At 54.9% G+C, this 137,826-nt stretch overlaps 6 protein-coding genes across 10 annotated transcripts in view; 2 read left to right on the top strand and 4 right to left on the bottom strand.

Annotated features, from left to right (window-relative positions):
- Positions 1 to 223: 223 nt before the first annotated feature.
- IL17B (interleukin 17B) lies at positions 224 to 1,975 on the top strand. Its single transcript, XM_074916302.1, has 3 exons — positions 224 to 244; positions 1,206 to 1,492; positions 1,720 to 1,975. The coding sequence occupies exons 1-3, from the start codon at positions 224 to 226 to the stop codon at positions 1,973 to 1,975; spliced, it is 564 nt and encodes a 187-aa protein (XP_074772403.1).
- Positions 1,976 to 3,162: 1,187 nt separating this feature from the next.
- On the bottom strand, positions 3,163 to 6,970 carry PCYOX1L (prenylcysteine oxidase 1 like). Of its 3 annotated transcripts, none has more exons than XM_074916025.1 (6): positions 6,863 to 6,970; positions 5,643 to 5,849; positions 4,977 to 5,151; positions 4,676 to 4,887; positions 4,439 to 4,579; positions 3,163 to 3,884 (listed from the first exon to the last, which is right to left on the bottom strand). In XM_074916025.1, exons 1-6 carry the CDS (start codon positions 6,882 to 6,884, stop codon positions 3,226 to 3,228), a joined length of 1,416 nt encoding a protein of 471 aa, XP_074772126.1. In that variant the 5' UTR covers positions 6,885 to 6,970; the 3' UTR covers positions 3,163 to 3,225. The 3 variants fall into 3 exon arrangements, with proteins under 3 accessions (XP_074772126.1, XP_074772125.1, XP_074772127.1); XM_074916024.1 differs by lacking the exon at positions 6,863 to 6,970 and adding an exon at positions 6,179 to 6,276; XM_074916026.1 differs by lacking the exon at positions 6,863 to 6,970 and adding an exon at positions 6,179 to 6,250 and having other exon boundaries at positions 5,643 to 5,781.
- A 1,736-nt stretch (positions 6,971 to 8,706) lies between these two features.
- On the bottom strand, positions 8,707 to 21,682 carry GRPEL2 (GrpE like 2, mitochondrial). Its single transcript, XM_074916141.1, has 4 exons — positions 21,566 to 21,682; positions 15,929 to 16,097; positions 14,996 to 15,077; positions 8,707 to 12,990 (listed from the first exon to the last, which is right to left on the bottom strand). The coding sequence occupies exons 1-4, from the start codon at positions 21,631 to 21,633 to the stop codon at positions 12,635 to 12,637; spliced, it is 675 nt and encodes a 224-aa protein (XP_074772242.1). The 5' UTR covers positions 21,634 to 21,682; the 3' UTR covers positions 8,707 to 12,634.
- Positions 21,683 to 23,811: 2,129 nt separating this feature from the next.
- On the bottom strand, positions 23,812 to 46,550 carry AFAP1L1 (actin filament associated protein 1 like 1). Its single transcript, XM_074915823.1, has 19 exons — positions 46,498 to 46,550; positions 32,303 to 32,431; positions 31,667 to 31,750; positions 31,202 to 31,299; positions 30,927 to 31,038; positions 30,433 to 30,531; positions 29,537 to 29,748; positions 28,992 to 29,171; positions 28,205 to 28,291; positions 27,814 to 27,907; positions 27,514 to 27,666; positions 26,834 to 27,045; positions 26,259 to 26,404; positions 25,788 to 25,866; positions 25,572 to 25,686; positions 25,194 to 25,358; positions 24,766 to 24,944; positions 24,392 to 24,520; positions 23,812 to 24,012 (listed from the first exon to the last, which is right to left on the bottom strand). Exons 1-19 carry the CDS (start codon positions 46,511 to 46,513, stop codon positions 23,989 to 23,991), a joined length of 2,313 nt encoding a protein of 770 aa, XP_074771924.1. The 5' UTR covers positions 46,514 to 46,550; the 3' UTR covers positions 23,812 to 23,988.
- A 3,174-nt stretch (positions 46,551 to 49,724) lies between these two features.
- ABLIM3 (actin binding LIM protein family member 3) lies at positions 49,725 to 105,875 on the bottom strand. 3 transcript variants are annotated; one of them, XM_074915749.1, is made up of 23 exons: positions 105,467 to 105,874; positions 73,576 to 73,716; positions 70,881 to 71,064; positions 70,357 to 70,469; positions 67,731 to 67,857; positions 67,500 to 67,593; positions 62,379 to 62,466; positions 60,915 to 60,973; positions 60,295 to 60,366; positions 59,734 to 59,889; positions 58,575 to 58,604; positions 57,867 to 57,996; positions 56,927 to 57,025; positions 55,437 to 55,487; positions 53,927 to 54,061; positions 53,608 to 53,672; positions 53,105 to 53,252; positions 52,391 to 52,420; positions 51,887 to 51,945; positions 51,309 to 51,369; positions 51,074 to 51,081; positions 50,425 to 50,505; positions 49,725 to 49,973 (listed from the first exon to the last, which is right to left on the bottom strand). In XM_074915749.1, exons 1-23 carry the CDS (start codon positions 105,477 to 105,479, stop codon positions 49,860 to 49,862), a joined length of 2,058 nt encoding a protein of 685 aa, XP_074771850.1. In that variant the 5' UTR covers positions 105,480 to 105,874; the 3' UTR covers positions 49,725 to 49,859. The 3 variants fall into 3 exon arrangements, 1 of the variants encoding a protein (XP_074771850.1); XR_012634401.1 differs by having other exon boundaries at positions 50,425 to 51,081; positions 105,467 to 105,875; XR_012634402.1 differs by lacking the exons at positions 58,575 to 58,604; positions 59,734 to 59,889 and having other exon boundaries at positions 50,425 to 51,081.
- Positions 105,876 to 120,126: 14,251 nt separating this feature from the next.
- The window catches only part of SH3TC2 (SH3 domain and tetratricopeptide repeats 2), a 19,921-nt gene continuing 2,221 nt past the window's right edge, over positions 120,127 to 137,826 (top strand). Inside the window, exons 1-15 of the mRNA XM_074916001.1 lie at positions 120,127 to 120,241; positions 124,586 to 124,705; positions 125,881 to 125,985; positions 126,258 to 126,385; positions 127,342 to 127,447; positions 127,793 to 127,936; positions 128,063 to 128,264; positions 128,917 to 128,990; positions 129,795 to 129,990; positions 130,992 to 131,128; positions 132,097 to 132,138; positions 132,242 to 133,945; positions 134,060 to 134,240; positions 135,754 to 135,904; positions 137,399 to 137,521. Of these exons, the coding sequence (XP_074772102.1) occupies positions 120,208 to 120,241; positions 124,586 to 124,705; positions 125,881 to 125,985; positions 126,258 to 126,385; positions 127,342 to 127,447; positions 127,793 to 127,936; positions 128,063 to 128,264; positions 128,917 to 128,990; positions 129,795 to 129,990; positions 130,992 to 131,128; positions 132,097 to 132,138; positions 132,242 to 133,945; positions 134,060 to 134,240; positions 135,754 to 135,904; positions 137,399 to 137,521 (3,447 nt within the window). The 5' untranslated portion in view covers positions 120,127 to 120,207. The remainder of the gene's footprint in view (positions 120,242 to 124,585; positions 124,706 to 125,880; positions 125,986 to 126,257; positions 126,386 to 127,341; positions 127,448 to 127,792; positions 127,937 to 128,062; positions 128,265 to 128,916; positions 128,991 to 129,794; positions 129,991 to 130,991; positions 131,129 to 132,096; positions 132,139 to 132,241; positions 133,946 to 134,059; positions 134,241 to 135,753; positions 135,905 to 137,398; positions 137,522 to 137,826) is intronic.

Genomic DNA, 137,826 nt, shown 5'->3' on the forward strand with positions numbered 1-137,826 from the left:
GCCGCAGCCACAAGTGGAGCCAGCACCTGGGGAGGCGGCGGGTGGCCGAGTCCCAGACCACGCTGGCCCCCTGCCCTGCCTGCGCCGAGGCTCCCTGGCACCTCGGGGACGGGACACACCTCCAGCAGAGCGGAGCCGGGGGCTGGGGCTTTCCCTTTTTAGCTCCCCAGCTCGCCAGTGACAGCCACACTGCAGGACGGCGGCCGGCAGCCCCTCCGTGGCGATGGAGTGGGCTCCAAACCTGGTAGGTGACTGCACGGCAGCTCAGGACTCGCTCCTTGTTTTCCTTCTTTAATATAATTATTTGCACGCTTGTTTACGGGTGGCTAGCTGGGTTTGTTTGCTTTGGAGATGCATGCTGTGATCCGCCAGGCCCATCGCTCCCACGCCTGGCACGGTGAGGATGCAACAGCCTCAGAGAGCAAAGCTGCGACAGCCCAAGCGGACAGTCCGGCACCAGAGGGGGAAAACAGCCCCGGCTGAGCTGTCCCTGGCCCCGGGGCACCGCACGCCCATGGGAAGGGCTGCAGGACAGCGGGCAGGGCTGCGGGGCAGCCTGTGGCTGGCTGCAGGGACACGAATAGCAGAGAACAGGACTACAGAAAGCAACTTTGTTTGCCGCTGGGCAGCCTGCCGGGTGTCAGCACTCGGGAGCTCAGCCCTGCGAGGCCGGAGGCAGAAGGAAAGGAAAAAGCATCTTTCTCTTCTCTCTCACCGTCCCCAGAGCACAGAGGGAGGGTTCGGATAAAGATCCCATTCTTGACTGTCATCTCTAAAGCTCCTTTGAAACCAGTGGCTGCTCAGGTACAGCCTGAGCTAAGGGTGTACCCATTGCTCCCAGCATGCAGCCACCTCGGGGTGGGCAGGGAAGGGACTGGGCACAGCTCAGGCAGCAGGGCAGGGTACTTTGGGCAATGCAAATTGCCAGCTACAACCAGGGTGAGGGGTTTTGCAGCTACATGCATCAGCTGGGGCTTGGGCCAGGGGCTCACCACAGCCATGTGCCCACCACCTCTGCAAATGGCCCTTGTGTGCGTCTATGGGTCTCACTCGCAGGCCAGCGTTGCCCTTCGGGGGTTGCACGTGCCACCCCAAAGTCACTGCGGTCCTGCCATCGCTTGGTAACCCATGGGAGGTGGGAAAGCTCCCTTTCCACACCAGCCCTGCAGCCTGGGCAGCCACACACAGTCCTCCTTCCTCCTCAGCTTCTCCTCTGCATCTTCACCTTTGCCATGATCCTGGTCCCTGAAGCGAAGGACCAAAGCAAGGCAGCAAAGGGCGGGAGAAGGGGCCTGGCACGGCCCCCCACGGCCACCCCTGCCCTCACCTGGGCCCTGGATGAGCCCTATACCACCATGGCTGACTACGAGCGCAGCATCCAGGACATGGTGCGCCAGCTGAGGAACAGCTCTGAGCCAGGCGACACCAAGTGCCAGATCAACTTGAGGCTCTGGAGGTCCAACCGGAGGAGCTTGTCCCCCTGGGCCTACAGGTGAGCTTGGGGCAGGGACCCTGGGGACATGCATGGTGGCTCCATGCCAGCAAGTGCCATGGCATCTACAGCACCAGCATCACGGGCCTGTGGTGGCTCATGGAGGGTGCGATTCTAAGCAGCACCCCATTTCACCCTGTGGAGGTATTACCCTGCCCATCCCCAGATGCCCGCTGCCCCCCATCTCACCGTCTCTCCAGCCTCATCTTGCTTTCCTTCTCCTCCAGCATAAACCATGATGCAACACGAATCCCAGCAGACATCCCCGAGGCCCGATGCCTCTGCACTGGCTGCATCAACCCCTTCACGATGCAGGAGGACCGCACCATGGCCAGCATTCCCATCTACAGCCGGTTGCCTGTCCGCCGGCTGCTCTGCCAGGTGCCGGGTGAGGTTGGGCACAAGCCCTCCGGGAAGAAGTGTCACAAGAAGTACCAGATGGTCATGGAGACCATCGCTGTGGGCTGCACCTGCATCTTCTGAGGTTGCAAAGCTAACCCCTGCAGCTACCCGTGGGCATCTAACCAGCTTGCTCTTGCTTCCTGAGCTTGCCCAGCCCTCTGGGAGAAAGTCACCTGGCTGAGCATCAGGGTGAGGAGATCCCCTATGCAAGGCAATGGCAGCTCCAAGAGCTCCCCAAAATTCCCCTGAAGACTCCATCAGCCTCAGCCCAAGCAGCCACTTTGGGGACACCCAGCATGGGGACAGCCCCTGCAAGTCACCCAGCTAGGCAGTCCCATGACTGGCCTCGCAGCGAGACACTGCCCTGAGCCCCCTCACCTCACGGTGAGAGCTCAGCAGGGCAGGCTGGGGAGAGAGGGAGGAAGCTGCCTGCCAGTCCCTCCGCCTGGGCAGGACCAGGCCTCCTCCCTCCCCAAAGTCCCCATTTGCCTCCATCAGTGCAACAGCACTGGGAGCTACAAGCTCCTCTGCGCTGGGCCAGGCAGCCTGGGGAGCGGGGCAAGCGGATGGTGGTTTGGGCAGCTTCTGAGGTCTTCAATAAAGCACATTGCTGGCCCCTGTCTGAGCTGCCCCTGCCTCGGCCCGTCGCGCTGCCCCTCTGGCACTGCCTGCCCGGGGGCGTGTGCTGCCCAGCCTTCTCCCAGTGAGGCTCTTCTGCCCCCCAAAACACAGCCAAGCCCCATACTCAGGGAAGCCTGGATGCCTCTGGAAACAGAGCACCTGGCAGCAGGCACCTCTCCCTGCAAGCCAGGACCTGCAAACAGCCCACCCTGCCCATGCCCTGGGCGCTGAGCCAGCCATTGGGGCCAGGCTCCACGCACACACGGCATGGGAGAGGCCACGGGACCTCCTGGCCCAGGCAGGGCCAGCCCTACCACCGCGTATCCCGGGGGCAAAGCCAGGAAGGCAGCAGAGGCTGCAGCAGGAGCCAGGGGAGACCCATCTGCTGCCAATGCCAGCCAGCCTAATCCATGAAAGTCCCCTGAGGTCCCTCCTAAAACCAGATGCACAGTGACTCTTTTTCACAGGAAAAGGCACAGGTTCCTTTCCAGTAGAGCCTGGGGAGGGGGAACAGGGAAACCGAGGCATGCAGCACAGACACACAGCAACACTAGGCTTGGACTGTATTCCTGAAGGCAACACACATTCAAGTCATCTGGGACAGTCTGTCCCCTCTCCCCCAGCCCCAAACCCCCTGGCGTCCCCAAGGCAATAAATAATCCCCAGGCTACCACACACAGAAGCTCCCAGCCCACCGCCTCCCCTGGGCATCACAGCTCAGTCTTCACCTTGTGCATCAAGTCTTTCTGGTCGATTTTCTCCAGGTCCTGATGCCAGCGGTTGTAAGCCAGCAGGGCCACATTTTTGGCCGCTACCGCTATCATCTCCATGGAACTGGCCACCCACTCCACGCCACTGAGGTAGAAAAGGTTTTCATGGAGCACAATGGGCGGGAGGGACTTGGCAGCATCGTAGCGGGGATATGTCTGCCACTCTGTCACCTGCACCGAGTAGTAGGACCTGAAGAGGGTCTTTAGCTGCTGCTTGTCCAGCGGCTGCTGAGAGAGGACACGCCACACGGCAGCCTCCTGGGGCTGCTTGCGACGAAAAGCTGCTGAGATGTTGACAGGACAGATGTTGTCCATGGCGTTGAAGAAGAGGTCGGGAGTGTCAGTGGTGAGGATGCTGGCAAAGGGAAAGAGCTTGGGGTCAGGGAAGCCGAAGTAGGAGGAGTTGAGGTAGCCATGCACCACGGAGGTGACGGAGGGCTGGAAGGCTCCAGGGAAGTCAGCGATGGGCGGCTCGAAGTTCTCAAAGGTGAAGTTGCTTCTGCTGGGGTGCAGGGGAGTTGTCACAACTACCATATCGTAGAAAGCTGAGCCCTGGCCTTCACTGCCCTCATAGTGTACCTGGTAGAGGGCTCTCCCCTCTGGAAAGAGATGGTAGACAGTTAGGAGTAGCCCTGAGTCCCAAGTGGTATTGCCCTGGTCCCTTTCTTTCTAGCAATGCCTCCATCCTCTGTTTTTCCACGGTAGTGCTGGACCCTAGCATCTGATGGTTATGGATGAGTTGTTGATGCTTTAGCGCAGTGGAAAGAAGATTTTATGAAGTCTGGGGGAGAAGGTTTCCAGGGAAGCCCAGCCTAGCAGGGCCAGGAGGACTGGGGCAGCACTCCAAACCCCTGCCATCCAGCCCTTCTGCTGTGCCGGACAGGGGAGCAAGCCTACAACAAGGATGGTGCCATAGAAGAGACCTGAGGGACCTCAGGAGGGAGAGGGGGGAACCTCAGGGCTGAGGTCTGTACTGCAGGCCCCCCACTGGATCAGACAAGGGGAGGAAATGGACAGACCCCTGACCGTTGCCCAAATGCTTTCCAAGGACCAGGATGCTCTCCAGCCTCCCAGCACTCTCACTCTGCCCCAGCATCCCCATGCGCCCGCTCAGGCTGGCAGCACCCAGAGCAGATCCTGTGCCCAGGCTCACCCGAGCTGTGCAGAGAGACACCTGTCACCCTGGCCAGGATGACGTTGGCTTTGGTCAGCTTCAGCAGACCCGAACACACCAGCTTGTTGCCTCCTTCCACTGCCCAGGTGCTGCCTTGGGCCCCTGCCAGCGACATGGCTCCTGGGGAGAGGAAGAGGAGCGTGGCTCAACAGCCTGCCCATGGAGGGGATGCTGAGAAGGAGTCACACAGGGAGGAGAGGGGGTCCCCGGTTTCACCTGCGAAGGCAGGCACCAGCACCGACTGCCCATAGCTGGAGCGCAGGACGGCCGCGATGACGTCGTCCACGAAGCGCTGCGTGACGCCCACCTCCAGCAAGGACTCAGCCACCGAGCGCTGCGTCATATTGACAAAGGCGTCACCCCCCAGCGAGCGCAGCAGCTCCTCCAGGCTGGAGAACGCGTAGCCATGAGCCTGGTACTTGTAGATCCTGGAGGGGACAGGAGCATAGGACACCTGGTGATGCCCCAGTGCTGGGGAAGACCCCCTGTGTCCCTCCACCCCTGTGGGCTCTCCCACCTCATGAACTTCTCCATCACTTCCTCCACCCACATCTGGAGGCGCAGGAAGCTGATGCCATAGTGCCACCAGAGCCGGAAGAGGTTGAGCAGGTACCAGTCGGTCTCTTCCAGGACGAAGTGCTCCCCGCTGAATATGGCACTCTTCCCTGCCACCTCGCGCCGATGCTTGAGGCCTGCAGGGAGCAGAGGGGCCCCGGCCCCACTGGGCTTACACCCTGGGGCTGGCTGGCTGTGGGGAAAGGCCAGCGCCAAACCCCGCCACAGCGGGGATGCGGGAAAAGATGCTCTTGGAGGAGCATCAGGGAGTGTGAGACCCCAGGGCACGGGGACCCCAGCCAGATCCTCCATGTTGGGGAATCCCATGGAGTTGCTGCTGCCTACTGGGACAAACTGGTGAAAGTTTGTGGGCAAATCCCCAACCCCCCTCCCCCCCAATTCCACCAGGACCCTTTGCCCTGATGCTCTGCTGGGCCACCCCATTCCTTTCTCTTCCAGAACCCATTAGGGCTGGGGCATGGGGACAGTGAGGGCGTCACCCCATGCCTGAGGTGCCGAGGCAGACTGGAAGCCACCCCCCTACTGCCCCAAGCGCACAGCCCGGGGGCACCCCAGCCCCCCGCCTTGGGGAGGGAGGCCCCACAAGCGCTGGGGTGCGTGTGCTCACCCAGGATCTTGACGAAGTCCTGCATGTGGAGGCTGAGGGCGTGGATGGAGGCTCCCCTGCTCTCGTACTGCTGCTTGTTGACGGTGACGGTGGCCAGCCGGCCGCCCACCCCCGCCGCCTCGAACACGTCCAGCTGCACCTGCGGCCCGAAGTGCTGCTGCAGGAAGTAGGCGACGGCCGAGCCGCCCAGCCCGGCGCCCACCACGGCTGCCGGCAGAGAGGGGCGAGGGCAGCCGGGTCAGCAGCGCGCCCCGGGAGAGCAGCGGCGTGCTGCTGCCCCCAGCCCGGGCTCCCGGGTGCACCGGCAGCAGGGGAGGGGGGCGGGGGGAAGGGGCCAGCGCCGCGTGCGCCAGCGGGGATGCAGCGGGGATGCAGCGGGGATGCATCGCAGCACGCCCTGCTCCCACCGCGGAGCGCTGCCCGCGCTCCCCTCTCCCATCCCCGGAGTCAGGCAGGCAGGAGGCCGGGTGCTGCCGGTACCCAGGATAGGTGCCCCCTCCCCACCCCGTACGCCCCCCGCCCAACCCCGCTCCTACCGATGCTGCGCGGCGGGGCGCGGGCGGCGGCGGGCGCGGCCAGGAGGGCGGCGAGGGCCGGCAGGAGCACCGCGGCGGGCGGCGGGGCCATGGCGCGGACGGCGGCGCGGAGAGCGGGTCCCGGCAGCGCCAGCCCCGGCCCGGCCCGCCCCTTGCCGTAGGCCCGGCCCCCGCGCCCCCCGCTGCCGCCCCGCCCCGCCCGGGCAGCGGCGCGGCCCCCCAGGCGCGGAGCCCGTCCCTGGCGAGCGCGGGCAGGCCTGCCCGGCCCTGCGAGCCCCGAGCCAGCGCGTCTGCCGGCGGCGAGGCGAGGAGGGGCAGGGCAAGCACGGGGAGGGATGCCCACGGCCTCCCACCGCTCGCCGCCTGCAAGGGAAGCGCTACCGGGGCAGCCCCGGGCTCAGCGCAGACACGGCGGCAGTGTAAAAGCAGGCCTTGGGGTAGCTTATTCCCCAGCACTCGTCCGCGGAGAACGCCAACGAGGGTCAGAGGAGAGCCTCAGCACCCAGGAGCGCCGGGGGGGACACACGAACCACCCCAGGCACAGCCCCAGCGAGGATCCTCAGCGCTCCCCGTTCGTTCCTCACGGGCCAGCTGCGCATCCACCGGGCGCTCGGCAGCATCCCACTCGCCATCGACCCCATGGCGAACCAAGGGCCCGACCCTAGTGGCTCCCCCCGGCCTCACCTCTCTCCCGCTGTGAGCGCATGGGGGCTGCGCTGTAGGACAGAGCTGGGGCCGAGCTGCTGCCGGTGTGTCCGTGTGCTCAGCCTGCACACGGGCGGTGACACGCGGTGCTCGGTACCCGCCCGAGGGGAGCAGGCCGCATCTTGCGCGGCTTCTGCATCGGCAAGGCCATTTCAAGCTTTTGCTTGCACATTCCCCCCGGGTGAAAGAAGATGCCCAACAGCAAGCAGCTTGTGTCATGGGGATCCCACCTGGGAGCTTGCTGCTACTCAGATTACAAAGGACAGCAAAAAGACTGAGCAAGAACTCTGGAACAGGTAGGACACGTAACTACAGCCGTGGCCCAGGGCTGGCTCCATACCAAGTGACAAAATATAGTTTGAAAATCTGTCACCGAATTTTGTCTCAGAAGAAAGACAACACAAGCACAGGCCTCCTCTATCCCCCAGCCAGGAGCTGCTTCAGAATTCCTGCATGGGGGAGCACGCACGCACGCCCAGACATTCAGGCGTGAACATTTGGGGGGGGGGGGGGGCAGACAAAACCCACTGTTGCTCAGCTCACCCAAGTCCTTACAATGGGCACTATCAACCCACCAGAACGGGGAGGCAATGTTCCCAAAGCTGCTTAAAACACAGCACTACCTTTGCAGCATGCCTCAGGTTTTAAAAAGCTCTTACTTAACGGGCCTGATTTCACCACGGCTGTGGGCGACCAGAAATCTGTCTGTACACATGGCAAGGCTCCAAGGAGCCCGGGTCAGCACCGCGCCCCATCGCCTCCCTCTCACGGCAGACTCTGCCCTGCTTGCAGGCGTTCTGCACCATAAGCAAAATGCTCTTCCCCGTACTCACAAGGCCCAATGCTTTTCTGCAGATGGTGGTGGCTGTGGTTTGAAAACTCCCAACTCTCACTGTTGCTGCAGAGAAAAACCAGCAGAGCCAGAAATGAACTCACACAGCAGCAGGCAGCAACGTTTCCTGGTCTGGTCAGCAAACATGGAGCAGTGCCCACATTAACTAGGCAGAATGAGGAAGAGCCCCTGTAATGGGACATTGACTCCGCCATCACAAGGCGACCTTGCTGGCAGATCTTTAGCACAGAAATGTAGATCTCACCCAAGAAAGGCCATTTGTGAACAGCCTTTTACAAAGGTTTTTGCCTAGTGAGAAGTGCCCAAGGGCACTGTGGCAAAACCAGGAACAGAGGCACTGCTATTTTTGCACAAGATGCAGGAAGGGAGAATGAGATCTGTTACAATCACACCCCTACAGAGAAAGCCTGTTCTCTTCTTCAACAAATCCCTGAAATTATAACCTGCCTGTGGATACCACAAGCGCTAACACACACTGTATATTAAGCCATCCTTAGCTGAGCTGCCATACAGCATGCCTGCTACAACACACCACACACAAGGGCAAAAATGCAGCAAAGCAGAGCTGTGGGAGAACAGGATGGCAAAAACTAAGTACCAAGATCTCAACTGCTAGTAGAGTTGTGCACAATGAACCACGACCAAAGGCTGGCAGATGGCATTTCTCTACACAGTGGTTCATGAGCAGAGTTACCAGGAGCAGACAGGGGGCAGGCATGGAAGTACCAGGGAATGACAAAACAGAAATCCCCAACACCACACCTGTGTGAGGAAAGACAGCACGCACACATGTGTGAGCATTTCTGGGAGTCCACCTAAAGCATTGTTAATAAAATGTTCAAGGATTACAGCCCTTATTTTAGACCATCGGATCAGGAACAGAGAGTAACCTTCTGCAGTCCCAACTGATCTGAGCACCAGTCAGAATGAGCAGCAGTTTGGGGGAGGAAAAAAAGGAAAAAGAAGCAACTGCAATTTTTTTTTTTTATTTATTAGCAAATGGACAGTATCTGGACATCTAAAGGAAATCAGCCCTTTCCAACATTAACTCAAATGTTGTTGTCAATTACTTGCACCACTCCCACACTTCAGTCTTTGTCTTTCACATACAGCCAGGACCTTTGGGTAAACAAAAAGCACAGAAACACACAAAAAAAGTACAATATATACAGGTTTCCCACTAACTAAATGGACTTAGATTTTTGGAGATTAGCAATGTTTTGTTCATTTGACTTTGCAAGTAATATCAAAACATCTCAAGTTTTAAAATAAAAAAAAATACTACAATATTCACAATATAAAACTTAAATACATTTTTTTAAAAAATTAAAGGACTAATAGCTATTGATGTATCACAGCTGTCTCTTTCAACAGAAGCTCTGCTGATGAAGCAGAGAATTTAAGGTTCACAAAGCAACATTCACATTCTGCACTGTCCCTGGTCAGAGTTAAGATGCTGCCATGCTCACGAGACAGTGCCACTGGAGCCTCGTCCAGCAGCTCAACTCAAACACATCCCAGAAGGTCACAGAACATGGCAAATGCCCACAGTCAGTGGGCTGCCCACTTCCTGAAAGCAGGAATGCAGGTCCATACATCACCACCATGTGCATGTCTTATCTAGCTGTCTGCATTCCCAGAGCGAGCTCTTCCGTTCACAGCCAGACAAACGGAGTGGAAATGACAAAGAGACACTTCCTCTCCTCTGCTACTCGGTCCCTGCTAACATACTCCTGTGTGGTATTAAACAGTCATTGAATAAAGTGACCAGAGAGAAAAAGCTGACGGGCGGGTCTCCTCTCTGGTGTAACTCTGCAGAGTGCGATGGAGCCACATCAGCTGGGACTCCGCCCCACTGTGCTGAGTGTGCAATCTTTACACAAACAGGGAGCAAGAACCTACAAAGGAGAAATACTATCCGCCTTTACGCAACCTCATCCATGATAAAAAAGATCATTAAGTGTGCTTGAAAGGCAAGAGAATCAAATTATGCCTAGAAAATCTGAATTCTCTGATGGAATCCAGGTTTGGTTATTTCATTTTCACTTCACCATTCAAAGGAAGCAGAAATTAGGACAAACAACAGCTACAGTATTTATCTCTTTGGTAACTTCTGTAAAAGAGTCTCTAAGCAATGGGTACATTTTACAGTATTCATCATAAAAGCCCGATAAGATCCTGTAGAAGTTTCATAGATTTAAAAAGCTGGGGCATGAACTGGGAAAATAGCTTGCCCAAAATTAAACGGAGCCTGTGGGAGGGTGAGAAAGACTGTGCAGGAACTGGATCCCTCAGATTCCTGCTCTAGCCAACAACAGTGCCTCAGTGAAAGCGGATCCCAGATACACAAGCTGAATCACTAACCTCCTAGTACAGACAGAAGGTCTGGAGTGCATTTTAGAGTATTTCTTTAAGGCAAAAATGGCTGAGGAGACAGACAGGCTTGGCAAATAGCCCGGTGGTGGACCAAGCAGCTGTAGATACTTTCACAGTCAAGTGGCTCCATGGGTCAGTTTAAAGAGGATTTTGGATCCCATCACTTTTGATCACACACTACTTTTAAATCCAGCTCAGCTAAACTGCTGCCTTTCTATGACAGAAAACTACCTGTTGTGTAAAATGCCTTTGCTTTTGTTTAGTTCCTTACAAATAGTTTCACATTCAAAGTTAAGTTTCCATAACCAGCTCTTTCCACATATTGCAAAAAGACTCAACTGATACAGCAGGGGCTGAAGAAGCAGCAGAGAACCCAACTGCTCCTTCCAGCTGAAGACACATTTCCTCAGAACAGGCTGCAGACAGTCCTGAGGCAGAACAGCAAGACTTGCATTGCCAAGTTTCATATTTTACCTGTTCTGTGTCTTGAGTAGCAGTGTAACCTGGTGACCCAGTCAGCATGTAGACCGGCAGAAAAATGAACAGAAATCCTGCACATCTCTGAAATTTCCAACAGCGTGATAAAACAAGAACACTGAACAAGTTTTTTCCAAAGTGATCTAACGCTGCCGTGAAGCACTGTTCAGGGGTTGAAATTGCAAGTACCTGCCTGAAAACCTAACTACGCACAAGCAGAAAACAGTGCTTCAAAAAGTATCCACCACCGAGTCACCCCCACACAGCTGTCACTAAAGCTGCTTGCACGGAGCATATCAGAAATGTGCCTCTTCCTTAAATTTCTAGAATGACAACCAACTAGCTGCACATAAGTCTCCCCAGATGAAAGACTGTCGATAGCTGCTAATTGAACGATGCGGTAATCTTGAAGTCCACCACAAAAGGATTACGCACTGAAGCCTGCAAAGGAATGGGAGAAGAATAAGCTTTCTTCCAAACCAGTGATGGCATCCACTGCAAGTAAAGACTTTCTGGAAGTGGATCTCATAACTGTCAGGCCATGGATCCAATTCCAGAAAGCAAAGAAGGCAGAAATTAAGCAATCAGTAAGAAACCACCTGAAAACAACCATTCCTGCCTTGGCTTTGTGTAACGCAGACCATAGGCTGGTTTATAGAACTCTTCTGTCATTATACTGCTCGCTGCTCTGTAAAGAGTTAAATTCTGATCTTACTCAGCGACTGCATCCTTTCAGCTGAGATAAATGGACTCCCAGGTAAAATGACCACTGGGAAATACATATGCCATGCTGCAACAACAACATGCCTCTAACTAAGAGGACGTCTCGAGGTCAGCTTTCACTTCCTCAGCCTTCTGCTTCTCTTGCTTTCTTGTCACCGCTGCTAAAATTGGTTCAAGGGCACTTGAGACTTTTAGTAGAAAAGATTTTTCTCTTTGTATCAAACCCCAAAAGGTTTAATATTTACTATGACCACACAAAAGCAGAATCTGAATCTGTACCGGAAGTTAGTGTTATCAGAGTACCATTATTGGGAGAGCTGAAAAAATAAAACAGTCCAGATATCCTGCTTCAGGGCACATCTCCATTTTGCCAGCAGCTGCAATGAAAAGCATATAGTTTATCATGCTTGAAAGCTGCACAAATACCCATCAGGGAAGAGAAATTACCCTCCTCTAAAATATACTTTTTGACTGGAGAAGAAGAGATGTGAGAACAGTTTTCTGGCTCCACCAAGAACCAATACTCCCTGTTTTATCTTTAGAAACAAGGAGGCAAGCTGAAATTTTACCTGGAGAAAAAAATATTAACATTAGTCTGACCCAACAACGGAATTATTTTTAAAACCTCATTCCTATTCAACTGTAGTATGACAGAGATTTCTTCATTAATTTAGGATTGTTTTCCTGAAGTGACGTAAGAAAAAGCTGCCCCTAAATGTCATTGCAAAGGATCATCTTCATCCCCACCCATAGGGTCTGGGGACAAGGGGAGACACCAAAATCAGCCTGATAATAATACTCAGTCCTTTGGGCTTTTCCTCTTCCAAGCCCATTGCAAAGAAAAAGCCTTACCACATCCCTGTGAGGTAGGTCAGTAAGTATTATTATATTCCCTTAATACAGACATGGAAACTGAGGCAGAGAAGTTACTTTCCTGAAGGTCACTGCAGGAGTCTGTCTCAGAGATAGAACCAGGAGACAAGATTCCTCAGCTCTCAGAGAATTTCCCTTTCTCTCCTATATCTCCCCTCTTCCCCACACAAGTCTTAATGGAGAAATGAGCAATGGAGAAAGGGGCTACAGTGCCATATTTCTGACAAATAGCAGGACTCCTAGTACTACTCCATGTACTCCAAAAAGGATTATTAAATATACGAGTACCTTAGAATTAATGGCAAAATGACTGCACACATTATAAAGAAGCCAACATACAATACAAACCTAGCTTAATAAATAAGTAAAGACATGCAGCTGCAGTTGTGACCAAGAGCTGAGGGTTCCTCAGCTCAGTAAGGTCCCAGATGCCAACAGGTAAGCCCACGTCATTCCTGTGACTCTACTGCCACGCCGACAAGTGCGTGTCTGATGGTGCGACCATGGAGTTTATAGCCATCCTGAGTCACTAGCGCTATCGTGCCCGGCTGCACTCCCTCGGCTGGTACATGGCAGACGATTTCATGGTCATATGGATCATATTTGCCACCAACAGGGTTCATCTTCTGAAGGCCGTGCTTGGCAAATACACTTTGCAATTTGGCCTCTATGAGAGACAGGCCTTCATAGATTTTCTTCAGGGTTGGATTTGGATTACTAGGCTCCGCTTCTTCTGCAGCACTCTCAGCAGTCTTCTCCAAGATATCTGCTACCTCCACAAGGTCCTTGCAGAAACTCTGGATCCCTACAGGCACAAGGAAGCAAGAAGTAAATGGAGGGCAATATACAGAACACGCAGAGCTACAGTACAATGACAGGCACAAAGTCATAGCAATTTCAAAGCACTTTTAAAGCTGCTAATTGATTTGAACCATTACTTTAGTGAGAGCAGACAGTGTCTTCTGTATCCTGTAGCCACAGCTTTATCATTCCATGGGTGGTAATTGAAAGACTCCCGAAATCAAAGTATATACAGGAAAGATAGATACATCTATACACATCACCGTATATATATATAGTATACCTGGCAAAGCAGACCATTAGTATTTCACTCCAAAAACTTCTTGCATCTAAGACACTTAGGACACTGTTCCATGCCCTCTCATACAGTCCTGCAGACATAGATGTTTTGCCAAACAACTTACACAAATGCCCATACAGAGGGAACAAAGACAACGGGGGGGAAGTAAAAAAATACATGACCATTCAAGAATACATCCACAATTTTATTCATAAGTTAAAACCACTGTGGAAGAACTGGACAAAATTGTCCTTGGGTTGGTCATCAAAATTCATGCAGTCATTTTCATTAGAAAAATGGGTTTAGGTTGTACACATTTCCAGAAGTGGTATATTACACCATGCAGAAATTTCAGGAAAACCAGCTTCCCTCACTTACATAGATGCCATCACTAACTTACTGGAAAGACACATTAGAAAGCAGAGAAGAGAAACAACAGTCAGGTGCTCTCTATAGTGTACAGACATGTTTAAACATGCACAGAATGAAGAAGCGTGAAGAAGCAACAAAAGAGCAGACAGAAGCAGACCAACTACCAACCATTTCACAGAATCACAGACTCACTTAGGTTGGACAAGACCTTTAAGAACATTGAGTCTAACCATTAACCTAACACTGCCAAGTCCACCACTAAACCATGTCCCTAAGTGCCACATCTACACCTCTTTTAAACACCTCCAGGGATGGTTCTCAACCACCTCCCTGGGCAGCCTGTTCCAGTGCTTAACAACCCTTTTGTGAAGAAATTTTTCCTAATAACCAATCTAAACCTCCCTGACACAACTTGAGGCTGTTTCCGCTCATTGTATCACTTGTTACCTGGGAAAAGAGACTGACACTCATCCTGCTACAACCTCTTTTCAGGTTTTCCTTTTGCAACTCTACAGACCCCATGAGAAACACAGAGCAGCTTCTATAAAGAACCTAATTTTCCTTCAAATCTAAAGCATACTACACATAAAATTCAAAGAGCTCAAAAAAACCCTCTCAAAACCAATGGTGCTGATTATCCCAGACATCAACAGCCATTTTATGGCACAATGGGAAGAACGGTAAGAAAAATACAGCAGCTCTAATTTCAAAGCTACTAGAATTAACTAAAAAACCTTATGAGATTCATGCATTGTGGAGAATAGCAGTTTCTCATTCTCAGAGATGGTGCTGACAGAGTGCAATGATTAATCAGAAGTTTTTTCCCACTTCACCTGCCTCTGTTGCCAAAGCTATAAATTCAGCTCACTTCACTGATGCTAAAATATTTCTTACAGAAATTTTAAAAAACATCTGATATAGGTATTTACAACCTTTGTCCCACGCAGGATCTACCTCCTAAAAGCTAGAGCAAAAGAGGAGAGGCTGTTAATATAGTACAGGAGATCACATCCTGATGACACAGCTGAGAGTATGAAATACACCCTGCCAGAGCCAGTTCTGAGCATACAGAAGAGCCTGTAATTTCAACCAAGTCTGTAGAACTACACGCAACTACACTGGGCCTATTTTATTCAAAGAAAAATATCACAAAACAGTCACTGAGGTAATCCTGACAGGACGCAGCTGGACATACAGAAAAATAGCAAGTAAGCCCAGACACCAAGAGTCCAGGCCAGACATCATGCCAGACTACAATGAACGAGGGCAGGGCAGGGGGAGAGAAAAGCATTGATCAGCATTTTATGCTCAGGCAGGCAGGCCACCACATTAAACAGCTCTGCCTCACTTTGCTCACCAAAAAGCTTGGCATCTTCCACAAACTTCTGCGTTCTCCTCCGGACATTCTCGGAATCTGCCAAGGCTTTCCGGTATCGCTCCTGTAACCACAATAGCAAGGGGAGACATCAAACAAGGAGGTAAAACCCATTTCCCAACAGTTGCAATCCTTTAGAAAAGCTTCAAAAAGAGCCCATTTCATGTCAGAAAGTTGTGCTGGGCTCCTGCATTTTCATTACATGCAAACCCAAGTCCCTCTTCTGCTGATTAATCAGCACCACCACAACTCCCTCAAAAGACCCAAGTGAAGGCCAGAAGCATTCAGGGTGCAGCTCAATTGAGCACGGCATTGTCAGGCTGCTGCTTTCTGCATGACTCACTGTGGCTACTGAGACACTCCTCTCTCTAGCAGGCAAGCTGGCGGGCTCAGCAACAGATCCGCAACTGGCTGATTTATTGCCTGGTGCAGCAGTACTCTCATGGTGACTATCTCCAGAACTGCTTGTCCAGTGCTCCTGTATTTAATCCTCTCCTTAGTCACATCTGTTTTTCAAAGTCTCTATAACATCATCCCCACCATTTCCACCACACCACTGTCACTGAAGAGGACTTACACAACATGTGATGCTAATCAGGACAAAGCCACTGCCATTCTCTCTGTACAATGCTGTGAAAGAACGGACCAGACCATCTCCAACATACAGTTTTGCCTGCCAGGATCATACTATCAGTGTCCTGCTCCTACTACTGCCGGATGACATTTCTGGGGTAGGCAGACTGTACTTTCACAGTGCCCCCTCTCACACTTAGAGCACAGCTGCTTTGAAGGCTGCCACAGCCCAGAGGGGCTGTGTGTGTGTTACAGGGCTTACAGAAAAAGCTAGGGCTGAAAGACAGACCAAATCAAGGGGACTGAAAAAAGACATCATGATACCACCAGCAGCATACTCACAGTTAAATCCCGGACTTGTTCTTCCAATTTGATGGCTTTGTGCTGTAAGGCACAGTCAGAAAGAGGATGTTTGGGCTCATCACGGGAATCTTCTGGGCCACACTCATCTCCTGTACTTCTCTGCTGAGCTGCAGTGCTGAAAACACAGGGGGACCCCCTGAAATACAAACTAGTGACAAAGAAGGAAAGTTAAGTAGCAACAGAGGCAACAAGAATTCTAGTTTAGTGTCATTACTAAAAGCAGGCTCTCTTAAAAAAGGTACGTATGATTCTAGATAAAATTTTACCTCTTTTCAGAAAATATGGACATCTAGCACAGAAACACAGAGACAGATGTTCTGAAAAATCCTTGTATTTTAGACTCACATGTCACTATAGGGGCTGTACACCACTTCTTTGACGTACCTTGAAAAGAGTCAGATTTTCACAGGAAAACAAGCTGTGGGTTGCATTTTTGCTGACCTCCCAGTACAGGTGGTCAATACCAAATGTCAAACTTCAGAAACGTTTTTGCAAGGTAATCTTGAAAAGGAGGCAGGTTGTATAAAGCTGTTTTTACAGTTATTTAAAAAAACCCAAATGTTCTGAGCAAAATTCAGTAAAATCTGCAAACCCATGGCACTTAATAAGATATGCAAGCAGAGCCTTGCCTGCTACTTAAGATGGTACAGTGACCACAAAAGGGCAAGTCACACCAGTGGAATGGCTGTGGATTTCGTGCAGCAACTCACCAAGCAAGGAAAGACCATACACATCTCAAACTGCTGGCTAATAGAGAATCCAGTTCTCAGATGCTCTGACCCATTTGTTCTCCTGGGTGCAAACAGACATAGTATTTGGTGTATTCGGTTTTCCTTGTTTTGAGCAAAAAGGAGGATAGTTTGAACCTTTTGCCACTCAGTTCTTCTCACAAAACAGCAATCTCTAGATTGTACCCAGGTTTCAGGTTCACTGCACAAAGAACAGTGAAGAAACCAAAGAGAACAGTCAGAGACATGACCAAGCTGTGTACAGCCCAAATATTCTGAGGCCTTCTGCCAGAACCTTCAGAGCACCATCAGCTGTGTTTGGGAAAGGGACTAAACATGCTGACTGAAAGTTGTCCCTAATATTCTCCAACAGTTCTACTAAACACTTCAGTTGTTTCCCTGTACTGGCAATGAAAGAGTCACAAAGGCAAAAAAAAAAAACAACAAAAGAAGCCCAAGCCTCAAGTGATGAAGCCTACCTTATTTCCAATTACTATTTTTGTTTCAACTAAAAAGTACACTTGTCACTGGTTCATGTTGGTACTGCACGTGGAGCTCACCCAGGAGGCTAACTCCATAATTTGCTGATGGAGTGATGAAATAGCTAAAGAGTCAGATAATTGGATTGAGCTGTATAAACACCGTCTAGGTGCTTAGCAGCCTATTCTATACTGTAACAATCTCACAGATTTCCCAAAAACTAGATAATAGAAGTCAGGCTGAAAACAGTTTGGTGAGATGATCAGAACCAGCATGCTAGACACTTTGTAAAATAGAGAAAATATTTCTCATTTTATTCTGTCTTTTTCCAGAAAGCCCTTCACCTGCAGTAACAACACTGTCACTTCCAAGAGTGAAACCAAGCATTTTTACTCCCCATCCTACACCACTTGTTTTTACAAACCGACCTAGACAGGACCCATTCCTGGCAGCATGAGGCTAAAGCCTCAGTCCACCTCCCTCTCATGCCTTAGGCCAGGAACAGAGTCTGCAGAATAAAATTCAACTTACTTCCAAACCAGCTCCATTCAGGAAACATTTTGGTATACACTTAACGAGGAAGGGTGTCGCCTTTTTTTGGGAACACCCAGGCTCTTCCTCTGACCGGGGCTTTCAACGTCTCCTTTAATAAAGCAGTTTTGCATATACTAAGTGCACATCTACCGACTGAAACACAGCATGGCACAGAAATAACTGCACTGGCACCCTCTCAAACTTCTGTGTTTATACAGCACAATTCAACACTGCACAGAGATGTTAATTTAGGCCCTGGAATCGATGTAGCTGGGTTAATGTTACCAGGCCTGCACCATTAAGCTTTCTTACTTTTCAGCAAGATTATATTGCTCGTGTACAATGTCGCAGAAGAGCACAGCTTTTGTTTCTGGGTCTATCAAATAAGCCATGAGACCTAAGTGTTGTTCAGCAATCCAGCTAAACTGAGCTTACAGCCGCAACTGAAAGGGACAGGATTGCTCCCCTTATTCCAGTACTGGAGCTGCACAGAATGAAGGTTCAGGGAGTTAAACCAGCTGAAAACTAACCCTACAAAACAAAAAGACTTTTCTGTCTGTGCCCCTGAATAGGTTTGCTGACAGATCAGATGAGTGCAAGTGTCAGTACAAAAGAGAAGAGAAACATGTGAAGCCTAGTGAGATGTGGGAGGGAAAATATGGGGAAGGGGTGACCCCTTTGGGTGGCAGCCAGGGCTTAGACTGGCTCAGCTCTATGACCAAAGCACAGTTTAAGAGATTTCTATCTGCCTAAAGGCCACCAAGCATCTCCTACCACTCCCTGCTTCGCAGCACCGATGTTCCCTCATTTTATCTTTAATACAAGGTTGCTACATGTCCCACAACACTAATGACAAACTTCCTTTTCCCATCTGAACACATTTGCATGTGCTATCTTTTTATCAAGCGGGTACTTAAAACATCTGTATGTCACACCACTCCTTTTCAACACATTACACGCTAAATACAAGTCTGAAAGTGCTTCTGATACGTACACTTGCTTAAGAATAGGATGTTCCTCACAGTAATTTTTAAAGAACCAGGCGAGGGGCTGTTACCAGGCTCCTTTCATAAAGCTGCCCAGCCACTGCAGTTCTGGGTGCCAGGAATGCCAACACAGAAGAAAACCCCACATTTTATCCCTGGCTGCACAGAGATCTCCCTGGGGCACAAGACCCCATCTTGAATGATTTTTAAGATACTAGCCACATTTGTTTTGTTGACTGGTTAACACAGCACTTCTTCAAAGTTATAGAAAGTAGACTAAACCAGAGGCGAGGCCAGAGAAGGACCCCCTTCACCAAGCCTTCAAAACTAATCTGTGAAGCTTTAAACAACTGCAAATCTTTCTTTGTAAATAAAAGGTGTGTCAGTGGTAAGCACCAGGTACAAGCTTTGTCCTTTCATTTAAAGAGCTGCAGGGATGGGAATTAGCCATGCTACAGAATGAGCCAAAGAACAACCTGAAATGCAGTTGAGAAAGCAGCCTTGCCAGGCACTTCACAGGTTCCTGCGTCCTAAAAAAGCTATACAAATTAATTAACTCTTCTGCATCCAAGAAGCAAAAGTTAGTTGAGTCACTTCCCTCTGCAAGTGATTTACACTACACGAATGGGTGTGTTTGGGTGTGTAGGAGGAGAGGGGCATGAATGAGCTGGTGCCTCAGCGACGGGACCTGCCTACGTGAAGCAGAGAGCTGCCTGCATGGACTCCTTTCTCCAGCTTGTGAAACCAAGTCCCAGAACACTCCCCCGTGCAGTGACATACCCTGGGTACCACGTGCTGTTCGGATGAGCCGGCCTTAGAAGTTGTAGACAAGAAACAAGAGCCACAAACTCTAAAGGGAACTCTTAAGAAGGACTAATTATGCAGAATTGAAAATGCCGCTCAATGTACTTCTTCCTTCAGGAAGAAAGAAATCACTAAAAAAGGCAAGTGCTATTTATAGCCTGTCCACTGCACTGTGCTCCATCTTCTAAACACAGTCGTGATCACAGCTGCCCTAAAAATAGGCAGAAATCATCACTGGAGGAAGTTGACACATCCTGAAGTGACAGACATGGGGAAGTCCCAGTGCGTGTGAAGGGATTATACAAGTATGCTGGTGATACAGAAAGTTTTACAAACTGATGTCACAGAAAGCCAAATAGCAGAGAAGTTGATTGCAGCCATTGGTTTAAGCCAATTGTCCTTAAAGGTTAGAATTCAAATGACAAGAACCAGTCTCTGTGGTCAGAACAATAGTATCATGTCTTTCTGGAGCACGGGAACGATACCCGAACACCCCAAAGCGAGTCTGTCCTGTTTTGTCTGAACACAAGGGTTCTACCCCATCTCTCCTTAAACACTCACTTCTCCTCCCAAATCAGCATGACAACGTACACAAGTGCTGAGACACACAGAAACATCTGCATTAGTATTTCAGCTCTGATGAATACACTTTGGAAGGACATCTAATTACTCCCAATTACTGCGCTCTGTTTCATCAGGGAGCGATACCAGAGATTAATACTACACAGATTCCTCTTCAATGGAGCCGGAGAACAAGCTTGTGCCGTGCTCCTCAACGCAGGACAGCTGTAAACCGGCAGTAGGCTCCCAGACCGCAGGGAGCCCAGGGTCAGAAGTCCCCAAGACATGCACAGCATGGGTGCCCGGGCCCCCCACCCACCGCTTTGCTGTCCAGAGCCGCTCCTGCTGGCTGCGAACACAGGCACAGCCACCGAGAACCTGGGGACAGAGAGGAGTTTCGCACCAGCGGCAGGTTCTGGAGATCCTCCATGAAGGAAGCCTGCCCAGCTCCCATCAAAGTCACCTCTTTCAAACTCGGTGCACATTTTGAGAGGGGCAAAGCAGTTTTCACATATATAAGTGCATATGAAAGAGGAAGGACTTTCAAACACACATCTTTACATTTAGTCCCACACACAGTTGCTTCTGTTATGTCCTGAAGAGTTATTTTATTGCATTAAAATGGTCTTTCCAGGCTTATTCCCCCTGGGAAAAAAACCTCTAGAATAAGCTAACATGCATTTTGATTTTTTTTCGTTTCACCTGCCCACATACACAGATGCTTCTATTATGTGCTGCAGAATTATTTTATTGCATTTAAATGGTTTTTTTGGTGTTTGGGTTTTTTTTCCCCCCGAGAAAAATTTCTAGAATAAACTAACATGCATTTTGACTTTTTTTTTTTCTTTTCACCTGCCCACATTTCACTCAAATAACCAAAGGACCTGTTATGGATTTCCCTTTTATGAGCTGTATTCCACAATGTCCAAAAATATGACTGGACACTGTTTTTCTGTCTAAATATTTATATAATTAAATGGACCCTCTTCCCTCGACCATCCAAAACACGCTGAAAGTACACGTGCTGCATCACTACTAAAAATAAAACCTGACAACATTAAACATGCAGTTCATAAATAAATGGTTCAGATGGGCAAGGAGATGCAGAAATCACCCGTGGATACGTGTAACGGCAGGAAACAACCTCACAACATAACTCACTGACCACAGAAACGTTTTTCCCTAAAAATTAAAATGCATTTTTCCTCAAACGTGACTATCTCTGGGAAGAGCTTACTTATTAAGAGCCTGGTTTTGTTCCAGGCCTTCTGAGGAACCAAGGGCCGGCAGCGTGCCCCTCACGAGGGGTAAAACGGAGATCTCCGGGGGAGGACTCAGCCGGCGCCCCGGGCCCGGGCTCTAGGGCGGCGGAGAGGCGCCGCGGCGGTCCCGGGCCCGGGGCGCTGCCACGTCTCGCAGCGAGCCCGCCACGGGAGGGGAGGGGTCAGCGCCGCGGCCCTTCACGGCTGAGGCAGAGGGAGGCCACAGCCGCCCTCCTCCCGATCTCACACCGCCTCACGTACCTGCCGCGCCGCGGCGCGCCGCCGAGGGAGAGGACGGTCCCGGAGCGCCGCAAGAAGCGGGCGGCCATGGCCCCACAGACCGACGGGCGGGCGGAGGGCAGCGACGCGCCGGCGCCGCCCGCAACTACAGCTCCCGGCAGCCCCTGCGCCAGGCCCGGCAGGCGGCGGGGCGGGGCCTGGGCGGGCCGGGGCTTGGCCGGGGCGGGGCCTGGCCGGGGCGGGGGCGGGAAGGGGCACGGCCGCCGGGACCCGCCCCCGGCCCTGCGGCCGCTGCTCGGGGCGGAGCGGGCGTAATAACGCGGGTGGTTTCACCTCTTGTTCCGCAAGGACTGAGGGGGCCCAACAGGCTGACCTGGGGTGGAAGAAAGCGTTTCTTATCGCAGGGTGAATAAACAGTGAAAAAACCCCAAACTTTGGCCAAGGGTGCCTGGGAGCAGGGACCTGCCTCCATGGGGCCTGCGGGGAAGCTGGGGAGGGGACTCTGTCGGGGACGGTAGTGACAGGACAAGGGGTAACAGTTTTACACTGAAGGAGGGCAGATTTAGATTAGAAGAACGAAATTCTTCCCTGTGAGGGTAGTGAGGCCCTGGCACAGGCTGCCCAGAGAAGCTGTGGCTGCCCCCTCCCTGGCAGGGTTCAAGGCCAGGTTGGACGGGGCTGTGAGTGACCTGGGCTGGTGGGAGGTGTCCCTGCCCATGGCAGGGGGGTGGGACTGGATGATCTTTAAGGTCCCTTCCAACCCAAACCACTCCATGATGTGCTTCCACAGGCTGTGGTGGTCCAGCTCTTATTTCTCCCCACTGCGGGCACAGGCTCCTCATACCTTTAGTGGGACATGTGATGCTTTGAGGAGAGGGTTTTTACCCTTTTCTGAAATGAAATGGGACGGTGTGGCTCCATGTTCCAGAGGGACAGGAGCAGGGACAACCAGCACAGGAAAGCTGCTGCCGAGGACAAGCACCACCAGGAATGGGGCTTTCCCGCACCCCATCCCTGGGAGCCAGGGAGCCCTTCCTGCCTGGACAGCAGGCTAAGCTCATGGCTCTGAGCTAAACGCAGTCACTTATCCAGTATACAAGATTCACCCTGCCTGCCTGTCCCGGCAGCCGCTGCCACAGGGGTGCCAAGCTCACCCCACACCTGCCCTGGCCCATTTCACTGTGAGCAGGAGCAGTTTACCCACCGTGCTCCCTACAGCCAGAGGAAGGGGCATGACAGTGCCAGTGTTTTTATTAAAAGCTGCTTATCTAGTTACTAACAAGAGGGCTTTGAAAGAACAAGCTCCAAAGGTTAATTGTGGCAGTCGTTAGCATGAGTGTGTGATGGGCCTGCTCTCTTATTCCTGGCACAAAAGCCTGGGCCTTTCCTTTTTATTCCCGTCCCTTGTTTCTGCCTGTGCTAAATGACCTTCCTCTTTCTCTTTTCTGTTCCAGTCCTCTCATTTGAAAGCAACCTTTTTTTTTTTAAATTTTTTAAACTTCCCTCTGCGCCATTTTGACCACATGCCTTGGCAAACTGTGTCTGACTGCAGAAGCAATAGTGTGAATGCACTGCTGGCCAGGAGACAACCCTGTCCTTTTCCATTCTTTCCCAAAAGCTGGCATGGGGCTAGGGCAGAGAGAGCTGGGCTGCCTCCAGCCTCAGCCCTCTGAAGCACTTCTAAGCTATTTAGCAAGGTTGAAAGGTATCCGCTGTTAATTTGCTTTCAAATGCTGACACTTGAGCTTCGTTCATTCCCAAGGGAAGCCAGTGTGCTCTCACCCTTACTGCCTGGAGGATGAGAAGTAAATATTGGACAAGGGCACTTCGTTGAGGCACAGTGAGCTCAAGACATGAGGAACCCTGAGATGAGACCCTGCGGAGCTGGCAGCAGTGAGCAGGGCTAATGATCGGTGTCTCCGAAGAGTCTGGTCCTGAGCAGCTCATGAAGTCCAACACCAAGGGGGCCAAAAAATACCAACGAGTCCGTGGTCGCTTTAGAAAGTGTTAGCCTGGCTCTTGTGTCCCCAGGGTGGCACACACTGATCCTGATAAATCAGAATGCCTGCCAGGCAGCACCGACTGCCAGTCCCCGGGGTCTCCCATCCTTCCTTATACACCACCACGGGCACACAAACCTTCCGTCGAACTCCCGGCCCCATGGGACGCTCCCCCCAGAGATGGGTTTGCTGGTAGTATGTGACTCTGATCCATGAAGGACTCCCCTTCCCCACCCTCCTCCCAAATCCCCCTCCCACTCCCTTCCCCATGGTTTATAGTGTTGCCCACGAGGCAGATGGTGCCGCAGTGGTGGGCCATGGGAGGGCATCTCCCCCTGCATGCCTTCCCAGCACCCTCCTGGTGCCTCGGAGAAAGGGGGCTTGTAGCTCCTTCATGAGCCCCAGTGTCCGGCGGGGGCTTGGCAGTCGTTCCCGCAGCCCAGCTTAAGTCTGCTTCTTTTCCCACTCCTGCACAGAAAGGAAGAAAAGCCGGGGATGAGGAGACATTGCTGGAGAAGTGAGCACTGAGCCCTCCCTACTAGGGGCTTTGGACCACCCCAGCATCTTCAAAGCCTGGGGTCACTGCTGCCCCTGTCATCATAGAGACAATGCTCTTTCCCCTGCCCACCCAGGCCCGCACCTTTCAGGTCTCCCTACGAGCCAGGCTCATGCCAGCAGTGAGTGTCACTAAGCTGGACCAGCCTGGCTGCAGGAGACCCTGGCAGTACCCCCTGCTTTTGGGAAAGGGAGCATCACCAGACCCAAATTTTATGGTCAAGGAAGGAGGACAGGATGAAGGATGAGATTTCCTGTGGGGACAGGCAGGAGAGGGGAAGCAAAGCAGGACCTTGGCCTTCCGCAGCACATTTCCCTTGTTGGCAGGGAGGATGGAGGGACTTCTTTTCCTCAGTTCAGCTGCACAGTTAACAGGGACCAAGTGCTCAGGGAGACTCCCATTTGGCTTGTTCGTAGCTTCCTGTGGAAAAGGGTAAGAAAGAAGGAGGAGGATTTAGGAGACCCAGGAAGCAAGGACAGCTAGGAAAAAAAAAGCACAAACTGTCATGAGGTCAAAATTTCTGTGGCCAAATCTAATTGACGCTTTGCTTCCCACCTCTGTCCACATGGGACAAAGCAGCAGGAATGTCCCTTCTCCCCCTGCCACCCCAAGCACCATCACTGGGGAAGCCATAGCTGCAAGAATGAGGAAGAAGGGATGCGTACCCCATTCTCAGCCTTGCTGGTCACAGCCAGCCCCAGGGCTGGCCCTCCCGCCAGCGACTGCTTCAGTTGCTCCTTCACTTCAGTCAGCTTGAGCTCCAGGTCGACGCGGCGCTCCTCCTTCTGCCGGCACTGCTCCTCCAGCACTGCCACCCGCTGCTCCAGGTCCTGCAGCTTCGTCCCTGCTTGCACAAGCACACCCAGCTCAGCACCTTTGTCTGGGGATGAGGCTGTGGGGGTGGAGAAGCCACCCATCCTCCTGGACAGGGACGCTAGATGGGGCTGCCAGCCCAGCAGCATGCTGCAGTCAGCCTGGCTCACCGCCACAATGCCACCACCAGCCCAGCGTTCCCATCCCACCCCAGCTCTGCAGCCTCCCCCCTCTACCCGAATGTCTGAGCAGCCACAGTGCTCAGACAGCACCAACCTACCTGTGCTGCCCTTCATGGCTTCTCGCAGCTCTCGCTTCTCTTTCCGCAGCAACACTAGCTCACTGCGGATCGATGCTTTCTCCTTCTCCAGCTTCTCCTTCTCTGTCAGAAATCGCCTGGCATCCTCCTCGGCCCGGTTCTTCCCGTACCTGTACTGGTTGGCATCTGCACGCACAAGGAGAGCCTGTCATGAAGGCTCTGGCCCTGGCTGCACTGATGCCATGTGCGGTCCAGCTGAGCTGTCACAGCACAACCCATCACCCATGTGCCGGAGCCGGCCAGCCCCAGCCTGGCTGCAGGCCCCCTTGGGGAAACAGCATCCTCCCGCACTGGCCAGGGTCCTCCCTGTGAGGTTTGCGGCTATGCGCCCCCACTCACTCGAGGCATGCCTCTTCACTTTCACTTGCGGGTCCACCCGCCGTGACTTCTCACTGCAGGAGGAGGCATGGCGCTTCACCTGGGCTCCTGCTGGCCGCCCCGGCTCCTCCTCGGCCTGTGGCAGGGATGGGAGGGAGAGCGTGCTGAAACACCTGCTGGGCCCAGCCAAGGCTCCCTGGGGAATCTTCTGTAGCCCAGCCACGGAGCCACACCCACCTGAACCTTCTCATAGGGGACGTCATCGTACACCACACGGGAGGAGTCTGGCCGGTGATCCTGGGAAGAGCTGGCCCACCTGCAGGAGGAGAGATGGGGTCTTCCTTTCCAGGACATCCTTGCCAGCCCCTTCATGAACCCTTCCACCTCAGAGGGCTTCCTGCATTGCTCTCCCAGCTTCACTCACAGGCACTCTACCCTGTTCTACCTTACTCTACCATGTGCATCCCTTGAGTCCTCCATTAGCACTGATGAAACACCTTCCACTTTCCATCCTGCCCAAGGAAAACTGCCCTGCCTCAGGAGCAACCAACCCCTGGAACACTGGCTCTCCCTGAGATCACAGCACAAACTGTGTCCCAGTCCATGCCTTTTCTAGGGAGCAGACAGAGGATCTCCATGCCCAGCCCAATGCTCTGCCCCCAGCACAGCCCCTCCCCAGCCTGTGGCACAGCAGGAGGACAGCCTTACAGGTAGGAGTGCCTCACAGCTGTCACTATGTTGGCAATTGTCTCCACGTCCACGTAGTCGTAGTGCAAGGCCTCCGGTGCCGTCTGCGAGCCCGTCTCCACCAAGAGGAGACCCAGCCAGCGGCCCAAGTCTTCAGAGCAGCTTGCCTGCAGGAGAGAGAAAGGGTTGGGGTGCATGCCCAGCTCCTGGCCTCTTGTCTTTTTTCCTGCCTCCTGACATGAAGCTCCACTGTGGGGAAGGGCCCTCCAACATGAAGTGTGTGTGCAAGACTTAGGAGGGTTTAACAGAAAGTACACAGGCACATGCAGGAAGTCCCAGTCCCAAACCTCCAGCCACCCCCTACAACCTGTGTCCTCCAGCCCTGCCAGCCTCCTCCCTGCCTCCAGCCTGCAAATACCTCCACAGCTGCCCCTGGCTCACTCCAGTGATGCCCTGGGCTTCCTTAATGTGCAGGAGAGGGGAAAACAAGGCACTGCTTGCATGTAAGTATCAATCATCACAGGAGATGCTCCACCAGCTTGACAACCCCGTCCTCACAGGACCAGCACACCCTACCCACCCCACTGCCTGCTCACCTCCAGTGCAGCCACCTCCTGCCCATTGCGAAGGATGCGGAAGGCGAAGGGGTGTTTGGGGCCCAGCCCTGGGATCACCTCACAGCCCCGGAGGATGATGGCGTTCACGTGAGTCCGCAGGTCAGTGCGGTCCTTGTGGAAGTAGAGAGTGTTGCCCTTCAGGCGACACCAGCGCTCCTTCCAGCACTGGTTAACCAGGACGCTGAGGTAGCCTGGGAGGTGGCAGGATAAAGGGAATAGTCTCAGTGCCTGCTCAGCTGGACCCCGGGCAGGCTTTAATAAGACACGACTGGTCTTATTAAGGTTATGGCATGGCTCCCTACTCGTTTGGCCCTTCTGTGCCTCAGTTTCCCCACAGAAAGCCAGCTGGGACACCCTGAGCCCAGACGAGGTGCCAGCTCAGTGCCACAAAGTCACCCAAGCTTGTTTTCTGGGATACAGGTGACTCCATGCCCCTTCCCCATGCACCACAGGAATTTGTGGAGCTGGGACTGGGCACCATTTTGTAGCCTGAGGCAGCCTCAGCCCTCCAGCAGCTCAAAGAGCTTGCCCCCACCCCACTGCCCCCTTACCCCCCACCTGCTCCCCATACAGCCAGGCTGGAGGGAAGGATGCCAGCTCCCCACCACTCCCAGCCCTGCATGAGCCGGGCCCAATCTGTGCCCCTGGCCTGCACGAACCGCAACATGGGATGTCCTCCTCGGTGGAGGAGGTCTGTGTCTCCTCGGGGGAAGGCTTCTTCTTGGAAAAGCTGATGATTCTGGTGATTTTCTTCCCTGCCGCCCGGCTCATTGAGCCCTTCAGGTCAGCCAAGCCACTCTTTTTGCCTTTCCCTGGAAGGAGTACAGGGTAGCTGTGTGCCCCCAGCGCATGTCACAGCATCCCCCCTCATTGGGAGAGGATGCTCCCCAGCTGTGGTGCGCACAGCCAGCGGCTCCAGCAGGGGGGACTGCCTGCCTGGCTGAGGGCAGGGGCTGTACCATGCTCGCTGGGCTCTCTGCGGGCTGCCGGGGAACCCGTCTCACCCGTTGCCACGCTGTCCGAGTCGGAGGTGTGCTTCTCCTGTGACAGCCGCTGCAGGGGGAGAGGAGCAGGCACCCTGTCAGCAGCGTCCCCCTGCACAGCCCTCAGCAATGGCCACTATCGGCTATTCCTCTCTCCCACACAGGGCTGGGATATCCCCTGGTGCCAGGGGAACCCCTTTCCCCTTCCCCAGTAGTGGTGAGACCCATAAGCCCCCACAGCTGCTGCGAGGATGGGAAGGACTCCTTGTGCAGCACTAGAAGCTCAGTGCTCCTCCAACCCCACATTCCCCAGTCTCGGCTGCAGCAGCCCCAGCAGCACGTCAGCAGGGTGGTTAGAAACCATCACCTTATCCAGGTCCATCTTGCACGGCAATACTGGGGAGGTGGGGGCTTCGATCCCACCTGCTGCTGGACTGCTGGCTTCCTTTATCACCTGTGGAGACAACCCGCAGCAGCCACTCAGACCGGACCCGAGGGCCAGGGCTACTCTCCTTGGCTCAGCACACTCCAGAGCAGGGCTGAACCATGGGGAGGAGAGGTCCTGGTGTCTGCAGGACAGGACAGCAAGCCCTCCTCGGGGCTTGCCTGTGGGATTGCATACACTTTGGACCCTTCAAAACTGCAACCAGTTTTGCAGATTTTGTCATAGATTTTGGAAATCTCAGCTGGGACACTTGGGTGCCAAGTCACAGTCATCCTGCCAGCACAGGACAGATTATGACCCCCCATTTTACAGGCGGGCACAGTGTGGCTTGCCCCAGATGTGTAAAATAACCCCATTCTCCCACATTTGGGGTAACAGCTGTGTTTGTGATGTGCACAGAGGCTCCTTTCCCACCCATGGCCCCTTCCCCGCTGCCTCCGCCTCCCACTCCTGAACAAAGGCAGGAAAAGGCCATAGGGAAGAGGAGGGGGAGAGCAAACATCCCCACCCCGCGGGGGCTATCAGTGCCGGAGACGCCCAGACCCTGGGAAGCAGCTGGCCAGCCCCCCCTCAGCCGATAAGAGACAGAACCAAAGACCCCTTCCAGGGGTGCAAGACCTTTCCAGGGCAGCCTCCTCCCCGCCTCAGTGAGGGAGGACGGCAAGGAGAGCGTTGGGACCCCGGGTGAAGCGGGAGGTAGCCATGGTACCTTCAGCCACTCCTCAGCCTGTTCCTTGCTCTGCACAGCCAGCACCAGCGCCTCTGCCCCCGGCAGTGAGAACCGCAGCTCATGCTTCTTGCGCCGCCCATCCTTGGGGACGTAGATGACGTTGCAGGGGCCCAGGGGCACCTCCACATGTGGCTGCCGGTCCTTGGAGCTTTTGTAGCACTAAGTGAAGCAAAGGGAACTGCTCAGGGCTCAGCCGAAACCTGCCTGTCCCACTGCCATGCTGGGCAGGGCCGGGGTCCCTCTCGGGGTCCCTCATAGGTGGCACAGATGGAGGTGGCTCAGTCTCTGCAAAAGCCTCGGCAGTGAAGGGCTGCAGGGTGCCCTCTCATTCCATGGGGTCCCAAAAAAGGGGAGCCCTCCATTTGCTTGCAAGGGAAGTGAGAGCAGCCTGTGCATGTGCTGCAGGGCAATGGCACCCTTGGGGCAGGGTCTTTGCTTAGATAGTGCCATTTTTCTTCAGCTTGGACCCAACCCTCCTCATAACCCACCACTGGGTTTCTGTTCCCCACCAGGTCTGGGCTCACCAGCAGTTTATTGTCCCGTATGATGGTGAGCTGCTTGGCCCACTGTCCAAAGCGCTTCTTGCGCAACAGGAAAGCACAGATCCTGCAATCCTTCACCAGGTTCATGGAGGCTTCCTCTGATGGCCACTGGTGTGTCAGTTGTTGGCCCTTCCCCTCCTCCTCCTCCTCATCATATGACTCGTAAGAGCTGCTCATCGCATCCGAGTCATTGTCTGGAAGGAAGTGGGAGAGTCACCCCAAATGGCACCCCAGGGTCCTGCCTAACAGGCATGCTCACACAGTGCCAGGGCTCCCTGTGCCTGGCAGGCTCCGGCACAGCCTAGGGCTGGGTGCAGGGATGGATGGGCTCCATGTCATCCTCTGAAAACAGCAGTGTTTTGACCCCAGCCATCTCCATTTCCCTTCCAAACCAGGCAGGATGCTCATGGGCCAAACGCCAGTCCATGTGCATCTATCCAAACCCCTGGGTGGGCTTATTTCTTTGCAAGGCTCAAACTTTTAAAGTCTGTATTAAACCTCTGCTGGCTCTCTGCCTCACACCGCCCGCGTAGGGCACAGAGGAGCTTGGCTCTGCAGTGGTGTCACTGCCCTGGCCATTCTCCACTGTGCCAGAGGCAACTCACACAGGGAATGAGAGCTGTGTAGGCAGGGACACCCCTTTCCCACACTGATGGCAGACACGGCACCTATTACATCCCTTCCGCAGCACAAGGGCTCTGGCTTCTATGACAAAGAGCACTCCTCGCTCCTTGATTTTTGCCCAGCAGCCTCTGACACACAAGACATCCTCCTACAGCCTCAACCCCACTGTCCCCCAGCCCAGCGCTCAAGCCCCCATCTTGAGGCTAGACATTGCCGAAGCTCTCCCCTCACTGGCGAGGGCACCGGATACTTACAGGAGTTTTTTTGCTCCCCGTTCATCCTGGTGACAGGGTAGTTGCTGTCTGCATCCTCGTAATAGCCATCCTCGATGGAGTTGGGGGGGCTGGAGCTGTCTGTGGAGAAAGCAGAGGGAAGCTGGGGCTGTTACACCTGGTTTCCCCCCATGGATGCTCCAAGCAGAGAGCCTGCGAGTCGGGGCAGAACAAAGCACCTCCTCCCAGGACATCTCAGCATCGGTCCCCACGAGGCTCCATCCCCTCCCCATCACACCTTTCCTGGCTGAGCCCTAGCAAACAACTCCTTGCAATAACAGCACAGTGGGATGGGAAGGGAGTTGGAATAGGAGCGATGCTGGTTGGAGCAGCAATGTTTTCTTCCCCAGGATGAACCATCATGCCTGTCGAGGGCTGCCAGCTTTGCCATGTGGGCAGGCAGGCAGGGGGGTGCAGCAGGCAGCCTGTGGGACTCCCCCCACCCTCCTGCTGCCCTGACATGGAGTGGGACTCACTGCGGGAGGTGATGTACTCGGGGGCCTTGCCGGGGCCCAGGGGCAGGGCTTCCTCGTAGTAATCCTCAGGCGGGGGAGTGGTGGGCAGCGGTGGAGCAGGGTCCACAGGAACCTACAGCAGAAACACCCCCGGCATTAGCCAGGCAGTGGAGAGGGTCATGAGTCCCAGCAGCTACTGTGGTGTCAGGGGACAGGAGGGGGTCCTAGCCCCAGCCACTGCCACCTCCCTGTGTGTGTGCAGAGCAGACCTCACAGCTGGGTGTTCAGGGACTTACAGTTTTTGCCGTTTGGCTCCTCGCCAGCTCCAAGCCAATGCCATCGCTGGTGTCCCCCTCCTCCTCCTGCATGTCCTGGAGGTCCCGCAGGTCACAGTCTGCCCGGGGGGTAAGCAGAGAGGGTGAAGGAAGCAGGAAACTCCAGACCTGGCCTCCTCAGTCATGGCCTCCAGGGACCCCGAAGGCAAGCACCCCTGGCCCTTCTCTGGGAAGGTGCTGGGAGATGGGTATTGCTGGTAAACACAGCTGGTGCGTGGACTCCCTGTGGCCAGCCCCCAGACAGCTACAGGGGAGCAGGAGCATGCACCCAGGGTGATAAAGCCCACCCTGGACACAAGGACACAGCTTTCACTCTCCTTCCCCAGGGTGCCCCAAGAGTCCCTGCTGTCAGTGGGGACCCCAGGGCCAGCACTGCTCCCACCCAGCATGACCCCCAGGGCATCACTCCGGGTCAGCTGCACGTACCAAACTCCTCGAAGAGAGACTCCACGAAGCTGGTGCCATTGCTCAGGGATGCTGTGTTGACGTACATGTAATCCATGTCCTTCCCTGGGAGCAAGGGGGATGCTCTCAGCCTGGGGGTGGGCAGGGTGGCCAGGGCAAGCACCGGCACCCCTCCTCCCCGCAAACACCAACCCAAGGACACCAGCTCACCCCACCGTGCCAAGGGACATGCCTCTTGAGCAGCACATGGGGAGCGGAGGAGCCCCCAGGGATGATGCTGCCTCCCGCCCAGGAGGGCAGGAAGGTGGGAAGGCTGTGAAGCCCCAGGTGCATGGCCCTCCTGGCCTTCCCGCGGAAACTCCTGCACTCAGCAGAAACCGGTGGCAGGAAGAGCTCTGCAAAGTGGCGTTTCCGCAGGGAGCAGCCCCCCTGCAGGGCTGATGCCAGCCCCTACACTCGAGGCAGGGAGAAGCTGGGAAGCGAGAGTGGGGAGCAAAATGCCCCGAGAGCTGAGCAGGTGCTGGGTGCTGGGCAGCTCATCCCTGCCCTGCAGATGGTTTTCCCCTACCCCACTGGGGTTTTGGCCCAGGGCAGCTGCTGGGGACACCCACTGACCCCATGGTCAGCCAGCAGGCACTGCAGGAGCAAGACACAGACCTGTGGGTGGCTGCAGCTTCTGCAGGATGGTGGAGACAGCCAGCTTCTTCTCCTGTGTGGTGGCACTCAGGTACTCACGGTCCAGCAGCTTAAGCAAGACACTGAGCTCTGGTAGGAGCTGGTCCAGCACTGGAGAGAACAGGAAAAAGCCCATCAGCCAAGGTGCCATCGGGGTGCTGAGGTTACGACAAGGCAGAAGGGGCTCAAATGTGTGGAAGACCCAGGGTGAGGGTCTTTCCCAGCTGGCCCAGCACAGCTCAGGCAGTGTTTGCTAAGTGCATACACGCTCCTTCCCTGCACAAGCTCTTCCACCTGCACGCAGACGCCAGGATGCAGCCTGCTGAGCCCACGAATGGAAACACCAGCTCTGCAGGGCTACTGGACCGCTATCAAAGGGCTCAGCACACATATTTTTCCACGCAGATAAAACTACACCTTTGTTTGCCTGACAATGTGTTGTTGCTTCTGGTGGCCCCTTGCTGTGACGGGCACTGGGTAGTGGCAGAGAGAAGGAAGGAAGGAGAGGAAACACAAATGCCGGCTCCAGAGCCACTGGGTAATGCCACCCAAGGAGATGTCCTCTCACCCCTTGCCTGCTGGGGAACATTCATGTTCCCCTGCTGTGCCCAGACCACCTGTGACCACCCAGCCCAGTGCCACCTTCACAGGGTTCCCACGCACAGGCTGGACCCTTCCTCGCCACACTCACCACCAGCATCTCCTCTGCCCTGCTGTCACTCCTTGCCTGTATCATCCCAGCTCATCCACATTGCTCCAAGGCCAGCCCACTCTTCCCTCCAGGCATGGAGTCACTGCCTCAAGGGACAGTCCCTGCCCCACACAGGCACCTGAAAGGTACCCAGGGAGGGGACGGGGATTGCAGCACAGGAGGGGCTCTCCCCACCCGGGTCTGTGTTAGCTGAGCCTCAGTCCAGCACCAACCCACGTGGCCCCAGAGGCAGCCAAGAGGGTCAGAGCAGCTGAAATCTTGGCAAAGAGGAACCACACCAGAAGCCACTGCTCATTGGCTTTCCAGTATGTGGGATCCCAGCACCCACCAGCTCCGAGCTGCTGCTGCCCCTGAACACAGCATCAGCCCGGCAGACAGAACTAGGCAGGGGAGATAGGGAGAGCCCAAGCAAAAGCAGGAAAAGAGAATTCACCGCAAATCACCATCACAGGCGCAACACATAAAATTGTGGGGTTTCTCTTTGATGTGGTGATTCACAGGCTAGTTTTTATGAAGCAAAAGCATGCCGCGGCTGTGGGTTTACCCATGCAGCAAGGCTCCAGAAAACACTTGGGTATTTGCATACCAGAGCAGGGCTACAAAAAAATTAATCACTGAAAGCAGTATTTACGGTGCTGGCAACAGCTGACCCACAGTTTTGGAAAAATGTGTTGGCCAGGGATGGGAAGGATTGGGAGGACTTGAACAAGGTGAGCTCTGGACTCCAAATCTCTCATGAGCTCCCCCACCCCCAGTTCTGCACATGCACTGACATCTTCATCCCTGTACCTTATCTTCCTATAAGACAAAAATGAGCTGGATCCAAAGCCAAGCTCCTGTTTTACCTGGGACCACGCACCCACCCAGCTCCACTGGCATCCAGGGTAGCTCCTGCAGGGTGCAGTGCCTGTGGGAGATGGCCTGCATTGGAGAGGCCAAGCCCAGGGACACCAGCAAACCTGCAGCTCTGGAGGCTACAGAGGGGGGAAAAAAAGCGCTTCTGTTTCTTCAAACATGAGCAGGATCCCTTCTGTTGCAGCAACCAAAAGTCATGGCAGCACAGCTGGGGCAGTGTACAGCTGGCTTTTGGTCTCCAGGGACAGGAGGAAAGGCCAGAGGTGACCACAGAGGCAGTTGGGACGTGCTGACTGATGAGGGGGGTTTCCAAGTAGAGGAGAGCATGTGCCCTGGCAGCATGGAGCGCTGGGGATACCCTGCCTAGGCTGCACCCGTCCCCAGTCTGACCCTACAGCCCTGTCAGAGCAGAGCTGGGCAGCAGCGAGGGCTGGCATGGGGCGTATTTCCCAGGGGAAAGGCAGGATGCTGCGCTGCTGCAGCTGATGGGATCCTCATTACTCATGTTCTTTAATGAGCTTCTGCTGGGCCCTATCCAAACACCACATCCACTCTGCCTAACATCCATCAAAAACTGGGCTGCTACAGGTTTGACCCAGGATTGTGAGTGCTCACCTTCCACCCCTGTGAGCCACAGCCTGGAGCAAGTCTCCCAGGACCGGCGGGAAGCAGGCTGGCACTACTGCCCAAAGCAGGGACAGCACAGTAAAACCAACTGCTTTTTCAAAGGTTTTCAGCTGAAGGGGATCCCAACATGAGTGGGTTGATGTGGATCAGTGCCCGGCCAAGATGAGCCCCTGGGCAAGGAGGCAGCATGCCTGGCCCCAAATCACCGCCTCCCCAGGACGCGAGGCAGGATGCAGCTCACAAATCTCTTCCTGCCGCCCTGGCCGATGGGCTTCTATCTCCACAGACCTTCTGCTTCCTCCTCCCTCCCCAGTGCCAAGCTAAACAGCAGCCTCAGCCCTTTCAGCAAGAGCAGCTTTGCCTGCGCCCATCTCCTGTGGGCAGGCCAAACCAGGACAGGTAGCCCCCAGGCAGGGGAAGAAGCCTCAGCACAGCTCCAGGAGGAGCAAGCAAACTTAGGGAGCTGGCAGCATCTCCCAGCCCACGGGGAAGGAGGGGGCAACCACAGGGCTCCTGCTTCTTGAGCTGGAAAGACACCCCACAGCAAACAGGCAGCCAGAGGATCCAGGTCCTGCTGACGCTTCGCTCACTGCCCCCCTCCAGCACACACCTCCTGGGGAGGGGACCTGCTTTGGCCATGTGAGAGCCTCATGTGAGTGATGAGTGAGGGTAAGCACTTGACTCCCATGGCCCTCTCCTTGCCCCTCTGCAGAGGCAGGAAGGGAGGGAAGAGGGGCAGATCCTCTCTGGGATGTTTGCAGAGTGCTGCCCAGGCAGGATGGGAGCAGCCTTCTGCTCAGTGACGTGGTGGTGGTCTCTAGACCAGGTGAGTAATCCTCCCCTGAAGGACTTGGTGGGACAGAGGACCAGTGGACCAGCAAGGAAGCAGCTAGGACAAAAAGCAAGATGCCCCCCTGTCTACCCAGCACCTGCAAGACACACATCTCCCTGCTGCCCCAGCTCAGCAGGCTCTCAGCTGGCCATGAGTTCCCACAGAGGAGATGGGGACCACATACGTTCCATACATCATCTTCCCACAGCACACCAAAGCCTAGGCCATGGTGCTCTCCAGCATCCCCAGCCCCTGCCATGTGTAGGACACCTCCCATCACACCACCAGCTCCTGTGTCCAGGCTTTGGATCAGCCGAGGACAAAAGAGCAAGTGGGTTTCTATTAATAGTGACAAAGCAGGTGGTGTGTGTGGCGAGAAGACCCTGCATACAAGAAATGAGAGTGCCCGATAAGCGAGGTTTCTCACCCAGCATGGCAGGCGGGTGAGCTCATCAGCAACGCCCCAAGCACCAGCTCTGAGCTGGGGCGCACGAAGCACGGCGCAGGGCTAGCACTGAAGGCGCCTTTGTTTCCCCCCAGCTGAGCTGTCCCCTCCATCTCCCTTGTTAAACATCCTCCAAAATACAAGCGCGGGGGGGGGGGGGGGGGGGGGGCAGTCAAAGAGGCCTGTGATCCCAGGAGGGCACAGGGCCTGCTGAGTCGAGCCTCTGCCCGGGGGGAGCGGAGGAAGGGAAAAAATTAATTTCCTACACTAGTTAGGCTTCCAGCCTAAATAAGGTTAATGGGGTGGCTGCAGGAAGCAAGGAGAGATTGCTCCAGGGTTGCTGTGTGGAGGGCAGCCAGGGCCGATGTGACTGACCCAAGGTCACCTGGTGAGCAAGGACACGCACCTTACTTATGTAATAGTGGGTGGGAGCGAGCACAGACCCTGCACCAGCGGCATCTGAGCCCACACCGGGGCAGGCAGGGGACCAGGCTTTTGTGCCAAGGGTGGGCACTGGTGTTGGTGCACTACCCTGCCCGTGGGGGCTCTGGCAACTGCGGCATGAAACTGTGGAGCCCAGGGACAGAGGCGGTGGCAGGACATCAAAGGGCTCCTGGGGGGAAGGCGGCACATCAGAGCTGCAGGCACTGAGCAGGTGACACAGCCAAAAAGGGGCTTTGCATCCCCGTCTGCCCCGCCACCGCCTCACTCGTGGGACACCTCTGGCCTCCCGCCCACCTCTGATGCTGACAAATGGCTCCCACCTGCTGCTTTCTTCTGGGGCTTCTCTTGCAACCAAAAGCCTTTGGGATTGCACTGCTTTGCTGGGCTCAGGCTTTGGACACAGACATCCCAGGACAGGGAGTGGTATCAGCCTCCTGTCCCAGAAACTCACTCCTCTCCACGTTTGCAGCCTGTCCCACTGCTGTGGTGGGATGGGGAGATGTCAGTGAGGTCTCTGAGCCTGGGAAAGCCAGGAACCATGGCAGCAGATGGCTTTAGCATTAGCTTACTTGGGCCAGGAGGACCCAGCTTATTTTTTGGACCCCAGGTGAGCTGGGGCAGGACGCTGCTGCCCTTCAAGAAAACGGGGCAGTGTTTTCTCTGCTGCTAAAGCCTGCCCTAGAAGCAGCACCAAGCACAATGCTGGCAGAGGAGCTGTGTCACCACCTCTCTCCACTCTGCACCCAGGCCAGCTCTATTTTTACACCCCATGAGTGCTCCCCCCCTCAGAGACCTGCTTCCACAGTGTGGAGATAAGGGTCTGGGCACAGCCTGCAGCTTCAGAGCACGTCTCCCCCTCCCCGGCCTCTGCTCCGTCATGGGAGCAAAAATCAGGTCTTGTTCCAGCAACCTGCAGAGAGGAGGAAGAGGAGGAGGAGGAGGAGGAAGAGGCTCCAGCCAAGCCAAAGCAGGAGTTTCCTGGTGTACAGACCCAGCTTTTGCAGCAGGAGAGATAAGACAATGCATGTGGAGTTGTCACCCCAAGCAGAACTGTCTGCAGACTGAAAGAGAATCCCGGGGAGAGGAGATGCTGTTTCACAGTACTGTAAAGCTTTGAGGCTGCTGCAGTGGGAGGTGCATGGGGACCCCCATCCCGCATCCTCTGCCTGCCCCTGGCCACGCTTCCTCCCATGCCAGGTGAAGGCTGGGGGCGAGGCAGGCCGGGGGGAAATCGGATGCTGGGAGTAACTGCCATTGTCTGTAGCTAAAATAAAAACTAAGCAAAAATAAATCCTTCCTGTCAGTGCAGGCAAGGCCCTGGGACGCTCTGCCTGCCTGCGCAGGGCTTCTTAGAGCCGCCACCAGCGGTAAACAAACGTTTATAGCTCCTAGCATGCCTTAAATAGGTGGGGTGCGGGCCAAGGAAAGGGGCACAGCAGGGGCTACCCCAGCACCCAGTGACAGGGGCGGAGACGCCCCACCCCTACCACAGGTCGCCTACCCTGTGGGACAAACAGGCCCAGCATTGCCCGAGGAGCTGCTTGCAGCACACACAAACCGCTCTGCCCTCTCCATGGGCTGATGTTGAGCCGCCTGCAAGCCTCAGCATGCTGCTTCCCACCTTGGCAGGACTAGCTTTCCCCCACTGCTGCTCCTTGAGGAAGGCCACAGTCTCCTGATCCCTTTGCTGAGCTCCCGGGGACAGTTCCTGTTTCCATTCCCATTTCCAAGGAGGTTTCTTTCCGACGAGGGCGCAGGCACACAGCTGGCAAGGAAGTACCATGGCGGGGGCGGCACGGAGCTCCCAGAATTGTTCCTTTGTGCAGAAGACAGGAGGACAGACCACTGCCTGCCTGCACCCTGCCTCTGGTGCGGGCAGGAGGAGCACCCTGCCAAGCAGACAGGAGAGGGACAGCACTTAGCCCCCGGGAGGCGGCAGGGACAAGCAGGGCATCCCTGCCAGCCAGGCGCAGCTTCCCAGCCAGCCATCACCAGCTGGGTGTGGGGCAAACTGAGATGACTGGGATGGGCTGGTGGGGCCAGGAATGCCAGCCTGGAAAGTACCTCCTCCTCCCAGCACGGCTGCCTGTACACTAAGGAGCAACTTGGTGTGCTCCAGCCCTGAGGGCTTTTAGAGAAAAGCCAACTATCAATGATCACACTTGAGCTCTGACAACATCCCATAACAGCGGAAGATTTTCTAAGGGGCAACTCAAGGACGTGAATCATCTGCTCCCTGGAAACAAGGGCTCCTTGAGTGGGGCGCATGGGGGGAGCACCTCTGACTTGGCATCCAACAATGTCAGCAGGAGCCTGAGAGCTTGGGGCTGACTCCTGCGTGGCCAGAAGCCCCCCACCCTTCCCAGCTCTTCAATTGCCCCAGCCAGTGCCTCTTCCCACCCCCCTGCCATTAGCCCCACGTTCCTGGCAGCCATCCCTGCTCCCCTAGCAGCTCCCAGCTTGGGTGCTGCAGCATCCCTGAGCATTGTAGAGCACAAGGCGAGCTCAAACCTTTGCACTTGTCCCCTAAACTCCTGGCACCTCCCTGTTGCCTCCCCACCACCCCACTGCACACTCCATGCCCTGCCAAGCCAGGGTGCAGCAGGCAGGGCAGGAATGCACATCTCCTGGGGATATCATCATCGTGACCTTACAGTAACTAATATCTTTAGCTGATAACCTTGGAAAATCAATGCTGGGAGATGAACGTGAAACCTGCTTGCTCGAGGGGGCAGAAGATCCCCCACCTGCTCTCCCTCCCAGCACAGTCACCCGCTGGCTTCTCTCCTTACACAACGGAGCCCACAGGCTTCACAGGGCCCCTGTCCTGCTCGAGCCCTGGGAGAGGGGGAGATGAGTAACCGGAGAGGTTAAATAGTAAGAAGGCTGCCCTGGCTGTGCCTGCTGAGCCTCCTTCATCTGTGGCCCCATCTGTTCCAGATGCACATCCCAATGCTGACAGCAGCTTGGGGGGGGGGGGGGGTCACCCCTTTCCTAGCACAGCTCCAGTGGCACAGCCAGCTCAGCTTCTTTTAGCAGTTCTTGTGTGAAGTGCCCTGCGTCTGGCCCAGCTTTGCCAGCAGTGGCTCGGCTCCCCAGTATAAACAGCTCTGCAGAAAATCTTATCGCATGGCCTCGCTCCCAGCCACTCACCCATCCCAGCAGAGACCAGCCGAGAAGCAAGTCCAACCTGGGGCCAAGCAGCAGAGCTGCCCTCTCAGCCAGGCTCTCCCCAAGCTCTCCTGCTTCACTCTGTCCCTCTGTGCAGAAGGGGTATCTCAGAGCCGTCAGCACCCCCCAAAAAGAGAAGAGCAAAGGGAGCCACGGTACACACCTGAGGCTGGTGCTCTGCCCAGTGCAGCCAGCCAGGCACGAAGGAATCAGACACAGGAGCAAGACTCCAAACATCCCCATCCTAGTGCACTCTTTTCTGGAGGAGAGACAGTTTCACATGCTCCCCACAGTCTTTATCTAGAAAATAGGAGCTCTGAATAGAGAGAAGTGTAATTACAGGCCGACAGAGTTTGCAAAGGGCAAAGATTATCACTCACATTCACGCCCCTGCCAGCTCACATACTGCAGAAGCCATCACTCACTGCTGTGGGGCCAGTCAAGCCTCTTCTCTGTATAACTGGATTAAAGGAGAACCTGGAGAACAAGGGTATCACGGTGGTTCCCATCCCACCCAGCCCCATGCTGGCAGTGCTCCCCTCGCAGCATGGCCCAGAGGGAGGGGTGCTGCCCTGCAGCAAAGCCCCAAGCTGGGTCAAGGCTCTCCTGGCGATACTCACACTCAGAGCAGGGCTGTGGGTGGAAAATCTCCCCCACAGTGGCAGCAACCACACACCCAGAGCTGTTGCCTTCCTTCAGGGTGGCAGCACCCTCACCCCACCTGCTCTGCTTGGCACCCCAGTCCCCTTGGACAGTGACTCACGGGGGGGTGTCACCTCCCCAGGGAGCCCCTGACAGAGCCGTGAGCATCAGAGAGGCCAAGGCTCTCTGAACTGGCATCACTGCTGAAAGAAACCCCAGGGCAGCCCTTGCTGGGCTGCAGGGATGTCCTTCCTCCCAGCAGCTTCACAAGTGGTGCACGTAAACATTAACCAGCTGATTAAATCACCCACAAACATCTCCTGTGACCCAGGCAGATAACGACCCTTTGGTGACCCATTCTGCAGCAGGAGTCCTTCTCCAGGGGCTGTCCCCCAGCTGCTGAGGGCTTAGTGGCCTTTTCTCTACCTCCTTAAGAAGACTGTGGAGGTTTACTTTAGCTCACCAAAAGCAAACCCTCTAACCTGAAGAGGCTGCAGCTGTCCCCACCCCACAGGTGGAGGGGGTGTTTCTGGATCGCCCTCTCAGTGCTGAGCACAGCAGGAAGTCGAGCAAATAAAAGCACCTGGGTGAGATATCACTGAGTGACCCTGCTTGTGTCCCCAGGCAAGGCACCAGCTGCAGCCCTCTCCCTCTGCCCTGAATCCTGGGGGGGGGGGGGGGGGGGGGGGGGGGGGGCTCCCAACCTCAGGTACAAGTTGTTTGTAGCCACGGCTCAGCCCAATCAACACAATTAGCTCTGCAAATATGCATGGACCAGATTCAGTACTTCCAGGATACATTTCAAAACTCTGTGACAGACTCAGTGGGTGCATGGCAGGATGCTCTGTCGGGCCAGCCTGGGAGCAGGGCTGAGAGGCTGCTGGCTGGAGAATGTTTAAATAATGAATGAAAAAGAGAGGCTTGAGATGCCCTTTAAAGGAATAGTCAGGCAGGGGTGAGACCTGCTGAGTAATGTATAAAAAACAAGTTTCAGGCAGAGGGGAGATGTTAGGATTAGTCAGAACTCAGAATAAACTGTTTTTTCTCCAATCAAAGTTTTGGTGTTGGCCTCTTCCAAACAAATGACACAGTGCAGGCAGCAGCAGGTTGGCCTGGGCTCCCCTCCAGCACCAGGAGAGTCCCTGGGACCAGGGCTACAGCCATTTGGCCATCCTCCATGGCAGCCAGAGCACTGGGAAGCCTCTCCGGGTCACTCCTTCCTGCCTGCTGTTATCTCGGAGCTGGAGGGACCTGAAGCTCTCGCCTCTCTGTAGCCCTTCATCTCCACCAAACCTCAGCCTCCAGGGCAGCAGGAATTACAGCTGATTGCAGGCTGGATGGTGGGAAGTCTGCTGACTCAGCACCCCCGTGCTGATGACGGCTCTCTGGTGGGCATGCCCTCCCCACCGCCCTGCACCCAGGCAGGAACGGCCACGTTACCACCCAGGGCCGGGTGGGTCCTCCAGTCCCCCAATCTCCAAAACGGACACCCCAGCCCCACTGATGGAGGCAGAATGCTCTCTGCTTCCCAAAAGGTTGTTGTCCGTGTCCTGTACATCCCCCTTCCCTGGAATCAAGATCCAAAACATCTCAGATGCAGGAGCAAGATGCAGGGAGGCTGGCAGGGCTGACATGTGTTTCTCGGAGGTAGAGTCACACAGTCAGACCTTCAGAAGCAGAGGAGGGTACAGGACCCTCACCTAACAGGGTATGGGCAGGGAGGGCATGGGATTTGCAAGAAGGAGCTGGTGTATTAGCCACCAGCCAGCTCCACTTTCCAAAATGCTGTCAATCATGTTGCATAATATGGACCGCTCTTTTCAGAGGTGGTGGGAGGAGAAACCACAGACCCCCTGTGGGAGAAATACCTCTGCAAAGTCAGGGGGAGGGACACAAGTTCCCATCACCTGGCCTCCTGTGTTAGCATCCCTGCCCCAACTGTGGCAATTCCCAGGAGCTCTGGAGCTGTGCTGGGCATGAGTTCCCCCTGCCCAGCATGGGACTGGGACCCTCTCAGTGGCCACCTGAGCCCTGTCCCTGCAGGAAAGTGATGTTCCTGGGCTGGGTTAGGCAGGGCATGGCAGAGAGTCTCTGCATTTGGGGGCCAGGGCCGCACTGCCCCGGAGGACCCTCAGAGGGCAGGATAAGGATATTTTCTCAGCTGAGAACAGCCCTTCCGTTTCCTTCCCTTGCTCCGCTCCCAGGAGCATCAGGTGCAGCGGCAAGGCCACCGGCTGACAGCATTTCCTACCCACTTAACTCCTGCGGGGCAGGGGCGGATAGGCAGGAAAGCCAGTTTATCCCGATGGGAAAGCTGAAAGTCTTGAGCACAAGGGGAAGATGTGACTGCTCTGGTTATTGCCGATGGCTCTGTCAGTGCCAGGACTGGTTCACCGTATCTGCTTTTAAACTCCAGGACACAAAAGCCAGCTATCAAACCTGTTGCTACATAACTTCTATTCCTGGCTCTGTCCTCTGCAACCTCAGTTTCCCAAAGCGTAAGATGACACTGGGACCACATACACGGGAGGCTGGACCCACTGGACAAGGAGTCAAAAAGGGGCTGTTCCCCCATCACCGAATTGGGTGGGTTTAATGTTCAAAAAAACCCAGAAGAAAGCCAAAGCCAATCTTCAAGCTGCTCCTTACTCGTCCTGCTAATTGCCAGCAATCAGAGCATACCAGCGTCTCCCAGAGCTCCCTGCTATCACTTCCAGGATCACATGCACATGAAACCCACTTCAAAAAAGAAAAAAATTTTGAGCATGGAAACCCCTTGCAGCAAAGATCTGTTTTCGTTCCTAACTGTTACGAAATGTCAGTGTTTTCACTGCCTGCCAAAGAGCTTGCCTTTGATGCGATGGGAGGCATATCAGCAACAAAAATGGAAAGGGCTGCAGCAATCATGCCATGGGGGGAGCACAGGGGAGGGAGGGAGGGCCAAAGAAGTTATTTTCATCCTTCCCCACCGTGGAGGCTACAGACTGTCAGTGCGGTGTCTGCAGAGAGACCTGAGCTCCCTGAATGCCGCCGCTTTTAGCGCCGCAGGGTGATGAGAAGCAGGCTGTTGGTGGCTGCACGGGTGCCCTCCCAGTGGGTGGCAGGACCTGCTCTATTCATCCTGCGGGTGCCCTTGCAGGAGATGCCAGCCCCTTGTTTGCGTGGCAGTGGGGCAGGGCTGGCAGAGACAATGCAGAGCTCCTTGGGAAGCTTCCAACCCAATTGTCCTGCTTTTGCTCTGGAAGAGTGACATTTAATAGATATTTTGCAGGACTGACAGTTGTGCCATTAATTTTAAGGTTCCTTATATGCAGGAGGAGAGGTATGTTCCTCAGGAGAGAGCTTTATCTGTGCCAGACTAGATAGTAGCCAGTGTAGGGAAGGGTTAAGGGGTTAGGACATGAGTCTGGGATGCCAGAAACCACTTCAAGTCTCCACTCTGCTAAATCCTTATCTCCTGTCCCCAGCAAGTTATTTGGCTACTGAACAACAGGCAAATCTTGAGTCAAGCCCAGTTTTCACTCCTTGTCCTCCTCTGAAAAGCCTTCCCACTGTTTGGGATGAGACAACTTCTTCAAAACCTTAAACAAAGCTTTCCTGGGCTGGGATAAGGACTGCCTGACAGCTGCAGGCGAGAGGATTTCAGGCACATCAAGGCTCAGCGCTGCTCCACAGCAAAGGGCACGCCAGCCTCACAGCTTGGCACATTTGCACCGGAAAAAAGCATTTCCAGGTCAAGAGCAAACGCAGGAAAGAGGCAGGTTTTCCAGACAGCCCAGGCAGATAGGACAGTCCCCAGGGTCTCTGGCTGGAGCATACTATCCTGCAGCAGTCAGTAAGGGCTCCAGCCTGCTCCTTCCCTGCTCCAGCAGCCCCTGACACAGCAGGCACCCGTGCAGTGCAGGTCTGTGCCCCTCCGGAGCAGCCAGGTTGGCTTCAACAGTGATCCAGCACCTACAGCGAGACTTGTTTCCCCCAGTTAAGGGCAGTGTTGCACAAGAAGGATATCGGAAGATACAGAGGGGCAAATAACTCCAGTACCTCCCTTCTCCGCTTGGCATCAGCATCCCTGGGGCCACCCTCCCACACCACTTTGCCCAGCACGGTGGGGCCAGGGCAGTGCGCGGTGGGCTCAGCCCCCTTCCCCGCATGCTCCCCGGCTATGAACAGGCGGTGGGCCTGGGCAGCTGAGTTTCCAGCGGAAGGAATGGCTGCAATGCGGGGGAGAGCTCGGCACTTGCCTGGCGTGCTAACAGCTGGCCCGATCTGTGTTTCTCACCCACTCCGCACCCCCTTCCACTGGGCTACGTGCGTGGGGCGGGTGGGATTCCTGCTTCCAGCTTGCAGGCGGCAGGTCAGGAATGATCTGGGCTCCCTCCCACCAACCCCATAGCCTCCCCATTCCTGTGGGCGAGCTGGAGCCAAGTTTATCCCTGACACATCTCTGCTGGCTTTGCTGGATTTAGACCCCAGATAAGTTTGGTGCAGGACCTAAATTCTGGTAGCACAAAAGGCCAGGGAAGAGACTCTAACAAGGAAAAGCCATGTGCAAGACAGCCCTGCTAGAGCAAAGGCTCGTAGCACAGATCACATCCCAGATCACACAAACATGCGCTTCTCCATCAGCACAACCTGAAACAAACTGCCTGCAGCACCGATTCCCCCACTTAGCTGCTGGTGTAGAGCTGAGCCCTGCATGGGGTGCTGCCCAGCCTGCTGGGGAAGGCAGCAGGCTCAGCTGGAGCATGGAAAACGGTGAAGAAGCTGACAGATCATGAAGCAAGAGCAAGTGAGGATACACACTGGGGCTGAGCAGAGCTCTAGGTGAAGAAAGGGGCTGCCAGAGAGCCAGCAGAGGCTGGGAATGGGGCACAGAACTCCTACACAGCACCAGACCTGGCACCCCTTGCGCTAGGGAAGGAGCCTGGTGAGACCCCGACACCTTCCCTTCACGTGCCACAGCCCCCAGAGGGATCCATTGGATCTGGGTGATGAGGACGGTCTGGAGGAGGTTTACATTAGCAAAGAGCCACCCAGGTGCCAACAGCAATTTGTTACAAGCACTCAAAGCAAAGTAGGCAGGCGCTGCTGCTGCTACCACAGCGAGCACCAGTGAGGGGGATAAAACAGCAGAGTGGATCTCCTCTGGCAGGGCCAGTCCGCGGAGCAGCCGCACCATGCCTGAGCCTGTTGCCATGATGCTCCAGAACGGTTTCTGCAGCATGCCAGGCACCCCCTGCCCTTCCCTGCAGTGAGGTCCCAGGTTCGATTTTTGGGGTGGGCTAGGATGCAAACAGGGTAGCTTCCCACCAGTTCACACAGCAAGAGAACAGGGAAGCCGAGACCCTCTGCTCTCCCCATCAGTGAGGACCTCTGGGACCTTGAAGGACAGCTCTGGCATCACATGCCATTTGACAACACTCCCCCTCCCACAACAGCAACCTCCTTCAGAGCTGGCAAAGCCACCCTGTCTGGCAGGCAGGGTGAGCTGCAGCCGTGGGGGAAGGCTGTCCCTGTCACCGTCCCTGTCCCCTCCTGGGCTGCTGGGCAGTGACACAGCTCTCTGAGCACTGACACCGTGAGCTGCAGCCCAAAAGTCAAACTCCTCATAACTGTGTTTCCACTGCGGAAACACCACCCCATCCTTTTACATCGGGAAGGGGAACTCTTGACCCTTGGGTCTTTCTGGTGCTGACCCAGAGCTGCAGATGCAGCACTGCCTGAACTGCCCTTGGACTTCGGTGTGGTCCCAGCCCGCCGGGCCACAGCGATGCCCCTGACTCCCCGTTATCATTTTTGGGTGGTGCTTATGTAGCACCTCCAAGGACTGGTCAAGGGCCAGGGCACCCATGCTACACCATGTCACCACCTGCTCCTCCTCTGCAGACCCAGGCCACTGTTCAGCTGCAGGGAGCAGTAATCCCGCTGCGAGCCTCCCTCTGCTCCCTCCAGGGGACCTGCCAGCCCCAGTGGAAAGCCAGGACCTTCTCTGCAAAGTTGGCCCAAAGCCCTGGCAGGTTTATTCACATCCCAGATCAAAGCCTAACAGCTACGTGAGCCCAATGCCACAAGCTGCAGGCGGGAATCACACACATGTGGGAACGCAGCCGCTTCCCAGGAGGGTGGGGATCGAGCCCTCCATGGTTTAACGAGACCATCGGCATCTTCCCCAGCTAGGGAAACTCTCTGGATCCGATCAGCTCCATCTGGAAACACTAGTCACCTCCCTTTCTATGACCATAATTTCCCCCAACAAGCGCTTACACCCAACAGACTTGCTTACAAGCCACTGGCTTGTCACCCATCTGACCAGCAAAGGGAAACTGGTACCAGTTTGTGTCCCAACTGGCCCTGCTGCAGGGCTGGTGGGGGGCAAAGGCACCCCGGGGGCAGGGTCCCACATTGATCCGGCGAGCTGCACCCGCCCGTCCCGTCCCGTCCCCCCTTACCGCTGAGACGGTCCATGGTCCCCGAGCCGCGGGCAGCACCGGCCGCCGCGGGAGGCGCGGGCGGGCGAGTGTCACCGGTGGCCACCGCCCGGCGGGGCCGGGTCTCGCCTTCGGAGCGGCCAATCGCTTCGCCCGCCCCTCCCTCGGTGCACGGCAGCGCCGAGCACCGGCACGGCACGGCACGGCACCGAGAGACCTCCTGGAGGTGCCCCCCGCGGCAGCACGGGCGGCAAGTCTGTCCCCATCGCTGGTGACCCCCCGTATGCAGCCCTGCAGCACCCACCTCTCTCCACCCCACCCCCCCCTTGCAGGGCCGAGGGTGTCCCGGGGTTCCCCCAACCCCGTGCATCTCCCACGGGTGCTGCCCCACACCGGGCACTGAGCACCCCTGGCAGCAGCGGCACCCAGAGATGTCCCCGTGAAGAGTGGGGGTCCAGAGCGGCCCACCACCCGCTGCCTGCCCGCTGGGGGTGTTGGTTTGGGCAGCTTCAGTTTGGGCAAAGCTCCAGAACTAATTCCCTTGGCCAAACACACCCCCAGTGAGCAGGCACAGCTCCCCCTCACCACCTCACCCGGCTGCCCCAGCTCCCTCCCACCCCAAACCCTTCATATCTTCTCCCTCCTGGTGGCCCTCATGTGCTCAGCCTCTGCCTGGCCGTTGTGCTCGTGCCACCAGCCCTGTCCCTCCCCAGCAAAGACCTCAGGGGACACCTGGGCTTTGGAGACTTGTGGGGTGTGCGAGGGAGTGTCTCAGGCGTGGAGAGCCCATGGCAGTGGGGGCAGTGACTGCTGGCACCCCCAGGATAATTTCTGCTGGCCTCAGGACTGCAGCTGAGACCTCCTCTGGGGTCAGCAGGCTGTGACAGAAATGTGATTCGGTTTCACATGTGTCTAGTTATCACTTGGGAAAGCGAGGATTGAAATATTAGATGTCCATTAGCAACTGGCCTCGAGGGCTTCCCCGTTTGGGGCACTCTTAGCCCAGGACAGTACAGAGGCTGTGGCCCCTTTCGCCCCTTCCTGTGCCTGGCCAGGAGCCAGCCCTGCCCCGCTCTCCCCAGCCAGCTTCCGCCCGCGTTTGCTGGTCTCTCCCTTCAGGGTCGAGCCCCCTTTTTCTCTCTTAACTCAGGGTCACCTCCAGGGCTGTGGTTGGGGCACAGGGCGCTCACAGGCCAGGGCCACCAACGCCACTGCCTGCCAGGCTCCAGCTGCTTTGTGGCTGGGACTTGCAAAGCAGCCAAATGCAAGCGCGGGCTCAGGCAGTGATGGCTTCCAGGGCAGGTGCTAATGCCCCGTTGCTGCTTGCTGTGTGCAGATGGGTGCTCTCTGCACACCCCGGGGCAGTGGGAGCCCATGAGGGTCCCACCAGGTGTCTGATGCCCCTGAACAGCACAGGCTGGAGACGGTTCCTTGGCTCTGAGAGATAGCCCTGAGCCCTGCCTCACTTTCCCCATCTTTGCCATGCAGGCCGTTGCAGGGAACAGTTCGTTACTGTCCATAAAATTCTTTGAAAATGAAAAGACTCCTGCTGTTGTGTTATTATTAATAATATCCTCCAGGCTTTATCACTGAAACTGCTGCTGGAGATGGAAGTTTCTTATAGCTACAAATGGTTGAGCTTGATTTAGGGAGCCATAGTTTATATGAGTAAAATCATTATAAATAAAATTGGTTCATTTACTGCTGCGCTCAAGCAGACAGGAGCAATTACCAGTGCAATATTGCCATCTCCACCTCAGTCCTCAGCTCCTTCCATGCCAGCCCCAGAGCTGGGGCTGCTGCTTGATGGGAAATCTCCTGCCCCAAGGACCCTGTGCCCTGGCAAACCCCTGCAAGGGGCCCTGCACATCTGTCCTTCCTTGCACAGGAAACTGGTGATTCCTTTCTGGGCAACAAGCTGGGTGGCCTCAGCACCCAGTGGTGATGGTACTGATGGCAGGGAAGGCATTCAATCCACCTGATGGGAGACACCAGAACAGGAGGGTTTCAAAGAGGACCAGAACAGGCAGAAGCAGAGCTGGCCCGTGGCACAGTGAAGGTGAGACACTTTCTGTCCCCTCGGAGGAAGCCTGCTGACCCAGCTCTTGCAGGGGTGCCCTGTGGCTCGCTGGCCTGTTTGGGACTGCTCAGTCATGTGGTATTGCCTGAAAATTGTGCCAGACAAGAAAATAGGAAATTAGAGCATCACAGACACCAGGAAAGATGTTTGTATGGAAATAACCCTACAAGTTTTAAGAAAAAATAAGCAAAATAAAAAATACCACAATAGTTTGCAGTGGAGTGAATGCTGACCGCCCCAGGTAATGGCCTTCATTCCTGGAGGTTTGCAGAGGGATTCATCTAGGAGTCAGGCATCAGTGATTCAGGAAAATCCCCCTGAAAAGGTCCAGCAGTTAGTGGGATCAGGTCCCCCACTCTGGCCCTGCCCCCAGGTCCTGGCAGGACTGCTCCCCCCACTGCTCATGTGGGTGCGGAGATCCCGGAGCAGCAGGGCCAGGTGCTCACACCACGTGTGGCGGCCCAGGACTGGGCAGCATCGCAATCTGTCTGCTCTTGGGCTTGCTGGCCCTGGACAAACCTGAAGAGCAGCAAAAAACTGCACAAGGGAGGAGGTGGTTTTGTTTAAGAAGGGCTTGGTTTTGGGATGGCCTGCAGAGCTGCCGTTCCGGCACTTTGGGAGGAAAAACTGGCTCTGTAGCAATACCAGGTTTGCAGGGAAAGCCAACAGCTCAGGACACATCAGGGCTCAGGCTTGCACCTTGACACGTGGGGGTGCACCCTGCTCGCCGGGGGATCCACACCACTTCTCCTGGTTGTCCCCTGCCCCAACTCTGTATTTCTGATCCTAAGGGTGAGGGTGCAGGTGCCCCCAGCACATGGCCACATTAAAGGCAGGGAGAGCATTAAGAAGCCTGTGGTTAGACCCCCCCTTTCCTGCAATTGTACCCAGGGCCTCCTCCACCCCCTGAGTAAATACACAGACCAGCTGAGCAGACGGGTGGGGACACCCCCATCCCACCCCTCATCCCAGAGCCCCTCTCTCCCCCTGGGTGCTGTGGCTGCAGCAGGACAATCCAATCCTCCCTGCTGTGTCCCTGTGGGGCAGCGGTGACAGACACCAAATGCTTCAGGGCCCACGTAGCCTTAGACCCTGGGAGAACCCAAGGATCAACACACAAACAAGGTTGGAAAACAAAAGGAAACAAAGAGCATAAAATGATCTGTGAGACTCCAATTCACTCTCAGGGGTACAGAGGGCGCCGCTGCCACGTACAGCACCGAGAATCATACAGAGCTGCAATATAGAGAGATCTTTCTATGTATATATTTATAGGTATGTATATATTTATAGTGCACTGCATTTAAAAGAGCCGGGCCTGCTTCTTCAGCTCGTTCCTCTTCCACAGGGCCAGGCGGTCGAACTCGGCGATGGTCATGCCAAAGATCTGGTAGAACTCTTCCTGGGAGAGGTGGCGCTGGGGAGAGACGGGATACTGGTGCAGGGCTGGGGACCACGGCCACCATCCAGGGCCAACAGCCACCAACATGGGCTGTACGGCTGTGGTGGGGTGTGAGGGCATGGGAGGGGGTCTGAGGGCATCCACTGCCCCTCTGGGTGCAACAGGGTGCTACAACCCCCAGCAGTGCTCACTCAGGAGACAGGGAGCACCTGACTCCCTCCTGCTCCTGCCAAACGCACTCATGCCATAGGCATGGGAACAGCTCTGCCTCGCCAGCAGAGTAGCAGGACCACTGTGACAGTGTGCTGGCACATGTGTGCTCCTGGGGAGCTGTTGGAGATGCTCCTCACACATCCACGAGCCCTCACAGCTTCACACTGCCTGCTGGGGCTAAGGGGACTCCCTGCGGGATTGGGTCCCTCTGATCCCTGAGGAGATTGTCCCTGGTGGAAAAGGCTCTCCTCACCTCTAACCGAGTCCTGTCCACATCTTTGGGCAGCTGATTCCTCCCCCTCGTCTTCACCAGGAGCAGCTCGTAGGGGTATATCTGCACAGGGACAGAGGACCATGGGGTAGCTCCAGAGCCAGAAGAGGACAGTTGGGACGCACCTGGGAATGAAGCCATGGGGGCCACCAGGGAAAAGCCTCCTCCTGCTGCGTTCAGTAGGGTTTGGGTGGCACAGCTACCTCCAGGGCTTGGGTGGAACAAAGCAGAGGGGGGACTTGATCTTAGGGTGACCCTAACCCACCTTGAATCACCTTGGTGGCTCTGGAAGAGCCTGCTCACTATGCAAAACCAGGAGTGACCAAGGGGTGAGTGTGAGTAGGGAACCAGCAGCACAACCACCCTTCTCTGTTCCTCACCCAGGAGACACTTCTGCTTGGCCAAGTAGTTGGGACCCTGGCAGGAGGGAAAGGACTCTGGTCTGAGCCCCACAGTCCTGGGATGGGGCTGTCAGGTGGGGATGGAGGGGGATGAAAGTAGGGCATTGCAGGCAGAGGGCAAAGCTTCCTCCTGAAGGGCCTGGGGACACATGGACACATCTCTGGGACTCCCTGGGGGTGGTACTTGCACCTCCAGCTGGCAGCCACTCCTTGGAGCCAGAGCATCTTACCTTGTACTCTGGGGAAAGAGAAAAGACAAGAGACAAGTGAGCCACGCTGACCCCTCTGCTGCCAAGATCCTCCCCCCAGGGCTGTGGGGACCCTCGCCTGTCTCCTCCCTTCTCCCTCCAGTCTGGACCTCATTTTCCAGAGCTGCCTGCAGCAGGGTAGGCAGGCCCATGGCATCTGGCTCCATGTCTACAGGGTCCCCTGCCCATGCTGCTCCCCAGCCCCGCAGTGCCTTACCTCGCATTCCCCAGTTGACGGCGTTCGTGCTGTCATAGTGGAAAAGCTCAGCACTGGGAGGCTGTGAGTGGGATACAGGGAGGTAGAAGTAAGAGGGGGTCCTCTCCAGTTGCTCAGCACGGCACCTCCCATGTTCCCAGGGGGGAAGGCACCCACCCACCCCAAAGCAGGACCTGTTCCCCACACCTGGCAGTGGGGAAACTGAAGCACGAGGCGGTGAAGTGACAAGCCCAGGTCACATGGAGGCAGGACCTCGTCTCCCAACACCCAGCAATCGCTGCCCCAGGATATAGAGCAAAGCTCTCCTGCTGGGAAGCAACACCAGTGTCCCTCTGAAGCATGCCCTTCCAGATGCTCAGGGCAGGCACCTCTGTCCTGGACAGGGCACTATGGTCCCCAGTAAGGGTCATTTTGGATTGGCACAGACCAGCAGTGACAGCAGGAGTGCTGACAAGGAGGAGCAGGACACCCTAGTCATGAAAAGGGAGCACTGGGGGCTTTGAGGAGCCTGGGGAGAATGATGAAGGATGCAGAGATGCCTGGCAGCAGCAGGATGCAGGCAGGAGGCACGCACTTACCCTGTGCAGCCCGTTCCTCCTGTAGGCAGGAAGGGAGGCCGACTTAGAAATGAGGGGATCTGCAAAGAAGCCACCAAGGTGCATAAGGGAGAATGCAGGGATAAGCTGCACACGCCAGGAGAGCAACCACTGGGCCACCCTATCCCTGTGCTCCCACAACACTACCCAGCTCCACATTCACCCAGCTCTGTCTCCTTCCAGCTCCAACTCATTTCCAGCCTGGCTTCCTCCCATGCTGATATTCCTCTCCCCAAAGTCCTTTTCCCATGGCAGCCCTCCTGCCTCACCCTTCAGCACAACACAATCTCAGTTTCTCTGCCTTGTCCTCTCCCAGTGCTGCCACCAGCTCTGCCCCAGTTCAGCAATACCCTGGCCCAGCCTTTCAGGGGCTCCTCCTTCTCTCCCCTTATTCCATCCCTGGTCCCAGCATCTCCTCCAGCTCAGGCTCTGGACTCCACAGCCACGGGGGACCAGACACAGTGGGCTGCAGGCTCATACACTCACCACTGTCGGCCAGGTAGTGTGTCCGGGGAGCTGCAAGGAGAGCAGAGCCAGGCGTCAGGGAGGACCGAGTGCCCCACGCCATGCAGAGCTGCCCGGCTGCTGGCCGCATGGGCCCTCCTCGGGGCTCCCTGAGCACCTCTGAACAGCCCCAGCTCCATCAGGGCAGATGTGCCATGAGGAAGGAGAGCAAGGAGTGGGCAGGGGCATCTGTGCTGCCAGGCTCCCCAGTGCCCCCCAATCCTCCTGCAGCCCCAAGGGGAGAGGAGCTGGATGTGTTGGGTGAGAGCAGCACAAGCGAGGAAGGCAACCCTGGGGCCAGTGAGCAGGTCTAGGGTGCCAGGAGATCCCAGATGTGCCGTTAATGAGGAGGTACACACGCAGCGATCCCAGAACAGGTCAGAGCAAACCCAGCATGGCCCTGCTGTGAGGTTCCCAAGGGACCCTTCATCCACCCCAGGAGGCACTTTGCCAGGGTGCCCCAACAGGCTGCAAACATCTGCCGGAGCCGGGTGATGCCCCATCCTAGCCTGGGCACAGGGAACAGATGGAGGCCTCCAGAGAGGAAAAGAGCCTCCCAAGTCCAACTCTGGTGCCCAGCACCTCTCCCACTGCTCCTTCCCAGCCCCCCATTCTTCCTTCTCCACCCCAGAAAACTTCCCACAAGGGCTGGGGCTGTGCTGGGTGGGCCGGACAGAGGGACAGGGTCATCCTTACAGCCGTTGAGGGAGCCCTCGTAGCCAGCCGTGTGCAGGGCTTCTCTGCTGCTGGTCGAGCTGCGAGGGGGTGTCCAGGGGTCTGCGTAGGAGTTGGACCGAGCCTTCATCTCCTCCCTCAGGATCAGCCTGCCGATGCCACTCTGGATCTGGGCAGGGGGGTACAGCTGCTTTGCACCCCTCCTTTCCCTGCCCAGCCCTCCCTGACTGCGGGCACATCGTGGCAGGGCACAGCACCTCCTGGCATGGGCTCAGCATCTCCCATCTGCTCCCCCATCCCTGTGGGTTGGGGTGGGGTACCTTGGCAAGGGGGTGTGCTCCCACTCTTTCAGACCCCATGTTGGTGGTGGCCAAGGAGGGAGAGATGGCAGAGGGCAGCAGGGGCAGTGGTGTCCCTTTCTTGGGTGGCAGAGTTGGTCTGTGCCTCCCTCCCAAAGCCCACTGCCCAGGGACAGCTTGCTGTGCACTCTCCCCTGCCAGGCTGCGGGCAGGGATATCACTCACCTTGTGCATGCCCCGGTCATACCCATCCTCCTCACCTCCCGATGAGAACCTCCGGGCCCGGGGGGCTGCAAGGAGACATGTGGAGGGGTCAGATGGGGATGAAGGTGGAGGCAGGTAGGGAAGAGACAGTCCCCACCTGCATGGTGACAGCTGAGTCCCAAGGGCTGGTAGGATTCTGGGGTCACTTTGGCAGGTATCTTGGCCCAAGACCACATTTAGGTCCAGACTCAACTCAGGGTAGGGTTCCCGCCCAGGGAATGCCTGGGTTTGCAGGCAGGAATGGACTTCTCTTTCCACCAGCCCAATGGGGGGCTGTTACCTTTGGGGGAGCTTTGGAAGGACCAGTACTCTGACTCGGAGTGGTAATATGGGTCCGGGGAGTAGGCAGGACTGTACTTGGATGACTGTGCAATATCTTCGCTGGTTTTGCTTTTTGTGGCTGCAGGGATGTTGTCTGCAAGAGGAGCAGGCAGAGCTGTAATGAGGACCCTGAATCCCGCTGGCAGTACTTGCAAAAATCTACCCTGGGATGAAGGCAAATCCTCTTCCCTCCCCTCTCCCCAGTGGCCATGAGCAATTTATGTCTGGGATGGCATGGAGCAGAGCTGGGAATAATCCATTTTCAAACTGCTGACAGCTCCTGGAGACAAGGGTGCAGACACAGACGGTGGGGAAGTGACAAGCAGAGGGGCTGTCACTGATGTGACTGGGAAGGGACCTGAACAGCTCATAGCCCACAGCACCACAACGAGCTCTGGCTCCTGCATAGTGCTCACCCCAGCCCCAGTACCACCAGTGCCACCAACCTCCCCGTGCCCCTGTGCCCCAGGCTGTCCCATCACCCGAGGGCTACAACCTCACAGGCAGGGGGGGATGGAGGAAGGCTCAGTCCTGGCAGGGAAAGGGCTCTCAGTGGGTTACTGCCAGGGGAAGGTGGCAGTGGGCTGTGGAGCAGGAGGGAGCAGTGGGGTGACCCCAGCATCTCTGGCTCTGGCAGGGGCCACACACAGAGCTCTGTTCAGGTTGGAGATTGAGCCTTGGCAGGAACATGTGAGAAACCCAAGGGTGAGCCCTGCTCCTTTTTCCCAGAGGCTGTAAGACTTGCAGGGGAAGAAGCACCAAGAACAGGCCGTGGCAGAGCCATCCCACCACCTCAAGCAGGCGCAGGGGACTCTGCCAACGGCAGCTACTTACAGCAGTGGGTACAGCCAGCAGCGCAGCAGTGGAAGTTGGGCAGGTGGGAAGGGAGAGCCCAGGGAGAGAGAGGACACAGTTAATGCTCGGGGGGAGCTGTTGTCCCTCTATGCGCAGAAGCAAGCAGGGACAGTGCAAGCCAGCCCTGCTGAGAGACACCAAACACCCCTGTGTCTCCTACCCACCCCTCAGCACCCCCCAGGCCTGTTTCACCCTTGAGCATCCATCCAGGATGAGCTGTGATTTTTCTCCAGAGCTCCACATAAAACTGCAAATTTACCTTCTTCATCCCTTTCCCAAGGCTGCTCTGGCTCCTGGCACCAGTAAGCAACGACCACCCTCGTCCCCTCTGCCACCCCTCCATGACTTCGCTCCCCCTCCCACAGCTACCCCTGGTGCCGGTGCCACTCACAGCCTTTGCCTTTTTCTTGCACTGAACCCTCCACTCTGCAGCCCAGAGGGGAAGCAGGAGGATCAGCCCACCAAAGCCCAGCACCCCAGCATCTTGCCTTGACGCTTGCTCCCATCTCCCACCCTGCCCCTAGTCGCGACTCAGCCAGACCAAGCCCAGTGCTTGGTACCCTGCCCTGCTTCCCCTGCAGGGCCGAGCCTGGTGCGCAGTGGGCAGACCATACCGTGTCGCTTATAGATGGGGGGTTTCCGGTAGATGTTGCTCTCGCCGGCAGCTGGTAGAAGAAGAAAGAAAAAAAGAAAGGGAAGAAAGAAGGAAAGAGGGAAGGAAGGGGAGGTCAGCGTGGACGTGTTGAAAGCGAACAGGACAGAGGTCCTGCAGGAGATGCTACCCCCACGCCACATTTCCATCACACAACTGCCTCCAAGTCTACGCATCCCACGGGAGCGCAGCACCAGGCCGGGGCCAGGCCGGCTCTGAGTGGGCAGCAGGAGCGGGGCCGCGGGGCTGCCCTCGGGCAGTGGTGTGCACAGAGGACATGCAGTGAGCACCCCAGTGTCAGCATGCACTGCGGGGCGGTGGGTGCTGCCAGCCCCGGGAGGGAGGGCACAGCCAGGAACCACCGGTCGCCCCTGCCAGCCGGCAGCAATGCACCATGGCTCAGGCTGGTGTGGTTTCTCAGGGGTGCCAGTGCCTGGAAGAACCACCTGTGGGCTACCTGGGGTGAAACAACATCAGCCAAAGCCTCTTTCCATAGCAGAGAAAGTAAAGAGCGAGCTGGGAGGGAAAGCAAACTGGCACCGGGCACTGAGAGCTACAGCCCCCGTGCAGGGGCCAGGCAGCAGAGCTGGCAGTACAGGGAGGGGGCCATCCATAAACCACTGACCGTCAGCGGGAGGGCAGGGGAGGGCAGGCAGCAGGGCTGAACCCTGGCAGGGATGGGATGGGAGCAGGGGACCATGGTGGGGAGCCTCTTGAGTGTCCTCATGGCCCTGTTCCAGGGCATCAGCTATACATTGTGGAGGGTTCCACACTGGAGGAGGACAAGGGCAATGGGAGATGCCTACAGCTGAGCAGGGTGGTCTGGGGCTCTAGCCCCCCCTGCATGGGTCGAAGGATGGATAGGCAGCTCTGCCTGCTTCCCTCCCCACTCTTCCTTTCTGCCCACTCAGTCCCCGTCCCCATGGGCTCTGCGTGGCCGGGAGCGGGTGGTGGCCCTTACCTGGTGGCCCCCTGCAATCCCTGCAGAAGGGGAGCAGGCATCTGGCAAGCCCAGAAGACTCTGGGGGGAGGGAGCAGCGGGCCCTATGGGGAGTATAAAATAGTCATCTGTAGAGGATGGGTATGGAAAGGCCTCCGGCAGACACGCTTTGGCTCATGATCCTGAGGGAGAGGCAGGGGAGGGGACAGGCTCTCCACAGAGGACTTGTCTTTGTGTGGGGAGTGGAGGAAGGTCAGGGAAGAGGGAGAAGAGGGACATTGCAAGGATCAAGCAGACTCTGGGCAGCTCTGGGATGTCCAGGTGGTGATAGGGAGGGAGGAGGGTTCAAGCTGCAGGTCCTGTTTATGGATGGCCTCTACCAGGGGTAGATCCTGCTGCCAGCTGGCTCTAGGCAGGCAGTGGAGCTACACATGCGACACAGTGGGGACGGCACATGCGGGCATGCCACAGACACGGCGCTTCCCTAGGGACCGGGGCGCTCCAGAGCCTACCTGGGATGTGGAAATGCTTGGGCGCTTGGTATGAGGTTGGAGTGGAGGACCTCACATCTAACTGGCTATAGTAGGGGGAGCTGCGCCCGCTCTCGGTGCCTATGCAGTGCCGAGCAGAAGCAGCCATAAGTACCGAGAGAGAGAACAAGAGGCAGAAGAAAACGGGTGTTAAAGGCAGCGGTGTTAGAAGAGCGGGGGGCAATCCATGTGTTGGGGGGTGACAGGGATGTGCACCAGGCCGTGGTCCAGGATGGGACGTGATAGAGCAGGGGGAGATTTCCTGCATCTCCAGAGGAAGGCAGGATGCAGAGGAAACCCTGTGTGCAGGTGCTGTTACAGGGCATCAGGCTGCCCCACCGCTGGTGAGAGTAAAGCCGAGCGTGCTGCAGAGGCAAACGGTGACGGGCACTTGGCAGGGCAGCGCAGGGAATGGGGGACCTCCGGACCTACTGACCGGATTTTCCCAGTTGTTTCTCCCTGGCTCCGAAGGAGAGACATGGCACAGACACACTCTGCCTGCACCCCCACAACATGCTCCAGGGCATGCACACATGTGTCAGGACCTCCCTTAGAGCACTGGTGGGCACAATTACTCTTGTGCACACCCCTTCCAAAGCTACCAAGCTGAGGGGTCTTTACTGGACATAGGAGTGACCTCCCTCCCCATCTCAAATTCCATGAACCCCAGCTCAGTTCCGAGCCAGAACAAAGGCCCCTCAGCCTCTCCTCACTGCTCACAAGACAAGAGTCAGGGTAACCAGAGGATGCACACAGCAGAGTTGGTCACAGCTTCATGGCTCCTGTTGCTGTCAGCCCCCCATAGATACCCCCAAGCCTTCTTGCCTGCTTGCCAGAGGAAGGACCACTGAGGTCCCCTAGGATAAACTCGCCTTAGGGGTCTGAGCTTAGCCCGGCCTGGCGTTGCAGCTGAAATCCTCACCTGAGCGATAGAAATGGTGGGGGGATCTCGGGATGGTGGGTGACATGCCCTGGCGGCTGTAAGTCGGAGAGTCAATGTAGCCAGGGCTGGAGGCTCGTCTCTGCCGTGTGTCAAAGCTCTCGTAGATGTCCTGGGGATGGGGAAAGGCGTGGAGAGAAGCAGGGTTAGAGATGGCGGGATGAGGGACAAGGCAGGTCAGTGCTTTGGGAGCCCTGTGGGGAGGTGTCCCATGGTCCCCATGCTTGTGGCAGCCTGGGAGGGTGCATGCTCTGCAGTGTGACATGTGAGGCAGCATGTGTGTCCTCCATGGCTGGAGGGGGTCCCCAGGCTGCTCTGCCTCCCCACTGCCAAAGTGCAGGCAGTGAACCCCAGTGTTTGGGACCAGGCGACAGTGTCTGGCCAGAGACTTTCACCCTCTTGCCTGCAGATCGTCCCCTTCCCCTGTGCTTGTTCCCAGTTACTGGCATCCCCCTCCACAGGGCAGAAGCTGCACTCTGGGTCCACTCTGCCAGGGAGGGCCTGCATGCTGCTCTCCTCAGGGCCCAAAGAACAGGATCCTCCTGGACAAGATCCCTTCCCATCTCCCCCCACCTCCGGGCAGCACCCAGGCAGGGGGACATTCAGCAGAGCCCCAGCAGTCCCTAGGCAGAGGGATCCCCTGCAGTAGCAGCAGGTGACAGACGCCCCAGTGCCCGCCAGGGGCATTACCTGCGAGTATGGGGAGAGGGTTCCCAGGGACTGGAGGCAGCAGGAGGGAGAGAGAGAAAGACAGCACGCAGTTAAGGGGAGCAGTGACAGACTGAGGACACAGTGGCCTGTTTTCCCCATGTTACAGCCTCATCACAGCTGCCAAGCAGCGAGCATGGCTGGTGGCACAGCAGGGCTGAACCACAGCAGGCTGCCAGGCAGGGAGCCCTTGGCCAGAAGGGGAGCTGGTGTGAGGATGACACCTCTGGAATCAGCAGCTGCACCCTTTCTCAGAGACCTTAATGGAGTGGCTGCAAGGGGGAAGCCAGCTGCTGGCCCTGTGGTGCTCCACAGCGGGCCATGGCCATGCTGCCCACACCATCAGCGGGGTAACTGGAGGAAACCAGCCTTGTGACAAGCCCTGGGACTGGAGATGTAGGAGAAGCTGCTGCTGGCCACTGCAAAGTCCTCTTCCAGAACCACCTCAGGTGCCCCATCTCTGTGTGAGCTGCTCAGACTCTCTTCTTCCACAGACTTACTGAAATCATCCAGCAGCCTCAGAGTGCCTGGGGGAGCAGGGCAGGGCAGTCCTGTGCCATGTGCTGCTTGGGCATCATCTCATCACATGCTTGCAAAAATGCACTGACCAAGCCCCCTTGCCCTGGCTGCGGGGCCAGCACCCAACAGGGGCAGCCCCACGGTGCTCCAGAGACACCGTGCTGGGGCTGGGTGGCCAAGAGGATTGCCTGCCAGGGGCTGGGCTTTGGGCTGAGCCTGCTGGCCATCTGTCCCTCCACCCCAGAGGGATGCACATGTGTGCGCTCCTCCTCCCCTGTGGCAGGCTGCGATGGGCAAGCTCCTTGCCACACGACCTCTGAGGGTGATGTCTCCTCCCGTGCAGCGCTGTCTGTCCCTGCACAGCGGGTCTGTGGCACAGTGTGGGCAAGGTGCTGCCATCAGCTGATAAGGTCACTGGTTTCCTTCTACTCTACAGCAGCACCACCAAGATTTCTCTTCCAGCCCAGACCCTCTTCCCAGAGACAGGGAGCCTCCAGGAGCTGTCTTACCCCGACTCCTGCCTCCTTACAGTATTCCCACTAGAGTGAGCAAACCCACATGCAGTTTTATGGGGGCCCAGTTCCCTGCTCAGCCCAGCACTGGGCATATCGAGACTCAGTACCTCCCCATAGCTATATCTCTCCAGTGTCTCATCCGACATGTATCTGTGATAGGGCTCGTAGGAAATGAGGTCAGGACGCTGCACTTCATAGATGGCTTTAATCTTGGGAAGAGCTGCCAGGTCTTTGTAATTAAGGATCTCATTATCCACTTTAGCCTAGGGAGAGGGAAAGACAGAAAGACAGAAAGGAAGAGGAGGAGAGAAGGAAGGAAAGGCTGGAGCACACAGTGTGGAGCCAGCACAGGGCAGACAGAGCCCACTGTCACTCCAGCAGCAGGAAGAGGTAAGAGGAGACACCTGAAAGGCAGCAGCAGGAAGGGGCAGAGGAGCTGAGAGTGGGACTGTGCTCCTCTGAGTGCTCCTGGTCTGTGCCGATGGCATTGGCAGCATGGCATGCTGCTGGGGCAAGGGGGCATGGCTTGTCCATGCTGTCCCCAAATGCTGGGCTTGTCCCTGGGGGATATCTCCCACTGCAGAGCGGCACTGGGAACTGCTGATCCCTTCCCTGGGGCCAGATCATCTGTCTTGCCCTGTGCGGACAAGGGGCAGAGCTATACTTACGCAGATGACACGGTTCGGGGAGCCGATGCTGGAACCGGGGGGTGAGATGGAGGTTTCTGATGTCCTTCTGTGCTGTGGAGGCAGAACAGCAGAGGGCAGGTGAGAGCACGGTGAGGAGGGACAGCTGAGCAGACATTGCTGGGTGCAGCAAGCAAATTGGTTTTGGGGTTCAATTACACTTAAGGTCCAGTTCCTCTGCCCTTTCATCCACTCGCTGCCAGTGCCCATGGCTGTTGCCAGCTGCCCTGCCATCCACCTTTGTGTCCTGGACTCTCGGGGCCAGATCCAGACTCAGGCAAGTGGCCTGGCAAGACCCAGCGGGCAGCTGTCCCCATGGCCAGCTGGGTGCAGAGATGGAGCGGCAACTCGAGGGGTGCGGGGGGCTGGCGAGGGGTCTGCTGTGCCATGGGCTGGTGCCAGCCAGGAGGCAGGTCCCTGCTAACAGCCTCAGCCATGGCCACCCACCATCCTCTGGGCAGCAGGGACAGAGCTTATGCCAGCCTCGGGAAGCCACCCTGGGCTTGGACACTGTCACAGCAGTTCACCTCCAGCAGAGACGTGGGCGCAACATCATCTGGGATGTGCCACCTCTCAGAGATGCCCCTCACCCTGCTGCCTACCTTCAGCTTCTTCTCTGCTCTTGCTGCCTGCTTGCAAATGGGATGCCACACTTCAGAACCTGCAACGCAGCAAAGGGAAAAGTGTTTCAGCTCCACGCACAGCTCATCCCTGCTGCTTGGGATCATCCATTCCTCCGGCCATGGGGGAGTCCCATCCTGTCCCTGCCACGTCCAGCACTGACCTGCAGCCCTCAGTCCCCCAAGGGACGTGTCAGTGCCCTCCCTAGCAGCAGCTGCACTGAGCAACGTGTGTTATATGACTGCAGTCCTTGAATGCTGGGGGGGCAGCTCCTGGGGGGCCCTGCAGGGGCAGGAGGTAGGAACCGGAGTCTCTTGATAGGGAGCAGAGCAGGAGGGAGGCAGTGAGCCCCAAGGATGCAAAGACAGGGGGTCCCCTGCTGGGTCTCACCAGCTTTCCTGGGTGCCTTCTCCCCTACAGCATGGCCACAGGCACGCACCCATTGGGAAGGCTGGACACTGGGCACTGGGTGTCTGTACTAAGAAACGAAACAGCTCCCAAGCACCCCAATGTAGTGGCCAACACTACTGAACTGTGACAGAAAACCCAGGCATGTTTTTGGCCCAACCAGTGCTCAGCCAGGGAGCTCCTGCTCATTAAACTCAGGGTGACACTGGGCCCAGGGCATCCACAGCCCCTCACACACCCTCTGGGCTGGAACCAGCAAAGCCACAGAACTTCACCCAGTTGTGCCCTGGGATGGATGCTGAGCATAACCACCCTGCTGCCCACAACAGGGTCTTGCTGGGATCCCCAGTCCAGCTCTCTGGGTGCACAATTCCCCCTTTTCCACCCATGGGATCATTAGTGACTCAGGGTGACAGGCTAGCACAGGTTACTGAGAGAAAACAAACCATTCCTCTGCACTGGAAATAGCTCTTAAGGCTGCTCCAGGCAGGTATGAGCTCCTGCTGAAACCAAACCCAAACTATCCAGCTGTGCTGAGCAAAAGCCTTATTTCTCTGGTGTTGTTTGCAGCATAACCTGGATAGGGGACTTGAGGGCAGCAGAGAAGGGGTCCTGGAACACCCTCCCCTGGGGCTGGGGAGAGTGAGGCGCCAGGCTCCCTGTGCCCATCCCAGCCTCTATTTGCTGGGCACAGGCCAGGGACACATCCAGGCATGCCCAGCAGTGCTCCCCAGCTGTGCAGGGAGACTCAGAGGGAGCTAAAAGCTGCTGTTGAGGAACAAAGTCTCCTCCAGCTCAGTGGCAGGGAAGGTTTCATGGAGAGAAATGATTGTTGCATGGCCCTGAAGGAGCTCGGGGTCTGCTGGGCAGTGGAGAAAGGATCTCTGGCATTGCTGCACAGAGACCCTTTCAGCACCAATCGCCATAAGGACCAGAACCCCAAATGCCCCACAGCCAGCACACCTCCGCACAGCCACGCTGGTCCATGTCCCAGCACAGGGCAGGGGAGTCCCTCCTCACTGCAGCAGGGTCCCTACCTGTGAGATACATCTCCTCTCCTTCCGTGAACATCTGGTGGCAGCGGACACATCTGGCACAGGTGGGGTGGTAGTGCTTCCCTCCTGCCTGCAAGGAGCAGAGAAGAGGGGCCCCTGAGCAAGGCAGGACACGGTGACCTGCTCGCATCCCTGAGGTGAACGGCCCTGGCATCACTCGCTGCTGCAGACAACAGCAAGATGAATGGGACAAAACTGCCCTGAGTGGCCTCAGAGACTGCCTCAACACACAGAGAAAACCAGAGGTCACTTCATTGCTAATGCTTCTGACCTGCTGGACTACGAGTCAGACTGGGAACCCTCTGCTCTTCTTGAACTGTCCAACACACAGGAAAGCAGAGCCAGGAGGTCCCAAACCCCAAAGGAGGGTAGCCCTACAAACCTCACCCCTAATTATCCTTGCACTTTGAAAATAACTGAGACCCTCTGCAGTAACAATCAGCCAAGCAGCCATGCTTTGCACCAGCTCCTTCTCTCTACAGCTTTGAAGAGAAACAGCAAATTCGGCCCAGAAAGTCACAGCAGGGAAGCAGTAAAGGAAGGAGGGCCTGAAAGATAAACCTCCCAAACCACAGGCTTCCTCTTGCTGTCAGAACCTCCCTGACTACCACTGCCAGCCCCTCACCCTCAAGAAACTTTTCTCCTGTGAAGCCATGCCCAAACTTCAGCACTAGCAACATGCTATTCCCCAGCTCAGCGGGAGCTGGCCTGCTCCCTTTGCTCTTTGACAGGGATAATAGATTTAATTGGTAGCTTGTTTCCACTCAAAAGTGTCTGCTAGCATTTCAATTATAGGCTCGTTTTCTGAGCTGGGACACAGGAGCTGGCTCAGGGCAGGAGGAATCTGGGCTGTGCTGTTAGAGCTTGACCCCAAAGGACATTTTATTCTCATAATAATCCAAGAGAAAAGGAAGGACAATTTAAGGTGGCAGAGGAAAGACAAGGCTCTTGCTGACAAAGAAGGGGGTTATGATAGACGGGGATGGAGCCAGTTTGAAACAGAAAGGATCAACAGGAAAATCTGCTGTGAGGATAATAGAATCTGTCAGTTGATTGCACATAAAAATCAACCTGGAATTCTATGTCCTTGGGGTGCATATGGCAGCCAGTGGCTTTTCCCCTCCAGTTTATGCCAAAGAGGGGTAGAAGGTTATAGTGCAAGCAGCAGAAATAATTGGGAAAGTTTGGACCCCTCTTTTTTTTATTGCAGTGCACCCCAATCCAGGGAGGGGACAGCCCTGTATCCCAGGCTCCTCCCTGTGGCAGCTGGGAGCAGCACAAGATACTCCTGGGCTGGCCCCACTGAGCCCACAGCCCAAACATCCACAGTTCACACCCAAAAGCCTGGTAACACGGCAGGAAAGTCACCAGTGGGAGGGCTGCAGAGATAGACCTACCATGAATGCAGAGGAGCGGCAAGGAAAGCCCCAGCCCCAGTCCCCCAGGCTCTCCGGTGGGATGGGAGAGGTCTCCATGACAGCCCCAGCAAGCAGCTGCCCTGAGCCTCGGCCCAGCCCCAGCGCCCCATGGCAGGGGCTTGAACTGAACGCCAGCCTGAGCAAACACACCAGCTGGTTCCAGGCTACACAGATCCTAAACCAATTTTACCCCTAAAAGCCTTGTCTGGAGCCCCTGCTGCTACTGACATTGTGCCGACCGTCTCTTGTGTCTCATGCCCATTGCACCAGGGGGATGACCCACTGCCTGCCTAAGGACGGCCAGTTCCTCCTGCTCTGCGTGAGCCCCTGTGCACAAAGCCCTGCCTGGGCAGCTGCCTGCCGCAGCACCGTGCCAGCACCCCTCTGCATCAGTCACCCACCAGCCAGTGCTGTGCACCCCTGGCAGGCACACTGCGCTGTATCCGTTGGAGGAGAAGGGAAGAGAGATGAAAAATAACCCAGCTAAAGCCCAGCTCCTACACACTCCAGGCCAGTGTGCCTGCAGTTCCCATCGCTTGTATTTCCAGCTGCTTAGACAGTGAACACAGGGGACATGGGGCCCTAGTGACTGACGTGCCACCTCCCCCAGTCCCTCTCTGAATCTGGGATGGGTTTGGTGCTCTTGGACCCTCTTAGTACCCCTAAAAGCTTGGTGTGCTGACAGTAAGGGAAAAAACCCCAACCATATATATATATATATATACATGCATCTTTTCCTATCTGGACGATATGGGCTGCTGTCAGAGGTCAGACCACGCCAAAAGGCGATGCTTTGCAGATCGGGGTGTGGATGTGGAAGGAGGCTGGCTGATCCCCCGGCGGTATGTGCCAGCCCAGTGCCAAGTCTTATTTCAACAGACTTTCTCAAAAAAACACCCAACATCTCAAGACCCACCACTCCTCGAGAAGCAACACTCAAACCTTTTGCCTTTATAATTAGTTACTGTTACAGCTTGTAAAAGGCTCATAGACGCTTCGAGGGAAGAGACCTGCTCGTTATCACTTGGAGTCCCTTAAAGACTCATTAATCATCCCAGCCTGGCTGCACAGCTCAGAGCGGTTGGGAAAGCCTGGAGGCTGCTGGAATAGCATGAGAAGGCTCCTTAAGGCCTAAAATTATTTAAAGGCACACTTTCCATTTCATGCTCTGCCGGAGAAAACAATTAAAGCCTCTGGTTTTACAAATCATTCAATACTGTGAGCAGGCATGTACCTGGGGAAGGTGGGTAGCACGGGCTCAGCCCTAGCTGTGGGGAGACAAGGGGTGCTTGTCTGTCACAGCCCTCTGGCACCCAAACTGTAGGTTCCTCTCAGCTCCATGACAGCACCTGTGAGGAGGTGGCACCTCAGCTCTGCCCATGGGGACCCCAACACCAAGGTGCATTACTTCCAGTCCACAGCATCCCACTGTACAAGGAAGGGTCCCATGCCCAGGTGTGGTGCAGCAGGCAAGGTGCTAATGCCAGATGACCATTGCCCAGAGAATTTCCTGGGGTTCAGCCAGCTTCTTCCCACGGCTCAGCATGGGCAGGCAGAGCTGGCTGCCCCTCCAGCCAGGAAGAGCCGATGCTGGGAGCAGAGCTGGGGATGGAGGGCACAGGGGGAGGCAGAGAGAAGTCAAGCTGCTGCCAGAAGAGCCAGGGGAGATGGAGGTGAGGGAGAGCAGGGAGGGCTGTCCCCTCGTCACCACCCTAGAGCTGTCCCCAACTTGCAGGAGGGCCACCTCTACCCCCACACGTATCATGCCCTGCAGAGCTGCTCTCTGTCCGTCCCCTCAGAATGCAGCTGCAGGAACATCCTACGCTTATCCTGACTTCACCGTGGTTGCACCAAGTGAGGAAAACCCCAAGAGCAGTGCAACAAGTGGCTCGGAGGCAGTGGTGCCTGATGGTGCCAGCCAGACTGGCAGCACGGCCCCTGAGCCTGGGGCAGGGGTCCCAGGTCCCCTCTGGCTCCTCTCACCCACCCTCACACACACAACATTCCGCACCATGTAACGCCCAGCCTGCTTGCCCTTCTGGCGTGGCTGAGGAAGCTCTGTGCTGGCACGGGGTTACTGGGGATGGGACTGCCCAGGGGAGCAGCAGCAGGGATGTGATGTCAGGGGAACCTCTGGCTTCGCTCTGCTCCATTCAGACATTTGCTGGTCAAGTGGCCCCATGATGGGCAGCTGGCCCACAGCAGCCACTGCTATGCTGAACTCACACTCAGAGCAGCCAGCACTGGCACTGCTGTTGAAGCCTGGAGTCAGCAGAAAGCTTTCCCAGCCAGAGGCAGCTCCTTGAAGAGGGGGAAGATGCTAGAGGGCTCCTAGCACCTGGCTCCAGCTTCAGGAGAGGTTCCCTGCCCAGGCTCGGTGCTCTCTGGCCAGTCCAGATGGGAGGACTAGAGGGGGTGACCACTTCTTGGTAGCCTGTGAGTGGAACAGGCTGGAGATGTCCTGGAACAGCTCTCAGCAGGCTGGAGACCTACACAGCCACTGCCACTCCAGCCCACAGCACCTGCGGGCTGGCTCGCCGTGGAGCCGTGGTACCTCTGATTTTTGGGGTACACCTTCCTATCACCGCTGCCTGGGGACAGCAGAGATGTGGGTGCTGGTGCCACCTGGGGACTACTTCCCTCCCACTCCGCTGCAAAGAAGGGAGTGACGAGCACACTTTCAGCCCTATGCCACCACAGCCCAGCTACATAGGAGGTCTAAAAACCACTACAGGTTTCATTCTGACACCTTTCTCTATGCCTCCCGAGCCTTTTGTTTACTCTCAGACCGGATTTTCTGTTTTGTTTTTTTCCCTACAAACATTGGGGTAGGAACAGAAAGCATGACAGGACACCTCACTTCCAGGAGCAGGGGCCACGGGCAGGATGTGACCATCTGGCTGATAGGAAGGACCAGACCTGACGCACCTCTCTGTCCCTCCCCAACAGCAACCCCCATTCTCACTGCCGCCTGTGCAGCTCCACCATTGCCCAAAACACACACCACAGACACCTGCCCCCACGCCTTGCTGTGGGATCCCCATGGGATCTCTGCATCCCTCGGTGGCTCTTCCGGAGCAGCTGCTGCTGGCCAGCAACGTGATGAGGACAGCCCCTTCGAGATTTGGCCCAGGAAAGGGGACCCCCTGCTCCAGTTGCTGCCCTGCTAAGGGGTTTGCCATGGGCATGGCTGCCCGTGGGCAGGGCACTGCAGCCCCTCATTAGGCAGCAGGCAGCCATGCTGGATGTGTTTCCAAGGCAACAGGCAGGCTGCCTGCACAGGGATATGCTCAGAAGGAGGGCTGGGGTGAGCATGGTGGGGACACTCCAGAGCCGGGCATGGTACCGGCTGGTTAAGGCTGATGTCCCCATATCCTGGGCTCTGGACATGTGCCAGCACACCCAGGCCACTACCGCGTGCTCTGGCTGCTTCTGGAACTCCAGTACCCCAGCCATCTCTGCAGCACGGTGGTGCTCCTTCTCCCCCTCCACACTCCAGAGAAGGTGGTCAGACTGTCCACACACCCGCTGCAGGAAGAGCCACAGCCCTGAGAGACCAAGGGCAGCATGGCAAGGGTGCAAGATGACAGAATTCCCACACCTCCCCAAGGCATGCACCTCTGGGCAGGGCACAGGCAGTCCCCATCACAGACCGGGATGGGGTGGCTGTGGCCCTGGGACTCACCTCCAGGACCCTGCCGCTGATGTACCGGTCGCAGGTCTCGCACTTGATGCCGAACTGGGCATGGTAGTCGGACTCGCAGTACGGGATGCCATCCCTTTGGGAGAGGGAGGAAAGGGGGGTGAGTAACGGGTGAGCCAGGCTGGGCAGCCCCTTAGGGAAGCCCCAGCCCCGGGGTTGCAGCCTGGCAATGACCAGCACAGCCAAGCCTGCCATCAGGACGGTGGCACTCACTTGCTGATGTACTCGCCGGTGAGGATGATCCCGCACGTTTGGCACTTGAAGCAGCTGACATGCCACTGCTTCTCCAGGGCCAGGAGGGACTGGCCTTGCTTGATCTCTTCCTTGCAGCCTGCGCAGTCTTGGGGCACAGAAGAGGGAGAGAGTGTGGGACCCCCGCAGCTCTCCAGCAGGGTCCCAGCAGTGCAGCAGGAACACCCACATCTGCTGGCCCATGCTGAAGCACTCTGGCCATTTAATCTGGCACACCCCTCGCACCCAGAGCAAAGCCCTGTCCGAGAGGACCCCCCCTTTTCTAGGGGATGCTGGCTATTATAAACACCCTGCTCCTGAGACCACTCCAGAGGCAGCCTCTTGCAGATCATTTTTTTACAGGAAATCATTTCTTTACAGGAATATGCCACCTCTGATCCTTCCCAGCAAAGGAGCCAGAGGAAAGCCTCCTGCCAGAGCTGGGACCTCTGAGGCACCGCTGGCACCCAGCCTCTCCAGCCAAGCACCCACCACAGCACAGAGCTGGGTCTCTGTGCGGGGTGGTGAACTTGAGCCAGGGCAAGTGCGTGGGCTGCCGGGGCCATGCTGTCCTGGCAGGTCCCTGGGGCTCCCCTTGGGGCAGGGGCGGTGGGAAGTGTCCGGCAGCGAGCACAGCAGAGGAAGGGCTGTGCTCTCCGGCAGCCGTGTCCGGCCCGCTGCAGTATTTACGAGACTCCCTTCCTTCCCTGCTTCCCCTGGCTCCCTCAAGGCTGGGAGCAGGAAGCATATGGGCTTCAGACTCCTGACCTTGACTCCTCCTTGTCCTTTCCCTCCCTGGGCAGCAGGTTTGCCCGGATGGGGTTTCTCCTTAACCCCCTCCCTGCTGTGGTACCAGGGAGGTGCAGCAGTACCGCACAGGCACCCTGAGCATGCAGGCTTTTCCACCAGCCATCCTTGTACCAAGTCCCTGCCTGCTGGACAAAGCTAATTGAGGAGAATTTTTGACCCCTGGCAAAAAGCAGGCTGGCCAGCTTGGCTGGGCCAGGATCCATTCCCTCTCTCACACAGGTCCTGATGGTTTTTTAGTTGCTCGCCAGGGCCGTGACTGTAGGGAGAGGCTCACCATCCTTCTAGGGATGTCCTCCCTGCAGAGTGCACCAGCACGGGCTCCAGCAAGCACACCCCCCCACCATACCTTCTGGGTGGCACTGCCAGGGCCACATGCAGGCAGCAGGATACATCTGGCTGCGCCCTGCAGCTGCCTATGAATAAAGCATGGTGCCCTCAGGTAACCCCGCTCTGCAGGCTGGGGAGGAGCGCTGGCAGGGAAGGGAGAGGAAGGCAGGCGAGAGGCAGAGCGTGCAGCTGCCCTTCTTCTTCCCCTGCCTGCGGCCCTGGCCCTGCTACAGGAGACAGCAGGGTGCGGCAGGCTGGCCACAGCCTGCCTCTGGGTGTCAATGGAAAAAGATGGGGGAAGCCCTGTCCTCTGGCTGGGTATTATTCAAACTCCTCCACATCCCCTAACTCCATCAAGGTCATGGTGAGAGCTGGGGGGAGGCAGCTTGGGAGAAGCTCCCAAGGACCCATCAACACCAACTCGTAACTCAACGCAGCCACCACCAGAGCCACGGTGGTGATGGCGTGACACGGACCACGAGTGACAGCATGGTCCTGGGTCCAGCGCTGGCTGCAGGACCCTGCTCCAGGCACTGATGCTCCACTGTGGCTGAGCCACAGCAGCAAGTGCCCCCACCTGCCCCCCCCCCCCCGCCCCAGCTCAGCCAGCTGACGTGGCAGGGTTTGGGTACCATGGTGTGGCACAGCTCCAGTCTCTCCCTGCCACCTGCCCATGCACTGCACTGAGACAGTTACCCTGGGCCTTGACAGCATCAAACAAGGGGCACATGAGAGGCAGCAAAGCACAGACCACACGTTAATGCTGAAGTCCCCTTGCTTCAGACACAGGCTGAAGTGAGCCCCGTGTGCAGCGGCTCCATGCTGCAGGAATGCTCTACCAGCCCCCAAGCACAGCACCCATGGGATGCTCCACAGTGGTCCGGGGCAAAGAAAACAGCAGGGACAAAGCATGGCATGGAAAGTATCTCAAGGAACAATCTGGGCTCAAAAGCAAGACCAAATCCACCCAAAAGAGCCCGTCCATTGCTCTTGAGTTTTAGCTTGTGTTTATCAGTGCAAGAGAATGAGTGCAAGAAGCCTTTCCACACCTGTAGAGGCAGCGAGTAATGACAGCATTAGGAAAGCCAGGCAAGCAGCCTCGGGGCTGGCATTTGGACACAGACCTTGGTGCAGCTAGACACAAAGCAACATCTGGGCACTGCCTCAGAGCAAACTCAGCTCCAAAACCTTCCTGCTGCCCCAGACAGCACCTGCCAGAGTGGTGGTATCTGCCCAGGTCACAAACAGGCCAAGAGAGTTTCCAAAACCACTGGTGACCTGCAATCCTGGGTGGGGCCCTGGGCCTGTCCTGTTCCTGCTCTGAAACCTCTGTGAACGCCCATGGCTCTGTGCAGCACTGCACAGTGCCCCCGAAGCCCGTTCTGTCACCCCGCTAAGCAATGTCAAGAGGCACATGGCCCCTCTCCTTGCAGCCATCATGTAACACAAGAGACAAGAGCAGTCAACTTACGGCTGGGCCCATGGATCTTGATGGGTTTGGTGCTGATGAGAGAGTGTGAGCAGTTTTGGCAGACACAGTCCTTCCCACTGAATGTGACCTTGTCTCCGATGGGAAACGGCTTCCTGTGGCCAAGGAGAGGTGGGGGGGTGTGAGCTGCTTCCTCCCCTCCATGCAGTGCTTCGGGCTGCCCATGAGCTCCTTCCCCAGGGGCCAGCGGGACCCGTGGTGCTGGGGAGCAGAGGGGCTCCAGGCAAGGGCTACAAGGGGAGACAGCGAGTGCGCACATGTGCTGGGGCAGGAAGACAGAGGCAGGCATTAAGGCAGGTCTCCAGGCTGCAAAAGGAAGGGTTGAAGCCATTTCATTGCCTCTCAGGGATTTCCACTAAGAAAACACAGAGGAGGTGCCTGCTGTGGTGCTGAGTGGGTAACAAGGGGCTCCGGGCTGATGAACAGCCCTCTCCCTGGTGCACAGCCATGGGCTGCACAGGGCTTCTGCAGGGCGTCACACACCCTCGGCGATGGCTTCAGCTCACCTGCAGGTGCTGCAGACGAAGCACTTGGGGTGGTAGGTCCTCCCCAGGGCAGAGATGACCTCTCCGGTGATGAAGTCCCCACAGCTGTCACAGCGGGTCCCATAGAGCTGCTGGTAGTCGTGGGTGCAGATGTACTCCTGGTTCTTAAAGAAGAAGCCCGACTGGGCCAGGTCGCAGCCGCACACTGCAGGGGGAGGACACGCACGCGTCACGGGGGCAGCCCCAGGGCTTGGCCAGGGTCTCCGCGCCCACCTCTGCTGCCTCTCCAGCAGCAGTCCCAGAGCAGCCCTGAAGCCCCAGCTTTCTGCAGGTATCTCAGAAGGTTTCGCTTCCCACCAGAGGCGCCGGGGCCTCCCCCAGCACCACAAGATGTCAGTGTTGGGCTGCGGTGGGCACAGGACGGGACTGCCCGCACCCAGAGCAAACCCCAGCGCTGCGCAGGAACCCCTGCAGCCCTCACCCACCACGCACGAACAGCCCAGGAGGGCCTGTGGCATCGCCTCCTGGACCCACGGCACATGGATGGGGCTCAGCCTCTCCAGCTGACACTCTCATGGAGTCAGGAAGCCGAGAACAGGACTGGCAAAGAGTGGGGCATGCCCTAGGGACAGCTGGGGAGAGGCCTTCTCCATGCCCTGTGGTACGGCCTTCGCCACGATGAGCCATCTCCACGCCCCAGCCCAGACATGAAGCTGTGCCCTAATGGGAACAGGGCCTGGGACACATGGGTTGGTGCTCTCACTGCTTGTTTTTCCAGCCCAACCTTGCTTCCTTCCCTGCTGTGGGAACCATGGGTGGGGCACAGCCCATCAGAGTAATTCAAGGAGACCGTGGCAACCCCTGGCCCTCAATGTCATTTCCCTCCTATGACTTCTCCATCCACAGAGAGACCTCGAGAGCATCAGATCCTGGAAGGCACCTCAGGAGAAGCACAGGGACCAGGTCTTTGGGCCACTGCACGATGCTCATCACCTGTCCTGCAAGGCGACGGGGTGGAGTGAGGAACTACAGAGCAACTGGACACCTGTTGGCACAACCCACTTTGGTCTCTGCTTTACCCTTCAGTCCTGTCCGTGCACACTTAACCTGCACCCATGGGCCAGCCTGCACAGCAGCCACGTTCCCCCAGGCGTAGGACCTGCTGGCTGCAGGGTCCAGAGGGGCAGAATGCAGGTCTTCTCCTGCAGAGCATCCCCTGGCAAAGCTGCTCCCTGGAGCTGTGGGCACACAGCCGGGGGGTGCCGGGCCAGCACCCACTGCTCTCTGAAACAGCCTGCCAGTGCTTACTTGTCAGTGATAAAAGATAGGTCACCAGCTCTAGGGCAGCATTAGGAAGCAGAAGCAAGAAAAACTAAGGCAGGTCTGGGCCCTGTTTGCTGTGGGACCCATAGCACATGCTCAGGGACTGCACCAGCTGTGCCAGGCTCCTGTCTGGGACAAGCAGTGGGGCTGGCATGGGAGCCGGCAGCAGCCAACCAGAAGTGACAGGGGGTAAAAGCTGTGAGGGAAGGTGAGACAGGAGGATTTCCTCTCATTATTTATTCCCTTTCACTTGGAAATCAGGCAGCAAGCACTGCCAAGCTCTCCCTGCCAGGTCCCAGACCCTTTGAAGCCGACGGCTGTCTGGGCTCTTTGTCTGGATGCTCAGCTCCCACTCGATCCCGCACATCCGAGCTGGGAAGGGGCAGGGGGCTCAGCACGGTGTCCCGCAGGTGTAGGTTAGCCTCAAGGGCAACCTGGGGCTCACACCCCCTCCCAGAAACCTGGCACTGCCATGGGGGACAGGGCTAGTCGCCCAGCCACCTACTATGGCTAGTAGGGGTGGTGACAGCCCAGGGGAAGAGTCCTCTCCAGCCAAACTCTCTCTTCCCTGGGGAGGAGCAGCAAAGCATGGCCAAGGGGACAGGGATTTATGTCCTGCTTAGCACACAGTGTTAGGAGCTTGGAAGACCAGAGACCTTTAAAAAAAGCCCTGGTAATGGGATGCTTTACAACCTACAGAAGCAGCCACTGGCCTGGTTGGGAGTGGCTGCTTTAATAAACACGCTGAGGAGCCCTTCAGTGTCAGCTCTGGGCAGTTAGCTTTTACAGCTCCACAGCTCTCCTCCTGTGCTCAGGGAGGATTCAAACAACCTTTCTCCACTATTTCTGCCAGCTCCTGGGGGCCACTGAGCCCCAGCTGCAGCACATGGCATCCCACGGCACCTCAGCTGAATCCTACACGTGGGTGGCAGCGATCTGTCACCCACCCCCAGCCCTGTCACCAGCTGCTCTGGGCATCTCCCTTGCCTTGCTGCTTCTCAGCCAGGCTGGTGACACCTCCTCCTCCTCCCCTATTTGGGGGCAGGCAGGTGGCTGAAGGGCACAGTGGCCCTCCCAGATCACGGATGGACCATGGGTATGTTTGGGACTGGCACAGTGTGGGCTGTTGGTATTCAGGCAGCTCGAGGGCAGTGACAGTGCCCAGGTCACAGCCACCCCTGTTTCCAGCCTGCCAGCTCTGGCATCATGCAGGGGCATTGCCTGCATTGTGCCACTACCTCCCCACATCCACCCCTGCGGGAAGCCACAACCCCTGGGCGTGTCACCACATTTCAGTGGGACAGGGAGGTCTGTCCCCAGCCTCTTCCTTTCCAGACTGCACCCAGGGCCGTGGGCAACCTGGCCACCAGCTCTTTGGGCGTCACAGTCCTACCTTGGCAGGTGAAGCAGCGGATGTGGAAGTGATTGCTCTGGACGCGCACCACCTCGCCCTTGCAGGTGTCCCCGCAGCGGTAGCACTGGATGACAGTGGAGCTGCTCCCAGGGGTGTAGGGGTTTTGCTGATAGGGAACTGCTGGCAGAAAGGAGGGAGGGAAAAGCAAGAGAGGGGAAGGGTCTGTTAGCATTCAGTTCACAGCTAGGCAGCTGCAGAAGAGCCCTCTGACAACTGCGACCCAGCAGCTGGACATCAGGCCATCGCTAAGGGCAAAGGACAGTTGAGACCATGCCAGCACCCAGGGACTCTGAGGTGGGTGCACATCGCTATCTGGATTTGGGACCTCCCTGACCCCACAAAAGAGCCACTACCCATGTTTGGCTCACAGGTCTGCAGTCCTAAGCGCTGTGCAGCACAAGCGCCCTGTGCCTGCAAGGATAACCAGGTCACCTGCACCATCTCCCCAAAGCCCTGCGGAGCTCCCCAGATGCTCTCCTATCTCCTAAGCAGGTGCAGAAGGACAACGCAAGGACCAGCTACCCACCAGCTCTGCTCCACTCGGCCCTTGGGCAGTCCCAGCTCACTGCTGACCTCAGAAACACGCCAGCAAACACTGATTTGGCACCAGCATGGGAAGGAACTGTTGTTTTTCGGAGCTTCCACTTGTTTGGTTAGGAACTGGATGAAGAAGTAATTTTTCAAGGAGCTTTCAAACATCACAGCAATTGAGTGTTTGGCCCTGGTGGGATTCTCACCTCCTCAGCAAGGAGCAGCATCCCAGCTCCGCTGCTCCTTCCAGAGCGGCATCACGTGTGTGCAGGCTCTGTGCTGAGCCGAGGGCTGCAGGGGAGGGGAGGGCAAGAGCCAACCTTCTCCTGCTGGGTCCTGGGACTCATCTCCACTCCTCATCCCCCTCCAGCAGCTCTGCAGACCGCCATGAAGGGCTGATATTCTGCAGCCTCACCCAACACTCCAGGGGAGGAACCATATAGAGCAGGGTGTCTTTTTGCTGTCTCAGCACAATCCCCAAAGACACAGAGAAAACATTTTAAAGAGCAGTTCCTGCTTTCCCTGGCCCACCTACAGGTGCATGGGCTGCTCACAGGAGCTCCAGGCTGGCTGGCACCATGCTAACTGCTGCAGGCAGGGGCCCAGCAGAGAAGGACTTATTTGCTGTAAGATTTCAGAGAGGGAGTTGCAATTTGGGCAACTCGAACAGCGAAAGGCAGGATTTCAATGGACCAGAGACTTTCTGACCCAGTGCTGAACTGTATTCCCAGGAACAAGAGAAGCAGCTGATTGAAACCTGGTATGTGAACTCCCTCCAGAGCAGGGATGAAGGGGCACAGGACAGAGGAGATCACTCAACAGAGAAGCTCCTCGTTCACCGTGGGGCAGATCATGTGACAGGGAACAGAAACAGCCCATTATTGGCTTCAAAGGCAAAGAAAGAAAAGTCAAAATGACATTGAGACTGTCTCACAGTAGAATCCCATCCCACATGCCAAGTGCCCAGAGACACACTCTATGGACGTGCAGCCCCGCTCATCACTGCGAAACGGGCTGACCCTGCTCCATCCCCTGGGGCTACGGAGCTGCAGGGACTCGCTGCCTCACCAGGTCTGACCTAAGGGCTGCAAGGAAAGCTGAGGTGCTTTGCTATCAGTACCCCCAGCTTTCTGCAAAGCTCAGGCTCCAGCCTTGATGTAAACTTCCAAGAGCTGCTGGGACTATCCTCCTGATCGTGCTCTTGCAGGCCAAGAGCTCTCAGAGGCACCTGAGGTACTAAGGGGGACTGCAGTGCCAACAGCAGAGCCATAAGACTGGAGTCAGGCCTGGAGCTCAGACCAGCAGAGACACTAACTAGTCTAGATCTAAATCACTTTGAGGTCCCAAATACAATGAAGGACACCTGTGAAGGGAACAGGGTACCCCCACCCATGCTTTTGCAGGCACATTTTGCAGGGAGGTGCAAGCCCTGGGAAAGAGAAGTCCAGGACCAGGTGCCCATGAGCTCTGCAGCAGCCTGGGGGGACCCAGGCCTGACCTCAACAGGATCTCCTGAGGCTGGAATAAATGGGGGATGTCTTCTGTAGGGGTCTCCAGCAGAGCAAGAGTTACAGCACTGAAACTTCCTCCCACTCATCCCATGTTCGCACCCTTGCAGAGAGCAAAACAGAAGCCAAGCCCTGGGACACAGCCACTGTAATCCACAAAGCTTGCAGAGAAAAGCAGGAGGGAGGTGGGGTGAAAGGCTGGGAATTAATCAACACTTAAACAATCATTAATAATAAAAAAAGAGCAAGAAAAAAATAATCAATGTCAGAAAATGCAGGCATCACTTATTCCGGGCTTCTGGCCTCTCGGGGAAACTTCTTGGTGTCCATAGCAACACATCACCAAGCTCCTGCACTGGTAGGTCTGATGGGAGGGAAAGCAGAGAAAAAGGAGTGCAGGATGGAAAAAGATCCTTATAGCTGTGTTACACTGCTGGCAGAGATGAAACTGATACGATCACTCCTGTTTGTACCCATGGAGATGGGTCAGAACACAGCTTAGGGCACCATCACCCTCCCACATGCCAGCATTGTTCAGCACTAAGCCGAAAGCTCCCTGATTTGTTATTATCCTCCGGCCCATGCTGGAATTTTGCTCTGGGAACATTAATGCATTGTTTTGCTGGGGCTCTGCTTGTTTTTGAGCAGCCAGCTGCCCGCCTCGTGGCCTTGCGCAGGAAGTATTACACATCACAACACCCCTGAGCAGAGGGACAGCTCAGCAGGGCAAAGCTCATTACACCAAAATAATCCAGTAATAGTGTAAGTAGCATTACTGGCCTTGCAGGCAGATACAGCGGTTGGGGTGAAGGGGTGGGAGCTGTCTGAGGAATGCCTTAATCTCACCCCAGTTTGCTACCGGTTTTGCTTGTAGAGCGGAAAATTAAGATGGCTTCATTCAGCGATTAATGCATTTGTGCTCCACAGTGCAGCGCAAAAGGCTGCCAGGGCTGGGTTCCTGCAGAGTTGCCCCCATGTCCTACATGGCGCTTGATCTGCAGAGGCTAAGGAGCCGCTGTGGCTGCAGCCAGGCAGTGAGCTGCCACACTGGGCTGCATGGACACACAACAGATCTCCCACTGATCCGGATTAAGGTGGCACCTCTGGTCAGGGATCGGTGCCCTGCGCAGTCTTAGGGACAGACAGCAGCAGCCATACGCAAGGGAGCTTGTAACCTGTCAACAGGGAGGAGAAGGTGCCCCAAACAACACCCAAGGCTTCGCAGAGGAGCTTTGTCACCCAGGAGGGCGGAGAGACCTTGCCCAAGAGATCCACCAAGCCATTCTACAGCGAGCAATCTGCAGGTTCCTGCTGTGCATCCCCAGGCAATCCCCCTCCTTCGTTCCCAGAGCACCCACCTTCTGCTTTGGAAGGGTCAACAACCTTGTTTGCCTTCCTGTCCTCTTCCTGCACAATGTCCCAGCCCTCCACCGAGGAGCAGCATCTAAGAGGAATGCTGAACCCTTTACACTGCCTCTGAAACGCTCTAAGTCCTTCAGGAGAGGAATTGGAGGTGATCCTTACCTACCTTGGAGGGATAGCAGCTCAATACCAATGCAAGTAACAGGGCACAGCCCCGCAAAGTGCTGCAGAGCTGAAAGGGTGACACAAAGCAAGTTCACCAGCTGCTTGGGCCCCCCACCTCCTACCCAGGCAGTCCCATATACCCCACCAACAGCAAACCAGTACTAAGTTTCCAGTAGTACAAACTGCAAGAAACAGGACACCAAGGGGCATTTACAAGGATCCATCCATCATCCCTTACTGGGATCAGACCAGGTCCTGCTGGTTTCCCACCTATCTCCCCCTCCCAGTCCACTGGCCCTCCAGGAAGGTCAATTAGGTAGAAACTGCTGCAGGTGAAGTTTGCATCATTAGCAACAGGTAATTGGAAGCTCCCACCCTACCTAGTGAGCCTGCCCTGATGCCCATGTTTGCTATCAGCATGTTTATGAGACAGCATCTCCACAGGGGGATGGAGATGCCTCATTTAATTAATTACCAGTAATTAATATTTGCACAATGTTTGGAGAGCCACAGGTGAAGGGCACTGTGGAAAAGCAAAGCATTCATCCTTTAATTAATAACAAGAGGTGGTGTCACTGTGGGTGGCTGAGGCAGATGGGTGCCAGGGGGTGCTGCTGGGGCTGAGTGCTGGCATGTGCAGCGAGGTGCAATCAAGGGGTCCCTGCTGGGTGCTGTGGGTGTCAGCATGGGGTCCAGCTCCAGGGGGTGCTGGGTGTGTGCCCAGGTAAGACCCAAATTGGGGTGGATGCCAGAAGGTAAGGGAGAACAACAGCAGCATGCCAGGGCAGATGATGTTGTCAGGAGTCCTCACACCTCCATGGGGCTGAGCCCCCTTCCAGCAGCTGCTGCATCCCACCCCTCCCTGCTGCCTCGCCCTGAGCGATTCACAACAGCCATCCCTGCACACTCCCCGTGCTAACTGGGGATATAAACCAGCAAATCTTCTCACAGAAACCCACTGGGGCTGATGCGACCAGAATGGCACAGGGTGTGTGTCAGATGCAGCTCCCCTGGGGAGGGTGAGGGAAGTTGGACACCCACACTGGGCACCTGAAGCCCTCGGTGGGCTCGGCTGGCAGACCCCACGCCCTCGTGTTCCCATGCCACGGCCCTGGGCGAAGGCGAGAAGGGGGCTGGGAGCATGGTGGGGGCTGGGGCGGCTCAGGAAGAGGAAGCCTGGCCCCGCCAGCGCGCCGGCCCTGGAGGCGTCGAGGTCGAGGGGCGGCAATGACTGGCCAGAAAGGAATTTTGCTGGAAGCACTGGAGGCTGAGGGAGAGGCTGGGGTGAAGCACTGGTGATGGGACACGATGTGCCGGGCTGGGAGTGGAGAGTGAGGGGGCACAAAAGAAACTCCAGCTGGGATGTGGGGAGAAAGAGGTGGTGCTCCAGGAGCCTGCACCCCAACTTCTCTTGCCACAGCACAGACACAGGGTGACCTGGCCAGTTCTGAGCCCTGAGAGGTGAGGTCGAGGGGAGGACTTCCCCTCCCGGCAGGAGCTGTGCTGCGCCCCAAGGGCAGCCGGGGAGGAAGGGTGGGAGCTCCAGCAGCTGTGGGATATGGGTTTCTCATCATCAGCAGGGCTGAGGGCTCCTACCTGCTGTCCTGCTGTGGCCAAAGAGCTCGGCTGCAGCGATAAAAACACCTTGGAGAGGAAGGGAAAGACGGGCTTGGAGCCAAATGATGCTAGTGCTGTGGGCAGGCATGAGGAGAGCTGCAGCTGGCTGTCCTGTGGGGCTGCCTCTGGCCCCGGCATGTGAGAACGAGCCTGCTCCATCCACCGTGGCCACTGACCTGCCCCAGCTCCCTGCTGAGAAAGTGACGCTGGGGAAAGGTGCTGGGGGCTGTCGGCAGTGAGAGCTGGGTAAGGAGCACAATGTGGGCACATGCACCCTGCCATGTCGGTGCTGGCGGCCCAGTTGAAAGATCAGCTGAATTACCCCTGAAATAAAGGAAGGGGCCAACATGCTCAACCTCCAGTGGCAAATCCGACACCTGCTGTGACATCTGCATGGCCACCTCGGTGCTCAGGCAGCTTGGCCACTGCTTTCCATTGAGCTTCTGCAGATAAGTCATTCTGATCAAGGAGAAAATTATGTATTTACCTTTGCCAAAATAATTTCTCTTCTGGTCTTTCCCTTAAGTAAAATCCAGAAATGTCACATGATTCCATACTTATTATTTACATTTTTAAGCTGGGGCAGGCCAGGTGGTCCTGATAAAGGCCTGGGCCAGGGGCAGGTACCATGGATCTGCTGTGGGATAGTTTGAGCCTAGAGTGGCTCCAGCTGCTTCCCCCAGTGTTTCCATCACACCGGTCACTGTCCCCATGTGTGCGGTGCAGGAGTGGGCTGTGATGGGTGCGGGCAGGGAGTGGGGCAGTGGGCTGGGAGCAATGGGGACCACCCACCTTATGTGGACCATGCACTGAGGTATTTCCAAGCCATCAGAGAACAGTCCTATTAGGTGCCACTGATCATCATGTAGGCAGGATTACAAATACTCAGCAAGTCCATGCCAGCCTCGCCTCGCCTCTCTCAGCTCACAGGCAGTCATCTGCGGCTTACGGCTAAAAACCCTCCCGTGTCACAGCTCCTAATCTAGCCCTAGGCTTCCCTAATTAGATCATAACCAATTACTACTTCCACCTGCCTCACGCTGTACCCTTGCCCCCCCACTTCTGTCACTCCCACATCACGTCACCTTCCTTGGCGTGACATGGGACATAAACAAGACGTGGGTGCTGTGAGGACGGCGGCCAGTGGTGCTGGAGTGGCAGATGCCAGCGCGGGTGAGGGCACATGGCTGCCAGCAGTAGGACAGTGCTGCGACAGGGACACTGGGCCAGCTCCAGCATTGCATGGGGGAGGGAGTCCCCTTTAGCCGGGTATCACAGGGAGGACGTGACTGAGGGTGGTGGGATATCAGAGAGGATAACGGCAGCTAAGCTTTGTGCAAGTCCTCTCTTGTGGAGGTAGCTCAAAGGTGCAAAGCAGAGGTGCCACCCAGCAGCACCCTATATGCCACCACCCAGCCCGTCTGCATCTCCCCACCCCACTGCCTCTCTGGGGAGGGCTGGCAGCCAGGCAAAACCACTGTAACAACTTCTAATGAGCTCAAATGCAAGCTCCGGTCCCGCTCCAGCCCCCAACCCTGGTGCTCACTGCAGATTTGAACCTTGGGATGCTTGAAGGCTCCCACCTGCCTCGGCAAGATGGCAGGAGAGAAGGATGGGGGCCAGGGGTGTCGGCAGAGCCCAGAGAGCTGGTAGCAGCGCACAGAGGGGTGAAGTGGGCAGAATCAACCTCTCCTCTTGCTCTGCTCCCCAAATTCCCAGCACCACAACGGGAAGCAAAGCAGACAGTGCTGGGGTGGGTGGGGCGTGTTCCCCAGTAGTGGGGGAGTTCCCCGGAGCTTATATGGAGCTGAAGCTGTGAGGAAGCAGCAAATGAGAAGGCAGCAAATTGTCACTGTCACATAGACTCAAGTGGTGGCAGCCTCCATGGCTGGCCAGTGACATGGGAAGGTGCCCAAATGGATGCCAAAGCCTCATGCTAACAGTAAGGGGATGGCAGAACCACATGCTGGGGTGGGAGCTAGTTTGTGGGAGGGACACACTGCTACCTCTCCAAAAGAGAGAGAGGGAGGTCAAAAATAGTCAGAGGAGACAAATGAGAAGGGTAGAGAGACAGAGAAAAAGAAGGAGGATAGAAGGAAAAAGGAAAAAAAGATGGAGCAGTGAACAGTGAGGGCCCTACGCACACAGCAAAGTTTGTTTCTGGCTGCATTCATGGAAATTATTCTCCAAATTCAAGTGCTGAGGAAGCCAGCGATTGTCTCTCCACACTGACCCGGCTGCCGGCAGCTGCCCGTGCCTGCCTGCAGGATGTTTACTTCCCCAGCACAGGCAGCACCGTAATGTGCCGGGGAAATCCAAAGACCCCACTGCCGGCTGGGGCTGCAGCAGATTTTACCTCCTCCCCTGCAGAAACCTGCAACCTCCTGGGGAACCCCCCTGCCACCACCCGCCCCCAGCTCCACTGCCAGCAGGGCTGGGGGGGGTGCTCGGAGAGGGGCCCCAGAACATCCCCGGTTTGTTGAAAGCACTGATTGCTGCGATCGCGACTTTTCCAGATTCTCAAGAAAAAGAAGTTACTCTTCTAGTTCTTGCAGCTGCAGGGAAATTTGAAGACCTCAGTGCAGAGCAACATGACAACAGAAAGTCTTGTGTAGTGCTCACAAGCTTCCTCAGCCTGACAGCTATTCCCTGGGCGGCCCAGAGCTGGTGAGCCAGGGAGCATACTGTCCCAACAGCGCCCTACCACAGCCCGGCAGCAGCCAGGGAGCCCCACGGGGAACAAGCCTGTGCCTGGCATCCTCACTCGCAGGGCTGCAGTGCCAGTCTCACCCAGAGCACCACTGAGGCATGAGTTGTTATCCAGGGAAAGAGGTCCTTTCGCCACTCACCAGGCAAAGGAGGACAAGCACCCTGCCACAGGCTAAAGCACATCCCCAGCCCCACACTGACCTGTGCCACGGGGCAGATGCCCGGAGCTGGGCTGCACCTCTTGCTACTGATGCTCTCACCCCAGTAGCAGCATCTGCTCAGAGGCACTGGGGTTATTAACAGCATTCACTTCCCAGCGCAGAACCACCCTTTAAAGTTTAATTGTCACTCACCAGCCCCTGCTACTAAATAAATGAAAAAGCTGAGGGCTTGGTGGGCATGAGCCTCCACCGCCTGGCAAGCGCTGCGGCACGGGGCCAGCATCTCTCCAGAGCTTCACTAACACCTTCTCTATCCTGCAAGGGCCCTGCTGGGATCACTGTGTTGTGACTGGAGGAACGTGAGGGGCCGAGGAGCACGGCTGTGCACCCCTGTGCGTGGGAGCTTGGGGGGCACAGAGCTCGGGAGGGGGCTGGAGCAAGGTCTTGGGGGTGTAACACTGGACATTGATAATGCATGTTGGGAGGAATTTAAGGTGTGCGGTTGAACACATGTGCATGGCTTGTGTGGTATGTATATACCCTCTGCGTTGGCTGCTTTTCTCCCATCTCCAACAAGCTCTACCCGGGTCTTTTTTTTCCCAGATAATACTTGTGCAGCTTGTCATGGCAACAAGATCTCCTTGAACTGAAATTGCAGCCGGGATGCCTGGTGCTAGCACATTTGCCTGTCTGCAGACATCATGGAAGCCCCTTCCAGCAGAGCTCTGGGCTCCACAGACCCCCAAACTGGGTGTAAGCAGGACCCCCAAGGGAGGGTCGGCAGCCTGCCTACCCGCACCAGGCCCAAGCTGCCTCCCAACTGGAATGCAACCAGGATTTGGGGATTTTTTTGCAATGATTACCAGACAGCATCAGGCAGTTCCTCCCATTTCATCCCCTCCAAGAAGGGTCTGTGGGATGCTTAGCCCCACTTCACTAGGCCAGCTGCTCCCCATCTTGTGCATGCCCTCCCCTGCAGTAATTTACAGGAGGAACGGAAGAACTGGGTGATGTGGGAGAAGGAAGGCTGTGCATCCAGCAGCCCCCTCCCCGCAGGCAGGGCAGGGGCTGCTCCTCCAACAGTCACCCTCCCAGGCACAGCGCTCAGAGCTGCAAGCAAAATCCTGGCTGCTGCCCACCTCTGCTCCCAGCACCTCACTTGCATGGGAGCTGCTCTCCACAAGCAATATTGTTCTCATCCTAACCTGCAGTAGTATCACATCCAGAGTGTCTGTCCCATCGGTGCCCTGGGCTGCATCCCAGAACTGACACTGAGTACAGCAGATAACCACGCAGGTCAGAGACAAGGAGTTCAGCCCTCCGATGGCTCACAGAAGAGAGATCCCCCAGCACCTGGTGTACCATACCTGCATGCAGGCTGAGCATGCCACAGCTGCCTGTAGATCTTACACGGCGTGCCCAGTCTCCCAGGCAGGCATGGTATTTCCACTGAGCGTGGGGCTGGAGATGTAGTACTCAATGGGGAATCGCAGGCTCTAGGAATGGCAATAAATCTCCAAAAGGCAGAGCTCAAATTTCACCGTAACTATTTAATTCCCCTTCCTATTATCCCTGAGAATATTTTAGCAGTTCTTGGTGTCTTGGGGAGAGGAAGAGAAAGCACAGATTGCATTTTAATTAATAATGGCTCAAATGCATGGCTACCCAGGGCAGGAGCTGTGGTGAGCTGGGAGTTACGCCAAGCAGGAGAGGACAGCATGGCAGTCCCCAGGTGCCAGTGGGCTGGTGCTGGGTCCTGTGCCAGGGTGGCTTTGGCAGCACAGCTGTGAGCAGCCCCCTCTGCCCCATTCCCAGGCAAGGATGCTCCACACCTCTGTAAGCCAGGCGGCTACCTTCCTTCTTCCTCTTAAAATCTTTGCAAGGACATTAGCTAGTCACAGACCTGCAGCTCATGCCCTGCTCTGCCATGAGGTCAGACTCATGAAGGAATCACAAAACAGCCCAGTGAGGGGGGAGCTGCCCTGATGATGAAGCTGGGGAATGACAGCCATCCACATGGCCAGCCCTGACTGCAGCACCTGGAGGCACCTGAGGCTCTTGGTTGCCAGAGCCTGGGTTCAGCAGGGCACCGGTGAGGACCATGGAAGTCCCAAGCACACTTTTGGATTGAGCAGGACTGCTCCTTGCTGGTGCAGCTCCCCAGCATTTGGCTATCCAAGTGCTATCCAGATCCACTGCAGTGATATGAAGTCCCCACTAACAACTTGGGACTAGCAGTGCTGGGAGTGGGATACGCTTCTCCATCCCCCAATGGCTACAAGGTGACTTGTGCTGCCAGCTCTGCTGGGTCTCTCACCCCTGCAAGAGCTGCCTGGCCAGGGAAGGACCAGGAAAGGTGCAGCAGGGGTGGAGGGGACCAGATCAGAGCTGCTCTGGTCCCATGAGCAAGCCTCCAGGGCCCCAGGGCATCACTGCAGCACAGGTGGACCAGATCCCACTGGCTCCCCACAGCCACACTGAGGTCCCTGCACAAGGCACTTTCACCGCAAGCTTGGGTGTCTGATGGCTTTGGTGCCAGAAGCCACTCCTCACAAGACGTGCAGGGCTGAGAAAGGCTTGATTCAGAAACCTCAAAGCACCCTGCAGCTCCCACAGGAGCCCAAGTGCCACCCACGGTCTGGGAACCAGCCAAGCTGTGCTGGGATCACCACTGAGCTGGTGCAGAGCCAGCAGCCGGGCAGGGCACCAAGGCAGCACATTGAGCTGCATGGCACAAGTAGGGCTGGGGAGCTGCGTGGAGCCACACAGAAGTGCAGGCAACTATCAGTCTGCTTTGCTTTCAAGAAAAACAGCAGTGAGGCCATGGGGGAGAGGGTCTACAAGGTATGTGTGTGTGTGCTGAAGGAGAGATGGAGGATGCAGACAGCAAACAGGCAGCCCCAGGGGCCGAATCCAAAGCACATGCACTGCCCAGAGCTCTTCTATCTCCCCCTCGCCCCAGCAGATGACAGAGGTACCTCACCACTGTGGGGAACACACGCACTCAGACACCCCACGCAGATGCCTGCACGCACGCACATCAGCTCTTCGCTTGGGAGGCTGCTAAGATGCTGGATCTGGGCCCAGAAAGCCAAAACAGGTCCCTTTTGAGGGACTGCCTCTCAATTCAGAGGATCAGACACAATTTAGGAGGTCTGATGAAGCAATAAGCAGCAGGAATGAAGCCCAGGGTGATGCAGGAGCCAATGGGGAGCTGTCGGGAACCCCTGGTCTTGTGCTGTGCATCCCAGCCCTGCACCAGGGGGTCACAACCCTCTAGTGTCCAGAGCCCTCACAGCACCTGCAGTTAGGGTAAAACCCCATGGGATGAAGCATCTTTTAGAAGCTGTGAAGACCAGGCTCCTATAGCACTGCACAAACCCCACCCTTTCATGCACAAAACCAACAACAATCTGGCCAGGGACCCAGCAAGAGCTGACAAACACGCTCCTGCCCTCTTGCCCCCTCGCAGATCTCTGCAGTGTCCCAGCCTTGACCCGCAGCCGGAGGCATCCCTGCCTGGTGCATGCAGCCGGGGCATCATGCCTGGCTGCTCCTGCTGCAGGCATTTGCTGCTGCTCCCATTGGCCACGGCCTCCCTGGCAGATGTGCGGCGCTCTCTGAGATCAGCATTTTGGGCTGCAGGAAGGTTTGTTTGAGGAGGGTGAGGAGGGATTCCTGCTGAGAGGCTGGGATGGGATTTCATCTTTACATCTGGTTCAGCTTAAAAAGTCTTGTATAGATACAAATAAATCATGTATGAGCGAGGGAGCGTGAGGTAGATGAGTGCATCCTGCACACAGACACATCGCACATCCATGGCTTGAACTCTGCCTGGGTCCCAAAGCAGGTCTAGGGTGGGGACTACCCTGGGGCAGGGATCTGCACAAGCACAAACCGACCCCGAGCAGTCACAGAGACACATGGCTGCACTTGGTGGCCCTCTGTGGATCCCAGGCGCAGGAAGACCACCTGAGGCCATGTTCTCTGGGGGACACCATGATGCAGCATACAGCCAAATCCTAGATAGCAGCCCCTGCCTCTGCCGTGCTGCCAGACCCTGCCATCCCCAGAGCATGCATGTCCCATGAGGTGACACACAGTCCCAGCCCCAAATCTCCAGTGCAATGGGATGCTGCAGAGCCAGAGCAAATATGAAAACCTAACCCACATCCCCTCCTCCACTGTGGCCATCCCATGACATCCCCCTCCCTCCATACACATGGCCACTGCATCCCACCTCTCTCCTGCTCACCTGGGGTGATGCTGGCTGTGGAAGGGACCTGGCAGGGTGGTCTTGCTGGAGGCAGCCCACTTGGCAGCCAGGCACTGGCCAGAGCCCGTCTCCTCCTCCAGATTTTATTCATGAGGCATGACAAGTGGGTGAGCTACAGCCAGCCAAACAGCTCACCCAGCAGCCTCAGACAGCAAGAACAGAGGAAGAGCTCACCTCGGCTGGGGGTTGGACCCAGCCCCAGCCCACACAATGCCATTTTCTGCTCTAACTGGGCTGGAGAGGTTTGTGGGGGGTCCATGAGAGAGGATGCCCCCGGGTCCTTGAGTCAAGGGTTGCTAGATGTGCGTGATAGAAGAGACTAAACTTGAGGTCCTAGCCAAAAGATGAAAACCGTTAGCTCATAATTTTGCTGAGGCCAAATTTCCTGCTAAATAGAGTCTGTGTTCAGTGCTGGGAGGCACTCCGTGCTGTGTGGGAGTGCAGGGAGCCCAGAGGGACTCTCCCCTCCACTGCCAAAGCCCACCCGCCACCACCAGCCAGGGATGCAACATCCTGTGCAAGCTTTAGCAGGAGATATCTGTCCCAGCCAGAAAAAAAGAAAAACCAACCAAAAATCAGCAAAGGGGCTTTCTGAGGAAGGGAAAGGGTAAAGGAACTGTCAGATGGTCTCCGACACAGTGGCATCTCCTGCTGAGCCTCAGAGGGGGCTGTGAAGTCAGTGCCAGAGTGTCCAGGACAGGAGCTGACACAATGGAAACATTCAGGCTAGTTCCTCGCACGCACACGAACATGCCACAGACAGCCAGGACAGAAAGGAGCTTATTTCTGGCTGATGCATGGAGGATTTTCTGTTTGCTGCTGTGTTTTGTATTTGTGGCTTCCCGTATGGAAATGCTTTTTCCCTTTAACCTCCACCCACAAGCCCAATGGATTTTGTTGCAGTTTTCAAAACATATGGTGCATGCATCAAAAACATAAAAGATGCTATATTTAAAATATTACAAAGCAAGCCAGGAGCCAGCATTTTCAAACTAGGGCAGTGTCTGAGAGTGAAAAATGTGGGGATTTAGGATTTTCTATACCAGATCAGAGAAACAGACCCGTTAGACAAGATAGAGCCAGGTTGGCAACCCGCCACCTTGCAGCAGACTGTTGCTTACATAGTCTGGTACCCACTTCTGGGAGAAGATCCACTCGGTTAGCCTGCACATCTACATACACCCTGCTATTTCAGAGGGACCTCAGTGCTGCTGAGTCCAGCACCTCTCTACCCTGATCATTCAGTTTAGCATCCAGCCGATACTTGGCAAGGTGGTCTGCACGTGATGCTTCCACAAAGACAGCCCCAAACCATAATGCACTGAGCTCATTTCTTCCTGGTTTCTTCTGCAATCAGTTGATTCCCTGATGGGCTGAATACCTCCTGTATTACTCCACTAATCGCTCTGTGTAGCATCATTCATCTGGCCAATACAAGCACTGTAAGGAAGAGAAGTTCTTGCCTTTTGCAGGCACAGGTTAGAAAATCAGAGATGACTCCATGTCATTCCTCCAAGCTGGAGCTTGTTCTCCTATTTTGCAGAGTGCAGTGCACTCACTTGTTTTATTTTAAACCATATTCACTCTGGCATTGTAACTCCAACCTGGGAGACTGCGTCATAGCCAGGGAATGAAGGGTGCTGGATTTGCTATTTTTAACTCCTTCTACTCCATGGGGGTAACTGAAATCAAATCTCTATGCAGAGACACTGTATAGATATTAATGCAATGAAATGGGAATTTGGACTGGAGCTGACAGCTGGCAAAGCAAGCCCTGGCGTCACAGAGGGGACAATCTCCCCATAAATAGGATGCATGGAAGGGGTATATGTTACAGAGCAATCTCAATGCCATCAGCATGTGCTCAGAGGGACAGGAGGTTCAAGATCAGCCATCTCATTCCAGGGTATGAATTACGGCTCAGGGCTGGCAGCAGAACACCACCAGGAGCTTCCCTGGCAGGCTCCAAATTCCTCTATCCACTCTTATATCCTAGGAAGGTGCTTTCTAAAACAACTGGGATTATCAGCTGTGCTCCTGGAAGAGGGGCAACACAGCCCAGGACTGCAGCACAAAGGGCACTGCCACCACCCATTGGAGCCCTGCTGAACCATCAAACTGCCTGCAACTCATGGGGTTGGAAGAGACAAAAACATACACCTGCAGTCAATTAATACAGCCCATCCCACAAGAACTGTGCAAACCCTCTTTCTGAGAAGGGCTCAGCAGAGCCCCAGCCCTCCTGGCCCTAGCAGTGTCTCTGCAGCTGAGCGCCATGTGGCACAGGGGGTGTTTACCACTTCTCTTAATCTACTGTGATCCCCACTCTAATTCTGTTAAAGGTAGTAAATGAAGCCTTTAAGTGGCCATAAAAAGATTGTACCCACTCCCCATGCAGCTTATTTGAGACACCTGGCCATGCATATGGGTGGAATAGAGGGGAGCACAGCAGGCATCAAAGCTGTGCAGGTGGTGGGGTGCAGCGAGGGACAGCCCCATGGCCACCAAGAGGGTTCAGGCACCGCAAGCACTGCAGGACAGCAGAAGGCATCAGACAGGCACACCGACCCACAGGCTCCTCAGGACAGTGCTAGAAAATACCACATCACCAGCCCCTTGCTGCCTGATGTTTGTCACACCCACCCCATCCTTAGTGCCTGCAATTAGGGTAAAACCCCATGGGATGAAGCATCTTTTAGAAGCTGTGAAGAGCACAGTCCCTTGGCACTGCAAGGGCCAACAAAAAGACACCCCAGAGGGGATGCTCCCCTACCAGCAGCACCCCTGTGCATGGTGATGAGGGGCTGGCCAACAGCTGTGACAAGTGCCCAATGGCAGCATCTGAGGACTCTGCAAGCCACTGCCCCAACTCACCTAACAAGGGGAAAGGTGGATTCAGAGGGAGGAAACCCCCTCGCTGCAATGCAGAGGTGCACTATGGAGTGCCCAGGGCACAGCAGGCTGGAGTGGTCATGGGCTATCCCTGGTGCAGAACCAGTGTGGGGCTCTTGGCAGCCTTCAGCTGCAAGCCCTGCCTGCGGCTGTCTCCCCGCACACGTAGGTATGTGCTCATCCAAGTGTGCATGGCCAGCCACCACCACAGCCTGGCCTCCCTGTTCCTCCACTGGTAGCTGCCATGGGCTCGGGTCTGTCCTGCTGCCCCAGGAGAGGCAGATCCCCCTCTGGGCTCCGCAAGGGCTCTAAGGGCTCCCGCAGAGGCTGGCAAGGTGCTCTGGTCTCACCCAAAGCTGTTAGCGTTTAGCTTCTGCCATGTGTTGGTTTCAGTTGGCCAGAAACTGAGCTTTCAATATTAAAAGACAGCAGTTTTTGTTCTTCTTGCCATCTGTATGTTTGTGTATTTCCCCTATCACCATAATTAGCAGGCTGGGCTCCAGCCAGGCTCAGGAGGAGATCTTAGTAGACATCTTCCCAGCAATTTGAACAGCTTCATCATTTCTTTTATGGCTCCCTGAGTGCAGTCCCCATCACAGAGATCATCACAGCCCAAGCTGTCAGTCCCAGCACCCTGGCAGAGGCAGCAGGGATGGGGAGGCTGTGCTCCAAAGAGCATCATCCCTGCACTGTGGGGGCCAGCACCCGAACAGTGCAGGTGAGGGCCAAAACCCCACACTGCCTGCCTCTCGTGGTCCCCCCAGCATGGACCCAAGTCACCAGCACCTCCAGAGCTCTGCCACAATGGGCCGAGCTCTCTGGAGTGTGTACTACTGCAGCTAGCTGTGTACTATTTGCAAAACCAAGAAAATAAAATAAATTAAGGTGGCTCTGACAACAAAAAGAGTTTGGTTGATGCCTGGAATCTTCCACCAGCTTTGAGGGAAGCTGACAGTCCATGGTCAGCTGCCTCCTCCCTGCAGCGTGCCCCCACTTCTTCCTCTTCCGACACATCCACTGACACTAAGGCTTGAAAAGTCACTGCGGCTGGTCTAAGTGTGGTCAGGACTCAACCAAGGCCAACACGACCTCAGTTTCCATCCCAGGCCAGCACTGTTGAAAGCCTCTGCACGGGTTTCAGCAACTGCAACTCTCCTCCCTGCCCCTCCCCGAGCACACCCACAGCCGTGCGCCTTGGGTGAGCCCACGTTGCTCAGGGTGCAGAGTCTCCCACGGTTGCTCGAGCTGCCCTCACTGCAAACCCCAGCACAAAGACAACAGCCAGGGAAGAGCCACGCACAGTGATGTCTGCAAAGCAGTTGTGTTTGAGCAGCGCTGGTGGCAGGAAGTTGGGGTGTGCTGGGCTCTCCATGTGGGACCACAGGAGAGGAATTTTGCTGTTACTGTAACTGCTCCTCCTTGGCAAACCATATTCTGGTTTCAGGCTGTCTGATAAACAGACTTGAGCTTGCACATACACAGACATCTGCCTGAGGCAAACAGCAGGACAGAAATGTACAAGCAAATTTGGCAACTTTATGTGAATTAAATGTGTGTTTAATTGAGATGGGGGGGTTTGCAATAGCAATTGATTATCAAAATCAGATTATTTATGGGGGTTTAGCAACTATGCAAGAGATTAGTGTTGTTTCCAGAATAAATCCTCAGTAAATACATGTTTCCCCAGTAATCAGCTAATAACACGTCATCCTAATTATCTCATGAAAGGGGTACAGAAGCTCCGACAAATACTGAAAAGATATTTTGTTGTCTGCAAATCAGCACCAGAAGGCCACAAGCCGCACTCTGCCTCCATGGCTCGACTTGTGTCCTCCAACACCAGACTATGGCCAGGGCACACATCCAAGTCCCTGCTGCCAGCCTTAGTCCTCCACATGAGCAAAGACTAGATCTAGGATCCAGATAACACTTTGCCCAAAGACAGAGGGAGGTTTGCACCCCTGGGCCCTGAGCTTGTCACTGCAGTCACTTGCATGGCAACAGGTGATGATATCAAGAGAAGAAATAGCATGGCTATTTTAGGGTCAGGAAAAGGAAGCTTATTCCCAAGAGCAAGAGGAAAAGGTGCACATGTCCTTCAATGAGGTACAGCTCCATATTGATACAGTTTTATTCTCCTCTCTGCATGCATGAGGTGGTGCCACATTAAACCTAAAGGGACTGTCTGTGCTGCAGCAGCTCCTCTATTTTCCTTAAGTAGTGCTCACTCATTAAAAAAATATTTATTGAAGATTAACACTTCTGGCAGCAAGAGGCCAGTAAAGCTGTGCCCTACAGCCAACCCTGCCAGTTCCTCCCACAGCCCCCTGCACAAGGTGCTGCACAGCCCCCATCCTGGGCTGCTGAGGGCCACCCTGTGCCCTGACCTGTCCTCTCCCTGGACACCAGCATGTGTCACAGGGACATTCCCAGGGACCTCCATCCCCAGGAAGCCCTGGCAGCTGGTCCCTCTGAGGGGCAGGAGGGTATCCTGCCACTCCCCATGGCCAGGACAAGCACAGGACCACTACTCTGGGATGCAGAGATGCTCTGGCAGTCACCATGGCAACCCCAGTACACAGCCAGGGCGAACAAAGCTGACAGGAGAGAAACAGAAAAAGGAAAGAGAAGAAAGGGGAGGGTGGAGGAGGAAGCAAAAAAAGAAGGAAATGGCAACAGTCTAAAGTCATGGAGAAAAGGCTGCAGCAGGAGGGAATGATGGGGTGGGGAAGCACAGGCATTGTGGAAGAGGAAGGGAGATGCCTTTAGGCTGCTCACCTTGGGATGACCTTCAGCAAAGCAACCCAGGGTGTGCATCGAGTGCACCACCAAGACACTGCCAGCCCTGCTGTGGCTGTCCCAGCAAAGGGTCCCTCCAGGACACAGCATGTCCCTCTGCCAGTTCCCAGGCGGGCAGCCTGAGGCTGTGCTGTGGGACATCCTGCTGCAGCACAGGCAGGCAGAACCCCACTGAAGTCCCAGCAGGCTGATCTCAAACCCCAGACCCTGAAGTAGCTCTCAAACCCCAAACTGAAGAGAACGTTAAGACACAAATGGGTGTCTGGGGCTAGGTTATTCAGCACCATCCTTCTTCCACCAGCACAGATGGCTTGGCCCAGCTTTTGGGTCACAACACATCACAGACAGCACAGTAGCTCAGGGCTGCCCACGCTCCCACTCCCTACTGCACACCGGTTTTGGAATCCAGGCTCATTTCTCAACTCAGCTGTGCTAGCTCTTTGTCCTGCTACTTCCCAGGCAGAGAAGGGCTGCCTGCATTCCCTGAGCCCCCACAAAGGCATTTCAGTGGCCAGACTACCAAGACCCTTGAGTAGAGCACAAGGCCCTTCAGAGCAATAGCTAAGTCCCAACCCCACATCAAGTGGGCCATATCCATGGCTGGTTGTGAAAGGAGCCCTGAGGCAGCAAGGGACAAAGTATGCTTTGTCACATGGCTCTGGGCTCACCTGAACCCCTAACCCAAGGTCAGGGTAGGAGGCAGAGATGCAACCACAAATACATTGACATAAGCCCTTGTACTGCATGAACAAGCTGTGTGCACTGCCAAAGCGTGCTCTGCTCTCACTTATCCATCGGACTTCATTAAAGGCAGAGAATTAAAAAATTAGACATCAGGGTTTGGGGTCAAAAAGCAGCAACTACAACCTCTCTCAGCTGGAATGGAAAATAACATCCTACTTGGCTGTTTATTCTAATGAAATAACATATCCCAAAGGGAAGCTCCCCCTCTACTGAGCCGCCCTCATGATAGCTGAACGGTAAACACAGAACCAGCCTCTTACAGGCAGATAGCGGTTGCTGGGGTGGTGCCTCAGCCCACTGATCTCAGGGATGAGAGCGGGTACTGGGGGGCAGGAGGTGGTCAGCAGGGCTGGCTGTACATGAAAGCCTAGCAGGAATGGGAGAACCTGAGAGAAGCCCTGGGTGAAACAGTTCAGCCATTTTAGCAAAGCAAAAATGAGAGAAACCCCTGAAGTAATTTGTGCAGATGCTACAGGAGCAGCTGGAGGAGGGCAGCAGGCGATGAGCACCCAGAAAGCTGCTGCTGCAGAAGAGGAGCGCCTGTCCCTGCAGAGGCATGGGGCTGTCTCAGCAGGTAAAAGCACACCTCTGTCCAGTGCTCACACAGCAAAACACTCTAAGGGGGCTTAATATCCCCCCAGCCACATACTGATCCACTGCTGGCAGGACATGGGGCAGCCCAGTGATGGGGCCAAGAGGCACCAAACAGGGCTCAGTGCTGGGCAAGGACAAACCAGGCCAGGGACCATGAGGGATGTGGCAGGACAAGGCACATCTAGAACAATAGACTCCCATGAGCGTATGAGGCGTTTTGGCACAGACGTAATCCTCTCCCCTCCTCCTTCCCACACTCCTGCTCTCCTCCGCTCCTGTGTATGCCCAGAAACCCGACTTCAAAAGGAGGGGGGGGGAGCTGCCAGCACGGGAAGCAGCAGGCAGGCAGACACGGCTGTCTCCTGCTAAAAGCCTTTGGTGCCTTTCATCAGGGCCGGCAGAAAAACAGCCTTCCATCCATCAGGCTGGAGGCGAATGGCCAAGCCCTGGCATCAGATCCTATTGCCTGCCAGCCCTGTGCTCCCAAACATGGGCCAGCCACAGAGCTTTAACCCTCCCTCCCCATCCCACCTCCCTGCTATATATATGTAAATAAATCCATCTGTGTACAGTAAGCACCAGAGATCCTCTTAACCCTCCTCACTGTCTGCTCTTGAGTCAGGACTAAATGCTGCTGCCCCATGCTGCAGGCACAGGTATTGGGGCACTCTCTGGTAACGAACCCATTCATACAGCTCAACTCACCCATGCCGAGGTCACAGTTCCCATCCCCGCTGAGATGTCCCTCCCAAGCTGAAACGATGGTCTGTCCCCAACAGCCTCTGGAAGCCACATCTCCTAGCTCCTCATTAGTGACAATTAACAGACAATCAACGGGCTCAGCAGAGCTGGCACTTTCCAGGGAACAAGTCCCCTTTCAACATGGGGAAAATGAACATATGCTTTGTTGTGCACGCTTTTGGCTTAAATGAGCCAGAAACTGCCTGCCAAGGAACACAGTTATTCCCCAAACCGGACCCTTTATGCCACCTGACCTGCCAAGCGGGGAGCGAGGGCTGGGGCAGCCGCAGATGACCTCTCTTGGCAAGCTCTTGCTCTGCCACGCGCCCAGAGGATGCTCTCACAGCGGCCCAGCAAGGTGGGAGCAGCAAGTGTGCGGTAGTACCCCCTGCCTTGGGCAAGGTAACAGGCACTCGCCAGCAAGGACTCTGCTGCTGCTCAGAACCACCTGTTGTTCCTCAGAAGTTATTTCAGACCAGGTGAGAAGATCCTCAGAGTCAGCAGAAGCCAGCCAGAGCAGGAGGCACCTCTTCACCCTCCCCAACCCAGGGGCTGCCCCAGAGTTTGGTGAAGGAGGTAGGGTAGAGCCTTCAGCACCCACAGAAGGTGCTGGCCTTGGACTTCAGCTCCACTGCTACAGCATTTAAAAAAAGCTGTGGGCTTGAGAAATATAGCAAGATCAACACACAGATGAGTGGCAACCCTCTGCAAGAGGCCAGCACAAGGGCTGGGCAGCACACACTCCCCAACTTTGCTATTCCCAAGCCTGGAGCTGGGCAGAGCTAGCCCATCAGCAGCCTCTGCTTCCCTGGGTATTTGCCTAGCTGATGAGGAAGAAAGGAAAAAAAAAAGACAAGAAAGCAAGAGGAAAACAGCCTGGATGTGACAGGCTGGCAAGTTTGACAGAGGAGTCTTGTTAGCAGTGTTTTTTCCCTGCAGTTCGAGTGGGGGCAAAGCCAAGGAATGCTTCCCAGCAGCCTGCACCAAATGAGCCCGGCTGCATGCAGCTTTAATTGCCAGTGGCAGAGCAAGGGTGGGCAGCAGCAGCTGAGGGGTCGGGGAGTACAGACAGCAGAGCAGTGCTGATGGCTTCTGCTGCAGCACAAGCTCCATCCTCACCCCCCAGGATGGAAAATTCCTGTTGTCTCTCCAGCCATCCTTCCTCTAGAACAAGGGGTGCATCTGACCCCGTGCTGTGCCTGCTGGGGGCTGAGCATGGGGTGTTTCACCCCGAGGCTGCAAAGCCCCAATGAGAGTGCACCGTGCCTTGTGCCACCAGGTATTTGGACCACGGGTCTGGGCCAGCTTGGATGCAAGCCTGCAGCTCAGGCAGGGCTCAGAGATGTGGGGATCAGCAACGACCACAGCAGTCCTCTGCCAACTCTCCAGGGGAAGGAAAGGAAGGATCTGGCAGATCTCTAAGCTGACTAAGAGCTCTGAGTGCCCAGTGGCTCTGCTGTACCAAGCACAAGCCAAAGCAATTAGCATTTCTTGGAGACACTCTGTGTAATCTTCCCTGAGTGATGGGGAGAGCTGCCACAAGCAGAGGGAAGGGCCTTGAGCCACTTCCCGGGACTGGGGAGATGCTGTGCTGGCAGTGATGCAAGGCAGAGCAGGGCTGTCCTGCTGAAGGGCTCTCCTGCCAGCAGCTCTGGGACCACTGCTCCAGCCAGGTCCTGGTGAGCTGCACCCTCATCCAGACCCAGCCCCACCAGATCTTGCCTTCGGGTGCTGCAAGCTGTCAGGCAGCAGAAAGCCAGAAGACAAGAGCAGAGAGGCAGCTCTCAGCATCTTTGTTGGAACACAGCCCAGGTAGGAAAGGCCACCCTGGGGAAATCCAGGGCCAGGACCAACCACATCCATCAGCTCCCAGGCAAGGCCATCAGCCTGAGCCCTGAGGCAGGAAAGGAGCACAGATGATCCTGGAGCTGTTTGGGGAATCATGCAAGAGCAGCAGCAGACAGCCATCCAAGAGTCACGGATTATTTTTAATGGCTACTTGTAGAACGCAGTGCACGCCCACAGGAGAGAACCCGAGCTGATGCTCACCCCATCCCTCTCCCCAGCACGTGCAAGGAACATATCTCACATCCAGGCTTTTTATAGGGTTTCCCATTCCTGCTGGGCATGCAGCTCAGAGGCTCAGTATGACCACACCACCCCCTTCCTCAGTAATCACTCACATGCCGTTCACTAAAGTCTTTCCATTCCCTCTTCTAGCCGTTTCCTCTTCTCTCCTTATTAGGGATCCACCTACCTATCCATCTTCTCATTCTCTCCCCCTCTGTGGCTATTTTTAAAATGCCATAAAAGCTTTCAACTGGTAGCATCCTCAGGGATGCTAGGGATTTTATATGTAACCCATCATGAGCCATCATCACCACATAACTCACCATGCAGGCAATGACTTTTCTTTTTTCAAAGGCAGGGGAGGGAGAACATCCACGCTTAGTCCCTCAGCTCTCCCTGGCCAGCACTCCCAGGCACCTCCTGTCCCAGAGGGGAAGGATCAAACCCACCCCACTCCTCTCCCAGAGGGGCAGCTGGGCCAGATAGTAGGGCAACAGTGCAACTCTTCTCAAGTAGCATCTGTGGGTGTATGAAGGCATGATTTTGCTCACTGAATAAAAGGTTCTGAGCTGGGGATCATCCAGCTTCATGCCTCAGCATCTGCCACCAGATGAAAGAGTTTCCTTGCTGAGAAAATGGCTGTTTCTCCCTGTATGTCCATGCACACATAAGCTGCTGTACTGCTTGGTTCCCATGCTGGTTCATGGTCAAGAGGTGAGATATGTTGGTGCTGCCAGTACAACTCCCTCCAAAGGCACATCCTGCCCCAAGAACCAAATCTCTGGAGACAACCTGGGTAGATAGGGAGGACCAAGGTTTTCCTCATTAACCCCAACCTCCAGCCAGGCTGGATGGAGGGAGTAAAGCAGCATTCAGAGGCACTGCACTAACACCACAAAAACCACTTTTCCCTGCTGATCTGGTTATTCCCTACAGAAGAGCTACCTTCCCCTTCCCTCCTAAAGTCCTGGCTAGAGACCTAACATATATACCAAAGACACCTTGTCCTGGCCCATCCACACCACTTGCACCCCAGCACAGCTTGGCAAAGGCCAAAGGCAGGTTTCTAAATCCTTACTGCAGGAGGAAGGATCCCTGGTACAAGCTGCCTGGCTGCCGCTGCCAGCGAGGTGTGGGCACACTGACCCAGCCGCAGGACACCAGCCTCAGCGGCTGCCAGATGAGATTAGGCTGTGCATAACCTGAGAGGTGTCCCGCAGCGTGCTAATGCGATGACACGCTTCGTGTCACTGGCGGGACCCGCGGGAGCCGTTCTGACCAAGTGTTGGGTATGTCTGCAACGGAGGCAGCAGGTCTCCAGGAGCCTGAACTTGGTCACATCATTCTCAGACGATGCTGGGATGATGTAGCTATTTATAGCACATAGGAGGTGAGAGGAAGCTCATCTTACCTTGCTCCACCTTCTTCATCCTCTGAGGACCAAAAGCTGAAGCAGAAGGTGCCGAGGAGGGGGAAGCGTGGCAGTGGGAGACACCCCACAGCCCCCAGCACAGCGCAGGGCAGTTGAGTCAGAGGGAGGGAGGGGTTTGCAGGGACCAGCGCTGTGCCGTGATCTGAGCATAGATGAGAGGCTGTGCCAGAGCAGAAGAGAGCTGGGGAAGCCTGTACTCTATCACACTGAGGACTGCTGCGATACGAGCAGAGAGAGGGAAAATCCGGAGCAGAGCTGCCTGCTCGGATGGCTGGAGAAGCCGGCACTGAGCTGCACAGCACGCTGCCTGCTCAACGCTGCCCAGAGCTGACTCCTGCAGCCTTGCACGGGCAGCTGCCCTACGTGGGCTGCATTTGAGCTGGGTGCTGAGAGATAGCGAAGTCTGCACCACCTCTGGAGGGGCTCTGGGACCTCTGTCTGCCCCAGCCCCCATTTCTTTGGGCCAGGCAAGGAGAGCCTTTTCATGCCTTTGTTGTACTCAGCACCTAACCATGGATCTCCAGTTTGCAGAACAAGCACAAACCATGGGAGCCTGCTGTAAGGTCCTTCCTGGCAGCCCAGAGACCCGTTTGCTCATGTAGTCACACACAGGCATCCCGACTGATGCAGACCTTGCAGCCACACCAGCCTGTTGAGAAAGCCACTCACCACCCCAGCCGGGCACCACTGTGGCCGAGCCAGCAGTGGTTATTTTACCCAGGAAGAGCACTCGGTGATTCACTGCAGCAGGAGACAGGCAGGGCAGCAGCAGCTGGCAGACAAGCCCTGATCCAGCCCTGCCTCATGACCAAGGCAAGGAACTCCCTTCTTTCAGGGAGAGGCTGGTGGGGGCAGACAGCTGCCCCTCACACAGCTCTGGGGCTTGGATGGGCTGCAGCTCCTTTTCAGCAACAGAAACGGGTTTCACACCTCCTCCTCTTCTAAAGCTTTTAGCAAGGAAAAGACCTTGACCAGGGGGTGAAACACAGCCACCCCGGGGCCAGCCACCCTGCTGGGACCCTCCCTGCCTGTGCTGAGAATCCAGACTGGGGAGCAGCTGGGAGATCCCCACTGCAGCACCTGACATGTCCCAGGCAAGTGCTGCTGAGCCAGGGAACAACTCACCTGGTCTCCCAGCTGCTTTAAAAATAGTTCTCCTCTGCAAGCAAGTGCCCCTGGGCTGGGCAGCCCTCTCTAGGATACCCCTGTGCAAATGGGTCCCCAGGGCTGGCAGGGGGATGGATGTCAGGAGAAAAGCAGCAAGATCTCCAGGGTCAGCTACTACAAAACAGAGATGCTGAGGACAGGCAGGGCCTCTCAACGTGTTTTCACAAAAAAAATGCTACAAGAGTGTTTGTGAGGGGTGCTGCACTGTGGACCCTTACACATGCACTTTGGGAGGTCACACTTCAAGCCCTGGTCTAGGGTATGCTTGTCTCATTCAGCAGCAGACTGCAGCCTGGCTGCATGTATCTGAGAAAATCATATCATTCACTACTGTGGGAACAGGTCAAACCCTGAAACTTAAATTCAGGTTGCAATGGACTCAAGTTGGGCTGAGGAAGGGCCCCAGGGCTGACACTGCACCAGCAAAGACTTTCTTGTCCCACAGCAGTGTAGTGCTCTCCAAAATATGCCACTTGTTGCCAAGAAAGAACACAGAAGCCAACAGGATGGCTTCAAACCCTCAAGCACATGCTCCCCCCCCTTATGCTGTCCTGCTCCTTAGAGAAGCCTTCCCCCCAAGGACTTTCCCAGTTGTCCAAGTCTCACAACCAAGATGATTCAAAATGGAAATGGAGCAAAATGTTCATGAACAGGAAAACAAGTGATGCTTGGGGCTCAGAGGTCCTTGCCAGGGTAGAAAGGGTAAGAAGAAAGGAATGTCAAATGGGCTGCATAAGGAAGCCATAGTACTAGCCCCTGTTTTCTTTCAGATCTCCACCCAAGGCACCAGAGAAGGCACATCAATTCCCAGACTAGGGCTTATGGCCAATACTGATAAAGCATTAAGGCGACTATACCCAAACTGAAAACTACATGTATAAACTATGTCTTACCAAAAGCCTAAGCTACCATCAAATAAATGGGAACTGAGCACCCAAGTTTGCTGCCATGCTAGATCAGTTTGGTCCTGTTAAGCTTCAGACAGCCCTTTTTCAGAAAAGAAGGCATGTCCATCAGGGCTGTGAATCAATGTACTCAAGCTCTTCTACTTCCCCAGTAATTTACTGAGCCTAGACTCAAAAGGCAGAGATGCTGGGCACAGGAGGACTTGGGACAGCCAGCTGTCCTCCAAGCAAGAACCACCTTCCCTGCTGCAGGCTGTCAGTCACCCTGCCACACTTGCCCTGAGTTGCTCACAAGCAAACTCTACCTAGGCCTGAAGCATCTGGACTTGAGCTCTGCCTTCCCAGCAGCTACTGTGGCCACTCCTAGTCCTCTTTCATCTTGCAAAGCTCTCTCCTACCTTCCGTCCCAAGTCCTTGCCATCACCAGTCTACCCCCAGTATGCTTTCTGGAGGTGCTGCAGTGCTCACAACAGACACTGATGTATTTAGTCTAAAAATATCTAATTAGATGTTTCAACCTCTTCATTATGGCAGTGTCATGATAGGACTGTAGGGTCTGGCACAAACTTAGTGGATTTGCCTTCACTCCTTCACAGCTTTGCAGAGAGCAAAGGCAGTGCCACACTGACTCCTTGCTGATAACAGGGCAGTATGTCATTAGTCCAGCCTGCTGGCATCAGAAATACAATTATCTGGCTAAACCAATTGTCACTTTGTCATTAGAAAACTTGCTATTTATTTTATAAGAGCATGGTAGGTCCTTGAAATAATTCAATTGCTTCAATTGACTTTACAGCATGCACTTCATTGGCCTGCAGGGCCACTTCCCATGGCTTCTGCTCATCAAAGGGCAAGCTGCCAAGAAAGATGGTTTGCAAGAGAGCCTGAACAAAGCTTGGTGAGAAGACTGTGTCCATCCACCAGCCTGAGGACAGAGAAGCTGTCTGGGCTCTGAATTTTCTAGCACCAAAGTGAATGCAATGGATGACTTCCCTTTGCTAGGCTGCCCAGGAGAACAGAGAGGACAATTTGTATCAGGTTGGTTGGGGCAGCAGAGTCAGGATTGGGTATTAATTGAGAGGACCAAGCCTGGAGTTCCCCATGGTGCCCAAATTCTGCAAAATACAGTGCTAGAGCCCTCCTTGGAGAAGCATGGACACTAGATAATGTTCATGGCTGGGTTTGGAGAGAACATACTAGGAAAGTAGCTTTTCATCTCCTGCAAGACTGTTTTGCATCCATGTCCCTCCTTTCTTCTGTCCCATGTGCACCCATACCTTGAACTCCTGAGTGTACTCAGCCCTTCTGAAGGCTCTCCTCCATGATAACCTGCCAGAGAAGGAAGAGCTCTGCCTCTTTCCCCACTGCATGTGAAGAGCCTGTTCAGCAGCTCTTGGGGGAACAGAGGTGAGGAGCATGAAGATTTATCCAGAGCCAGATCCCATCTCACCAAGCCCCCAGGTACTAGGGAGCAGCACCAGTGCTCTGGTCAGCATCTCACTCTGCTGGGTCCTCTCTCACCAGAGCCGTGCTTTGTTCCCAGTTCACAGCGTGCTTGTATTAGCCTCCAGCATTGCAAAGATGAAACACAAACCAGTGTTGACCAGGAACCATGAGTGCCATGACTGAAAAGGCTCATCTGTACCACAACCCCCTAGGCCTGATGATACCCCTGTAGAAACTAGAGCCTTCTCACAGGAAGATGGGAACACTGCTCATCACACTGACAGGCTGATCCCTCCAGGTTCACTGCACTTCCGAACACACAGAAACACCATGTCCTCCTCAGCAGGTCCTGCCCCACTGCGTGGGGAGACCTGGTGAATCACCCTGCCCGATGAGCTGTACAGAGCAGAGCTGGAGCTCCCAGAGATGAGCAGCACCATGTGATTCCTCTTTAATTACACAGGGACTTAATAGAGTTTGCTGGTAAACACCTTGTAACCACATGTGCCTAGAGATTACTGGGTAATTATGCTTAGTGGATCACCATGTAACAGGGAGCATGATTTAGAAGAGACAAAAATAACCAAGCAAACATGTTGCATTCATCAGTATCTGTCATGAAACGTTCCTGCCCAAATGCTTAGCCAGCCAGCCTTTCCCCTCCTGTCTCCTTCCCCAACTTAGAGACTATGGGAGCCTCCCAGAAGGAATCTGAGAGGTGCCAGAGCTTGGGACAGTCCAGGGAAACTTTCCACTTTGCATACCAAACCCTCTGCAAGAGCTCTCCATGCTCCAACAGACTGTCAGCTGCTCAGAGGAAAGAGGATGGGGAATAGACGGTACTAGTTCCCCCCATCCTGAATTAACTTGCCATGGGGACAGATTCTGGTCTCCCTCTCCAGGGCACATGTTGGAGACAGGAGTCTGGAAAGTCTCCGGTCCATGAACCGGTTTGAATCATCCATTGCAACACTGATCCAGAGCCTGCCAAACCTGGTTCGACCCAGGAGTTCACTGCGGTTTTGCCTCCCCCAGGAGTTGTGTGTGTCTTTGCTCAGACCAGGGTGGCCCACGTCAGGTGGCTCCTGACAAGACCAGTGCCAAGGCTTCCAGCAGCCCCCCCTCCCACACCAGCAGAGCTGGGCCAGGAGAGACAAAGTGCAAATGCCATCATAGGTCCCACTGGGGTGACCCCTACTCACAGATCATACTCACTGCATGGACTTGCAGCACCCAAACCTAATGGCTACTTTCAAAGCAGCAGAAGGGACTATTCACACCTATTTCAGAGAGTCCTAAATCCCTGGGTCAGTTGACAGCTTCAACCCTTTGCCTTTTAATGAGCACAAACACAGCACTGATCACCTTAAACTCCCTGCACCAGGGCAGTTTCCAAGAGAGAGGTTGAGCACAAACCATAGATTTCAGGGGGTGATTTTAAGATATGTTCTCTGGGGCAAGGGTTTGTACTACAGGATCCAGCTTCAATGGAAATGCAGAGCAGCACTGATAGACCTGTTTATGAATGTATGAATCCATTTACAACCAATTAGCAGTGCTAACCAGAGTGGGAGGTGTAAGTAGCTAATGTAAATATCAACACTGTGCCCTCCAAATGCTTGCTGCACACCTGGTGACCCCAGGAGGAGAGGCCACCTTCCCAGCACAACCCTTGCACCCTTAGGGCCACTTGGTCTGCTCCACAGCCTCAGGATATGAGTTTACACCCAAGATCAAGGGCCTTTTCCTCTTTGCCTTAAAAGCAGGAGTCCCATATGGCTTTGCCTTCCCTGCATCATGGGAGCAATGACAACATGGGGCTTCCAACCCTGGGACCCATATCAGGGTGAGAAGCAAACGCCTGACCCCTCTGCAAGGGCAGGCAAGGCTGCTGTGCACGAAACATCTTCAGAGATACACCTGTGCAGAGCTCCCTGGATGCCTCGTGGACAGTTTTGCACAACAGCATGGCTTGAGGCCAGCTGTGGCCCACAGTCCCAGGTTGCCTGTCATGTCAGCTTCAGACAGGATAGAAGTGTTATCAAAATGCACCAAGTAAAATGGAGAGGAGTGGTGGGAATTCATTGATTAGACAGTGGAATTTTAGCCTCAGCTGCTCATCTCATTGATTTGCCAGCTCCAAAGTTTCGGTCCTGCAGCCACAGGTACACCTGTACATCATCACCCCATGCACGATCCAGCTTCATCATCCACGCATCCATCTTCCTCCTCTTCCTGTGCCTCCCTCTCTCCTCACATCTGCACAGGTAGGGTCTTGTGCATCAGCAGAGACACCAGACTAGGGAGGCTGAGCCTGCTGGCTGGATCCCACCACACCTGAGCCCTTAAGCACTACTGGGGCTGGGGGAAAACAAACAATCAATGCACAGAGCAGCAGAGGGGGCCATGCCTGGGAGCTGCAAGTAGGGCTGGGAAGTCCTACAAGAACCAACAAGTGGCACAGAGCTCCCCTGAGCCACTGGCCGCTAGCAAAGAGCTGCAAAAGCTATCGCAGGTCACTGCCAGGTAGCATTAGAGGGCTGTAATAGAGATGGCAGAGAAGGCACTGACTCAAGGCTCCTGGAGTCCTTTTTTGCTTCACAGGCACACAGACCTGAGGGATACAGGCTGGGTAGAGATATGCAGAGCTGGGTGAGGCCACGAGAGGAAAGAGACAGCTTTTGGCAACATTCACAGAAGTCACAGAACATGCTGACAGAGATGGCCCCACACCCCATACCTTGCTCACAGAACCAGCTAGGAGAGGATCGTTGCTAAGACCAGACATGAGCCAGCATTTAGGTACAGCAAGCCCTGCTTTGAGCCCCTTGGCTACTGGGAAATAGACTGGAAGCCCAACAGGGCAGAGCCTGCTGCCTTGTGGGGTTTGCACAGCCCTTGTAACAGGTGTGGTCCCAAAGGGACCATAAGTAATCAACCCACAGCACAGGAAGTGACCAGCAGATATTAAAGTTTCCAAACCTTTACTAAAACACATAGCTACTTTGAAAGAGGTAATGACAATATTTAGGCCAAGATTGCAAAGCCATCCAAAGGGCTGGGCAAGGGCCATGGTGGCAGCCTGCTGCTGGCAAATCCAGAAGCTGAGGCACAGCCAAGTGATGTGCCCAAGGTCACAGAGCAAGGCAGTGGCAGAAGGAGGAGCACCTCCCAAGAGACTCCCAGCTCTGTGCTCGCTGCCTGCCCGGTGGCCTCCTGCCGTGAGTCATGTCAGAGCAACAGGCAGGCAGCACGTTTGGGTTTGTTGGCACCTCTCTCCATCTGGGGGAGGACCCAGTAAAGGAGTTTTGCGGCACAATCTGATAGTTATAACACACCAGTGCTGTAAACAGCCCTTATCGCTATCAGCAGCCAAGCTGGCTGTTAAGACCTGGAAAGGAATCCCAACAGGAACCAACACACACTTGTCAAAATTGCTTGGAGGAAGCTTAATAGTCCCACCTGACCACTGTGGTCACTGACCCCAGCAAGCACCGTGTGCCACCCCAGCCCTCTGCACTGGGCCCACACTCATCACCCAGAGGGACAGAGGGTGGAGGACCCTTTGTTCAGGCATCCAGAAGGCTCAGAGAATCAGTCCCTATTGTTTCCCACCTGGGCACGACCAGCCCCTCTCCCCCAGGAAGGGGGCTAGCTCCTGTCCCAGGTGTGGCTCATGCAGAGGGCACCTGGAAAGTTTTCTCGCCTCTGACACAGCCTAACAGAGCTGGAATCACCTGTTCTGTTGCCTTGCAGCATGCCAAGGCATTTTTCACGGTGTTTTGCTTGGGAACCACCCCAAGCCCTCAGATTGAGAAACCTCAACACGCCAGTGCAATGGAGAAGTCGCTGCTCTGCCACTTTCTGCCTGGGGGAGTCCTCCTTTCTTCACATCGCCTCTAGGACCCAGGGGAGGGAGGGCACCTTCCTTAGGCAGCTTATCCCAGAAGGAAAACTGTCAGGTAGCCATCAGCATCGACTCCTTCAGCTGGGAGCTCATTTCTTTTAAAGGAATGGATCAAAACTGTGCTAGCAAGGTGGGTACAGCTGTCACACATCATATCAGTGAGGAAAAAAGAAATGGTGACTTGATCAAACCTGATCAATCTTTACAGACTTTGCAACAAGGATGCAAAACCAGAAGTAACCAGATGAGTAGCAGGTGCCAGTTCTCATTTTATACAGCAATTTCCAATCTACACTTCTTTAGAAATTCATACATAGTGCATGAGTGCCTCTGTCCCTGTCTCTCTCACACACACAATAGAAACACCCACATCCCCAGCTGCAGAAGGTACATGTTTTTCAGTATTGCACCTGTGCTTTGTTCAGGTCCCTGATTTCTGGGTCTCTCCTTACCCTGCTCCTCCTCCCCATCAGCTGCTCCCTGTGTCCATTTATACCAAGGCAGTGGCATCAGCAAGCGAACCCACTGCCTGTCAGAGTGCTCCCAGCTTCCTCTCACCATGTTGCATATCGACATTTTAGTCCGTGATCTGCCCTCCAAACCCCAGAAATACAAGCCAAGAAAAGTACTCAGTAGAGATAAGCACCATGGCTTAGCCTACATGAAAGGAAGGCCAGCAGAGCCAGATCCTGTCAGAAAGCAAAGGCAGGAAAATAAAAAAAAAAAAATCCATCCCATTAGGCTTGTCAACCCTGTTGTGACATTTTCTTTCCAATTCCTCCCAGCCAGATCAGTGCAATACAGCCCCATCCCCATAGCACAGGCAAGGGAAAGCCGTACTTACTGCTAGTGCTCATCTTGCTGGCTCTCCTCTGTCCTTCGCATTCAACAAAGGGGGCAAAGATGCTCTTTAAATCCTCTTTTCCTCCCAACCCCCGCCACCGTCACTGGGAGGAGGTTGCCTCTCTCCTTCCTAGGAGAAGTATTTCCGTGCGAGCCGCCCGCTAACGCATCCCAAGGCAGCTCCGCCAGCCAGCAGGGCTGTCTCCGCGGATGGCAAGGTCAAGGGTGTCGGGGCTGGGAGGGGAGAGGGACGCCCGGGGCCGGCCCGGGGGAGGGTCCCGGCGGGGCCGCGCCGTCCCGGCTGCCCGCTACCATGCACTGCGCAGCGCGGCCGCGGCCGCTCCTCTTATAGCGGGTGTGGGGCCGCGCAGCGCCCGGCCCCGCCCCGGCGGCTCAGCCCGCGGCCGGCACCGCCCGGCGGGGCAGCGCGGAGCGGCGCGGGGGGCAGCGCGGGGGGCGGCGGCTCGGCCCCGGCCCCGGCCCCGGGGGGCGGCTGCGGGACGCGCCGCCTCGGCACCGCCGCCATCTGCTGGGCAACGCCTGCCCGGTGCCCTGCCCTGCCCTGCCCGGTGCCCTGCCCTGCCTGCAGGCCTGCCCGCGGTCCAGTCCTGCCTGCTGCCCTGCCTGCACTCCTGCCTCCACTCCTGCCCTGCCTGCAGGCCTGCCTGTGGTCCGGCCCTGCCTGCTGTGCTACCCTGCCCTTCCTGCTGCCCTGTCTTCAGTCCTGCGCTCTGCCCTGCCATCAGCCCTGCCCGCAGCTCTGCCTGCAGCTCCGGAGGCTGCCAGGCTGGCCCCTCCTTGCCATGGGGCTCCCCACACACTCCCCCCAGCGCTGGGTGGGACTGGCTGCCCATCCCACCCTGCTCACTGTCCGGCGTGACCCTCGGGCAGCTAAGCGTGCCAAGAAACGCTGTCCCAGGACAGAGGCTGAGGGGGGGGGGGGGATGCAATTTATGCTGGAAACTGAATTTCCTCTAGTGCCAAGGTCCCCCTCCAGCCTGGCAGCACACCACAAGGCTTCCCGGGTGTCTGTCCCACGCCGGGAGCAGGGAGGGGGCTGTGGGTGTCTGCACAGAACCCGTCTGCAGGATGGAGAGGGGGCTCTTCCCTCATGATCAGCCTTCGCTGCTGGCAGCACATCAGGATTCCTGGAAGGGCTTCAAAGCCATTACTCCTTGTTTTGGTTGCGAGAAGCTATCTATCAGAATAAATCCTTACCCACCAGAGCTGCTCCCAGGGCTGCGCCTGCCCTGCCTGCGAAGCCCCCGAGAAGCTGTGCTGCGATTCAAAGAGGCGAGCTACGATCTTTGCCGCTAATGAAAGGGGTTTTTCATGCAGCGTGACAGGCGCCGCATCTCTCCCGCTCCTAGGGCTGGAGTGCCGCCCAGAGAGGGCCTTTTGCTTTCCTTTTCTCTTGCTGTTTTGTTTGCGGCAGCAGATGTTTGCGATGACATGACAAGACAGGTAGCAGGTCGTGTGAGCTACGCCTGTGCTGCTGGTGATGCAGCCAGCTCGCTGCAAGCCCTGCTGCCTGTCCCCTCAGCTCTGTCCCCTCCCCAGAGGTGGTGGCTGGGTAGGAAGAGCAGGACCAGCAGTGGGTTTGGGGGTCCCTGTAAGGCTGGGGGGAACAGGCAAGGAGAAAGCAGTGCTGCTGATACAGCATGGCAGGATCGCTTGGGCTGTTCTATGGAGCTCATTTGAGGTCTTCTGTGAAGTTTCCCTGTGCCCCGGTGTCCCTTCCTCGAGGGAAGAGCACAGAACCCCGTCATGGTAAGGCTCACACCTATCGTATCAATAACGTCCATTCGGGGAGTCAATAAAGCAGACACAATGTGAGCTGGTCCCTACGGTTCAGTGAGCTAATTAAGCTTCTTCCGCTGACCTGGTTTCCAAATCTTGTTAACTTGCTGCTTTCAGAACAACTTGAAATTTCCAGCAGAGACAGGCTGGGGTTGCAGAGGGCTGCAGAAGAGGACAGGGTGCTTTGGCAGAGTTCAGGGGGCACCAGCACAGAACCTCTTCCCCTTCATCCCCTCCCAACCAGAGGGTTCCAGCCCCATGGAGCTGCGCCACGGGGAAGGGGCAGCGGGCGCTGCCAGCGGGGCAGGCAGGCAGGGCATCAGGTGCCCCCTGCCATGAGATTTTTGGGTTTTGGCACTTGTTAGCTAACAGCAGGGAGCTCAAACTCTTGCCTCCCCCCCACCTCAGCCAGTGACTCCTGACCAGGGACCTGGCCTCTGGCCGGGCTGCAGCAGGGACCCATGGTGCAGGGCACTGGTTGGAGCCCCTCACCATCAGCACTGTCCCATGGTGTTTTGTAAATCCCATTTCCTTTTTTTGAGTGAGGAAACCGGCTACAAAAGCTGCCATAAAAGGGTGTTAGGGATGCCTGAGACAAGAAATCAGAAATGAGGAAATGTCAGGATGATAACGCAGCCTCCTTTCATCCCTTTGTGTCTGTGCATTGCAACAGTCTTTCACGGCAATTATTAGAGGCATATTTTTCCCATAAGGCGCCTGCCTCATTCAGTACCCAGCATGTACCACATAGCTCAGGCTGTGCGGAGGAAGATGCTGCCTGCAGGACCCTGCATCGTTCAGTGAAAAGGGACATGATGGTGATGAGGCTAAGAGGATGGAAGAAAAAGGGTGCCAATTTCATTGAATTTTACCAGCAACTTCCCTGGACACTGGGTTGCTTATCCCTACCTCTGTGCGCTTTTTGAGATGCTAAGAGTTTACCTAAACCAAACTTTCCCCACCCAGTCAATAACTGTGTTCTTCTTTCCCGGATGCCTGACTCGGAACATCAGCTGACTGATCACTGGGAGAGCTGAAAGTTGCTGGCTGCATGTGGAATCACTGGGAGCTGGGCTTGAAATGTATCTTGTGCTATATCAACACCAGGAACTCGGAGAAGTCAGGGTCAGCACCTCTCCTGCCAGTGGCTTGGGAAGGCACCACCCCGTGTTTCTGTGTGAGGCTGTGCTCAGACGCTGTCGTTGGGAAAGGATGTTGGTCCCCAGGGCTGGAGCGCAAAGTGGGGTGCCTAGGGAAAGCCCTGGGGAAGGGGCCTGTGTGACTTGGAGACCAGGTGAGGAAGGGAGAGGTGAATGGAAGGGAAATATTGGATAGCAGGTCCCAAGGCCAGGAGAGACAGGGTTAGGAGAGGTCAGAGAGTTAAAAGATTACATAAGTATCTCTGTCCTCAAAGCGCTTGGGGGGATGGTTCAGCCGCAGCCTTAGCTCTAGCATTTCTGGTTTACATGAAGCCATAGCATCCCTTTCAGCACACCTAGGTACAGACACATGCATACATACGTGTTTGCAAACACACACACACATATGGTCACACAGAACAGCTTTCAGAGGTCTCTCTGTAGGAGCCCGAGGCTCTCCACCCACTTTTTTTACCCTTCAACTGGTAACCATCTTGGTGAACAACCTTCACTGCTGGGCCCTGTGAATCACAGTTGCAGGAGGAGTGGAAATGCCTTGGCCAGAGATCCCAGCTTCAGCCCTTGCTCCAGGGTGCCGTAGCACAAATGTGTCTGTCTGTCCCAGAGGCACCAGCTGCCTGAACGCGTCCCTGCCAGCCCAAGCTCCTGGCAGACCTGCCTGCATGTGCGCTGGCAGCGAAAGGCTCTCCTTTCTCAGCAAGAAGATTTAAGTCCAAACAACGGCAGAGAGATGCCTGTGGGGACCCCAGCACAACGTAGCCTGACGCCTTGCACAAAGCACTGGGCAGGCTGCAGAGAAGCAGGACTCTGACTCATTGGAAGCTGGTGACGTTTCCAAAAAAAGACTCTAAGTCCAGGGCTGTAATGTTCCCAAAATGCAGCAGAGAAGCCTAAGGGGTCTGGAAACCCCATTATACCACAGCACATGGCCTGTGTCATGGGATGGAGGAAATTCTGCCTCACTGGGCATCTCCCCACCCATTTTTCTCTTCTCCCCTGCCTCCCCAGTGAGGTGGGATCTGGCAGAGGTAAAGTCAGGAGTGGTGGGATGCTGCTGCCTGCTGCCCCAGTGCAAAGCCAGAATTGCTCTTCTAGTGATGACAGAATTACTTTCCAGATGATGAAGATCAGCATGTTATTTTGGGAGTCCCTGGAAAACATAGTAAGTGGGACCAGAGGCAGTGCACTGGGCAGTGGGTGTTTTAAGAGGGAGCCCTGGGAGGCCATGGTGGGACCTGACAGCAGAGTTGGTGCCTCATTCAGCATAGGAGCCCACTCCTCAGTCACAGCAACCACCAAGTCATTTGCCAGTGGTTTGGCTTTCTTCCAGTTTACATAGCAGCACAGCAACCCTTCCCAGAAATTCCCCATGTACACAGGAGGAGACACAGACAGGCAGAGGCAGATGTTCCCCAGGCTGCCTGCATTTAAAGTGATAATCAAATGATAGATTATTTTCAAGCAAACTCACATTTTTAGTCATTAATTTCAGTGCTGTGGAAATAATTTCAGTGAAAAAAAATATACCCAGACAGCAGAGAATGGTTGTGAGCTGGATCTGCTCCAGGCAATGCCGGTGTGCACCATAGCCCATCTGTAACCTGTAGCCATCCTGTAAAGCCAGGAAGGGATACCTGCACCGTGCACGGAAGGAGCTACAGGTCCTCTGGCATTATTCATCTTATCACAGTGGCTGAGTCTCTAGGTCAAGTGCAAAAAATGCTCCTAAATCAAAAGCAGATGAGTGAAAACAAGTGCTGCACAAGCTCGAGGGTGACTCATCCTGCATGTTGGGAGTGCTGAAAGATCAGGACATCAGGAGAGGAGAGGTGCTACATGATCTGCCTAAGGGTGGGATGATAGTAAAGGCTTTAGGGCATTTGAAACCAGTATTTATCCTAAAACTCGCAAGAGTCTTTCACTCTAGCCCTTCAGGAGACCTAATGTCCCTGTGCAGACCTCTGCCACAGCAGCGTGCTGGAGCAGCCAAGGAGCATGCGTTTGTGGCACACAGCAAGGCTGGGGCTCCCAGGCAGTATCAGGGCTTATTGCCTGAGGTCAGGCCTCTTGGGGCTGCTTTGTTTCCCCCTCTGCATGTACACCATGCTGCTGCAGCCCCTGCTCCTGGCCCCGCTGCAGGGCGAGCGGGGACCCGCTGGGGACAGCCGCCCTGCAAAGCCTGGCTAGCGGCTCCTGCCGAGCAGCGTCAGCAAAGCGAGGCCAAGGGAGATTTATACCAGCTGCAGCTCTGGCCCCCGAGGTACCTGACCTGCTTTCCCATTGCCAACTATGTTTCAACCCATTAAAGGTCATCGGAAGTTGGGTTTATTTTTAGTTTTCCCTTTTAAGTTGCCCTGAAGCAGTGAGGACTGATGGAAGGAAGAAACATTCTCCTTTCCATCAGCCATTAGGTCAGGGTCCTGAGATGTTGATAATGGACAGACTTGCCCACCAGAAGCCACCTGTGAGAGGCCCAGCCCTTGGACCTCTCCACTTGTGGAAACTGGCTGGCACAGCTCCCATCTGCCCAGAGCTCCTCAGGGAGCACCACCTTCTCAGAAAGAGCAGTTTTGCCTTGGCAAATGCTGCTTATTTCTTATTGCTGGGGTGGTGTTACCACGGTAGTTGTTTTTCCTTTTGTTCCTTGTATTGTTTCATGGGGAAACTGAGAATCAGGGTGATTCCAAGAGAATCTGGGGGACCTTCAGGCCAGAGCATGGCACTCCTTTCCCCAGGGGCTGGCAGCAAAGCTCAGACCAGATCTCCGGACCATGCTGCCTGTGCAGTTTAGAAGGAGACCACACGATGTAATTAAGGAAAAATATTTTCTTTTCATACTTCTAAGCATATGGAATACTGCAGAATGGCTAGCCCCTGGTAAACAGTGGCTTATCTGTTTTCTAGGAAATCTCACTTTTTTTTTTCCCCCGGTCTAAAAATGGAATGCAGACACTTAAAATAAATTCCCAGGGAACAAAACTGAGAAAACACAACAGGATTTGAATCAAAGTGTTTGGATTAATTAGCTTAAACTGAAAGCTTTCATTCTGATTTCAGCCTTGGCTTTATGTACCAAAAATTAAAGCAGCAAAGCTTTATAAGTTGAAAAATCAAAGTGTTCCACCCTGCAAATATCAAAATGAGATGCTTAGCCTCACTGAGCTGCTTTGTTGCTGTCTAAAAGAAAATGGCATCAAGATCAACACCTTTACAAGCAGCTTGGATCATTAAGAGCTTCAAAAAAACCTAGATCAGCATAAGCAATTAATATCTTAATCAGTTTTTCTCTTTTTCTTCAAGAGGAAAGTCTAAAAATATTGATTTTTACCAAATCATCAAAAGATTTCTTTAAGTATGTTCTCTTTACTGTATGGTTAAGCTTGAGCTTGAGCTGTGTGAATTAGATGGGGTTGTTCATACGAATCATGTCTTTGCTCAGGCTCCACAGTGGGCACTGCTCCTATCAATGCTTGTTGGGCTGGCGACACTGGATTTACTTTTTGGTGCTGTATGTGCAGGAGACAGTTATTCAGCCCCTTGAAACTCATATCGTGGATGTTAGAAGGAAAAGTATTATGGAGGTTGGGATATTATACATGTTTGTAGTCTAAAGATGAACAAAATGTGTTTTCATGGCCATTTTCCTACTGTGGGTGAAATTGAAAAATGAAAAATTGGAGATCTGGGGGGTTGTGCTCACTTTGTCATTTTTTGTTCTCCTTCCTTGTCCTGTACATTTCTGTTTCAATGGCAAAATAGGAACAGAGTAAAAGCAGAGGCAGGGGAGAATAATAAAGGAAAAGAGAGACTCGATGTGAGAAATACAGGGAAATTGAGAAGTTAAAATGAAATATTTTGAAAGTTTGATTTTCCAGAGATATTTCCAGATGAAACATTTCTTTCGGAAACCTCTCCAAGGAGAACAACTTTGACATTTTGAACAGTTTTTCCTTCTGATTTTCAGTCGGCTCTATCCAATACAGCACCTGAATGAACCTTGGCTGCACATTCCAGACAGGGTTTGCCCGGTGTGTTACCTGACCCATAGTATCTTTAACACAGAGACAATAAAATCACCACTGGAAATGAGTGTGGCTTCACTGGCTGGTTCTTAGTGCATGCATGGAGACTGGCTTTTGCAAGTCAGCAGCTGGTGGTTCTCAGCCGTGTGCTCGCAGCAGTCCCTTGCAGATGGACTCCAGAGAGTCATCTTCCCCGGAGATGTCCTCCAGACCTGGCTGGTCACACTCCTGTCCTCATTGAGCCCAAAGTTGCTGCTGGGGATGCCAGTCCCCTATTTTGGAACCTTCCCTCATTTTTCCTTGCAAGTTCTGCAGTCCCACGGAGCTTGCCCCATCGTAGGGTTATCTCCCCAGCCAGTGGTCTACCCTCTGGACCAGGCGCAGGCTGCTGGTGCCTGGGGGCTGTGGGCATCAGGGCTGGGGCCTGGCTCCAAAACTTTTTACAAGGCTTGGGCTGCACGGGGAGTGGGACGGTGGTGGCGTGGTGGTTGCTGCCATCTAATGGCTCTGGCAATTAATATGCAGGAGGGACAGCGCCCGGCTGGACTGTGCACCTCCGCCAGCCCAGCATGGCAGCCATTGGCTAGTGAGCTCTGACCTGGGGCTGCAGGGCTGCTGAGGGGCACACTGAGCCTGAAATGCAGCACATGTCCCCATAAGGTGACACTGGGCAAAGAGGGGAAGGCAGAGGTCGGGCATTCCTATTTCAAAGACTCAGGACAAGATCCTTACAGGCGATGCTTGCTGGTCCCCCTTCCTGGGGAAGGTCGAATGCACCCTCACACCCTCCCACCTGCAAACTCATGGAAGCAGCAGGATTTGTATGCTGAAAATCAGCATCCCAAACTCACCTCAGGAGATGCAATGGGAGTCTCCCAGCAGCCAAGAGCATCTCTCAGCCAATTGCCCCTTTTGTGGTGGGGAGCTGGGCAGTGCAGGAGTCTCAGGTTGGGGCTGTGCTCCCAACCAGCCGTGCCTGGTGCTGCATGTCCCTTGATGACAGACCCCCAGCCTCCCAGATGGGGACCCCCACTCCCCAGATGGCAGAACTTCAACACACTCACACACCTTCACTCTACCGACAAGGACAGCACGGTGCCGGCTGCCGTGCCCTGTGACAGGCCCCCCACACCCCCCGGGTGGAAGAGCAGTGCCTGGCTTGTGTCTTGCAGTCAGCAGCTGCACGCCAGCAGCTCCCAGACCAGTCTGCAACTTGAAAGAAGCCAGCTCAGGTTCGCCTCCCCTGGGCACATAGCCCTGATGCAATGGCTTTCTGAGCACCTTCGCAAAGGAAGGCACAGTGCCACCTTTCTCCAGTTTATTGGACAGGAATAGCACAGCCTCTGGGCTCAGCAACAGCCCCTCAACACACAAGGGACGTGTCAGAGAGACCTTCTTCTGCTGCTCCCAGCACAACCTGATAGTCATGGGCTACCCAGGGCCACAAGAAAACCTGTCCAGCACATACAGCACCACAGTGCAAAAGCTGAGACAACCACTTGCACATAGCCATGTCCAGCCAGTGCTTTCCTGTGTGCCTCCGGCTGGTGAGCAGCCACCTCACGTGGGCCAGAAGAAAGGATCCCCTTTCAGGTTGCTCCAGGTCCAGAGAGGTGGGCTAGGCAGGATGGCTCCCAGTCAGGCCCTGCCTGAGCTCACCACCCCAATGTGGGCTGCAGGCATTTATGTACACCCCAGGTCCTGCCTGGCCATACACAGGGAGGTATCAGTGCTCCTCAGAGTCTGGAAGCTGTCTACAAGCTATCTGCCATCAATGCTCCTGCATTATTGATAACATTAAGGCCATTTAATGTTCTGGCCAGCACTGGGCAGAGATACTTCCAGCCTAGGAGAAGAGCAGGGATGAGAGGTCAAAGAGAGAAGCTATGACTGGATGGGACAGCAGAAAGGGTGGAGCTGGGGGACCTCTTTGCAGCAGCTCTTCCATCGGCCAAGAGAGATCAGGTGGTCAAAAGACACTTCTCATGACCTGGGGACCTTCTTCTGCTGTGAAGACTGCGTAGATCTGTCTGCCAGCCGTGAGTCTGTCCTTGTGGGGCTCATTCCTGGGGTGGGTGGCTGTCTTGTCTGGGTGCACAGGCTTCATGGTGGTGGGAGAGCTGAGAAAACAGTGCTGGGACTGAGAGGGGGCACAAGGGCTCCAGGGGAGACACTAGTTAGAGGGGCAGTGGAAAGGGCTCCTCTCCTGCAGGTGACAGGGAGAGCAGTCCCTTCTCCATCCCAGGAGAGACAGGGGTCTGGGACTGGGCTGCCTGGGGATGTGGAACAAGCTGTGCATGTCAGAAGCTCATGACACATCTCCTTGTGTCCCCTTGTGCCTTCCGTTTGGGCACAGGCATCCTTGTGCAGGATGGAGTTGCTGTGAGGAGGAGAGCCTGGCACCCCACCCCTCATCCCTGCAACCTTGTCATAGTGCAGGCAGGAGAGACCTGACAGGAGTGAGAGGGAGATGGGTGGAGTATCCTGAGGGTGCATGGTAGTTTCATGAGCTGTTAGCTCAGATCTTACAGAGGATGCGAGGTCTGGGCTATCTCTGTGACCTTGGAAGAAGTTGTTCTAGAGGCAGAAAGAGGTTTTCCCTGATAGTCCTGTGTCTAAAAACTGTTGTGATGTGTGATGCTGTGGCTGTCCCTGCTGCAGCCATTGCCAAAGCAGTGGTGGTCCTGGCAGGTGCTGTATCTCTGCCCACACAAGGGCAAGGGTGCCTGAGCAAGGCACTATGCTGGAGCGGTGACTGCTGTGGGCAGGATGGCGGAGGAGGGGATGCAATGACAAAAAGAGCTTGAAAAGTCTTTGAAGAGAGGCAGCACTGCAGGGTTGTACACTTGTGTCTGCTATTCCTTGCAGCTCTCCTATACCTTATCATTAAGCTCTCTATAGCGAAACTGGTGCCTCTGAGACACCTGCACATGGAGTATTACAGTGGGGCTTTCCCTGACACCTCCAACCTTCCTGCAAGCTGAACTGGAAAAAGCCCAAGATGTTTGCACAGGGGTGAACTAGAAGGCTGCTTTCAGCAACACAGAGCCCAGGCAGGGGCTGCAGTGATCTTCAAACCCCGGAGCTCAGCTGGCTGGCTCTGGTCCTTCCTTCTTCCTTCCCATGCCTTATCTGTGGCCTCCACTTCCCTGGCTCTGTCTCCGAACAGTCTGCAGGCTCCCCTGGGCGGTGACGCCGCTGTCTTTGAAGCCGTTGTCATGGTTGGAGAGCCACAGGCAGGAGAAGGGAGGATGCTTGGGGTTCACACCACAATGCCAGGGAGGAGACCTCAAAGCAGCATCCTGGGCTGCTCCTGCACAGCTCCCCGGGGCAGGGGCAGCTGCTGGATGTGCCGAAGGGTGGTCCCAGCCTCCTGACCCACCCAGGCACGGCCAACACACACGGTCTGTTTTCCAAGAGCGTTTACTTCCTCCGCCTCTGACTGAAAACAATGCGAGAGGAGCAGGCCTCAGCATTTCTGAAAATTAAACGCTGAGTTCAGCTTAGTTCAGCCCCGGAGCCTGCTTAACCCTTTGGTTGCAGAATGGAGCAGATTTCCCAGTCCAGCTTTGGACTGCCGTGTGCTGCACAGGATGGAGAAAAGTAAGAAGCATCTTGCAGGTGGAAGAAAAGTCTTGAGTGAGGCCCATCAGCAAAAAGAAATATCTTAAAGCCAGGCCTGTCTGGCTGCATTTCAGTGACTTGTCACGCTGGTTTTGCTGCAAAACCATTGCACTTCCCCTCTGTCCTGCAGCCGTGCAAGAACCCCCTCCTTCCCGAGCTGCCCCCAGCTGCCAGCACACGAGGAAACATGCTGTCCCAACGCCACCCAGTCTTGGGCATGCACAGGTATGAGTAGAGGTGCGTGGGGGCAGGTCCCTCTTTCCCACACCCCTGTCCCCCCACCCCAGCAGGCGGGCACTGGTGTGGAGCCTGAAGGGCCCAGGATTGCAAGGGGGGGGGGGGGGTCATGGCACGGGCAGGTGCTTATCACTGCTCTGCGCCCATTTGCAGAGGGTGAAAGCAAAAGCAGAGAGTGCAAGAATGAGGAAATGTTCCCGCTGGCCCTGCTTGCTCCTGCCAGTGCCCCTGCGGCTTTCCCAGCTGCAGTCTGTGCTTGGGCTGGGTGGGCTTTCCAAGGAGAAGGGAAGGAAAGCACCGCTCCACCTAACGCCAAAACGGTCCCCCCACCTATTTTCAGAGAATCAAAACCAATGAAACAGGAGTTTGTTTGACCTGAAACAAAATGTTTCATCTTGTTTGTTTACTTTTTTCCCCGACTGAAGTCAGGTTTAGGCTGACTTCCTTTTTTTTTCAGGTTCATTTTTAAATAACAAAGTAAAAAGCAGTGAGGCTGCGTTTTGAACCTGCCAAGGAATGGGCAGCTTCTGAGCATTCCCAGAAGGAAACAGGAATATTAGAAAAGATTGATATTAACTCCTTCATTGTTTTCAAAAGAAAAAAAGAAAATCCCTGTATTTTTCTCTGTGAGCTCTGTTTGTGGAATTTAGCCAGGGTGCTCAAATACTGCTGGGTCCACAGATCTCTTGTTCTGTGTGTCTGTAGATGCATTTTGCTAGAGAAGAAGGGGCTTCCAGAGCTGAGCACCCCCTCCACCTCCCTGGGATGCCCAAGCCGTGGCACAGGTAGAGCCTCTCCCTGGAGCTCTGCCGTAGCAGAGGCAGTCGGTGCACAGCGAGGACGGAAGGACTGAAGTCCCAAGGACACAGCGCTGGGAGCAGGGGACAGGTGAGTGTGGGACAGGCTGCTCACGCAAAGCAGCTGCTTGCAACGGGATGGAGCCGTGGCCAGTGTGGTCACGCTCGGGCTGAGCAGAGCCCCAAGCTGCTCCCTGATGCCGTGTCCGTGGGCAGCCTCGCTGGCCCTTGTTTACTGCAGAGCCAGGGCGAAGGTGGTGCTTGGGCGTTCGTGCTTCCCCTCGGGAGCCAGCGGTCTGCCGGCGTGCTGGGCTGTTTATAGCATAACTCCGGGTAACTCATTGACCTCCGCGCCGGCGACTCTGCTGGGAAGCGGAGGTTCCCAAGATGATAAGCCACTCTTGGAAGAAATTCCTTTCCTCGTGCGAGGGAGTGGCGGTGCTGGGCACGCTCGCCCGCCTTGCAAACACGTACACAGCCCTGTGCACACGCACGGGTGCGCACCGCGTCCCGGCGCCGGCAGCGTTCCCTCGGGGGGACCCAGCCTGGAGACACTGGAGATCCGTGGCCAAGAGTTCCGCAGGAGGAAGGCGGTGGTGGGGAGCAGAGCAAGGGGCCCCGCGCAGGCCCCGCGGAGGAGCAGGTCAGTACAGCCTCTTGCACCGCTCTGCCCCTGCAGCCGCCGTGCTGGGTCTCTCGCTGGGCGCCGGTCGCATGCCTGTGCCCTTCGTCCCCAGCTGAGCAAACACGGCCGGGACACGGCGGTTGCAGGTGACTGGAGCAGTCCAGTGCCGGGACACAGCTGCGTAAATCCAGCTTGGGGCAGAGAGTTTGCATTTTTGGCCCCTGCTGAATTGGGGGCTCAGGTGTGTTGGTGATGAGCACACCGGGGAGGGATGGGTTTGTTTTGCGTCTTTTGTACCCAGAAACTGATAGGAGACGGACAGGAGAAATCACGGCAGACACGCTGGATTTAGGAAGTGGATTTGGTCCCGGGGAAAGGTGCTGCTGCATGACAGCCCCCTGGAGACCAACAGTGTCTGCAGCAGCTGTGTCCCCCAGACAAAGTGTGCCCAGAAAGTCCCCCTGCCGCCTGTTTTGTGCCCTGGGGAGGGAAGTGTGGCTGGCTGGTGCTCTGCCTGCGGATGCTACCTGGCCTGGCTACACTGAGTTCACAAAGGCAGTAGAGACCCTGCAGAGCTGGCACAGGGCAGAGACCCACAGCCAGCAGAGGCTGAGACCCCCAGGAAATATACTTTCTATAAGTAAGTTCTATACTTACTAGGACTAGGTTTTTCCAGGGAGGCCAGGCTGAGGGCTTCAGCAGCAGCAATGGGCTCTCTCCAGGGGACATCCAGGGTCTGTAAGCAGCAGGGTAGGAAGTGGAATGAAAGGTTTTTGGGTTGATGGCCAAAAGGAAAATTCCATTTCAGGTCAAACAGGAGGTTGATACCTTTGCTTGCAGAGAGGTGAGTTTAGGCACTAAGTTATCTAGGTAAACTTAAAAGAAAAAAGAAATTTCAAGACCACGAAGGAAGACATTTTTGTTTAGAAAATGAAACATAACATTCTGTTGATTTTTTTTTTTTTTTTAATTATTTTCCACTGGGTAGAAGAATTTGACACTAATTGGTGAGGAGGTGTTGCTAAAACCAACAACATTCTAAGTGAAACAGAAGTCTTTGTCTGAAAACACCTTCCCTGTTTGAGTGCTGACCACTTTGACAACTTGGGCCCAAAACAGCAACATCTTTTCTGTAAAGATGTGCCTGCCTCCATCACAGAAACACAGGCCGTGTGCTCTGAGCACAGGCAGGCTGAAACCCATGCCTGGATCTGAATTTCCCATCCAGTTCCTGCACCTCTGGAGCATCCCTAGGTCAACTGGGGGAGTTTTCTAAATGCAGAGCTTTCCAGGGCCAGCATGCAACAGGAACAGACAGTGTCCTTGCCACAGGGAGAGCAGTGCCAGCCTGTCTCAGCAGCTCACCCTTCGTGCAGGTCCCTGCAGCATATGGGAAACATCAGCTCGACTTTAGCACACCAGGAGAGAGCTGCAGCACTTTGCACTGTAATGTCTGGGGCTCAGGAGGGCGGGTGAGCTGCAGCAAGGAGGATGAGGAGGATGGTCCCTTCTTCAGGCAACCCCAACATTTTGACATCTGGTTTCTCCTGATGAGGACTAGAAATCCCCATTCTTTCAGTCTTTTCCTGGGCAGGCAGGCTGGTACCTGGCCAGGTCTGCACAGGAGCATCGCTTGGTGCAACCCTCCCTGCAAAGCCTTTTGGTTTGACTTCACTTTTGTTAGAGGTTTCCCTGCCAGTTCCATGAACATGGACTCTATCCTACCACAGCCTGTCCCACAGCTAGATACTCCTCATGCTTTGCTTTAGGGTTATTGCAGTGGTGCCAGGCAGCCCCCATCATGGCATGGGAATCTGGTGAGAAATTACTCACTGGTGTAATTACTCACTACTCTAGAGAAGCTCAAGGCCTTGTCATGCATTGGTATGCAGCCTGGCTATCCGGGAGAGCCAGCACAGCAAAACACAGCAAACAAGTCACTGCAGTGGTGGCACTGGCATTGGCTGGTTGCTGAAGTAAAGGTCCATCCCTAAAAGACCTCCCTATCTGAGACTTCTCTCCCTAGACCTTTTGGTTTTTATTTTGCAGGGGCTGTGTTGCTTTTCCCCAGAGATGGTCTGCAGACATCTGCCACCCATAGCGCAGTGAGACCACACAGCTGGTCCTGAGTCCTGATCCTGGAGACTGGGAAAGGTCAGAGCATATGAAAGAAGAGGGAATAAGACTCCATCCTGGGCAGCACAAGGCATCCTGCACAGCAGCCAAATCCCTTCCTCCTGATGTTTGCATCTGGGATTCAGACAGTTCTGATCCCAGAGATGAGATGAGCCCTGCTAGCCCCACAGGAGCTCACAGTCTCTCTGTTTGCAGAGAACTCAGCTGTGGCTTGCCTGGACGTAGCTCTGCTCTGCTGAGGTTAGCATAGAGCAGGCAGTGCTGTGAATCAGGGAAAGTGCCAGCTTGGGAGGGCAGAAGGGCGGTCCAGGAGTGGCTGCACAGCCAGCACCAGATGGAGGATGCTGGACGAGCCCCAGCGGTGCATCCCCGCAGGTAAGACAGGTGCTTGCAGCAGTGTCAGGAACAGGGATGCCTTTAGAGGTGGGTAGAGATCCATGTTGAAGCTCTCTGGAGGAGCCAGCTGGAGGCTTGGGCAGGCGTGGCAGACTGTGGGACTCCCCATGCCATGGCCAGCAAGAAGAATGAGAGGAATGTGCCACGTGGGCCAAGCGATGCATTCCCAAAGGCAAGGGCAAGACGGGAGCTCAGGGCAACAGTGGGGCCAGCACAAGGCAGCAACTCCAGCCGGCGGGATGAGAGACTCCAGGGTGCCGCATCCAGCTCTGCGACCCCCTGCACAAAAAAGGCACGGACCTGTTAGAGAGGATTCATAGGAGGGCCATGAAAATGATTGGAGGGCTGGAACTCCTCTCCTAGGAAGAAAGGCTGAGAAGAGAAGGCTCCAGGGATGCCTTATTGTAGGCTTTCAATGCCAAAAGGGGGCTTAAAAGAATGATGGAGAGAGGCTTTTTACTGGGGCCTATAGTCACAGGACAAGGGTCAGTGGTTTTAAACTGAAAGAACATAGATTTAGATTAAATATAAGGAAGAAATTATTTGCTGTGAGAGTGGTGAGACACTGGCACAGGCTGCCCAGAGAAGCTGTGGCTGCCCCCTCCCTGGCAGGGTTCAAGGCCAGGTTGGACGGGGCTGTGAGTGACCTGGGCTAGTGGAAGGTGTCCCTGCCCGTGGCAGGGGGGTTGGAACAAGGTCTTTAAAGGTCCCTTGGGAGACTTCAACATACCAGATGTCTGCTGGAAATACAATACAGCAGAGAAGAAACAGTCTTGGAGGTTCCTGGGGTGCATGGAAAAGCACTTCCTGACACAGTGGGTGAGGGAGCCAACTAGGGAAGGTGCCCCACTGGACCTGTTGTTTGTGCACAGAGAAGGACTTGTGGGTGATGTTATTATGGTTGGGGGCCGTCTCGAGCATGATCATGAAATGATAGAGCTTTCAATTCTCAGGGAAGTAAGGAGAGGAGTCAGCAGAACTGCCACCTTGGAGGCAGTTTGGCCTGCTTGACAGAGTCCCTTGGGAGGCTGTCCTAAGGGTAAAGGACTCCAGGAAGGCCAGACATTCTTCAAGAAGGAAATCTTAAGGCTCAGGAGCAGGCTGTCACCATGGGCCAAAAGACAAGCTAGCAAGGAAGAAGACCAGCCAGGCTGAACAGAGAGCTTCTGATGGAACTCAGGAAAAAAAAAAAGAGTTTATGGCCTTTGGAAGAAGGGGCAGGCAACTCAGGAGGACTACAAGGATGTCATGAGGTTATGCAGGGCCAAAATTAGAGGGGCCAAAGCCCAAATAGAACTTAATCTGGCTACTGGCATAAAATAAAATTTAAAATGTTTCTATAAATACATTAGAAACAAAAGGAGGGCAAAGGAGAATCTCCATCCTTTATTGGATGCGGGAGGAAACATAGCAACAAAGGATGAGGAAGAGGCTGAGGTACTTAATGCCTTCTTTGTCTCAGTCTTTAATAGGGAGACCAGTTATCTTCAGATACCCAGCCTCCTGGGCTGGAAGACAGGAATAGGGAGCAGAATGAAACCCCCATAATCCAAGGGGAAATGGTTAGCAACCTGCTATACTTATGTCTCTGGGGCCAGATGGGATCCACCCAAGAAGGTGGCAGAACCACTCACCAAGCCACTTTCCATCATTTGTCGACAGTCCTGGCTAACTGGGGAGGTCCCAGTTGACTGGAGGTTAGCAAATGAAATGCCCATCTACAAGAAGGGCTGGAAGGAGGATCCAGGGTACTACAGGCCTACCAGCCTGACCTCGATGCTGGGGAAGGTTGTGGAGCAGATCATCTTGAGTGCCATCACGTGACACGTACAAGACAACCAGGTGACCTGGCCTAGTCAACATGGCTTGATGAGAGGCAGGTCCTGTTTGACTAACCTGATCTTTTTCAATGACAAAGTGACCCACTTAGTGGACAAGGAAAAGGCTGTGGATGTTGTCTACCTGGACTTTAGTAAAGCCTTTGACACTGTTACCCACAGCATTCTCCTGAGGAAACTGGATGCTCATGGCATACTCTTCGCTGAGTAAAAAACTGACTGGATGGCCAGGCCCAAAGTGTTGTGGTAAACGGAGTTAAATCCAGTTGGCGGCTGGTCACAGCTGGTGTTCCCCAGAGCTCAGTGCTGGGTCCAGTTCTGTTTAATATCTTTATCAATGATCTGGATGAGGGGATCGAGTGCACCCTCAGTAGTTTTCAGACAATACCCGGTTAGGCAGGAGTGTGGATCTGCTTGGGGGTTGGAAGGCTCTATAGAGGGATCTGGACAGGCTGGACCGATGGACTGAGGTCAATTGTATGAGGTTCAACAAGGCTCAGTGCCGGGTCCTGCACTTGGGTCACAACAACCCCATGCAATGCTACGGGCTTGGGGAAGAGTGGCTGGAAATCTGCCCAGCAGAAATGGACCTGGGGTGTTGGTTGACAACTGGCTGAATATGAGCCAGCAGTGTGCCCAGGTGGCCAAGAGGGCCAGTGGCATCCTGGCTTGTATCAGAAACAGTGTGGCCAACAGGACCAGGGAAGTGATTGTCCCCCTGTACTTGGCACTGGTGAGGCTGCACCTTGAATACTGTGTTCAATTTTGGGCCCCCCATGACAAGAGAGACATTGAGGTGCTGGAGTGTGCCCAGAGAAGGGCAATGAAGCTGGTGCAGGGTCTAGAGCACAAGTCTTATGAGGAGCGGCTGAGGGAACTGGGGGTGTTTAGCCTGGAGAAAAGGAGGCTCAGGGGAGACCTTATTGCTCTCTACAACTACCTGAAAGGAGGTTGTAGCAAGGTGGATGTCGATCTCTTTTCCCAAGTAAAAAGTGATAGGACAAGAGGCAATGGCCTCAAGTTGCACCAGGGGAGGTTTAGTTTTGATATTAGGAAAAATTTCTTCACCAAAAGGGTTGTCAAGCATTGGAACAGGCTGCCCAGGGCAGTGGTTGAGTCACCATCCCTGGAGGTGTTTAAAAGAGGTGTAGATGTGGCACTTAGGGACATGGTTAGTGATGGACTTGGCAGTGTTAGGTTGACGGTTGGACTCAATGATCTTTAAGTCATTTTCTAACGTAAATTATGTTATGTTTCTATGATTCTAACCCAAACCATTCTCTGACTCTGTGCCCATCGCCCCCGCCTCGCCCGCAGACGGTGCCTGGTCAAAAGGCCCATTGTGCATTGTGGCTGGGGCTGGGGCTGAGCCGCGGTGGTAGCTGGGCAGGGAGCAGCGCGCTCATCCCTGCCAGCGCAGCAGCAGCCTGCTGGCGTGGGGCTGGTGGAGTTGCTGGACACATGGGCTGCTGCTTGGGGACCCCCTGGCACCAGGACTTGTCCCTGGGGTGCACAGGTAAGCTGTGTGTGGGGATGACATGGTCCTGCTCTGTCTAAGCAGGGCTGTGAGACCTGTGGCTGCAGAGATGACGGGGCTGGTGGGGAGATTCCAGTGCTGGACACTGGCTTTCTTTTGGCTGCTTGCCTGCCTTTCCCAAGATGGTCACTGGTGTCCCCTCCTCTTGCTGGGCACTTGCTGTGGTCACTGGATTTGAGTGCGTGGGGAAGCAGGCAGGGCATTTTGGCCAGGGAGGGGAGAGGATGACTCAGGAGTTTGGTTTATTCCCATGCTGTTGGCTTTTCAGGACCCCTCTTCCACCCCTGTCCTGCTGCCACTGCTGCCCAGGAGCACCTCAAACGTCGCAAGGCTTGCAGAGCCCATGGGGAGCCCCTGAGGTGCAATTCCCATACCGGCATGCCTGGATGAGCTAATGGGGCTGTGCTAATGAGCTGGAGGAGGGAGGTGGCCCAGGGCCAGCAGCTGTGGCCATGTGTCCTCTGGGAGAGCCCGTGCCAGCAGGTGCCGCAAGTGCCTCAGCCCCAGCTGCAAGGAGTGCAGCCCCAAGCACCCGGATCTGTGCTTGGCTCCAGGCTGGGGCTGTTTCCTGCCCACTGTTACAAAATATTTCAGCACCAGGGAGGTAAATGAGTCACTGCGCGACTGGGAGCAACTCCCCACCAGCAGTTTCAATTGGTCTCTTGAAAAAGCTCCCAGTTCCCTTTCTGAGTCCGGTCCAAACAAAAATAAACACTGAATTGGCGAGTGCTGCAGGGAGCAAACCCCTTTCTCCTCTTGCCTGAGTGAGCCTTGGCCCCTGCCTGGCTCTGTGGAGACCCACCAGCATGCTTGGTCATGCTGCTGGCAGAGGTGGCATGAGTGGTGTCCGACCTGCCACTTCCTTCAGCACATCATATGGAGACCCCTCGGGCAGGGAGCATTCTGCTGGGGATCTGAACGCCTCTCCCCACCACCCATCTTCCCCAGGTCAAGAGTGCGACTCCTGCTGCCCCCGCTCGCCCATGCTCCTGCCTCGCTGGGACCACCTGCAGCGCACCGCAGCTGAGCGCCAGGGAAAATGGTGGCGAGAGAAGACCATGGCCTCAGGTACCTGTCCCCAGGGAAGGGGGACCCAGCCCCTGACCACCAGGCCCTGCCAAACCCAGCGGAGCCCGCTGGGGTCTGCCGGGATGCAGGGAGGAGAGGAAGGGAGGGAGGAGTGAAGCAACCAGCAGTCAAGCCCAGCCCAGGCAGGAGCCAGCTCGAGTTTAGCTCTGCCTCTGGCTCGTTTCACTTCCCCATCTCCGTTTCCCCCATGAGTGGAAAGGGACGGAGTTGCTGGATGAAATCCTTTGTTAAGTGTGTTCAAATCAGCTGTTGAAAAATGTAGAGCCTTTTCTTTCAAAGAAAAGCTCATTCATTACATGTCCGTCCTTGGGTCATTCTTTTTTACTGTTAACCATAAATAATGATTATCATTCTGCATGCAAATAACACTTTATTTGACTGACTAGCAAAGCTGGCTCAATAAAAGAACTGTAGAGTATAGTTATGGTCAGAGAAGTGACTTAGAAAAGCCGCTGCACGTTCCAGCTCCAGATCTCTGGGTATGTGTTTGTCTTACAAGTCCAATCTGATTACTGACAAAAATTGCTTTTTAATCTTGTTATCCCTCCACAGCCAATATAGCTGCAGAAGAGCAAGATGGATTTTTATGTGCCTCAGCCTTTATTAACATAATTACGAGCTAAATTTCAGTTCCCAAATCCTTTATGGCAATAGTTGACAATGTGTGAAGCAGAAAGAATGCAGCTTGGATTTCTCCCCTGACCAGATCAGGCAGGGGAGAAAATCTTATTTTGACTGTGAAATTGATGAGCTAAGAGTTTTGCAAGCCCTTGGCTCTCCTATGCTAGGGAAGTGGTCTCACTCTGAAATCTCCTCCAAAAAACTCTCTGTGTCTTGGTGTCATCCTTCTACCAAATCTGCTCAGTGAGGGTCTGTTCCAAGAGCAAGGAGGGAAAGTCACCTCACTTCAAAGCCACTCCTCCACTGGAAAGAAGCCAGTCATCAAGGGTATCATGTAGTTAGGACACATCAGTCCCTGATCTTGCCTCCAACCTTGAGCACGGTTTTAGGGTGACAGCAGATTCACACAGTCCCCAGCCAGATCTGCTGCGACCCACGGGCTTTGCCTTCAGGTGGCATGGTTAGGCAGAGTATCCTAGACCTCTGCCACAAAATTTGACAGCAGCTCTTCTGTGTCCCCCCCTCCTTGCTAGGTAAGGCTGGGACATCGGAGCCAAGCAACCCCACTACGAAGGCAGCAGAAGGCTTGCCAGACACCTCCTTGGTGCTGCTGTCTGTCGGGGAGGGCTTTCCACCAGGTAAGATGCTGCCTTTGACATCACCCAGATTTCTAGTGGTTGAATGTAGCAAGGCCTGGCACCGCAGCTGACCGATCCCCTGTTATCCCTTGAGCTTCTCATCTTTGCTGCTGAAGGGGAATGACGCGTGGGGTTTGTGTTGCTTGAGCATTGCAACCAGGCAAGGGCTGGAGGCACTGGTGGGCTGGTTGCAAGGAGGAAGGGTGGCAGAGGCAGCTCTATGTGGCACGGAGCTCCTTCTTCCCCTTAACCCTGCACATTTCCTTTTCAAGAGATTTCGCTCTTCTTCTCTGTTGAGAGCCGCTCCTCCCGGTGCCTCAATTCCCAGCTCCAGGAAGCAGCCAGAAAGAAGATGTGGGCCCTGGAGAGTGACAACAGAGATGTCTGTGCCCTGTTCAAGGTAGGAGCCCCAGCCCAGCAAAGCAGAACATGTACTGGGAGGCTCCTGCAGTAGTGGGATGGGTGATGGGATACCAAACCCAGCCGAGAAAGAGTTCCTCCAAGGCTGCTGCAGAGTGTGTTCCTACACCCAGGTACTCTGTAGGGGACTGGAATGATGGGGGAAATGAACTGGTAACAGGTGAGAGGAAAATGCAAAGCTGAGCCTCATGTCAGGAGCCCAATATTTGGAGGCTCTGAGCTGCCTGAGGGATCGTGCAGATAGCCCTGGGGTGAGTCTTTTCACAGGGGTAGGATCACCAAAGCTGTGTGTCAGACTCAGATCCTAGGTGGAGGTGACATCTCTGGACATGATCAGGGGTTCTCAGAGTATTGAGATTCATTTAGAAAAATCACCACAGGCATAAGAGATGTTTCCTGGACTGAACTCTCCTTCCCTGCTGGTTTTTAAGGACCTGGCCCCTCAGAGCTCCCTGCAGAGCTTCCCAGAAGACCTGGAACAGTGCAGACATACTAGTGCCAGCAACAGGGAAAGAAGAGCTTCTTCCTCGAGGCACAGTTACTGCTTTCAGCCTCAGCTACGGTTTGGAAGCTGTGCCTGTCCTGACTGAACACTAACCCATGTGTAGTATGGTTCAGGCATCTGGGTTTCAAAAGCACAGTGGTTCTGGTGTGCACCACAGGGGAAAAGATTCGGAGGAGGAGATGGACATTCTTTGCCCTCCCACTGCTGCACCATGGGGAGTTGTCATCCCTCCTGGCTGAAGGACTTGGCTGGCTGGAGCACCCTCCCCTTAGCCCCAGGCAACCAACTCACATAGCTTTGGTCTCAACTATACTAATAAATGAGTGCCTAGTCTCATTCCGGGGTCTAATATTATTCCCAGGCTGACAAAGGAGACCCCCTGTCAGCGTCCCAGGACCGTCCCTTAATCTTACTTTGTCTTCCGTGTGTAGGAGCTGTCAGCCAGGCTGGTCTGTATGCAAGCACAGGAGGATCGGTTCATCCTCACCTTCAAAACCCTAGAAGAAGTCTGGAAGTTTTCCACGTATCTGACTTTAGGTAATGTTTTCAAGGTGTGGGAGATCTAAACAGTGTGAGAAGCATTGCTGGAGAAGGTATTTTTCGATACCAAGAAAACAGTAATGTAATAGGATGGACTGATGAAGAATATGAATTAGAAAGGCCCTGGTGTCCACCTACAGATTTATGAAACCACTGTCTGGATCAGTGAAAGGAGGATGCCTTTTGGGTAATCCCCCTATTGCATTTTGGGGATGGAGCCAGACTTAGAAGCTGTTGCCTCACAGCATGGCTGCAGACAACACACTGGGAAACACCCGAAGAGCACTTCATCCTGCCCAGTGAAGGAGGGTGCTAACACTGCTTTCCCTCTGGGTTTCTTAGGGTATGTGGGCAGCTGCCTGGAGCAGCTTCTCTTTGACCAGGAGTGCTGGCTGAACTGTGCTCTGATGGAGGACACAGAGATCAGAGTCACTGTGGATGAAGATCGCTTGGCCACCATATATATGGGTCTGCTACTCCAGGAAGGTGAGAAGGGACTGCATGTGTAGAGACTTCCTCAAAAACATCTCAGCAGGGCTGTGTTGTAGCCCTGTGCTGGGCTATGTCTTGCACTGATGCTATTGACCTGGGCATGACTCTTTCTATCTGCAGGTAACTTTTTTTCCAGGGCAGTGCCCGGTGTCTGGCAGCAGGAACAGGAGGGAGAGGAAGGCCTGCAGCTCTGCAAGAATGAGCTGATCCATGTGAAGAATGTTGGAGAGGAGTCCAAATGGGAAGGGATGTCTTTACTGACAGGTCAACGAGGCCTGGTGCCTGTGACAGCTCTAGAGCCAATACCTGACCCATTTTACCAGTAAGTAGACTGGCCAATTAATAGGGCTCAAACCAAGATTCCTTCCTGATGCTGATGCATAAGCTGGCACCAAGCCTGGGGTGAGAAACTGCTCTTGCCTCTGGCAATGAGCAAGACCTACACAATTTTATGAGGGTTTACATTATGTATGAAGACAACCACTGGAACCAGTTCAGGTCCTGTTAATGGGACAGAGCAAGGACATACTTCAGGTATCATTCTTGTATGATACTGATTTAGGTTATACATGAAATTGTTTGATTTATGGGTGAATAACTGGGAGAAAAAGCATAGCCCAAGACTTAAGTAATGACAATCAAAGTAGGGCCTCATGTTGGACACCTGCCTGAGCCTCAAAGACACCTGCAGCTCCCCTTGTACTCACACAGTGAAATCCTCCTTGCAGCCTGGCAAATTTATCCTGCTCTTACCATGTGGTGTGAGGCTGCAGTCGTGAAGTGCAAACTGCCCTCTGTGTCCAGTAACACCATTGCAAGGAATTACTGAACTGGCCGTGCTGGCCATGTTCCATAGCAGCTCTTGGAACTCCCAGGGGACAGAACATCTGTCCTGCTTGTGTGAGACCATCCCTGGTGCTGACCTGAGGACAGGACTTCTCAGAGAGGACCGGTGGTTCCCCTTTGCCTTGCAGGTGGTTCCTGAAGAACTATGCTGTGAATTTTGGCATCTCCCAGGAGATCAGTGGGACAACCTCTCAGCCAATTGGTGAGTGATACCTGTGTAATGCAGCTGCCCTCCCCAGGGAAGGGCATGGCTCTTGTAAACCTGGGTTTGGCCACAAATGCAAAGGGCCCATCTCTTGTTCTGACAATGACAATCCATTGCAAGGTGCTCTAAGGGCATACTGCATCTTTGGACTCTCTTAAATGGAGAACAGAGCTTGCAAATTGCATGTACTTAAAAGGATGATCTGAGGAACACAGAGTACAGAGAGTTGCTGGTGGCATCCTGTCATTGGGTTTTTCTATTCTACTGCAATTTTATCTCTCCCTTAATTCTTTCAGGACTGAAGTTTTAAATAATTAGGCTTCCACCAGTGTGCACATGAAACCTGTGCCCACCATTCACCCATTAGCCCCAGGCCATTCCTGCCCAGACACGGGCACTGTTTAGAACGTGCTGGACATGGGAGGTCACTGCAGGTGTGAATTTGGCACGTACTGTGATGGACATTTGCACTGTTAAAGTTTTCGCTCCTGGCAGAGTTGAGACAGTGCAGCTTCTGTGATGCTCCATGTTTCCAGCCACCTTTTACACTGCAGCTCTCAGAGGTTTCAGTATTTGGCGCTGTGGCGTTTATCCATGCCTCTTGTATATTTTATTGTAAACATCTTCTCAGGAAGAAACTGCAGAGATCTGAGTCTGAGAGTACAATAAATCTTAGGGGACAGAGCCCTCTCAAGCCTTCTCAAACGAAATCATGGTCTCTCCTTGCCCAAGTCTTTTCCAGTGGGGAAGTTTTAACAACGGCCTCACACTGAAATGCCCTTGTTTGCCTTGCTTTCCCAGTCAAAGGCAGGTGCACAGCCACAGAGGACCACAGAGGAGCAGCATGGGATGAACTGAGTTTCTCCAAAGGAGACAGCATAGAAGTCATTGGCTTCTTCATTCCAGGACTCCCATGGTTTGTGGGCAAATCCATCAGCAGTGGGAGCATCGGCTTTGTCTCAACCCAATATATAAGTCCCGAGGCTTGTGAACCTCTGTAAGTTTACTGCTACCCTCTAGATTAAATTAAACTCAGGAGAAAATGAAGGGAAGATTCCAAGTCCCAACTCAAGGTTATATGAGAGTTCAGGGCAGGTAATTTGCATTGCAAGGCCTTCATAGATCTGTCTGAGGTTTGTCCAGAAGCCTTGGCCAGGCTCTGCTGCCAACAGGCTGCAGGAGTCTTTGTTCAGACAAAGCAATCGTCGTTCACTTGCCTCGGGCGATTCTTGGAGAGGAACAGATCTGGCCCTGGGCTAAACCTGGCTTTATGCTAAGGCAGCCCAGGACTTCTGTGTACCAGACAAGCTGTCTTCACAGTTCCACCTAGGAATGTTCTTGACTTTGTAGCTTTGTCTGAGGGGCTGTGAGTCTGGCAAGGTGGAGAGAGCGAGCACTGCTGAGGAAACCAAGTCCTGCTTTGCTTCCTTCTGCCCCTTTGCTTTCCATGGGATGTCAAGGCAGAACAACCACAGGTACAGTTCCTCACTGAGCAGAGTTAAACACCCTCCCAAGTACACAGACAAGAGTTGTCTGGGGAGAAATGGTGACACAACCCCACTCTGATTACCTGAACAGTTGGTGGCTTAGAGACACAGCTCCAGTTCAATACCCATCCAAAAAGGCTTCTCCTCCAAGAGTGTGTGTGGGATGATGAAGTCTTAAACTGTTGCTAGGTCTGTTGGGCTTTCCTGGATCATGATTACTCAAGGTATGTCTTAGGCACTTTTCTCTGACACTACAGAGAACAGAGAGGAGATCAGATGTTGCCCTGGCCTCAGAAAGGGCTTCTGGAGACAAAAAAGACCAATAGGTCCTTCCTTTTGTTACTCATCAGTTCCTCCATGGAGAACCTGATGGGGAAGGTGTCCAGACTCCTGTATTCATCTGCAGCAGAAATTTCTGGTGGGAGGAAGAGGAGGGATGGGAAAGCTTCAGATGTAGTGTCAGGGGATGGGGACATGCTGATTGGTTTCCTTGATGTCTGCCTCAACCTAGGGGAAAAGGCTTGGTGTTTCTGAGTGAAGAAGAAAAATCCCCTTTCCTACACATCCCCTGCAATGGTGGCGAACAGCACTTCACCACTCTCCTCAGTGACTTGGCACGCACTGACATCACCTCTGTGTACCGGCTGGGTGAGTTTTCCTTCCCCTTATGTGCCCAGCCCCATGGCTCCCAGTGGAAAGCAGTGCTGGGCAGTGTCTAGAGAGCTCCTTGCATGGGGCTTTGCAGAGGAGACAGTGGCTGTGGTTGACACAGCCTCCAAGCCCTCTGCTCAGCCGGTCCTGGATGTTGTAGATATCCTCAAGAGCTGGGCCCTGACACACTGCACTTTGTTGAGGTCTTCTCTGCTTCCAAGGCAGCTCCTCAGCTGTAGTTCACCCTGGCAGATGCTGCTCTTGACTGATCCTGGCTGTAGGTCCCTGCCTATAGCAGGTCCTCTGCTGCTGTCTGACCTTTGGGTTTATACTGAGGGGGATGCACAGCTACAGGGGCAGGTGACATCATCTCCAAGCCCATAGCAGGAGCCAGGAGGTCAGGGTTTCTGGGTACTCTTCTCAGGTTCTCTATGCTTGCTGTGTGGCTTTTGGACCACAATCTCTATTTCTTGCCTTCTCACTACCTAGAAGCACAATGTGGCCATGCAGGGCTGAGCTTGGAATCCGTGGAGGCTCAGGGGACCTCCCAGACCAGCCAGCTCAGGTGCAATGAGTCCAGGGTAGACCCTTAGAGATACACACATATCTGAAACCTCTGAATGGACACAACAAGGGTCTTAAGAGAGAGAGAGCTGATAAAACCCTACCTGTGAGAAATAAGACCTGCTTGTTCCCAGGTAACTATAATGTTACTGGTGCTAACTTCGCCACCAGCTAAAAGCTGTTCTCCGTGGTCTTATGTGGAGCCAAGCCCCAGCAGACAGGAGGGTTGAAACTCCATCTGCATATGGTGCCTGTGACCAGAAGTAAGCCTGCTCTCCCACATTTAGGTCTGGCATTTAGTAGCGCAGCAGGAGACCTCTGTGAGGTTTGAGCACTGTGTCTGCACATTAACACTGACCAAGGCTTCAGCCTTTTTGTTCTCTGTTTGTCTCTTTGTGTAGATGGTTTTGAACCTACAGCCATGTTCCCAAAAGTGCCATCAGGTGAGTGTGTGGAGAGGACAGAACGGGATGCTTTTCTGATGATTTCTGAGGGTGAATTTTGGCATGGGGAAACATCCCACTGTGGTTTGCCTGTCCCTTCCAGAGGCTGTTCTCCGTGGCTGTAAAGATATCCAGCTGTCCCACTCTTGGGAGGAAATAAATGACTTGGCTACAACTAGCACCTCTGAGCTGTCTAGCCCAGGGAGTGAATCAGCCCCTGCTATGTTGGAAGATGTCTTCCTGGAGAAGTTGGATGATTTTGATGATCCCAAGTTCTTTATTGACCTGAATGCTGGACACATGGAAGATGCTGATGTTTTTGACCCCATATTAACCTTTCTTAATCAAGACAGTTATGTGCCCCGTTTTCAAAGCCTCTACGATCTCAGTTTTTCCTTTCTCAACTCCACTTTTTATGGTTTCTCTGATGAGGATGAACTGGTCTTGTACCTTGAGATGTCCAGGAACTGGGCCAAGAGGACTCATTCAGTTTGGGCTCATGTCAGGCTCTGTTTCCTCTTGGGTAAACTCTGCATTAAAAAGGTCAAGTTCTCCCAGGCTCGAGTCTACTTTGAGGAAGCCATGAGCATCCTGGACAGGGGTTTTGGGGACCTGCCCCTGTTGACTGCATTACATGTGAACCTTGCCTCCATCTACTTGAAACAGAACATGAAGCACAAGTTCTCCTCCCTGCTGGGAAAAACAGTGGCCTTGCTTGTCTGCTTGCCTGGCCGCTCTTTCAGCTCTGAGAATGAACTGGAAGTCATGATGTATGTCCTGAGGGAAGCCATCGCTGTGGGTAATGCTCCCTTGGAGGCACGGGTCTGCTTCCTTATTGTCAAGCTCTTCCTACAACTTGGCAAAAATGATGAAGTATTGCCCTTTACCGAGCATCTTCAATGTCTCACCACCACTTTACTCAGCCCAGACACTAGTTCCATGCCACTGGATGCCACCCCCATCTTGAGCTACCTGTATGACAAGAAGTACTTGCCAAATATTGCTCTCGCCTCTGCCAGGTTGTTTGTTCCCAGTGGCATCAAAGGGTCACTGACACCCATTTGGAGAGCTGGCTTCATCCTCCAAAATACTTCCAAACTCCTGGGAAGCCAACTGGAGAGGAGCAGCATCCCAGCACTGGCTTGTTTCTATCTCAAGCAAGCACTGCATTTCTCCTGTGAGACCAGAGCTGTGCCCATCCAGAGGATGCTGTGTGCCATCTTGTCCAGGATGTACCTCCAGCACGGCGTGTTGGATGGGGCAGTTCGTTATGCAGCCATGGCCGTAACCCTCAGCAGACTGATTGGCGAGGAGGAGGCTTTCGAGTCTTCTCTCTCTTTGGGGTGGATGTATCTCCTGCACAGCCAGCCGGGCCCAGCTGCAGACATCATGTGGCAGCTCTTGCGCTCTCTGCACGGGACAGACAGTATGACTCAGGGGGGAGCTGTGCACAATCTCCTGGCCATTGCCCTCAAAGGAGAAGGGCAGGTGCAAAAGGCTGCAGAGAACTACCTCTGGGCCCTGCACAAAGCCAGGGAGACTGGGAACAAGAGGAACCAGGCTATTGCCCTGGCTAACTTGGGGCAGCTGAGCCTTTCGCGTGGGGCATGTCAGCTCTCTGAGCTCTACCTGCTCCAGTCAGCTCAGCTCTATGCTGAGCTCCAGGGCAGCGAAGACCTGGAGATGGAGTTGGTGCGAGTGCTGCTGTGGCTAGCACAGGCCATGGTGAACAGGCAGAGGATGGAAGATGCCAAGCTTTGTTATGAATTGGCGTTGGTTTTTGCCCTGAAGTGGCATAACATGAGGAGTGAGTACAGCTTTGCTGGTGGGAACCAGGGCAGCGTTCATCTCTGTGCAGCACCCTGTCAGGTCCCTAATGCAGTCCCCTTATCTGTGCTTTTCCCTTCCCTGTACCATGCAGGTCAGCTTCACATCATTGAGTCTCTCTGCCATTTCTACAGCAAAGTGTCCCCCAGTCTCCAGGCCTGCATCACCTACCATGAGCAGTGGGTATCTCTGGCACAACAGCTGCAGGACAGGGAGCTGGAAGGCAATGTCCAGCAGACCCTCAGCCAGCTCTACCAGGCTTTGGGCACATCTGGGTAAGTCTTGTCTGTGGCTGTTCAATGCTGTTAAGAGTGGGGTCCCTGCTCACCCAAAGAAAGAGCAGTGGCTTTTGTGGGGTGTTGAGAGAGAGAGGTGGGGGAGGCGCGTAGTAGCTCTAGCTGCCCCACAGGCAGGCTGCCAGCTAATGTGCTGCTGGGATTTGCGAGCTGTCGCTGTGTGGTGAAGAGGGGAACAGTTCAATGTCAAACAGAGCACCGTGACAGCCAGGCAAACACCAGGCTGTTAACTGGGACAGAACTGGGGTCTGGCCAAACACAGCTTTCCAGAGAGACATCCAGCCTTGATCAGAGGGGACCCAGCGACAGGGAATTCATCACTTCCTTTGGAGGCTTATTCCAGTGATTAATCACCATTCACCAGTAAAAATAGGTTCCTTATCTCTTACTTGAATAAGTCTGGCTTCAGCCTCCAGCTGCTCAGTCTGCCCTTCCTATCTCTGCTGGAATATTTTCCCCAGGGAGGTACTTAAAACCCATATCAGCTCACCTTTCAATCTCTTGCTTGACACATGCAGGTGACCGATTAGATTGGGTGGGAGAGGAGAGAGGGACTTGAACAGACCACAGACTTTCTTCAGTCTTTGAAGGCAAACATGTCAAACAGGGGAGATCTAGCTCCCATGTCCCAGAAGGACAAATGGGCAGGGGCTGTCATTAACTTGGATGTTAACCTTCCCATGCTAGGTCACAGTGAGTTCAGAGGGAAGGCATTTAGGAAGCAGACGCCTGTCATGTGAATGGTGCTATTTAAAATCACAGAGCACCCTATTCCCTGGGCTCAAAGGACAGCTGGAGTCCAGTTGCCATCAGGCGAGACACCAAGCAAACAAACATGCCCTGGGCACTGCCTGGTGCTCTCTTTGTCACAGTTGCCTACTGGAGGCAGTGTGTCCAAATTGCTGGCTCGTCCTGCTGCTTGTCCCTTTGTCCTCTAGTGACCAGGGGCTTGAAAAGGGGCTATAAGGTCTTGCACATGTAGCTGTAGATCTGCTTCTTTGCCTGCACTGAGGGACAAGCAATAACAGAGATGTGATTTGGGGTGCCAGATGCTGTCTGGAAAATGAAGGTGCAAGAACTCCCTGCCTATGCCTCCATGTGTAGCTGGGAGTGACTTTGGGGCTTAGTGTAGGGGGACAAATAGGTTTTTCAGATGACCTGACAAAACCCTCTTTATCAACTGAAACAAGCAGGGGTGGGGAGCAGCCCTTTTGGGAGCAGGTTACCTTGGGGCTCTGATGAGCACTGGGGTCCCAAGCTGGTCTAAGGTGGCCGGATGATACACACACATGCACTAAATCATGGTGACTTCCACGATTTTACCAGGATGCACTGCTCAGAGCTGTGGCTGTCCATTTGTCTCTAACCTTTGGCAGCTGTTGGAGGTGAAGACAGGATTGCCAATGGGGAGGTGTTGTGGTAGCTTTGCAGCTGGTTGCTGGGGGCATCCTGTGATTTCTTTGTAATAGCTTTTTGCCTGTTACCATCACAGAGCTTTGAGACAGTCCCTGGACTGCACCAAACAGAGTCTAAGGATCTTCATCGACCTTGAGGAGGCTGTGAAAGCTGCAGAGGCCTGGCTGCAGGCGGGAAGGCTCTATTATCTTATGCAGGAAGATGAGCTGGTGGAAATGTACTTTCAGGTATGGAGAAGGGGGCTGGAGCTGTTCCATCCCCACCCTGGCTAGCTGCATTCCCATTACAGCTCCTTGGTAGGAGCCTTTTGGGGATGGAAGACCTGGAAGGGAGAGTTCTTATGAGCAGTGTAAACCTGTTGCTGGAAGGAGGAGCTGTTGCCTTACACTCATGCACTATCTGGCACAAAATTTCCTATCTTTCCTTCCATACACTGGGTTTAGAGGATTCTTGGGTGAAAGTAATTGAATTTATTGACTAAGAAAGTGATGTAGGACTGCCAAAGGAAGCTAGAGGTGCCAGGTGACTGGCTCCCATTGAAATACAAATAGATAAGTGGTAAGGTGCCAGGGAAGTACTTGGAGACTCCTTGAAGTAGAAGACTATTGGCTTCTTTCCATCTCTAGCATTATTTTATCAGCTGAGATGCAAAGTGGAAGAGCAGTTCATAAAGTCTTAGGGGTCCCTCATTCAGTGAGAGGCTTACTGAAAGATGGGAAATCTTTCACATGCCCAGAGTGAGCAGAGCAGAAGGCTGGCTGGGTGTGCTGGAGTTGCACTGAGCTGGGGTGTCCAGCAAAGCACCAGCCTGGACACATGTAGAGGATGTTTTGTGTCCTTGCTCTGTTATGAGGAAGCAATTTGGTGGGGCTCGGTGACTGAGTTACACAGTGGTGGGCACAAGGAAATGAGCCTTTCCCATCAGCCACACCAGCTTGCCTCTAAATCAGGGTGGTCGAGGCAGCGAGTTACTGGTATGGGGTGGCTGCTCAGTGACATGGGTGAAATGAGGCATCAGCCTGTTTCCTAGTGCTAACAAGGGAGATCTAAGGCCCATAACAAAGAGCTATCATTGCCTCCCTGGCTCATGGCTTCAGCAGGGAGGCAGGGGCTAAAGGAGGGGTGACTTCCCATTATGAAGGACCAGTTGACACCAGATCTCAGCAGGGCACATCTGAGTCCCTGAGGGCCCTTTCCCAGACAAGGTCACTGGCAATGATAAATTATCATGGTGTAAGAAACAGCATGTTCTGGCTGGAAGGTGGCACCAGGACCAAATGCGTAATTGGCACAAATAACTGTTCTTCCCCAGAAGTTAGTGTACGTACCCTCCCTCCTGCTGGCTCTGCCCTTTCTCTGTAGAAGCTGTCTCATCCCCTTGGCAATCTTCACGTTGGCTCCATCATACCAATGACAGAGCAGGGCCAAGGCAACTGCTGGCTCCACTGTCCCGACTCTAAATCCTGATGCCGTTGGATATCCCAGCTGATCAGTTGTTGCACTGACCCTGCACAGGGATGGGTTATCTGGCTCCTGGATCCATCCTTACACACATTACTTGCAGATGCAGCACAACAGAACCATATACCTGCTGGCCAACCCATCTCCATGCTGTTTGGAGCATGGGGGCTCAAATTTATGACTTGATTTTATTTAATCACACCAATGTCTATGTGCAAATGTCTCTTTCCAAGGCTTACTCCAGTTCTTTTTCCTTCTAGGCAGCCGTTCAGACTGCTCTGAAATGGGAGAACTTCTCCTTGGCCATGGATCTTTATGAAAAAGCAGGTGATACCTTTTTTAATGGCAGCCGAAACAGAGATCGAGCGGTGGAGTTTTATAGGGTATCGATCCCTCCAAGCATTTCTGTCCTTGTGTTGCTGCAAGGTGGTGGCTGTGAGGAGCTTTGCCTCAGGGCTGGCTGCAGGACTGTGTGACCAGGCTGGAGGGGTGGAGAGTGGAGAGGGATGGGGTGATTCTGAGTCTGCCAGAGCGCTGCAGGGGGGAAGCTGGGGGCACAGACATGTTTTGCAGTAGCTGCAGCTCACCCCAGAGATCATTTGGGAGGTGGGAACAGGGTTCTTACGTTACAAATCCTGGCAGTGTTAGGTGTGAGCTGGTCACTCCTGAGGACATGCTCCGTCAGAAT

Source organism: Athene noctua, chromosome 12 (assembly GCF_965140245.1).
Source record: "Athene noctua chromosome 12, bAthNoc1.hap1.1, whole genome shotgun sequence".
In the NCBI taxonomy this organism is placed as follows: domain Eukaryota; kingdom Metazoa; phylum Chordata; class Aves; order Strigiformes; family Strigidae; genus Athene; species Athene noctua.

What these genes read in the sequence shown, in the direction of transcription:
- AFAP1L1 (XM_074915823.1), bottom strand. An exon ending in AGCCATGAAGGGCAGCACAG is followed by an intron (nt 24,945 to 25,193) that starts GTAGGTTGGTGC and finishes TTGTGCAAGCAG; the next exon opens with GGACGAAGCTGCAGGACCTG. An exon ending in ATGTGCTGCGGAAGGCCAAG is followed by an intron (nt 24,013 to 24,391) that starts GTCCTGCTTTGC and finishes CTTTCTGTGCAG; the next exon opens with GAGTGGGAAAAGAAGCAGAC.
- PCYOX1L (XM_074916024.1), bottom strand. Translation starts at nt 6,269, where the DNA reads ATGGCCCCGCCGCCCGCCGCGGTGCTCCTGCCGGCCCTCGCCGCCCTC. An exon ending in CGCCCCGCCGCGCAGCATCG is followed by an intron (nt 5,850 to 6,178) that starts GTAGGAGCGGGG and finishes CTCTGCCGGCAG; the next exon opens with CCGTGGTGGGCGCCGGGCTG. An exon ending in GCTGGTGCCTGCCTTCGCAG is followed by an intron (nt 4,580 to 4,675) that starts GTGAAACCGGGG and finishes TCCTCTCCCCAG; the next exon opens with GAGCCATGTCGCTGGCAGGG.
- IL17B (XM_074916302.1), top strand. Translation starts at nt 224, where the DNA reads ATGGAGTGGGCTCCAAACCTG. An exon ending in TGGAGTGGGCTCCAAACCTG is followed by an intron (nt 245 to 1,205) that starts GTAGGTGACTGC and finishes CTTCCTCCTCAG; the next exon opens with CTTCTCCTCTGCATCTTCAC. An exon ending in TTGTCCCCCTGGGCCTACAG is followed by an intron (nt 1,493 to 1,719) that starts GTGAGCTTGGGG and finishes CTTCTCCTCCAG; the next exon opens with CATAAACCATGATGCAACAC.
- GRPEL2 (XM_074916141.1), bottom strand. Translation starts at nt 21,633, where the DNA reads ATGGCCGCCCGCTTCTTGCGGCGCTCCGGGACCGTCCTCTCCCTCGGC. An exon ending in GGCGCGCCGCGGCGCGGCAG is followed by an intron (nt 16,098 to 21,565) that starts GTACGTGAGGCG and finishes CTTTGTCACTAG; the next exon opens with TTTGTATTTCAGGGGGTCCC. An exon ending in GGAAGATGCCAAGCTTTTTG is followed by an intron (nt 12,991 to 14,995) that starts GTGAGCAAAGTG and finishes TTGTGCCTGTAG; the next exon opens with GGATCCAGAGTTTCTGCAAG.
- ABLIM3 (XM_074915749.1), bottom strand. An exon ending in ACACTACCTGGCCGACAGTG is followed by an intron (nt 51,946 to 52,390) that starts GTGAGTGTATGA and finishes GCTTCTTTGCAG; the next exon opens with ATCCCCTCATTTCTAAGTCG. An exon ending in GGAGGAACGGGCTGCACAGG is followed by an intron (nt 51,370 to 51,886) that starts GTAAGTGCGTGC and finishes TCCCACTCACAG; the next exon opens with CCTCCCAGTGCTGAGCTTTT.